A 127,346-nucleotide genomic window follows, 5' to 3' on the forward strand; every position below is an offset into this window, starting at 1 on the left:
CTCGGTTGAGTCCCTTGTCAGGCTGGGAGGAACGTAGAGAGTAGAGGTCCCCTTTTTTGTTTTGTTTCATTTGTTGATGTCGGCTACCCCCCAAAATTGGGGGAAGTGCCTTGGTATATGTTCAACCTAGACTGATTAACTTGAATAAAAATTCGCTTAACTGCATCTTTCTAGTTACTGACAATGTTATAAATTTGTAAGGCTTTCCCCACAGACTTAAAAATGGCCACAGCAGTATTTATCCCTATTTCAGGTACAGGATATGAATGTCAGACCTAAGACGAAAAGCTATTTAAGCCCCAAGCTGGTACCACCTTTCGAAGGGACAGCATGTGTCATATTTGTAATAAAAGTATTCCCATACACTCAACCAAAGGAATAACTATTGATTTAATTGATCGCAAACTATTTCAAGTTTTTACCTTTAAAGACATCTGGCAGGATTTAGAATAGTAAAAGTTTCATGTAAACAATGAAAAATCAATGTGATAGTCAATCAAATTAGAATAAAAAATGAAAAGTCCAGCTCATTGTAAAATAAATGCTCTACGAGTTCAATTTCCTACATAACACACAACAAAATTTACATGAAATTGGCCAGTTCAAAATATTGGAATTAAAATTTAACCATCACAAAATTTTTGCTTAAAGAAAAATTTTCAAAATTAAATTGAAAAATCTATGGTTTTCTATGAGCTTGAACAAAAATTGTACATTCTTTAAACCAACACATCCAGTATTAAACATCAACAAAAACAAAGCAATTGAAATATGCTTACTCCAAAGTAAGGTTTCTTTGCTCATTCATAGAAGAATATGATTTTTTTGGCAATTACATTTGACATTACACATTCTACTGCACATTCCATAATACAATCACATAAAACATTATTCACGTACCAATTCATAGACATGAGTGAAAACATGAGCTCAAGCATCCCTCAAGAGTACCCCTACCACCCCCTTGGACTTCTGTGCATAAGTTTACTTTCACATATGAAAGGGACAAAACATCCTTTAACAGTGACAGAGAAAATGGATCTGCATCTGGAAGAGCGCAAGGGAAGCGAGGGACTTCTCTTTCCCATCTCAGCAATCATCTGTCAACTTAAACCTTTGAATCGGTTTCGGAACTGATAACCGACTGGCCACGTCCCGCTGAGAACACTCGGCCTCCTCTCGAAGAGTTTTCAATTGAGACGATTCTCTGGGCTGCTTTCAGATTTCGCTCAAGGCAGCAGATTTTCTGAAATAACATGAAATCAGTTAATACTGTCATACTGTACACGTTAAAATAATTTGGTATCTCTAAACATGGATAACGAGGTACAACAAGGACTCAAACATCTTATATTTATGTTCCTATCACTAAAAACAGCAAAAAAAGTGGCATATTGTAACCCGTACTGTTTATTTGAAGGTACTTCAATCAATTTCTATTTAGTCCGTTACTGTAACTGCGCATGCTATCATTTAAACATTTTACATATCGTCACCCTCATAAACTAACTGTCTAAGTCATTTTCTCCACTTGTTGGGAACTCAAAAAAAGCCTTCTCATTTCCTAATACTTTATATCATTGTCTTGATTTTCAATTCACAAATTCTTAGCAGAGGAATTTGTGAATTAGAATTTGTTAATTGAAGCTCAATACAATGATATAAAGAATTAGGAAATGAGAAGGTTTTTTCTATTTCCCAACAAGTGGAGAAAATGACTTAGGCAGTTAGTTTATGAGGGTGACAATATGTAGAATTCTCCCCTTGCTAATAATGCCCAGCGTGCATTTTTGCTACTACAGTACAGTATATCTTTACCTTAAGTTCTGGGTGATAGGAGGATAGATGTGAGAGAGGCAAGAGAGCGTGCTAGAAATAGGAATGAATGGCGAGCGATTGTGACGCAGTTCCGGTAGGCCCTGCTGCTTCCTCCGGTGCCTTAGATGACCGCGGAGGTAGCAGCAGTAGGGGATTCATCGTTATGAAGCTTCATCTGTGGTGGATAACAGGGGAGGGTGGGCTGTGGCACCCTAGCAGTACCAGCTTAACTCGGTTGAGTCCCTTGTTAGGCTGGGAGGAACGTAGAGAGTAGAGGTCCCCTTTTTGTTTTGTTTCATTTGTTAATGTCAGCTACCCCCCAAAATTGGGGGAAGTGCCTTGGTATATGTATGTATGTAAGTTCTCAAAGAATTTTATCATCTATAGGATTTTCAAATTCACGACAAACATGTATCTATAAGCAAGCTTTTGATTCCTAAAATATGGTCTAGCTCAATTGGATTGGATAAAAAAAATTCCAATCAAGATAAAAAGGCAACATCTATAGCACAATAAGTCATTTGTGGGGTTCAAAGTTGCAAATTCTGGGAACACTAAATTGACATGCAACATTAATCTATGCAAAAGGTTTCTCGATATGGGGTTAACCCTATATAATTCATAGTTTTGATCAATTCCTCCTATATTGCACGATGAACTATTTGTGGCGTTAGCAGTTACTTTCATTTTCCTTAACAAAATTGATGATTGCATTAAATCTTGTCAAATAACTTTGTAATGAAAACGAAAATTCAAGGCAAAAATCCCACATTAGATTGTTTTGTGTTAGCTAAATTCTATTTGATTCCATACTTCTAATAGACGGAATCTTGAAAGAGAATCAGAGAAAAATTACGTTGATAAAGGATGTAACTTCTGGTTATACATACATATACCAAGGCACTTCCCCCAATTTTGGGGGGTAGCCGAAATCAAACAAATGAAACAAAAAAGGGGACGTCTCCTTTCTACATTCCTCCCAGCCTGACAAGGGACTCAACCGAGTTCAGCTGGTACTGCTAGGGTGGCACAGCCCACCCTCCCACATTATCCACTTCGGGTTATACCACATCTGAACATGAATGAAAGCTGAAGACGACTATAATATAATTATCAATATTTCCAGATTGCAGAGAACTAAATCGTCAGTCCATTCGGTTCCAACACGAGGTTCAACAAACTGTCACTTCTCACCTTAGTGAAGTGTACTTTATATTGAAGCTTTCCTATCAACAGTACCTTCAATATCTTAGTTTTATTTCAGAAGTATTTTGTTCTTTATTTCTAAGGTAGTAGGTTGGCTAGGGCACCAGCCGCCCGTTGTGATACTACAGCTAGAGAGTTATGGTGTCCTTTGACTGGCCAGACAGTACTACATTGGATCCTTCTTTTTGGTTACAGTTCACTTTCCCTTTGCCTACACACACACACCGAATAGTCTGGCCTATTCTTTACAGATTCTCCTCTGTCCTCATACACCTGACAACACTGTGATTATCAAACAATTCTTCATCGCCCAAGGAGTTAACTACTGCACTGTAATTGTTCAGTGACTACTTTTTCTTGACAAGGGTAGAAGAGACTTTTTAGCTATGGTCAGCCGCTCTTCTAGGACACTGCAAAATCAAACCATTGTTCTCTAGTCTTGGGTAGTGCCATAAACTCTGTACCAAGGTCTTCCACTGTCTTCGGTTAGAGTTCTCTTGATTGAAGGTACACTTGGGCACACTATTCTATCTTATTTCTCTTCCTCTGGTTCTGTTAGTTTTTATAGTTTAAGAAATAAGAAATATTTATTTCAATGTTGTTACTGTTTGTAAGATATTTTATTTTTTCCTTGTTTCCTTTCCTCACTGGGCTATTTTCCCTGTTGGAGCTCCTGGGCTTATAGCATTCTGCTTGTTTTTATAGTTTAAGAAATAAGAAATATTTATTTCAATGGTGTTACTGTTCGCAAGATATCTTATTTTTCCTTGTTTCCTTTCCTCACTGGGCTATTTTCCCTGAGCCCCTGGGCTTGTAGCATTACGCTTTTCCAACTAGGGTTGTAGTCTAGCAAGCAATAACAATAAGAATATCATCGTTACACCTAATAGTAGACTTAACCACTTGACCCACATTATATCAGGCTTCAAAATACTGCTTCAAAGAAAAAAAGTTTTAAGACCACATTCTATTTCATACCATCAAAAATAAGCTGTCTTTATAATTCATTGCATTTACCTCAAATCAATTGAACAATTCTATCAAGTTCAATGTCTTACCTTTAGAAGCTCTGAAACCATATGGTAAACTGGCTTAGACCATCATTGATGTATGACATGGATTCAACTATTCCTCACAGTTCTTCCATTTAATCTATTGACCTCCTTTTCCTATTTGATCAACCTGAGGGAAAAGAAACATATGAGAATAAGGATATTACAATCTCTTGTCCTAATTTTCAAACCTCTAAGGATCTTTAGAAAAGTTGTCCTATTGCGTTAAAATGATATTTTAATTATAAAATAAATTTTTGAATATACTTACCCGGTGAATATATAATAGCTGCAACTCTGTTGCTCGACAGACACATACATAAAAAACTCGCCAGCGATCGCTATGCAGGTTGCGGGTGTGCCCACCAGCGCCAACTGTCGGCCAGATACCACTCTCGATGTAAACAAAACCTTCAATTTCTTCTCATCCCACTGCGTCTCTATTGGGGAGGAAGGGAGGGTCGTTTAATTTATATATTCACCGGGTAAGTATATTCAAAAATTTATTTTATAATTAAAATATCATTTTTAAATATTTAACTTAGCCGGTGAATATATAATAGCTGATTCACACCCAAGGAGGTGGGTAGAGACCAGAGTTAAATATGTTTACATCGTATAAGCTAGGAGTTTTTTTCATTTTGACAGTTATCAATATAACAAAACCAAAATAAATAGGTACCTGGTAAGGAAGTCGACTTAGACGATTACTCTGCCTTGTAAGTACGTCTTCCTTACGGAGCCCACCGATCCTCTTAGGATGCTGACAGACTCCCAGGAGCTGAAGTATCAAGGGCTGCAACCCATACAACAGGACCTCATCAAACCGCTAATCTGGGCGCTCTCAAGAAATGACTTTGACCACCCGCCAAATCAACCAGGATGCGAAAGGCTTCTTAGCCTTCCAGACAACCCATAAAAACAACATTAAAAAACATTTCAAGAGACAGATTAAAAGGATATGGAATTAGGGAATTGTAGTGGTTGAGCCCTCACCCACTACTGCACTCGCTGCTACGAATGGTCCCAGTGTGTAGCAGTTCTCGTAAAGTCTGGACATCTTTCAAGTAAAATGACGCGAACACTGACTTGCTTCTCCAATAGGTTGCGTCCATGATACTTTGCAGAGATCTATTTTGCTTAAAGGCCACGGAAGTTGCTACAGCTCTAACCTCGTGCGTCTTAACCTTAAGCAAAGATCGGTCTTCCTCACTCAAGTGTGAATGAGTTTCTCGTATTAACAATCTGATAAAATATGACAAAGCATTCTTTGACATAGGCAAGGATGGTTTCTTAACCGAACACCATAACGCTTCAGATTGGCCTCGTAAAGGTTTAGTACGAGTTAAGTAGAACTTAAGAGCTCTAACAGGGCATAATACTCTTTCTAGTTCATTGCCTACGATCTCCGATAAGCTAGGAATATCGAAAGATTTAGGCCAAGGACGAGAAGGTAGCTCATTTTTGGCTAGGAAACCCAGCTGCAGAGAACAAGTAGCTTTTTCTGACGAAAACCCGATGTTCTTGCTGAAGGCATGAAGCTCACTGACTCTTTTAGCCGAGGCTAAGCATACCAGGAAAAGAGTCTTAAGAGTGAGATCTTTCAGGGAGGCTGAATGTAAAGGCTCAAACCTGTCTGACATGAGGAATCTTAGGACCACGTCTAAATTCCACCCATGTGTAGCCAAACGACGTTCCTTAGAGGTCTCAAAAGACTTAAGGAGGTCTTGCAGATCTTTATTGTTGGAAAGATCTAAGCCTCTATGCCGGAAAACCGAGGCCAACATGCTTCTGTAGCCCTCGATAGTAGGAGCTGAAAGGGATCGTACTTTTCTCAGGTATAAGAGAAAATCAGCTATTTGGGCTACAGAGGTACTGGACGAGGATACGGAAACTGACTTGCACCAGTCTCGGAAGACTTCCCACTTCAATTGGTAAACTCTAATGGTAGACGCTCTCCTCGCTCTAGCAATCGCACTGGCTGCCTCCTTCGAAAAGCCTCTAGCTTTCGAGAGTCTTTCGATAGTCTGAAGGCAGTCAGACGAAGAGCGTGGAGGCTTTGGTGTACCTTCTTTACGTGTGGCTGACGTAGAAGGTCTACTCTTAGAGGAAGACTTCTGGGAACGTCTACCAGCCATCGAAGTACCTCGGTGAACCATTCTCTCGCGGGCCAGAGGGGAGCAACTAACGTCAACCTTGTCCCTTCGTGAGAGGCGAATTTCTGCAGTACCTTGTTGACAATCTTGAATGGTGGGAATGTGTAAAGATCTAGATGTGACCAATCTAGGAGGAAGGCATCTATATGTATTGCTGCTGGGTCTGGGACTGGAGAGCAATAGATTGGAAGCCTCTTGGTCAGCGAGGTTGCAAAGAGATCTATGGTGGGTTGACCCCAAGTCGCCCAAAGTCTCTTGCACACATCCTTGTGGAGGGTCCATTCAGTTGGAATTACTTGACCTTTCCGACTGAGACAATCTGCTAGGACGTTCAAGTCGCCCTGGATGAACCTCGTTACTAGGGAGATGCCTCGATCTTTTGACCAGATGAGCAGGTCCCTTGCGATCTCGTACAGAGTCAATGAGTGGGTACCTCCCTGTTTGGAAATGTACGCCAAGGCCGTGTTGTTGTCCGAGTTGACCTCCACCACCTTGCCTCGAAGGAGATTCTCGAAGCTTATCAAGGCCAGATGAACCGCCAAAAGCTCCTTGCTGTTGATATGCATGCTCCTTTGACTCGAGTTCCACAGACCTGAGCATTCCCGACCGTCCAGCGTCGCGCCCCAGCCCAAGTCCGATGCGTCCGAGAAGAGAACGTGGTTGGGTTTCTGAACTGCTAGGGGAAGACCCTCTCGTAGGCTGATATTGTCCTTCCACCAAGTCAGACAAGTCTTTATCTTTTCGGAAATCGGGATCGAGACCGCCTCTAGCGTCTTGTCCTTTTTCCATTGAAAAGCCAGATGGAATTGAAGAGGTCGGAGGTGTAGCCTTCCTAGTGAGACAAATTGCTCCAGGGATGACAGCGTTCCTACCAGACTCATCCAAAGCCTGACTGAGCAGCGTTCTTTCTTCAACATCTTCTGGATGGAGAGTAGGGCTTGATCTATTCTGGGGGCCGACGGAAAAGCCCGAAAAACTTGACTGTGAATCTCCATCCCTAAATACAGAATAGTTTGGGATGGGACCAGCTGTGACTTTTCCATGTTGACTAGGAGTCCCAATTCCTTGGTCAGATCTAGAGTACAATTGAGATCCTTCAGACAGCGATGACTGGAAGAGGCTCTGAGAAGCCAGTCGTCCAAATAAAGGGAGGCTCGGATGTCCGATAAATGGAGGAATTTTGCCACATTCCTCATAAGCCTCGTAAACACGAGAGGAGCTGTGCTTAGGCCAAAGCACAGGGCCCGAAACTGGTACACCACATCGTCGAAGACGAATCTCAGAAAAGGTTGGGAGTCTGAGTGAATGGGGATGTGGAAGTAAGCATCCCTTAGGTCTAGAGAGACCATCCAGTCTCCCTTTCTGACCGCTGCTAGGACTGACTTTGTGGTCTCCATGGTAAACTTCGTCTTTGTGACAAAGACATTCAGAGCACTGACGTCTAGCACCGGTCTCCAACCTCCTGTCTTCTTTGATACTAGTCAACTCTGATGGTTGATGAACGTCCTGAACGTCACCAATCGCATCAGTGCGTTGCCTAACGTCAACGTGCGGCTGGAAATCCACACTGGGTCGCATCGGTGGAGGTACCACACCAACTGGTTGACGCGAGAAAGCTACATCCACGTCAACAGGACGCACAACAGAACGCTTGGATGGCTGATGGCCAGTAGGTTCAACGGAAACCTTCTCAGCGTTGTAGTCCTCCATCAAGGACGCAAGCTTAGACTGCATGTCTTGCAGTAACACCCATTTAGGGTCTACGGAAGCAGGTGCGGTAACAGACGGGGTTAGCGAATGAGACGGCACAACTTTGCCTCTCTTAGGCGGCGAGCAGTCATCAGATGACGGCCACGGGTCCGAACTGTCCCAGTGGCTAAATCCGGGACGTTGGACTTGTCCTGAAGGGACCGACTTACGCTTTAAAGGTCTAGAGACCTTGGTCCAAGGTTTCTTACGTGAAACACCTTCGGACGACGAGGTAAAAATGGGCTCTCTCGTCTTACTATGGTAGGGGCGATCTTGACGAGATCCGCCTGATACCAAAGAGGGAACGTCTGTTCGCTGATCAAGGCCTCTCGAACCCATAAGTCGTACGACATTGCTTCTCCCCTGGGCTTGGGAGCTTGCAAGAGGTCCCGGACTAGGTGGACGACAGGCACGAACAGACGAACCCTCGGTCGCAACACTGTTCACAACACTTTGCGTAACACTAGGCACTTTGACACTATCCGCCGTGGCACTTTGGCACTTGAGTTCCTTCACGTCCGCCATGAGTTGATTTCGGTCACTTGCTAAAGCCTCAACTCTCTCCCCCAAGGCATGAATAGCACGCATTATGTCTGCCATAGACGGTTCCCGAGTGCTAGGAGGGGGGTTAGGAACAACCACTACAGGGGAAGGAATAGGTTCAGGGGCATGTGGAGAGGAAAAATCTACCGACCTAGAAGAACTTCTCCTTACCCTATCTCTCTCTAGTCTGCGTGTATATTTATCAAATTCGATAAAATCGAATTCCGAAAGGCCCACGCATTCCTCACACCGATCTTCCAATTGACAGGTTTTACCCCGACAATTGGAACAAACAGTGTGAGGGTCGAGAGAAGCCTTTGGAAGACGCCTATGACAGTCCCTAGCATTACACTTTCGAAACTTGGGAACTTGAGAAGGGTCAGCCATTTTGAATTAGTCAAGGGAAAATTCCAAAAAAAAACGATCTAAGTCATCAACAATTAATCCGATTCAAAAAAGAGTTCAAGGATTTATTTGAAGAAAAACACCTGTACTGCGAAAGCTCAAACCAAATTAAAGTACTTCACCAAATATGATGGGAAAAACTCCAGGTTCAACAGCGAGTAAAGTACGTCTTGTCGACACGTCGACAGAGAAGAAATTGAAGGTTTTGTTTACATCGAGAGTGGTATCTGGCCGACAGTTGGCGCTGGTGGGCACACCCGCAACCTGCATAGCGATCGCTGGCGAGTTTTTTATGTATGTGTCTGTCGAGCAACAGAGTTGCAGCTATTATATATTCACCGGCTAAGTTAAATATTTAAAAATTGATAAACAGCCCTTCGAAGCTTCACTGTCATATCAGTTCAAATAATCTATACTGAACACTGTTTAACCGTTTTACCCCCAGGCTCTTTGGACATTTCCAACCCTTAAACCCCAAGGGGTTATTTTCTCCCCAGCACATTTTGTAGTATATATTTTCTAAATTGCTATAACAGCCTTAATTTTTGTCATAGAGAGGTCAGGTTGGTCTCATTCTCTTGGAAAATGCTTGAATTTTCTCAAAAAATTATCAAAAATATGCAAAAAAATTTCTATAGCATTTTTTTTTGTAAGGACGTACCGGTACGTCCATGGGGGTAAAGGGATGGCTTTTGTGAAACGTACCAGTACGTCCTTTGGGGGTAAAAGGGTTAAAAAGAATAGGAATAGCAATAAAAAAATGGCAATTTATATACAACCAGATAACAGATACATGTTTCAAGATAGCAATGAATCATGAAACTAATATGTAATGCTTGCTTCACTATTACAAAATCAACAATATTCACTCAACTAGGGACATGGTATGCTACACCAAATATAGTAATTCTTGACTTTTTCTTATAGATTTCTGTCCCACTTCTCAAAAGATATACTCACTTGTTTTTAATATGACAAATTCGAGGATAATTTGTATTTTTCCTAACCATACAAACCTTAGCTATTTACAAAGGGTTATTACTTTTAGCGTAGCTGAAATGGCGAGCCATTAGAATTTAACGAGGGTGTATTACCCCCGCGCTAGTTAGCGGGGGGGTAGGGGAGTGGTAGCTAGCTACCCCTCCTCCCCCTCACACACAGGTGAATACTCACTTTCACTTAGAGGTAGGACTTGTCTTGGGGGACAGGGCTGGCGGGCAAATATGTGTAAATAGCTAAGGTTTGTATGGTTAGGAAAAATACAAATTATCTTCGAATTTGTCATTTGTTCCGTAACCGAAATACAAACCACGCTATTTACAAAGGGTGACTTATCCCTTAGGAAGGGTGGAAAGTCCCCAGCCATACTGGCTTTGGCTTTACCCGGGGACTCAGAATCCGAGTGAGTCGCACTCGAGAAAAGGAGTCCCTGCACCTCACATGTTCCTTGCTCCGCAAGGAACCATGTGGCCTACGTAAGCTTGTGTGTGAAGGAAGAAGTGTGACCCGTCTTAGGCAGTTGACCTGGAGTTCCAGAAGGAACTCTGGGTTAGGACGTTCCCAATACCACCTCGTCAGGGTATGGGGGACGCGACAGTATTGACTCAATACTCGGAACACAAGGAAGCATGGTTTACCTGCAGAGATTCGAGGTCAGCTATGCAGAGACCAGGATGCTGCTTCCCCGTAGAGGGGATGATGAAGAAAGAAGTAAGGGCCAGACATACTTCTTTCGTTCATGCAGACTAAAACCTGATAACAATGCCCTCAACCTTCTGCTACCTGTCCAAAAAGGAGCCTGAGGTTAGACCAGCTGTTGTGTAGCCACCACAGAGCAATAGAAACCGTATCGAGACTCCTGTGGGTCACGCCCTGCAGGAAGCGGGCTGCGAAGGTCATCAGACGCTTCCAGACTCCAGCTTGTAGCACCTGCGTCACAGAGTAGTATTACTCGAAGGCGAGGGACGTTGCGATGTATCCAACATCGTGCTGTAGGGCGACGTGACGGGGGAGGGTCTGAAGACAGGTCGAGATGAATGTCCTTGAGTCCGGGCTGAAGAGGTATACTGGTGACTCTCCCCCCATGTCCTCCTTGTGTTCCCAAATCGGCTGCAGCTGAGGCCAAACTGCAGCTGTTCCCAGCGCTAATCTCTCGATTCCTTACTGGCAAGAAAGAGAAGGTCTTGGGACATCAGACACAGAATGGAGACTAGAAATCTTGAATGAATCGGACCGAAGGGTCGGGACCCTCAGATTCTGAGTCTAGCCAACAACTCAGGAGCGAGCCTGAATGTTGCCTTCCCCTCTTCCTTAGAAAGGGGGGAGTAGTAAGAGACCAAGAAGATTGCTTACACACTGGCCGTGGCCAGAGTGAGCAGAAGACCCAAGGCGGAATACAATCCGAGGCCTGTCGTAAAAGGGTCTTGAGAAGATCTCTTAAAGGACTAAAAGTCCGAGCCATGCTCCAAGTTGGAGGTCTTCCTCCGACTAGGGCAAGGACGATCGTAGCTTCGCATGAGCGAGGATAGATCCAGCGGGCAGGAAAAAGTTATTTCTTTAAGCCTGAAGGTCAGGGAAAGGCTGAGCGACAGGCTTCATTGCCGAGAGCGGAAAGGAGTTTCCTCCCGCCGAAAGGCAATAAGACCGTTATTGCTGGAGAAGAGGCCTCACGGGAAGAGGTATATCTCCCACGGCACCAACCACCTTAGACTCTTCACTTTGCCTGGGAGACCCCTGTGGATGACTATCGCAGATGACGCGACCTCCGTACCGCGACTGTAGCGGGTTGTCTCTTCTAGAGGAGGAAGCGTAGTGTCTCCAGGCATGAAGCCGAAGCGACGCCCCGGTTCGGGAGAGATGTCGCAGTGTGGTTGCTTGAGTAGTCTGCGCCGTGGGAGAAGCTCTCCCGGGAGTTCCGTCAGGGGAAGCAGAGGGTCCAGAAACCGTTCTGCGCATAGTCCCAGTGGAGCTCTCCCATTGAAAGGTTGACAGACAACCTGGTTTTGTTGAGACCCATTGTCCGCAGACAAAAAGGAGGGAAGACGCAGGCGTCGAAGTCGTCCCACCATCACCGGAATGCATCTTGCCCGAGTCTCGGGGTCTGAGACTGGGGGGAAGACTAGCGGAAGCTTGAGGTTCCAAGGTGTCGCGATCAGGTCCCCCAGACCAGCACTTGCTGGTTACCCAAGGTCAAAGACCCCTAGGTACACTCTCTCTATGAGGCTCTGCTCGGATAGTCTGAGAGAAACATTCCCCTGCCTGGAATGAGAGAGCCGATGGTGGAATTGAGAGAATCTCAATCATCCCGGTATCTCTACTGCAAGATGTGAAGGTGTGAAAATGCGTCCCCTGCTGGTTAGAATGAAGTCGATGCGCTACGGGGCGACTTGGCAGGAGCTGTAGGATCTGAAGAGGGGCCAGACTAAGGCCCTTAAGCCTGCCTGAATGATGGAGAGGTATCCTTCAGGTCTTGACCATAGGCCTGGACCGGAACATGCCCCCCCCCCCCCCCCCCCTTTCCTTGACGAGTCCGAGAACCCCATCAAGAATGTGGGGAAAGGACGAGAATATCCACTACCATCAAGAGGCTCCATAGGTCAACACCCATTGCAGGTTTAATAGTTCCGCTGGTCCCATAGGGCCAGGGAGTCCGGTTAAACATTGCCTGAAGCCACCGGAACTTGGATCGCCCCACATGGAACTTATCCTGAGGCGACCGTTCGGACTATAGACGGGTCAATGAGGAAAGAAGAACTAGGAAACGTTCCAAGGTAGGGCTGAAAGCTCTGCTTGACTGAGAACAGGTACTGCGACTCTCCTCAGTCTTGCCACAGTCAACCGAAAGGAAGGCTCGGAGGATGTGGTAACAGAATCTGGCGTCCCCAGGTGGTCACCCATCCAAGTACCGACGTTGCTTAACCTCGCTGGACGGACGAGAAGCAGGGTTTCCAATGTGGTAAGGCGGTTGACTCAATATCATGGCCAGATACTCCAGATGTTGAGGCAGAGGAAGAGAAGGCTCCAAGCAAAATACCATGAACCCACACTCATGGTCAGCATCTGGAAGCTTGTCCCGGCGCTGAAGAAGGTCGAAACCCGAGCCTACCGGAGTTGACCAGCCCTCCAAACAGCAGAGGAGGCGGAAGCCTGCACCTGAGCGGCCAAGAGGAAGGCAGGGAGAGTTCTCTGGGGAAACAAACCTGCTATGCCACGGCGGGATAGCCACACTGCATCATAAGCAGGAATACTTGCAGTCTAGGCTGAATTCGACGAGCACCCTGGAAGATGGATGGAATGGAAACTGAAAGTACCCGTCCTTCCGATCCAGGGTTAAAGGAGTCCTGTCGCCTCGTTACCAGTCTGATCGATTCTGCTGGTCTACGCTGGCCGAAGTTTGTTCGACAAACTTGATCAGGGCTGAGAGGTCGACTATGGACATCCCCTCTCAGATCCTTCCTTACAAGAAAGGATCGACTGAGGGGGCCGGGGGTGAAGCCGTCAATGATCCTAAGGAAGACCTTCGCCTAAGGTATGGATCATTCTGCCCAACCGGGCAACTCTGCTGATGCTATGGCATAGAGGTTCAGAGACACTGAATTCGCTGACAGAGACGGCAGGCGCGATATCCTTGGCTACTCACAGAGATTGTGCGGGAATGGGCATCGGGAAGCTGTCTTTCGGATGAGTAACCTTAAGCATCCTCCCAGCGAAAAAACCTGCAATCCTAGAGTTCGTGAACTCCTTTTAGGACTATGCCCCCCCCGGGGGAGTCTCCCGTGCCATCTGTTCCTGACAGGAGGAAACTGCAATTGGATACCTTGTCCCAGTTGTCGTAGCCGATAACTTAGGCCGACGTGGTTGAAAGAAAAGGGCGCTGGAGCCCTGCAGAGTCTGGAAGAAAGCGCCTTGGAGGAGTGAAAACGGAAGTCGATTTACTCCGCACAGCAGCTGTCTAAGTCTCTGTCCTTGGGCACAGACAAAACTCTTCTCAAGGATGGAAGGGTGTCTGAGGTCGTCGACCTCCACAGATGAGACACCCGAAGGAAGCCTTCAGTCAGCGCGTCCAGATGGTACAACATCGAGCTTGTCCGCAAGTAGATACTTAACGACGAAAGGCCAAGGTGCCTGAGCTCGAGAGGAGGAAAGTACCCTTGATCTTCCTGTAGCTTCCTTGAACCAAACCTCGGGCCGTAACCGAGGAGGGAAAGAACCTGGTAAGCTCCCAGAGGAAGAGGTAAGCAGTCACCCCTTGTCCGATGGAGAAATCTTGAACGGAAAGCCCCCCCCGCCAAAAATCCTTCCAGGGCGGGAGAAGGAGAGAGTACTCGTGCAGGAGAGGGGACCCTCGAGACCGACCTCTTGGGAACCAACTTTGCCCTAGGGGAAGTCACCACAAAGTCCACTCCTCTCTTTCTCTTCAGCGTAGGAGAGACAGCCGCTGGTTTGTTACCCTGGCCGGCGAGTGCTGGTTTCATAACCCTCATTAACGCCCGTGCCAGCGGACCAAACCATCTCTGCTGCTCCAAGGACACAGAGTCCGAAATCCTCGCTAAGGTGAAAGGGATTGGGCGATCCTTTGGAGTGAACACGACGGTACCTGCCTGAAAAGAAGGTGGGGAAGAATGCTGTACTGACCTGTCTTCGTCCTGCACTACCAACCTGTGCTTGGATGGAGGTGATCCCGAGTGCCGTCTAGGAGCACGCGTCCCTGCTGCTACCACCGGCTGCGGAATTCGCCGCGAACTATGGTCGCGCGAGGGCGAACTATGGTCGCGCGAGGGCGAACGGTCGCGCGGTCGCGCGGGCGCGCAGGCGAGCGGTCGCGCGGGCGAGCGATCGCGCGGGCGCGCAGGCGAGTGGGCGTGAGGGTGGGCAGGTAAATGAACACGTGTTCGAGGCGACGAACGCAAGCGATGGCGTGACGGCGAGGGATCGTGCTGCCGCGTAGGTGAAGAAGATCGCTGGCGATAATGACCGCGTGATGGTAAGCGATGGCGAGCAGCATGTGTAGGTGAATGATCGCGTGATAGGGTGCGATGGTGATCAGCATCCGCAAGAGGGCGAGCGTTCAGGGTTGTGCGATGAGGAGCAGCATGCGTAAGCGGGCGATCGTGCAGGGTTGTGCGATGGCGAGCAGCATGCGCAGGTGAATGATCGCGTGAAAGGGTGCGATGGTGATCAGCATCCGCAGGAGGGCGATCGTTCAGGGTTGTGCGATGAGGAGCAGCATGCGTAAGCGGGCGATCGTGCAGGGTTGTGCGATGGCGAGCAGCATGCGCAGGTGAATGATCGCGTGAAAGGGTGCGATGGTGATCAGCATCCGCAGGAGGGCGATCGTTCAGGGTTGTGCGATGAGGAGCAGCATGCGTAAGCGGGCGATCGTGCAGGGTTGTGCGATGGCGAGCAGCATGCGCAGGTGAATGATCGCGTGAAAGGGTGCGATGGTGATCAGCATCCGCAGGAGGGCGATCGTTCAGGGTTGTGCGATGAGGAGCAGCATGCGTAAGCGGGCGATCGTGCAGGGTTGTGCGATGGCGAGCAGCATGCGCAGGTGAATGATCGCGTGAAAGGGTGCGATGGTGATCAGCATCCGCAGGAGGGCGATCGTTCAGGGTTGTGCGATGAGGAGCAGCATGCGTAAGCGGGCGATCGTGCAGGGTTGTGCGATGGCGAGCAGCATGCGCAGGTGAATGATCGCGTGAAAGGGTGCGATGGTGATCAGTATCCGCAGGAGGGCGATCGTTCAGTGTTGTGCGATGAGGAGCAGCATGCGTAAGCGGGCGAACAGCATCCGCAGTTGAGGGTCGCGCGATGGCGATCAGCATCCGCAGTTGAGGGTCGCGCGATGGCGATCAGCATCCGCAGTTGAGGGTCGCGCGATGGCGATCAGCATCCGCAGTTGAGGGTCGCGCAATGGCGATCAGCATCCGCAGTTGAGGGTCGCGCAATGGCGATCAGCATCCGCAGTTGAGGGTCGCGCGATGGCGATCAGCATCCGCAGGTGAGCTAGTAGCTGGCGAACCATGTTCCTTCAGAAGTGTTGGAGAACGTTTGCATGCCAGCTGTAACACACGTGGGCGATCCGGAGATCGCTGGCGAGCTGATGATCGCTGGCGAGCTGATGATCGCTGACGAGCTGATGATCGCTGACGAGCAGAAGGCTACGCGTGGAAGCCTGCGCAAAGAAGAAGAGTCCTTGACCCCGACCTGAACCGAAGTTCTAGATCGCGAGGGCGAACGTGGGCGCACAGGGCACGTAACAGGAACCGCAGGGAAGATCATCTTGAAAGCGCTGACGAACAGGAGAGCGCTGATGAGCAGAAGGGCGCGCAGGGAAACCCTGACACGCAAGGGAAGAACCCCCGTGGGGGCAACCCTTTGCCCCGAAGGGATCGTTGTCCGCCGGAAGACTGATGTCCGTCGGAAGACCGCTGTCCGTCGGGCAGACCGTTGTCCGTCGGGAAGACCGTTGCCCGTCGGAAGACGAGATCAGACTGCTGTCCATCTGCACCAAGGCGGAAGATCGAGAAAAAGGAGTTGTAGGCTGCAAACGGAGATCCAAAAGGGCGCCTCAAGCACCCTTATAGGGAGATGAGAGGCCCTTACGACGAGGCGGACGGAGGGCCTTACGGCGAGGGAGGCCAACAGCAACAGAAGAAACCTCCGAAGAGGAGTCTCTATGAGTGTACTCTCTCGCGAACGAAAGAGAAACACTTCGTGGAAGAGACTGGTCAGCCAGTGACCTAAAAGGAGCAATCCTCCGAAGAGGAGCTCCTGCAGTTGCCCAGCCCCTTGAGCGAAACTGCAGGTGCGACCGCTCAGCACCAAGAGCATAGTCGCACGAAAAAAAGGCAAGAGAAGAACCCCCCAAAAGGGGAAAAACTCAAGCCTGGACAGGAAAAACTTCCCTCGGAAGGAAAGTTATCCGCCCAAGGAGGCAAGCCTCCTGACTGTTCTAAAATGAACTGGAGAGCTGTCCGTCGACACGGGAGTACTACCAGTAGAAGGAGACACGCCCCTGACGAAAATACAAGGGGGGAGGCAGCAACAGCCGAATCCCCAGGACTCAACCAGACAGCTAACACCGTTGCTATATTACAGAAACGAACTAGATCGGTAACTGTAAAAAAATAAAACAAATAATATTAGTACACATTCATTCCCCCGGGAAGGCTCCGAAGAGGAATCCCGAGGGAAAGGAAAAAGAATTACACAACAGGCACGTGCCCTCACAACCACTTACACTCGCGGAAGGAGAGCTGTAACCAAAACAGAATTATAACAATTATAATTATGTAACTATGTAATTATGTAATTTAAAAATGAATGAACACTAAAGAAAGAACGAAAACCCCGAAAGGAATCGTTCTACAAGCTGAAAAACAAAAAACAACTACAATTAGATTCATAACTAATTGAGACAAACGTACGGCGTAGCAACCCCCCACACGGAAAGGAAGCTAGGCTTTAAGGGCGTAGTAACACGTAGTAAAAGGGTGAACGATCTCAAGAGAGAGAGAGAGAGAGAGAAAGACATAAGTCAAACTCGATCGCCACCCATAAAATACGCCGTGGTGGCCTAACTGCCGAGGCCTCCACGTAGATATCGTACACTACACACACACATCTGAAAGGAAACTTACTTATTTCTATACTCAAATATATATACAAACATGAAAACATGTTTATATATATATTGAGAAAAGAAAAGTAAGCGATTAAGTAAAGACAAAACAGACAATGGCTGCCAAGCGAGGACCAAGACAGAGACGTCTGTCACAGTCCGAGCCAAAAGTGAAAAGTGAGTATTCACCTGTGTGTGAGGGGGAGGAGGGGTAGCTAGCTACCACTCCCCTACCCCCCCGCTAACTAGCGCAGGGGTAATACACCCTCGTTAAATTCTAATGGCTCGCCATTTCAGCTACGCTAAAAGTAATAACCCTTTGTAAATAGCGTGGTTTGTATTTCGGTTACGGAACAAACAATTTTTACTTTGAATGGCATTATCAACTACCTGAAATCTTATCAAATAACTTGGCGATGCTACCTTTGATGGGTTCTTCCAAGGTGCTTTGAGAGAAAACCTTACATTTGTCTAAAACATTAATTGAAATGGCAAATTATATCTACTTCCTCCATGATTGTTAGTTAAGTCTTTGCGACAAATTTCTCTATATTAACCCTTTTACCCCCAGGCTCTTTGGAAATTTCCAACCCTTAACCCCCAAGGGGTTATTTTTTCCCCAGCACATTTTGCAGTATATTTTTTTCAAATTGCTCTAACAGCCTTAGTTTTTGTCATAGAGAGGTCAGGTTGGTCTCATTCTCTTGGAAAATGCCTGAATTTTCTCAAAAAATTATTAAAAATATGAAAAAAAAAATTTTTTATAGCATTTGTTTGCAAGGACGTACCGGTACGTCCATGGGGGTAAAGGGATGAGTTTTGTGAAACGTACCAGTACGTCCTTTGGGGGTAAAAGGGTTAAGTCTTTGCAACAAATTTCTCTACATTATGTAATGAATAATAATCTTGACTACTATGGTGTTTAAAAATAATAATTTTTATCAATTTCAATAATAAAGACTAAAGAAAATTATTATTTTTGTATTAATCATATTTCAGATATTCTGTATTCAAATCAGATGAAACTTTATTCTTGATAATTCTAAAAAGAAGTAAAGAGAGACTCACCATTCGTCCAATAGAACAATAGAACGTATTCTATTATGATGGAAGAATCTATTGATTTCAGGCTTGTGAGAAGTGGAAATAACAGCCAAAGACCTGAAAAAGAACAAGGTTATTAGTAATAGGTAATCTCGCCATAACAATAATGTTTAAAACCGAAAATAGTATTTGGAGGCAAAGAATCAAAGGGTCTTGACAAATAGCCTGTTGTGAATGGATAGACAAAAGTGACAATGCTTTTATTATTATTATTATTATTATTATTATTATTATTACTTCTTAAGCTACAAACCTAGTTGGAAAAGCAGGCTGCTATAAGCCCAGGTGCTCCAACAGGGAAAATAGCCCAGTGAGGAATGGAAAAAAAGTAAAAATTTTGAGAACAGTAATAATCAAATAAATATTTCCTATATAAACTATAAAAACTTTAACAAAACAAGAGGAACAGCAATTAGATAGGATAGTGTGCCCGAATGTACCCTCAAGCAAGAGAACTCAAAAGGACATATGAAGACCAGTGCGCTTAATATTTCATCTCGCCATTTCCCACCCCTTCCGAGTCCTCAGTTGTGGATTTGAAGAATCTAGAGGGTGCTTAGGTTTCTATGTTTGATGAGAAAATATAGTTTTCTGGATTAATAATAGGTGTGAAACAAAGAAAGCAAGAAATTAAACAAGAATGAAGGGGGTTGAAAAGAGAAATCAGAAGGATTTAAGAAAAGGTTTGTGATAGCCAATTGCGCAGACCTGCTAAAGCTCTCTAGTTTCTTGTAGTGTCTGCAACCTCACCATCCTTGTGAGCTAAGGCTGTGGGGTCTGGGGAGCCTATAGGTCTACCTGCCGAGTCATCAGCAGCCATTGCCTAGCCCTCCCTGGTACTAGCTTGTGTGAAGAGGGTGCGTGGATGCTGATTATATGTACATATGGTCCGTATCTAGGACAAGTTGTTCATTGCTTCTGCCATTCATAAGCAACCTCTAAACCTTTAACCTTATCATTAGTAACTGAAAGACAGCTTCTATCTGTTTAACTTACTTTCAATAAGAGGTTAAAGTATAATAAATCCAAGTAAGAACTACAGAAAAGAAACTCTGTTAATAATGGAATAGTTGTGCCTCTCTTGACCTCACTCATAACCTCGTCGGACAAGTAAAAAAAGTCCTAACTGTATAAAATCTAGCGATGACAGACTATACGTCACCAAGAGTCAGACTAACAACATACATACTTATACTAAGGCACTTCCTCCAATTATGGGGGGTAGCCGACATCAAACAAATGAAACAAAAAAGGGGATGTCTCCTATCCACGTTCCTCCCAGCCTGACAAGGGACTCAACTGAGTTCGGCTGGTACTGCTAGGGTGGCACAGTCCACCTTCCCACATTATCCACCACAGACGAAGCTTCATAATGCAGAATCCCCTACTGCTGCTACCTCCGCGGTCATCCACGGCACCGGAGGAAGCAGCAGGGCCTACCGGAACTGCGTCACAATCGCTCGCCATTCATTCTTATTTCTAGCACGCTCTCTTGCCTCTCTCACATCTATCCTCCTATCACCCAGAGCTTCCTTCACTCCCTCCATCCATCCACCCAAACCTTGGCCTTCCTCTTGTACTTCTCCCATCAACTCTTACATTCATCACCTTCTTTAGCAGACAGCCATTTTCCATTCTCTCAACATGGCCAAACCACCTCAACACATTCATATCCACTCTAGCTGCTAACTTATTTCTTACACCTGTTCTCACCCTCACTACTTCGTTCCTAACCCCATCTACTCGAAATAACAAGATTAGGATAAAACTAAGTCACTGGGAAAAAGTTTACCTGATGGCCATCTTCAATACAAGACTGTCACAATCTGAATAACCTGGAACATAGGATGAAAAGGAGTTCCAGTTTACTGTACTCCACAGACAATAGATTGATGGGACGTAGCCCATTGGGAAAATTATTTGCCTGGAAATTAGCATAAATTATTTGCCCGGGAATTTCAACCATACTGACAACTTTAGTATTTATCTTGTCTTACAAAAATGTCACTCGGCTGATTATTTGTGGATAATCTAGTTTTAACTTTTGATTTCAAGGTGGTCATGTTTTAAGAGTAATTTTAACTTCACATAATTCCTGCACATTGGAAATGTGCATCGAAATAGCTATAGTGCACTTGACCCTTAAAAATGCTCCTGGATTACAATTTAACTATTTTTATGTGATCTTTATAATGTACTTTATGATGACCTAAACTAAAATGTGATCGCACAAACATAAAGATACCCTATTAGAACTGGTGCTTAATGTTTATGGAATATCTTTCCAACTAGACAAAAAGAAAAACAAAATGATGGGGCAAGAAAGTGTGTGTGTTTATACTAAATTAATACAGTTCCTCCCTCGCCATGAAGCAACGAGTACTATAATGTACTAGAAAATGTCCCTATAAATAAACAAATTAATGTTTAAACAAACTCTGGGGAAGGACAAATCTAGAAACTACGATGATGTGCTTCGTTGATTTCTGACTTACCTTATTGCCTATGTTGTTCCCATTATGGGTGTCAACTTGAGGTCTACTTGAGGGGTCTGCTCAAGGGGTCTGCTCGAGAGGCATCCGCTTGAGGGGGGTCTGCTCGAGAGGGATCCACTTGTGGGGTATCTGCTCGAGAGGGATCCGCTTGAGGGGTCTGCTCGAGAGGGATCCACTTGAGGGGTCTGCTCGAGAGGGACCCGCTTGGGGGGTCTGCTCGAGAGGGATCCGCTTGAGGGGGTCTGCTTGAATGGGATCCGCTTGAGGGGTCTGCTCGAGAGGGGCCCGCTTGGGGGGTCTGCTCGAGAGGGATCCGCTTGAGGGGGTCTGCTTGAATGGGATCCGCTTGAGGGGTCTGCTCGAGAGGGGCCCGCTTGGGGGGTCTGCTCGAGAGGGATCCGCTTGAGGGGGTCTGCTTGAATGGGATCCGCTTGAGGGGTCTGCTCGAGAGGGGCCCGCTTGGGGGGTCTGCTCGAGAGGGGCCCGCTTGGGGGGTCTGCTCGAGAGGGATCCGCTTGAGGGGTCCGCTCGAGAGGGGTCTGCTCGAGAGGGATCCGCTTAAGGGGTCTGCTCGAGAGGGATCCACTTGAGGAGGGTCTGCTCGAGGGGGATCCACTTGAGGGGTCTGCTCGAGAGGGACCCGCTTGGGGGCTCTGCTCGAGGGGGATCCACTTGATGGGATCCACTCGAGAGGGATTCAACACAGTAGACTGCATGCCGAGGGTATTATCCACATCCCTGTAAAAGATTAATTATCTATAATTTCCTGAAACTTAGTTCATTAGGTATAAAAGGTCCCTTTATTAATTTTCTTAATATTATCTTTAAATCAGACTTAGAACAAAAGTTTTAGAATAAATTACTAATCTGGTCTAGTTATTCAACAATAATCAAGAATGAATATTGATTTATAGGATGTTTTTTACCTGTTCAAGATATTAGGTACCTTTAATTTCCAGATTACACAATTATATTACAAAAAATAAACATGCAAGTGTACGTTTATTTTGTATAACTCGACATAACTAAAACTTAAATCAGCATAATCTCATCTCTCTCACACGAGAGGGGTAAAAAAAACTGCCAAAATATGGATAATTACAAGATAAAGTGAAGGCTACTTACGTTCATAATGACCTCTGCAATTACATCAGAAGAACAAGCATGACGAAAACTTGTCACGCCAGAAACCCCCCAAAATTAACCGCCCATTACTGAAACAAGGCGTCAGCAAAGATGACTGGGCCGCTTTCACAAGGCGGTGGGAAATGTTTCGCGATGGAACGTCTTTGGCCCCTAACCAGACAACAGCTCACCTGCTCGCATGTTGTGAACCAGAACTCGAAGCCGCCCTATTCAGAGAGGACCCAGCCATCGCAACAAAGACCGAGGTGGACGTACTAGCGGCAATAAAACGTCTGGCAGTACTGAGTGTGGCCTTAAGCGTACAGAGGACGACACTAATACAAACCACTCAGGCCCCTGGTGAACCTGTAAGGCAATATGTGGAAAGGTTGCGCGGGGTGGCCAATGTGTGTCAGTGGATCGTCACCAGCGCCTGCAAGTCCAACACCTGCACAGAGACGATTACATGCGACTACACAGAGGAGATTGTCAAGTTGATCCTGGTAAACGGCCTCGCAGATAAAGAAATCAAAAGAGATGTGTTGGGAACTTCAAAGGTCGATAACAAGACACTAAGCGAAACGGTAACACTCATCGACAGCCGGGAAACAGCTAGCCGGGCCACGTTAAGTGCAAACCCATCAGTATCAGCCAGCGGGTACAGGAAACAGGCGAAAATGAAAACGAACACACACCCTTCTCAACCAAACCGAAAAAGGGTGACGAACAAGACACCTCAAGACATCAGTTTCGTTGCCAGTGAGGACGCCTCACTCCAAAGTTCGGAAAAGTGAGAGGCAAAGTAAAGCTGTTCAAGTCGTGCCTAGTATGCTGGAGGGAAAATGTCCAACGGCAACGGAAGCCGCGGCAATTATCAGCAGGTACTGAAGCAGGGGCGTTATTCTATCGCACGCAAGAAGAGGAAACAGAAGCGGAAAACAACAAAGTATACGCGTCAGGGATGAACTCCTCAAACAAAGTTTTACCTCACCCAATGATACCCATCCGCATATCGGGGAACCCTGCTGCTCACAACAAAAAGATGTCGAACAAATCCTCATCCATTATGGCGGTTGCGGACTCTGGGGCTCAGACGTGCCTGAATATGGGTCTACACCAGCAACACCTCTAGCCAGCTGACAGACGCATCTTCGAAGCCAACAACCAGGAAACCAATGTGCTCGGCTCCATACACCTCATACTATCAGGCAAGAATGAGCAAGGAGCGCACATCGCAACAACTGCCACGGTGCATGTCACGGACACCGACAACAAGTTTCACATCGGCTGAGCAGCTATGACGAAGCTTGGCATCATCGACCATGATTTTCCCAGGATTGATGCCACAGGTAGGGTCGCAGTATGCCTAAACGAAGGGAAGTCCCACAGCAGCAACTCGCTCGCAGAGTGCGGATACTCACGCCGCACTCCACCTTCCCGGCAACCAGCTAACCTGATGTTCAAACCGTCAGCAGAGTTTACCGAAAATATGAAAGCGTGGCGACTGGAACGATATGCATCGTCAACCTTCAACACCTGTCCACACCAGCCACTGCCAACAATGACCGGACCACCCATGGAGATAAGGATCATCGACCCTCAGGCGGAACCAACGGTGACAAAGAGACCCCAAAACATACCGGTACACTAGCAAAAAGAGGTGGCGGCCCAACTGGAAAGAGACGTAGCACCGGGTGTGATTGAATCCGTACCACCCAACACACCAGTGACCTGGCTATACAACATGGTTCTCACACAAAAAAAAGATGGCACCAAGCCGCACTGTGGACTTACAGCCCCTAAATCGACATTGCATTTGAAAAACTCATCACACCAACCCACCCATAAAGCAAGCCAGAGCAGTACCTCCTACTGTATACAAAACGGTCACTGACGCATGGAACGGATTTCACTCCATTGATATTCGCGAAGAGGAAAGACACAAGATAACTTCCCTCACTGAGCAGGGACCATTCCGCTACCGTCGCGCACCCATGGGCTTTCTCGCATCGCAGGACACGTACACACAACGATATGATGAGATTATTGCGGACGTCCCAAGAAAGACAAAATGCGTCGATGACACCCTACTGTGGGATTCAAACTTACAAGAACACTGGTGGCGCGTCATAAATTACTTGGAACTCGTAGGAAGGAACGGCATCATTCTCAACCCAGCCAAGTTCCAATTCTCATCTACAGAGGTGAACTTTGCAGGATTCCAGGTTGGAGAAATTGAGGTAAAACCCTTACCAAAATACCTGAACGCAATTGCAACGTTCCCAAGACCAAAGAACATCACAGACATTCGGGCATGGTTCGGACTAGTAAACCAGGTATCACACTATGGCAGAAAAAGTGACTTAATGGAACCGTTCAGGCCCCTACTCAGCCCAAAGGTACACTCGCAGTGGGACCCGGAACTTGAGAACGCATTCGATAGGTCGAAGGCAGCAATTATATGCGAAATCCAGAAGGGGGTCGAACAAGCCAACATGCCTTAACCCAGATTGGGCAAAAGTCGGAATCGGGTATTGGCTGCGTCAGAAACACTGTACTGTACATGTAAGGCCCTCACACCAGGATGTTGCCCAGATGGCTGGAAGACCACCCTAGCAGGATCGAGATTTCTCAAGGACGCAGAAAAGCGGTATGCACCAATTGCCGTAGCATGGGCACTCGAGGACAGCCGATTCTTCACCATGGGGTGCAAAGACTTGATAATAGCAACGGACCACAAGCCACTCGTGAAAATTCTAGGGGACAAAGAACTAGACACCATCACGAACACAAGGCTCTTCCGACTCAAGCAGCGAACACTAAGGTGGAGATACAGAGTCATTCACGTGCCAGGAAAAGACATACCCGCATCAGACGCCACATCAAGGAACCCTTCACCCAATACACAGCCAGACACATCGGAGGTGATAACGGCTTTAAGTGCCATTCGCTCGACACCCAACCACCTAGACGACATGGAAGCTGCTGTGATAGCAGTGGTACGGTTGACAACGGACTCAATCGGAGCTGTGACATGGGAAAGAGTCAAAGGGAGCACCCCTGTGGACCCATGCCTGCAAAGTCTGATACCATTCATTGAAAACGGGTTTCCATCTACAAGGGACGAACTAACTGAAGAGCTACAACCATATTGGCAGTACCGGGACAGGCTGTCGACAGTGCATAGCGTCATCATGATGGATAAAAGAGTCCTGATACCTTCGGCACTAAGGGGTGAGATATTGAGAGCCCTACACGCGGCCCACCAAGGAACCAACAAAACGCAAAACAGAGCTCAGTGTTCTGTGTTTTGGCCAGGACTCACCAAGGACATCAAAAACACAAGGAACAGTTGCCAAGCATGTTGGGGGATGTCACCCTCACAACCACGCATGCCACCGACACAACCGAGCGTCCCAACCCAACCATTTCAAGCCATTGCAGCGCATTTCTTCAAAATGAAAGGCACTGGCTACCTGGTCATCGTCGACAGATTCAGCAGTTGGCCCTACATTGTGACATCGGGTTCAGGGGCCAGGGGTTTCAGCAAAGCTATCCTGCACTACTTCGCTACCTTCGGAGTGCCTCAGGACCTAAGCACCGACGGGGGACCTGAATTCACTGCAAAGGAGACCCAGAGACTGCTGCAGCGCTGGGGAGTCAGACACCGTCTCTCATCTAAGTACCTCCCCCAGTCAAATGGGCGGGCGGAGGCAGCAGTTAAGTCCATGAAACGCCTCCTGACATCACACACCGATACGTACGGCAGCCGAGATACTGAAGCTGTAGCAGCAGGCCTACTCCAATACAGGAACACACCAGACCAGGAAACCGGCATGTCACCATCACAGATCATATTCGGAAAAAACCTCATGGATCTGCTACCTGTGGCGCAGTCCACCCAATATGGTGGGACACATGGGAACGCCAAGAGGAAGCCCTGCGCTACCGATTCACCAAGCAGGTAGACAAACTGACACCCAACACCCGGCAGCTGCCACCTCTGAAACCAGGAGACCGGGTCCGGCTGCAGAATCAGGCAAGCAATGCCAGGGGGCGATGGGAGAGAACAGATATCATCGTGGAAACAAGACAACATAACCAATATTTAGTCAAAGTAGATGGGTCTGGCCGATCAACACTACGCAATCGCCAATTCCTTCGCAATATACAAGGACTATCAAAGGTTGGACCTCCAACTCTCGCCAGCTCTGCACAGACACATGCACCCGATAGAGAGCGCATAACTCCCGTGCAGGGCAACCGTCGTACACCACACGAAACAGCCATGCCACCAGGCACACAGCAAGAAGGGAACCCCACGGAGACACTACCCAAAGCCGAAGATCAGACACCTGTCAGGTCGCCCACGGTAATCAAGTCCGTTCCCGACGCTTCAAAATGCTAGCCAACCGAGTCACAACCAGAGAAAAACCCAGCCCAAATTCACCCTTAACACAAAGCACAACACCCTCTCAAGGCAACACAAGACCATGCAGATGCAGACGACCACCTGAGTGCCTGAAGGACTATGTCACAGAATAAGTGGTTCTCAGCTGAAAAACTGGGGGGATGTGGAATAATGAGTTAGGACAGGTCAAACCTGGTGTGCAAGCGGCATGTGCGCCACCTAGGGGCGCGAAAGGTAAACAGGGATATAAACAGAATCACGAGAGAAGCCTCAGCTACCGGAACTGTTATACTACAATTATCTTAGGAATATTATCTTGGTTTATTTGTAAGTAATAGTATAAGACGGTGCATCATTATCATGAGCCCAGAGGGGGCATCATGTTTTATTTATATTTCCGGCTAAATAGCAGCCTCATGAGAGTCACACATTTGTATAGGCCAATCATGGGCATATTTTACAGTTCTCCCAATGAGTAATTTTATTCAGGTCTGGGAGTAAATATAAGCAGGCATCACAGTATACATACATAGATTAATATATATGACAGTGCATATCCCATATCCATGCAGGCCACAGGAAGGTCATATCCATATGTATAGGTATGTATGTAGCAGGATGGCCTATCACAGGTATGGTAGCCTATTTTATTTTATAACCATTACGAGTTTGTAATTACATACACTTATTCTTTCAGCTTCAAACGTTCGTTGCATGTACCTCAAATAAAGTCATCAAATGCAAGAATGTCTCATTGACCATGTTTGAAGAAATATTGTACACAAGAACGCACGACATACAGACATGACCACGTCATTGAGGTGTGAGGCTCCTGGGTGCACGGAAGTACATCAGAAGAACAAGCATGACAAAAACTTGTCACGGCAGAAACCCCCCAAAATTAACCGCCCATTACTGAAACAAGGCGTCGGCGAAGATGACTGGGCTGCTTTCACAAGGCAGTTGGAAATGTTTCGCGATGGAACGTCTTTAGCACCTAACCCGATAACAGCTCACCTGCTCGCATGTTGTGAACCAGAACTTGAAGCTGCCTTATTCAGAGAGGACCCCGCCATCGCAACAAATACCGAGGTGGACGTACTAGCGGCAATAAAACCTCTGGCAGTACTGAGTGTGGCCTTAAGCGTATAGAGGACGACCCTACTACAAACCACTCAGGCCCCTGGTGAACCTGTAAGGCAATATGTGGCAAGGTTGCACGGGGTGGCCAATGTGAGTCAGTGGATCGTCACCAGCACCTGCAAGTCCAACACCTGCACAGAGACGATTACATGCGACTAAACTGAGGAGATTGCGAAGTTGATCCTGGTAAACAGCCTCGCAGATGAAGAAATCAAGAGAGATGTGTTGGGAACTCCAGAGGTCGATAACAAGGCACTAAGCGAAACGGTAACACTCATCGACAGCCAGGAAACAGCTAGCCGGGCCACGTTAAGTGCAAACCCATCAGTATCAGCCAGCGGGTACAAGAAACAAGCGAAAATGACAACGAACACACCCCCCTCAACCACACCGAAAAAGAGTGACGAACAAGACATTTCAAGACATCAGTTTCGTTACCAGTGCGGACTCCTCACTCCAAAGTTTGGAAAAGTGAGAGGCAAAGTAAAGGAGTTCAAGTCGTGCCTAGTATGCTGGAGGGAAAATGTCCAACGGCAACGGAAGCCGCGGCAATTATCAGCAGGTACTGAAGCAGGGGCGTTATTCTATCGCACGCAAGAAGAGGAAACAGAAGCGGAAAACAACAAAGTATACGCATCAGGGATGAACTCCTCAAACAAAGTTTTACCTCACCCAATGATACCCATCCGCATATCGGGGAACCCTGCTGCTCACAACAAAAAGATGTCGAACAAATCCTCATCCATTATGGCGGTTGCGGACTCTGGGGCTCAGACGTGCCTGAATATGAGTCTACACCAGCAACACCTCAGGCCAGCTAATAGACGCATCTACGCATCCAACAACCAGGAAATCAATGTGCTCGGCTCCATACACCTCATACTATCAGGCAAGAATGAGCAAAGAGCGCACATCACAACAACTGCCACGGTGCATGTCACGGACACCGACAACTGGTGCCACTGGCAGGGTCGCAGTATGCCTAAATGTAGGGAAGTCCCACAGCGACAACTCGCTCGCAGTGCGGATGTCCACGCCACACTCCACCTTCCCGGCAACCAGTCAACCTGCCATTCACACCGTCAGCAGAGTTTACCGAAAATATGAAAGCGTGGCTACTGGAACGATATGCATCGTCAACCTTCAACACCTGTCCACACCAGCCACTGCCAACAATGACCGGACCACCTTTGGAGAGACGGATCATCGACCCTCAGGCAGAACCGACGGTGACAAAGAGACCCCCAAACATACCGGTACACTGGCAAAAAGAGGTGGCGGCCCAACTGGAAAGAGACGTAGCACCGGGAGTGATTGAACCCGTACCACCCAACACACCAGTGACCTGGCTACACAACATGGTTCTCACACAAAAAAAAAGATGGCACCAAGCCGCACTGTGGACTTACAGCCCCTAAATCGACATTGCATTTGAAAAACTCATCACACCAACCCACCCATAAAGCAAGCCAGAGCAGTACCTCCTACTGTATATAAAACGGTCACTGACGCATGGAACATATTTCACTCCATTGATATCCGCAAAGAGGACAGACACAAGACAACTTTCCTCACTGAGTAGGGACGATTCTGCTACCGCCGCGCACCCATGGGCTTTCTCGCATCACAGGACGCGTATACACAACAATATGATGCGATTATTGCGGACGTCCCAAGAAAGACAAAATGCGTCGATGACACCCTACTGTGGGATTCAAACTTACAAGAACACTGGTGGCGCGTCATAAATTACTTGGAACTCGTAGGAAGGAACGGCATCATTCTCAACCCAGCCAAGTTCCAATTCTCATCTACAGAGGTGAACTTTGCAGGATTCCAGGTTGGAGAAATTGAGGTAAAACCCTTACCAAAATACCTGAACGCAATTGCAACGTTCCCAAGACCAAAGAACATCACAGACATTCGGGCATGGTTCGGACTAGTAAACCAGGTATCACACTATAGCACAACAAGTGACTTAATGGAACCGTTCAGGCTCCTACTCAGCCCCAAGGTATGCTTCCAGTGGGGCCCGGAACTCAAGAACGCATTCGATAGGTCGAAGGCAGCAGTTATACGCGAAATCCAGAAGGGGGTCGAGATCTTCAACCCAGACAAGCCAACATGCCTTAACCCAGATTGGTCAAAAGTCGGAATCGGGTATTGGCTGCGTCAGAAACGCTACATGTGAAGCCCTCACACCAGGATGTTGCCCAGATGGCTGGAAGTCCACCCTAACAGGATCGAGATTTCTCAAGGACACAGAAAAGCGGTATGCACCAATTGCCGTAGCATGGGCACTCGAGGACAGCCGATTCTTCACCATGGGGTGCAAAGACTTGATAATAGCAACGGACCACAAGCCACTCGTGAAGATTCTAGGGGACAAAGAACTAGACACCATCACGAACCCAAGGCTCTTCCGACTCAAGCAGCGAACACTAAGGTGGAGATACAGAGTCATTCACGTGCCAGGAAAAGACATACCCGCATCAGACGCCACATCAAGGAACCCTTCACCTAATACAAAGCCAAACACTTCGGAGGTGATAACGGCTTTAAATGCCATTCGCTCGACACCCAACCACCTAGACGACATGGAAGCTGCTGTGATAGCAACGGTATGGTTGACAACGGACTCAATCGGATCTGTGACATGGGAAAGAGTCAAAGGAAGCACCGCTGTGCACCCATGCCTGCAAAGTCTGATACCATTCATTGAAAACGGGTTTCCATCTACAAGGGACGAACTAACTGAAGAGCTACAACCATATTGGCAGTACCGGGACAGGCTGTCGACAGTGCATAGCGTCATCATGATGGATAAAAGAGTCCTGATACCTTCGGCACTAAGGGGTGAGATATTGAGAGCCCTACACGCGGCCCACCAAGGAACCAACAAAACGCAAAACAGAGCTCAGTGTTCTGTGTTTTGGCCAGGACTCACCAAAGACATCAAAAACACAAGGAACAGTTGCCAAGCATGTTGGGGGATGTCACCCTCACAACCACGCATGCCACCGACACAACCGAGCGTCCCAACCCAACCATTTCAAGCCATTGCAGCGCATTTCTTCAAAATGAAAGGCACTGGCTACCTGGTCATCGTCGACAGATTCAGCAGTTGGCCCTACATTGTGACATCGGGTTCAGGGGCCAGGGGTTTCAGCAAAGCTATCCTGCACTACTTCGCTACCTTCGGAGTGCCTCAGGACCTAAGCACCGACGGGGGACCTGAATTCACTGCAAAGGAGACCCAGAGCCTACTGCAGCGCTGGGGAGTCAGACACCGTCTCTCATCTAAGTACCTCCCCCAGTCATATGGGCGGGCGGAGGCAACAATAAAGTCTATGAAACGCCTCCTGACATCACACACCGATACGTACGGCAGCCGAGATACTGAAGCTGTAGCAGCAGGCCTACTCCAATACAGGAACACACCAGACCAGGAAACCGGTATGTCACCATCACAGATCATATTCGGAAAAAACCTCATGGATCTGCTACCTGTGGTGCAGTCCACCCAATATGGTGGGACACATGGGAACGCCAAGAGGAAGCCCTGCGCTACCGATTCACCAAGCAGGTAGACAAACTGACACCCAACACCCGGCAGCTGCCACCTCTGAAACCAGGAGACCGGGTCCGGCTGCAGAATCAGGCAAGCAATGCCAGGGGGCGATGGGACAGAACAGGTATCGTCGTGGAAACAAGACAACATAACCAATACTTAGTCAAAGTAGACGAGTCCGGGCGATCAACACCGCGCAATTGCCAATTCCTTCGCCATAGAACAATGGTTTGAATTTGGAGTGTCCTTCTCCTAGAAGAGCTGCTTACCATAGCTAAACAATCTCTCCTACCCTCATCAAGAGGAAAATAGCCACTGAACAATTAAAGTGCATTAGTTAACCCCTTGAGGGAAGAAGAATTGTTAATTAATCTGCATTGTCAGGTGTCTGAGGATAGGGGAGAAATTGGAACAAGCAGGCCAGACTATTTAGTAGGTAGTAGGTTGGCCTGGGCATCAACCACCCGTTGAGATACTACCGCTAGAGAGTTATGGGGTCTTTTGATTGGCCAGACAGTACTATATTGGATCCATCTCTCTGGTTACAGTTCTTTCCCTTTGCCTACACATACACTGTATAGTCTGGCCTATTCTTTAAAGATTTTCCTCTGTCCTCATACACCTGAAAACACTGTGATTACTAGACAATTCTTCTTCACCCAAGGGGTTAACAACTGCACTGCAATTGCATTGCTCAGTAGCTACTTTCCTCTTGGTAAGGGTAGAAGAGAGACTTTAGCTATGGTAAGCAGCTCTTCTAGGAGAAGGACACTCCAAAATCAAACCATTGTTCTCTAGTCTTGGGTAGTGCCATAGCCTCTGTACCATGGTCTTCCACTGTCTTGGGTTAGAGTTCTCTTGCTTGAGGGTACACTCTGGCACACTGCTCTATCTAGTTTCTCTTCCTCTTGTTTTGTTAAAGTTTTTATAGTTTATATAGGAAATATTTATTTCAATGTTTTTGCTGTTCTTAGAATATTTTATTTTTCCTTGTTTCCTTTCCTCACTGGGCTATTTTCCCTGTTGGAGCCCCTGGGCTTATAGCATTCTGCTTTTCCAACTAGGGTTGTAGCTTAGCAATTAATAATAATAATAATAATAATAATAATGATAATAATGTGTAGGCAAAGGAAAAATGAGCCATAACCAGAGAGGGAACCAATACAGTACTGTCTGGCCAATCAAAGGACCCAATAATTCTCCTGTCAATTTTATCTGTGACATCACGTCCTTAACATACAACTCTAGCCCATAGACACACATTGAATTCCTTCTTTAACATGTGACTATACAAGCTTAAATCCTAAAATGATCATCAAATATTAAAAGGGTTGCGGTGTATGTATGATAGCGGCCACCTGTATGTATGATAGCGGCTGACTTAGAATACGGCAGTCTAAGGGGGGTCGCAGTGGGGGCGTTATCCCCCAGTTACATAAGTAGGTATGGACACGGCTTGTAGGTTAGGTTAGGGGGGAAAGTCTAGTTTAGTTGATTTCCATATTTTTATAGAAGCAGGAGGATCTGGCCGCTGATATACATAGGCTCCAAAGGGTTTTTAGCCGTTCCAAATTTCCCTTTTAAATTGCGGTCTTCCTTTGCATAAAATGTTCCGAGAATTTGCTTGTCAAATAAATCTTTTTGTCTTCAAGATAATTAAAATCTTAAGATACTACTCAAGTTTTAAATGGAGCCTATGTAGTTGCTGGTACAGACCAGGGCAATAATTAAAATGTGGGTAAATATTTACTGTAGCACAATATTCCTAATGAAGAAAATATGATGTGTTTCTGATGTATTTGTGGATTACTCTGAACTAGTTTTAATGCAAATAACTGGGAGAAAGCCACATTTTTCTCATTTTAGACATTTTAAAATTCTATATTGGATTACTGGAAAAAAAAACATTTTAAAAGGGAATCAAAACACAAGGACACCATTTAACCTTGAGATCTTTCCCCATAACCTAACCTAGGAGCCATATCATTACATTCTTACCTACCAGGGGGTCATATGAACCCTTCTGGACCCCATTGGACTGCCGTATCCTAAGTTTACCCTAAAACTAAGTCTCAATTCTGGGGTTGCTTCCAGACCAGCTTCCTTCCTGACAATGTAAAACTAAATATTACGTTAAATCTTAAAACTAGCTCCATAATATCGTATATTAGACCAAGATAAATATTATCTTATAAAGGAAAACGAACTGACAATATGAAAAGAATCGCTTGCCACCATGCCATTCTCCGCGTTACCTTTTCTTTCTGTCTCGATTTTGGTCCACCAAAGATCTTGAATTGCTTCACACTGCTTTAGAAACGTAGATCGTAGAGTATTCTTTTCACTATTAATAAAATATATTTGCTTATTAGCAAAGACACGCGTCACTATATGCAAAGATATACGTATCAAGATCGGACTCAAAACTACTGTTTGACTTTGAAGCTTCAGGTTCAGGTTCTGGGGTGAGGCATAGCCTTTACAACGGCGCCTCTGTGTCTTTTAGTTTTGTGTTCCTTATTTTCACTAGTTTTTCTCTTTTCATCCACATTTGTTGTAGTATACTTTTCTTATTTTCAATATTCTCTTCACAAAAAAAAGGAATTTTCCAACTGTTTGTGCACTATCTTCTTCGTATGGTTGTTGAAGCTCAATTGCTTTTATTCTTATATCACTAAACTGTGGACAATATAATATAAAATGGTTAGCATTTTCTTCTACATCACAAAATACACAGTTTATATTTCCATCTTGGTGTCTGTTTCTTATATTCAAGCCCAATGAGTTTGTCCTTGCTCTGAATAATAAAATTGACGAAAATGTATTGTCATACACTTCCTCCTCCTTGATTTCACTTTTCCAGTTTTTATACAAAATTAAACTCTCCTTACACTCCATTTCACTCTTCCATTTGCTTGTGTCCCATTCTCTTGTTCTCTTCTTTATGTCCTCTTTCGTACATCTCTTGACTTCTCTCATCGCCATCCCACATTCTTCAGCATACTTCTTCACATGCATCCACCACTTCCTCTCTTTTTCTTCCATATCATTGACTATTGCTGTAAGTAGGTCCTTTTCTCCCTTAAAAATGCTATTAAGGTACCTCAGCTTACCATCCATTACCCTTGTTTTCATAGCTGATGCTCCTACATCCCCTCTCAAGGCTACAATTGCTGTATTCTTTACAGCCCCTAACATCCTTCTATACACTCCATTCTCTATTCTCTGCAACTTTTCTATTTCCGTTTCTGTTAAGTTAATCACATTTGTTCCATATAATATAGAAGGTAGTGCTACACTTTTCCAGTATGTTTTCCCTATCAGTATCTTATTAAAGCTTTTTTCTATGATCGAATATGTAAGATTGGCTAGCTTTTGCGCCTTAACTATCATTTCACTTTTCTGTGTTTTGAACATATTCCTACCATCATCTACCTTGATACCTAGGTATTTAATATTGCTTACTACTCTTATTCTCTCTATATTATCTGGTTTCTCCTTCATATTATATATAAGTACGCTACTTTTGTCTCTATTTATGTCTAAACCACACTGCTTTCCTATATCTATCACTTTCCTTATGTTTAATTCAGCATCCTCTATATTCTCAGCAAGCACTAGGACATCATCAGCAAAAAATAATACTGCTAGCTTTATAATATCATTTTTAAAACCATTACCTTCCCTTTCTACTTGTTTTATAATCTGATAAGTAATTAATTTGAATAATGTTGTAGAGGCAGTACAGCCTTGCTTTATTCCACTACTTACGCTCAATTTTTGTTCTACTCTTTCCCCTATGTCTAACGTAGTCGAGTCTCCCACATACACTTCAGCTATAGAGTTAATTATACTAGTATGTACTTTGTATTGCTTTAATGTTTCTATCAGTGCTTCCCTTTTTATGGAATCGAAAGCTTTTTTGAAATCTAAAGAGGCCACTATGAGTTTTTTCTTATTTTTGAAAGTTTCTTCGACCATGTATTGTAAGATGAATATATTATCCTCAATCCTTCCTCCTTCTGTAAATCCCGCTTGACTATCTTCTATGGCATTATTACTTTTTAAATGCCTTTCTATTTCATCCTTGATAAAAGCCATGTATATTTTATATGATACATTTGTGAGAGCTATAGGTCTTAATTCCTTTGCTGTTGGCTTGTTTTTCTTTTTTAACATTTTTGTTCTGGATTCTTTCCAGCTTTTGGGTTTTTCTTTGCTGGCTAGTTCCTCTTTGTAGCAGTTCACTAGTGTATTCTTGCATATATCACTCATCATCATTGCTTTGTAGTAGTCTGGCTTTAGTCCATCTGGCCCTGCTGCTTTACCTTTCTTCAGACGTTTTAAGCATTTTTCTAATTTACCTTTACTCATTTCAGCGGCGGGCATGGGTTTAATTATTCCTTCGACATTAAGTACAGCATCGTAATGCTCCCTTAGATGTTCAGGTATACTATATTCATTTACAGTTATAATGTCGTTTTCTCTTCTCAAATTATCCAGGTATTCACTCTCCTCCTCCTCATTCCAGATCTCAGTTATTCTATTTTCATGTGTGTTGTAGACTGTTTTCCAAAATTTTACTAATTCTTCTTTAGCCTCTTCATCTGATAGTTTATTTCCTCTGTCTCCATATAATTGTATTGCCTCGCTTTTTATTTCTTTGCTATTTCTTAATTTGTTTATGTTTTCCCATAGTTTATTGTTTTTATCATCTCTTATCTCTATGGTCTTCTTTTTCTCATATAACGTTATGCTCTCTTTCACCAGTATTTGTACTTCTTTCTTCTTATGATTGTATTTTTCTTCTAATTCTCTTTTTATCCTAATATCTTTTTCATTTCTCTTTTTTCTATTAAGTTCCTTTCTTTCCTTAATCTTTCTTCTTATTTCCTCGGTTACCCAAGGTTGTTCTTTGTTCTTCCCTTCATTTGTTACCCTTCTCCTATATGTTTTAGCCAAATGTTCTTGTTTCATTTCTGCCATTATTATGTTTAGCTCATCAATATTTTTTACATCCTTGCTGACAAGTTTTCTCTCTATAGATTTCACATATTCGTCTATATCTTTTGCGTCACTGCTATAATATGTAATTTCTTCCCACTTTCCTTTATTGTAATTATTTTCACTATTTGTTTTTGCTTCCAATTCTACTGTTATTAAGTTGTGATCTGATATATCTAATACTGTTTTATCTTCATCTATTTCCATACATTTAAATTGTTTATATAGCATATTATTTGCAAGTACAAAATCAATAGCACTATGCTGATCTTGTCTATTCCACGTGTATAGTCCTGAGCACCTTTCATCTCCATTTAATAGTGTTAGGTTGTGGTTACCCATCCAATCTAGCACCATTTCCCCATTTCTGTCTACTTGTTGGTGCCCAAGAAAACCCACGTGGCCGTTAAAATCCCCCATAACTAGCAAAGGTGTTGTTTCTCCTGCTTTTGTATTAAATTTTCACATTCCACTTTCAATTCTTGATCTCTTTTTCTATCTTCTTCTGTATTTCCTGCTGCGAAATATACCAGTATTATCAGGAATACTAAGCTGTGGATTTTGCACTGTACCATTATTATATCGCTATGTTTGGTTTCTATTTCCTCTACTTCAGTGATGTTATTGTTTTTAAAAATTAACATTAACCCTCCACCCTTTTTGTCTTTAAAATCCCTTCTTTTTTCTAACTTTAACAGACCTTTACTCAGCTGTATTTTATCTATTTTTTGGTGCGTTTCTGTCAAACAAAATATATGAACTTTATTTGTGTTCATCTCGTTTTCTATTTCTATTAATTTCTGCTTGGTTAGTGCTTGGATATTTAACAGGCATATTCTTATACATTGGTTAACTTTTTTGTTTAAATTTATACCTTTCCTAATTCGCTCTGCTTGCGTTTGCTTCTTGACGAAAATTGTCGTTTCTTACTAATTCTCCTCTCTTTATGTACCACCCCTGTTCTCCATTTTCTTTTTTCTCTCTTAATTCCTCTAGCAGCTTCCTTTCTTTTTCCCTTTCCCTGAATAACGTCACGTAGGACTCGGCAGGATGTAAACACTTCAAGGTACCAGGGTTGCCAGATTATTTCGACTGAATTATCGTACATGAGCTTTAAAATTGTCGTTTTTCAACCAAAATTATCATACACAGTTTCAATATAATTATTAAGGAGTTACATGATTTACTTATTTCAAATTTTTTAGTATAATTGTTAAATTAAACACATATGTATATACCTAAGGTATGTATCGTACATCGTACCGGACCCAAAATAATCGTACACGTACTATAATTATCGTACGAATGGCAACCCTGCAAGGTCCTGGTATGATAATAGTCTACGCTCTGAGATGAGAGCGAGTGGCGCTTACAATGCTGTAATGTTTCGCGAGGACAGTCTTTAATTACGTTTTATTTTCAATTCTGATTTGAATATTTAATTAAGGTTTATGTGCACTGCTTAATATTAATTCACATAATATCAGTATTAACTAGGTTCAGAAATGAGAGCTGTAACTAAATTCTAAGGCCAGAGCGTGTCTTACAATGTTGTAGTGACTCGCGAAGACTTTCATTACATTACGATCTAAAATACTTTTAAACCTTTAAAATTTTAAATAAGATAGTTCATTATAATAAAAATAATATTAGTGGTAACTATTGCTTAAAATTCATTCTTTTCTTACTGTATGGTTAAATTCTAATTTTCTTGGGTCCCTTATCTATATATTGCTTCTCTCCATACTAAATGAAGATGCTGAGTTATGCAAGTGATTCGAGAATACTAGAAACTTATTTTTTTTATCAAATGGATTAGTATATATTCCTACAATTTATCATTTAACTGTCAAGAATTTATTTATTGGAAGCGAAGACGAACCTTGCATAACAGTGGTGTTATTTATAGTTACGACTTTTACTTTATATTTAGCATTACTATCAATATATATGAATTTATGTAAGCAATGGAAAATAATTTAACTCCCAGTAAAGCTTGCATTAGAATGTAATTAAATTTTAATCAAAGATTTAAGAAATTACTGGTAAACTAAAATAGGAAACAGACGTGCAGCATAAACTTTTACTTTATATTTACTATTACTATCAGTATAAGCCTATATGAATTTATGTAAGCAATGGAAAATAATTTAACTCCCAGTAAAGCTTGCATTGGAATTTAATTAATTTTTAATCAAAGATTTAAGAAATTACTGGTAAATTATAATAGGAAACAGACGTGCAACATAGCTTGCGATCAGCTGATTATATAAACAGCTGTTGTGACCTTAGAATACGACAAAGGAAGGCGTTTACTGAAATAATAAAAGAACAAGTTGTTATTATTATTATTATTATTATTATTATTATTATTATTTGCTAAGCTATAACCCTAGTTGAAAAAGCAGGATGCTATAAGCCCAGGGGCCCCGAGATGGAAAATAGCCCAGTGAGGAAAGTAAACAAGGAAAATAAAATATTTTAAGAACAGAAACAATATTAAAATAAATATTTCCTATATAAACTATAAAAGAAACTTTAACAAAACAAGTGGAAGAGAAATTAGATAGAATGGTGTGCCCGAGTGTACCCTCAAGCAAGAGAACTCTAACCCAAGGCAGTGGAAGACCATGGTACAGAGGCTATGGCACTATGGAAGACCATGGTACAGTGGCTATGGCACTATGGAACACCATGGTACAGTGGCTATGGCACTATGGAAGACCATGGTACAGAGGCTATGGCACTACCCAACACCAAAGAACAATGGTTTGATTTTGGAGTGTCCATCTCCTCGAAGATCTGCTTACCATAGCTGCCACGATGATCGAATTATATCCTTAAAATTGATTTTTAAAAGCATTTCAGTTATTACTTTAAGGTCAAAGCAGCAATTGTTTAAAACATCATGTTAGTCGTTAAAGTTATATTAGATTAGAATAAGTAATATTTATAGTTGATACGTCTAAAGTATAATTCTAGATAATGCTTGATAATAAAGATAAGAAATTAGAAAATTCCATTTTAAAAGTAATTTAACTGTCGATTTTAATTATTCAAATAATTTTGAATGCAAGAATTATTTCTTTAACAATTTTGGGAGACTAAATTAAATGCCTAGATATAAAAGTAATAAAAATAACGGTAAGATAATAGATATTTCCTGTAGAAGTTCATATTACCATTTCCTATAAAATACATTCCTACACTAATTATTATTATTATTATTATTATTATTATTATTATTATTATTATTATTATTATTATTATTATTATTATTATTATTATTATTAATTGCTAAGCTACAACCCTTGTTGGAAAAGGAGGATGCTATAAGCCCAGGGGCCCCAACAGGGAAAGTAGCCCAGTGAGGAAAGGAAAAATAAAATATCTTAAGAAGAGTAACAACATCAAAATAGATATCGCCTACATAAACTTTAACAAAACTAGAGGAAGAGAAATTAGATAGAACAGTGTGCCCGAGTGTACCCTCAAACAAGAGAACTCTAACCCAAGACAGTGGAAGACCATGGTACAGAGGCTATGACACTACCCATGACTGGAGAACAATGGTTTGATTTTGGAGTATCCTTCTTTTAGAAGAGCTTTTGAAACTAGAATATAATCTTTGATGAAAAATATCAAACATGAAATATTAGACTCATTTTAAATTTTGGTGAGATATTATTCATGTATGTTTGTACTTACTTGTTTACTTGTTTACTTGCTTTGGGTTTAAATCCAACCCTCCACTGAAGTCGAGTGAACTACTTCTCGGGCGGGTCCATATTAATCATCTAACGAAACATTTTCATTATTACTTATACAATTCTTTGATTGTAGCATTTTCCAAATCATATGATCTTGTGAAAAGTAATGTCTTTAGTTTCTTCTTAAATTCCATTGCTCCCTTTAGGTCCTTCATTTCAGTTGGCAGTTTATTATAATGTCTAGGCGCACAGTAGCTAAAATCCCTTTCACCAAATTTACTATTTGTTGTTGGTTCAGATAGCCTATGTTTGTCACTCATGTGTCTTGTGTTAACATTTGTTTCTAGTTCTAGTTTATTCAGGCATTCTTTTAGATATTGTGGTTCATTTTGGTTCATTTTGGTTCAGTATCTTAAACGTTAGTAAGAGTAGCTTGTATTCAGTTCTCGCTTTTACGCTGCATGGAACATATTGTTACATTTCTATGTAGGTCTAACGACATCCATTGCAATACACCGCGTAATAGATATATTATTATTATTATCATTATTATTTGCTTCAATACAACCCTAGTTTGAAAAGCAGGATGCTACAAGCCCAAAGGCTCCAACGGGGTATATGCTTCTTCTCTAACCTTGTCATCCTTGAAATGTACAGCGTATACGCTTATGTGTTTCTGCATTTTTATAGTTTATTTATGACATATTTGTTTTTGATGTTGTTAATAGTTTATATAGGACATGTCTGTTTTGACGTTATTACTTTTTTTTTTTAGAATAATTTATTGTTAATTTGTTCTCTTCGTTTATTTATTTCCTTATTTCCTTTCCTCACTGGGCTATTTTTCCCTGTTGGAGCCCCTGGGCTTATAGCATCTTGCTTTTCCAATTTGGGTTGTAACTTGGATAATAATAATAATAATAATAATAATAATAAGCTGTTTTTGGACAAGGTGGTTGCGTTTCTTAAAATTTAAATATCAAAATTTTGTTTTGTTCGCATTTTTATTTATTATTCATGGATGCATTATTTTTCAATTAATCAATTCATAAACTTACATGTTTATTAACCATCTTATTAACCATAGACACTAAATCAAGAAATTATAGCTTTAAGAACAATTCCTGAAAAATTGACTGGAATCCCACCAGCCAATAGGATAAGCGCTTCCAAAGCCTCTTGGTGAATTGCGAAGCTTTTAGCCAATCAGAGGAGGTAATAGGAATGTTGGACTAGGAAGAGGCCTCTAATTGGCTAAAAAACTAATTCCAGCTTTGGAAAACTCACTGCATTTCTGGCGGTAAAGAAGACAGGTGTGAAGGTAAGAGAGTGGTAGAAAAAAATCAAGATTATAAAGATTTCTTTTATATTTGTGTAATATTTTCCCTTTTGTAAAGGTGTAGAGGTTTTGGTTAACCATACCTAGCCATGAAAATATAGAATATTTTAACTAAAATAGCAAAAGACTGTTTGACAGTGATGTCTGGAATATTTTTGACAGCTATTACATCTTAAAACTTTTTTTTCCTATTTTTTTTTAATATTTCGAGCTGGACAAGATAATGGTGATCGTATTATTAAAGTTAGGATCGTGAATCGAATATCGCTTAAAAACAGTTGGTAATTAAGTGAAAGGGCTCAATGTGGCACTTTTAAGTAGAGAAAGTACTTGAACCTCGAATTACTGGAATTCCAGGGATTTACTGGAATCCCCCGGATATCCTGGAATCTCCAGATTTCCTGGAATCCCCCGGATTTCCTGGAATCCCCCGGATTTCCTGGAATCCCCCGGATTCCCGGATTTCCTGGAATCCCCCGGATTTACTGGAATCCCCCGGATTTCCTGGAATCCCCCGGATTTCCTGGAATCCCCCGGATTTCCTGGAATCCCCCGGATTTCCTGGAATCCCCCGGATTTCCTGGAATCCCCCGGATTTCCTGGAATCCCCCGGATTTCCTGGAATCCCCCGGATTTCCTGGAATCCCCGGATTTCCTGGAATCCCGGAGTTTCCTGGAATCCCCCGGATTTACTGGAATCCCACGGATTTCCTGGAATCCCGAATTTCCTGGAATCCCCTGGTAAATACTGGAATTCCTAGGTAAATACTGGAATCCCCCGGATTTTCTGGAATCCCACGGATTTTCTGGAATCCCCGGATTTACTGGAATCCCCCGGATTTCCAGGAATCCCCCGGATTTCCTGGAATCCCCCGGATTTACTGGAATCCCCCGGATTTACTGGAATCCCCCGGATTTACTGGAATCCCCTGGTAAATCCTGGAATCCTCTTGAAAATTACCGAAATCCCCTACAATATCACTGGAAACCCTTAGAAATTGATAAACTATGTGTGTTTTATTAATTTACATTGTTTTAGTAAATTAAATAAAATTTGTATTTTAAAGCATTTTTCTATATAACCCTTTACACTATATAAATGGCTATGAAATGGGTACAAAAGGGTATAGAACCTAACAAAACCACCTAACTTAACCTAGTAGTTCCCAGGTCACAACCCCTAGTCGGGGGGAAGCTCCCGGACCCCCTTCCCAGGTCATAAACCCTCCCAGGTCACAACCCCTAGCCGGTGGCATGCCCCCGGACCCCTTCCCAGGTCACAACCCCTAGCTGGGGGCAAGATCCCGGACCCCCTTCCCAGGTCACAACCCCTAGCTGGTGGCAAGCTCCCGGACCCCCTTCCCAGGTCACAACCCCTAGCTGGGGGCAAGCTCTCAGACCCCCTTCCCAGGTCACAAACCTTCCTAGGTCACAACCCCTAGCTGGGGGCAAGCTCCCGGACCCCCTTCCCAGGTCACAACCCCTAGCTGGGGGCAAGCTCCCGGACCCCCTTCCCAGGTCACAAACCTTCCCAGGTCACAACCCCTAGCTGGGGGCAAGCTCCTGGACCCCCTTCCCTGGTCAAACCTTCCCAGGTCACAACCCCTCGCCAAGGTTCTACCTGCAAATATATAAAAAATAAATGCTAAAAACTTAAAAACGTATTTTAATAAAAACACATCATTTATCGATTTCTAAGGGTTTGCAGTGATATTGTATGGGATTTCGGTAATTTAAAAGGGATTCCAGTATTTACTTTACTTTTACTTTTAGGGGTTCATTTCTCGCCCTCCATCAGACACTGAGAGTCTGTTCAGGCGGGCCTTGATGTGTGAAAAGAATTTCTTTCCAGTAAATATTTTGCTATGTATTTGTGTTCAGGCTAAATAGTTTTCAGGCCACTATTATAACACTTTCCAAAGAGATAAGTCTTCAGGTTTTTCTTGAAAGCTGCCACATTTTCGCTATTCTTTACATTTGAGTTATCACTAATATTTCCCTGCAACCAAGTTTCAGTTAATAAGCATAAATCTAATTTCATTTCACTAATAAGATTCCTAATCTTTATGGTTTTATTCCCCACCGATTGAATATTTATCAGACCACACTTAATCAATGGGCTAGACTCCATGATCGGTTCAATTTTCTATCCTGGTAAGCTCCTCCTTGTATACTTTACAGTTTTCATCATATGTCTTATGATTCGTATCATTGTAATTCCTCATTGAGCAGTTATGACACTTTAACGTATTTACACTACAATCCGTGGTTCGGTGTCCCTGGCTACACTTGCCACATACCTGAGTCTTGCTACAACTATCGGCAGTATGACCAAATTCCTGGCATTTATAATACGTTGTAGGAATCATAGATTTTGCAGCATCCTCCAAGCGTGGCATATACTCTCTCGTCCCTTTTACGGAAAAAAAATCCTGATAGTTGGACTACACTTTATAATGACATGTGATTTACCGCTTTGTCTTGAGTTTAACTTAATGATCAATTTAAAGTCCTCTTCATTTTCACACATCATTCAACCATTCATTCTTCTCCATTATACTGGCAATTATATCATCTTCATTTTCATCAATATTGCAGACCTTGATCTTCGGTTTAAGTAGATCCTTTTTTTTTGTCCACTTCTACCTTAATTTCATTCTTTACCGTTCTGAAGACAAATATATTAACGTAAAGGAGTGGTATTATGATCACCAACCGTAAAAGATGATAACAAAGTAGGGTATAAATTACGGTCACCCGTATTTTACTTACTTTACTTGTTTACTTGTTTAGGGTTTAAATCCAACCCTCCACTGAAGTCGAGTGAACTACTACTCGGGCGGGTCCTTATCAATCATCTAACGAAACATTTTCATTATAACTTATACAATTCCTTGATTTTAGCATCTTCCAAATCACATGATCTTGTGAAAAAATTATGTCTTTAGTTTCTTCTTAAATTCAATTGCTCCCTTTAGGTCCTTCATTTCAGTTGGCAGTTTATTATAATGTCTAGGCGCACAGTAGCTAAAAGCCCTTTCACCAAATTTACTACTTGTTCTTGGTTCAGATAGCCTATGTTTGTCACTCATGTGTCTTATGGTAACATTTGTTTCTAGTTCTAGTTTGTTCAGGCATTCTTTTAGATATTTTGGTTCATTTTGGTTCAGTATCTTAAACGTTAGTAAGAGTAGCTTGTATTCAATTCTCGTCTTTACCGACAGCCAGTGTAATTTAATTAGTGCAGGGGTAATTCTATCCCTATTGTGTAGTCCTTTTAATAATCTAGCGGCTCTGTTTTGTACTCTCTGAATTTTCTTCAGCTGATAATTTGGTAAGCCATAGAACAGTGAGTTGCAGTAATCAATTCTTGAAAATATGTGATGATTAATGAGTATGGCCATAGATTATTCATTTACGTATTTACTAATAAATGCTATGTTTTTAATGTGACAGTTACAATTTCTTACCACATCATTTATATGTTCATTCATTGTCAGTATCCTCCATGATTACTCCAAGATTCCTGACAGATTTCTTTAGGTCAATGATCGATTGACCTATTTCAATTCTTTGGAAGCATTCGATTCTTTTTATATCTTTTTCATTTCCAAAAATAATACATAAACTTTTATCTTCATTGAGCTTGAGCTTTTTTGTTAACATCCAAGCCTTAATTTTAAACTCAACTCTGTGAGTTTCAAGTATATTTGCCAGTTCAATCGTGTAAATTTCAAACAGGAGAGGACCTAGTACACTGCCTTGAGGCACCCCTTTGGTTAGTTTTCTTGTCTCAGATTCAACATTTGATATAACTGCTTAAACTTTGTGGTTTTCAAGATAACTCTCAAACCAGTCATATGCTCGTTCTACGATGCCCACAGCTTTACAGACTCAAAATTGGGATGGTATGGTATTGACAGAAAATTGGGTTTACTTACCCTATTCCTTTTGGGCGAATAAAAATTTTTTCTTGCAAGTGGCAAAATTTTATACAAAATATAATATTAAAGAAAGATAAATTTAAAACTAAACCACGTCACACAAACACTTAGAGGTGCCGTTAAACATCAGTCCATAGTTCGATACTACTACTGTGAGAGGAGTTTCGAAAAAGTGTTTGGCGGGTAAGTAATTTAAGTCAATTTTTAATGTTTTAAATTGAATACACCTATCCTGGCTTTCGTTGGAGTTTACATACACATCTGTAGGATAAGCCAGTGTTAAAATACCCGTAAGTATAAGTCTAAATATGTTGCATTTGCCTTTAATGAAGACCAGTTGTCTTCAGTTAATGGCATGCGGTATCACATTAGCCCTCTTCAGTTTCATTCCTGAGGCCTAGGGTAGGTACCGGTAGTTGTAGGCCTAATATTTTCACGAGTATTGGTTATAATACTGTATTTGAGTTTCCCATACAGTAATTAAGTTTAGCCTAGCGCTAAAGTATCGAATATAAATACCATAACTTTATTGGAAATGTACTCTGGCTATTCGTAGAATGTCAACAAGTAAATGAAAAATATACTGTTAGTATAGGATATAGAAAATTTATTATACATCGGTTTATTATACATCCAAGAAGGTAATGTATAGAGAAGAAAAGGCTTGTTTTACCATTATATACCATTTCCCCAGTACGTTTTCCCCACTCAAAACCCCAAGTTCCCTCTGGGGGTCCCCCATTATCGGTAGATACTGTAGATATATATATATATTTCTGAAACTTCATTTCCGACAGGAAGGAGTGTCATTTTCGAAGAGAACGGACCTTTTTCTAAAGAAAAAAGTAGTGTTTACCCCAGGTTACATTACCCTGTATTACAGTACAATAATACCTTGATTTTTATATACCTCTGATAATTAATCTCTTCAGTATTGTCATTAATGCCTTTGTCAAGGCATGGCCATTGGTTGAATTTTTATTTCAAAAGTAATTTTGATGCCAAAGTACATAGAAATGTTAGAGCGTATTGTAAATTCTCGTTATATTCTACTCAGTCATTTTTGCATACGAAAACAGGATCTCCGTCGTGAATAGAACCCCCACCTAACCGAACCTAGAAGCCGTGTCCTTAACCTACTTGCCTACCGGGGCGGCTAACGGCCCCCTGCTACCACTTTAGACTGCCGTATTCTTAGCGATAGCGTTGAAAATAAGAGGATTATGGACTATGGCTGTCATCCTACATACACGATCGTGTGTCACACTGCTGGTACAACACCCCATTTTTCCTGTTAGTGTTCTTGGTGTTCGGTTGTGTTCTGTTGATATTATCTCCCGCAAAACTATTGTTTTCCGATTACCCCAACCCTACACACCTCGAGAGTAATAGGGTTCCCCAAGGGAGAATCTGGGTTGTTGGTTGGGAGAAAATAAAAAAAGTGATGTTGGGAAGCTAATAACAGTAGAACCCAAGAAAACTAACAAAAAAAGTGTGTTTTTCATGCAAGAAATAAGAGAGAAACAATACCCATGCAGTGACTGCTTTTGTTTTATATCGTCCTGTTTTCTATACACTGGTTTTGAAAAGTGACAAGAGAATATTGTTTATCACGATTAGAATGAAGAGACACTGTCTAACCTAAATACACCGACCTGAATCTGGGGGTGTTGTCGGACTCTTTATTCATAAAGGTTACTCAAATCTTGAAATGTTTAAAAAGTAGTGTAACAAGCTGCGAATATTCAGAACTAAACTTTACTCTTAAAAACAGAAAAATATCCTTTGTAACACTTTACAAACCCCCGAGAACAAATACTAGTATATTCTTTGAAGAATTCAGTGCATTCATTGAGATTATTATCATGGAGAAAATTGAATTATTTATTTGTGGAGACTTCAATTTTTGGATGGATAACGCATCAAATCTTGACGCTTTGGCATTTAGTGAGTTATTAGAATCATATCAACTAGAGAATAATGTCGACTGTACAACTACTTTAACTGGGCCTACGTTGGACTTAGTTTTGAGTGATGGAATGAATAACATTGTGTCTGATATAAATGCTGAAGAGAAATGTACTGTCTCCCCAGTGCACAAACTTTTAACGTTTATTCAACCTCTACAGAAACATGCAGTAGTAAAGAAAATAAACCTTTAGACATAAATCAAATTTTTCTCCTACCGTATTTACTGAAGAAGTTACAAAGAAAATAAATGATGGTATCAACATTCCCTGTGATCTGTGATCATGATAACCTGCGTTTGTTGGGAGGTATTTGTGTTAACTGTCTTACGATCACATATAATAGAGTGAGTAAAAGTGAATATGATACCATGTGCCCACTGATGGAAAAGACTATAACCATTAAAGACCAATCTCCTTGGGTTGATGGAGAGAGCATTGAAAAAGAGGGAAAAAGACGCAAAGAAAGAAAGTGGAATTGGTTAAAAACTGGAAGTACATTGATAGAATACAATACTGCTTTGTGTCAATACAGTGATACCTCGGTACTCGACCATAATCCATTCGGGATCAGTGTTCGACCACCGATTTGTTAGAGTACCGAAACCTTTTTTCCCATAAGAAATAATGGTATTTGTTTTTATACGTTCCTACGCATTCCAAAATGTCCAAAATATTAATAAAACGTGTACCTAAACAACAATAATTATTTAAATGTGTACGAAATTGGTCGGAAAACTATATAAAACAATTTTAAACCATTTACTGTAGATACCTTTGAGCAGTGGTTCGATGGCATACAGGAATGGATGTGGAGAGGATGGAAGGGGGAGGTTAGTGCTTGGGAAGAGAGTCCCTTTCCATGAAGTGGCTAGGTAGTTCTCCTTCAGGGGTTTTTTCTCTCTCTCCAGTAAAAGGTTGGGCAAATCTCCTTCAGGGGTTCTTCCTCTTCTGTCTCTCTTCTTTGGAGGGGAATCAGGCTGGGATGTAGCAGCTCTCTTTTCTTTTATGAAAAACATGTCAATTGTCAGCTGCTTCTTTCTCTTCTGCACTATTCTTCTAAAGTTAGACATAACATTATCATTAAAGGTGTTCACTGCCCGGTCCGAACTGGCTGCCTCCTCATGCCTAGTCACACGGTGAATACCAGTTCTGTTCCGGAATTGCTCGAACCAGCCCCTGCTTGCTTTAAAAGTAAATGACAAATCACTTTTCACTAGTACTGGCACTTTCCTTCACCAATTCTTCATAAATATGAAGAGCTTTCTCGCAAATGAAAGCTTCACTTATACTTTCCCCGGCCAACTGCTTTTCTTTAATAAATATAAGGAGCAACTTTTCCATTTCCTTAATTACTTGTGGCTTTGCTTACTAATTGCTGTCACTCCCTGTGCAACATTAGCTTTCTTTATCACTTCCTTATTTTTCAAAAAGGTAAAAATGGTCGACTTCGCCATGCCATACTGTAAGACTAGATCAGACACTCGGACACCATTCTCGTATTTCGCAATAATTTCCTTCTTCAACTCGATCGTTGTTCTCACTGTTTTCCTCTTATCTTTCCCCTTGTCATTAACTTTCTTGGGGCCCATTATTATCGGGAAAAAACAGGCAATAAAACGCACTAAATCACAATAAATTCTCAACACGTGTTATCGGACTGACGATCTCTCTTGAAATGATGCTACCCGACCAGGCGAGAGTAGCCGAGATGGCCGCTCATCTCACTCGGCCACGCGTTCGGCTGTGTTCGAGTTCCAAATTTTTGTTTGAACACCGCAGCAAAAATTACTCGAATTTTTTGTTCGAACACCGATTTGTTCGAATTTAGAGTCGTTCGACTACCGAGGTATCACTGTACAACTACCTACTAAGAAGGAAAAGCTAATACTATAAGAGAAAGTTCCGAGAAGCAGCAACAGACAAAGATAAGTTACATAGTCTCCTAAATGGTATGATGGGAAATGTAAATGAAAAGAAGCTACCAGATGGATACAGTGACCAGGAACTAGCAAATAATTTTCTAGTATTCTTTAAAAAAAAATTGAAAATATAACCAGATCATTTGTAAATATTCAACATCAGATTAATGATACATCAGATACACAAATGAAATTTATGAGATTTAAACAACATAACACAAGACAACATCACCAGGAATATCAAGAGAGCAAAGAAAACAAACTGCATGATCGATGCTATGCCAATACCTGAAGTAATTGGAGAGAGAAACATTCCTAGTCGAGCCAAAATAATTGTGAGAATAGCAAAGGCAAGCACTGATGAATGTAAGTTTCCCAAATCTGAGAAAATGGCAATAGTCACACCAGTTCTGAAAAATGCTGTAGATTACCAGGAATTAAGCTCATATAGATCTATTTTGAATCTATCCTTTGTTTCAAGAGTGCTAGAATACGTAATTCTTGAACAACTAATCAGTCACTTAGAAGTAATAAAAGCTTTGCCTGACAACCAATCTGCTTAAAGAAAACTATTCTCTACGGAGACAGCCATCTGCTCTGTTGTAAATGATATGCTGGAAATGATGGATGAAAATAAATGCGGTATTTTGATATTATTTGTTCTTAGTGCTGCTTTTGATACAGTTATGCATGAACTGCTACTAAATGATCTACAGTTCATCAGCGTTGAAGATCAAGTTTTCGAATACCTGGAAGACTACTTAGTTGGTAGAAATTACTGTGTACAAATTGGAAACTCTCTTGTTCCGTAACTGGAAAACAAAACTACAGTACAGTATTTATTAGGGGTTATTACTTTTAGCAAAGTTGAAAGGACGAGCCATTAAAATCTTAGCGAAGGTTAACTACCCATTCCGCTAGTTACCAGGAGTAGGGGTTGGTAGCTTGCTACCGCTCCCACTCACACACCGGTGATTTAGCTCACTTTGCTTTTGGCTCGGATGGTATGTTTGTTGCCGTTCTTCATCCTTCGCCTATTTTTGGACTGCCATTAATGGCTTTTGTTTTGTGCTTTCTCTTTGATTAGTGTGTGTGAGTTGACTTCTGCAACCATGCGTACTTGCCCGGAAATTGAAGGTTAGCCCTGCGGAACCTTCATGTCAGCCGTGGATACGATCACTACGCCCTTTGTCCCGCCTGCAGAGGTCAACGGTGTGATAGTAACAATAGGCAATAGGGGTAGTGAGTGTCGGGAGTGGTCTGCCTCCCAGTGGGAAAGGTTTGGGGTTGGCTGTAAATTAAAGGGTCTAGACTACTACTCAACGGTCTCCCTGAAGAGACCGAACAAGCAGGAGCTTTGGAGGAAGGTTGGAAAGCGGAAGAAGAGGTCTTGGGTTTTTCCCTTTTCGAAGAAATTTCGAAGGAGAAATATCCCACTTTGACTTCTTCTCGCACTATGACCAGGCAGTATTCATATGACCCCGCAGTTGTTGCAGTATAGTCCTTCATTAGGACTTTGGTAATAGACATGATATTGAAAATTGTAATTATCCTTATTCAACTCAATTTTTGGTAATAAAACTTCATTCATTACTGTAGGATTTACCTTTTCTTGATCAGATTAGCTGAATAATACTTTGTGTAATCTATTGAATTGCTGTGATTTTGTCAGTAAGGTTATATATTTGAGCACTTTATTATTGCCTTTTACATCTAGAAATCTCGAAGAAATTTATAGAAAGCTTAGTAATCATTGCTTAACCCTGAGACGTCATGGATGTTTTAGAGAGATGGCAACTAGAGGGTAATCCTCTTTGTTTTGTTCATAATTGTCAGGGTTTTGTATAAGATACGCCATAACGTATTTCCAAGAATTTTTTTTGTGTTCTTTGTTAACCATGAGGATTAATTTAGTTTTCCTTATTACGTTCTCCAGGACCAACTCTAAGCGCTGAAAACATAACCTTATATGGGCATAGCGATGGTCTAGCTCCATGATTGGTCGGCTCAGAGGGGCATCTCGCGCTAGACAGAGTGACGTCATGGCCCCGGACCTTGGCAGTGCAGGGCTGTCCGCTGTGGTGTGAGCATCTCTGTGCTCAGCTCGCTGTGTTGACTGATGCGGGGATTTAGGAGTGTCTCTCCGTGTGTGAAGGACCAATCACACATTTGGCTTGATAACTAATCACTCGCAGGAGATTAACGGTACCACCTGTGAATGTTCTTTGAACTGAACTTGAAACAGAATTGGCGTTGGGAAAAGATGTAAGTCTATTATTTATTGTAATGAACCCTATTGCAATTCATGTAATCCTGTACCATTGCTGTATTTTCTTTATTGACTTGTATTTATGTATTATAATGAACCCTATTGCAATTAATGTAATCCTGTACCATTGCTGTATTTTCTTATTGACGAGCTGTTTTTTTTTGTTTGCAGCTAAAACCTCGTCCGATATACAAGTTGTACTCTTCAATATATCTAATTATAAAAGACGTGAGTTTCAAGACCGACACGCCAGTAACTTAGAACTTTAGCCGAGAGAGTGAACCCCTCTCCAGTGTTCTACATATTGAATTAACCTTTCTAAATGTTTCAGGTTTGCAAAGCTAATTGAGAAGTCGGCAATCTGAAAATGATGGGGATACTGAATGTTGGTCCATGGTATTGACGGGTGAACAACAATATTTTCAGTTTGCCCTCGGTTATCATCGCAGTTTGCTGACATTTCTTCTCACAAGTGCTTTTGTTCATTGCCGCTATTACTGTGATGGTTAAGTAAGATTTCCTACATTTTCCTGTAAGGTTATGGTCTGCTTATGCTTTGGAGTAGAGAATATCCAAACTAGTTTCATTACATTTGTAGAGTTTATTTTTATGAACCTCTCCTGATGTTTATATTGCTTCTCTCTGGAAGCTTGGTTTTATCGTCGTCTAGCTCTAAAACTAAAATTTTTCAATATTAAACTTACCCGATAATCATGTAGCTGTCAACTCCGTTGCCCGACAGAATTCTACGGAAGGGATACGCCAGCGATCGCTATACAAGAGGGGGGTGTACTCACAAGCGCCACCTGTGGCCAGGTACTGCAGTACTTCTTGTTGACACCACCTCAATTTTTCCTCTGTCGTGCTTCCGGCAAGACGTTCATGGATACGCTTATAATTTTGGAGTCTTGTTCACGGTTTTTGGTGAAGTATTGCTCTAAGATTTCAGCTTTCGCTATTCAGGAAGTTTTATTATTAGCTTAGCTAACTTTTGGAATTAATTTGATTAATTATGGTGACGAAGAGAGTATGAACTCTCTTTCACCTTTAAATGGCCGACCCTTCCCTTAGACGGAAGTGTTGGTGTCTAAGAGAGTATAGACTCTCTTTCTTAATTTTGCTTAACAAAAGTTATAGATTTTTTTTTTTATCTCTCCGCCTTTTATAGGCCTCTTCGATTAACTTCCTTTTATTATAAACTTATTAAAATTAATTTTTATATTTGTTTATATTCGACCTTTCCTAATAGTAGGCGGTCTTTTCTTGGTACCGAAGTTAATTAACATTGAGCCCGTCATTTCGGTTTTACCTGTTAACATATTATGCTATTTTAATGTTTTTGAAAGAATTTCTTTGATAGTCTCGTACTGTTTTCAAAGTTGAACTAACGTTTTGTTTTGTCTCTGCAGTTGTTGACGTTCAGAACGTTCAACTTGCGCTCTATCGTTACGATAGAGAGAGAATTTTCACGGTGTCACGTTGCAGTAAGAGTAACCGTTTCTAGCGTTTTGTTCATTCTTTCTTAGCTTAATGGTTTTAATTCTAATAAAGGAACTTTTTATTTGGGAAATATTTCAGTTTTTTTCCTTTAACAATAATATGTTTTAACGATATATATGATTGGGCTCTTCTCTCAGGTTCTAAGTCAAGAGAGAGAGAGAGAGCTGGATAAACGTTTCGTTCAAGCGAGTAACGTTGTTATCGTTTTTGCTCTTCTCCCTAGTCTCTTTAGGGGAAGAAGGTAAACGTTTCTAGAGTTTTATTCTTGTTCTCAAGCTCTTGCGGTGAGAGATTTTAAACGTAGTTTATTTGATCTAGTGTTTAGTCTCTTTCCAGCCACTGAATTATTTATCTTTCATTAGATTTTTCTGTTACATTGTAATTCTGTTTTCGCAATTACTAACTTTTAAGGAAGGATAGAATTGCGTGTTTCAGGTACAAACCACTTAAAGTTTCGAGTTCAGTGAAATAAGTGCAAACAGAAAATCAAAAGTGATAAGTGATTAGCGCAAAGTGTGTCAGTGTTGTGCGTGAGGGTACTTCTGTGCGTGCCAGTCGTCCTCCCAGTCCGGGACCTCTTGCAAGCTCCCAAGCCCAGGGGAGAAGCAATGTCGAAGGGCAAAAGGGTTCGGCAGGCCTTGATCGGCGCACAGAAGTATCCTCGGTGGTTGCGGGCGTGTCTTACAGAGACCGTCACTCCCACCCGCAGACGATTGAGCCCTTATTTTGCTCGTCTGCAGAAGAAATTTCGGGGAGAAAACGCTGGACTCAGGTCTCAAGACCTCTTAAACGTAAAGTCCAGACCTCTAGAGTTCAACAACCCGGATGCAGTCATTGGGTTAGCTCTGACTCTCCGCAGTCATCAGGTGACTGCACACCTCCTAAGAGAGGTAAGGCGATGCCTCAACAGACCTCATCTTCTGTTTAGGCTTTGCCTCAACAGACCTTATCGTCTGTTGATCCCAAGATGACTTTGCTGCAGTCCATGCAGTCGCAGCTTGCGGTCTTAATGCGTGAGTTTCAGGCTGAGAAGGTTACACCTCCTCCTGCGAGCGCTCCGCCTCACCGCAGTCCAGTCTGCCAGGCGTACGAAGTTGAGGTTCCTCAAGCTACCTTACCGCGTTCGGAGTTGCCAGTTACCAGCGTTGTGCAGCAACCTTAACCTTCCTTAAGGCAACCTCAACATTGGGAGCAGGAGTCTTATGCCTTGAGGCAAGATTTTCTTGCAGTTAGACCATCTTTGAGGCTACAACCTTTTGAGGTACGACAACCTCTACCATCCTTGAGGCAGCCACCTCAGCTCTCGCAGCTGCTACCTCAACTTTCCTTAAGGCGAGAGCCTCAACTCTTGAGGCTAGCTCCTCAGGAACCTCAACTCGTGAGACAGGAACTGCGTTCTGCGCAGCCGCTACCTCAACTCTCGCAGCTCACACCTCAAGAACCTCAACTCGTGAGTCAAGAGCCTCTCTCTGCGCAGCCACCTCAACCCTTGAGGCAAGCGCAACTCTTGAGGCAGGAACCTCATGCTATGAGTCAGCCACCTCAACGCATGCATCTGCCACTTTCTCCTCAACTTGAGCCTCTTCCCATTCAACTTTGAAATAACAAATGACAATAATAACACCTCATTACTTTCATAACTTGCATTTGTAATCATATACATGTATGCCTACACAAACATTATGATAATGGAGGTTATTCGTATTACTTAAATAAAAAAATATATATGTATTCCTTGCAATATATTTTTAACAAATCGCAAATATGGCAAAATATCTTCAAAACAAAATGAATCATGAGTTATGAATGTAATGTAAATATTATGTTGATATTAAAACCCCATGCAAGCATGCATGAAGTAATGCAGTGTTGCCAACAGGGCGAGTTTCCCTGTCCTGAGGTGAAGTAGATTATAGATCGTATATTTAGTGCAGCTTAATTCTACGATTAGCCGGCTATCAAATTCATCAACAAAACAGTCTAATCAATTCCCTCGGCACGTGCACTTTCAATAGACAGTAATGCGATATTACTCAATCTAGCACTGGTCATGGAATTTCTGAGAAATGTTACACGCCATGCAACATGCTCTGCTTACCTTACAGCATGCTCTACATACAGCATGCTCTGCATACAGCATGCTCTGCATACCTTACCGCATGCTTCTCAGTCACACATCTTTGGTTGTTGCCAACTCACTAGACTGTCAAGCAGTTTCATAACGTTGCCTTCTAGTCTGCTGCTTTTGCACCAGTGAAACCCTCACTGAGAGAACTTAGCTTTTCTCGGATATGGTCCCTGTAGATGAGAAAGTGCTTTTCTCCCTCCTTCTGATATTCCCTTGAGGACTCTGTCATTTGGAGAGGAGCCTTTAGCTGCGTAGCCCCCTATGGACTTTTATTTAAGCATAACATGCTTCCAGGGAAGGTAATGGTTCCACTTCAGTCGCTAACCCCGTCTGTTACCACACCTGCTCCCATAGACCTTGATCTGTGTTGCAAGACATGCAGTCCAAGCTTAGTCCTTGTTAGAGGATTTTTTGTTTACGGAGTCAGTGTGTCACTGGGAAGACGTTCAACAACCAGCAGAAGTGACTTGTTGTGACGCAGTGCGGCAACCTCAGCAACCCGATAAGGAGTTGTCTATACGACCCAGACAGTCTAGACAGCTTCGGGTTGTCACTGTACTTCCTCGCTTCCCCATGGTTGACAGTTCACAGACTGTGCAGCAGTACCATGATCTTGTGTCCGGCTCCGTCAGACGACTGGCTTTTAAGAGCTCCCACAAGTCGTCGCTGTCTGGAGATTCTCAGATGGACTATGGATCTGATCAAGGAACTGGGCCTCCTGGTCAATTTTGAGGAGTCTCAGCTCGTCCCATCCCAGACCATTGTCTACCTGGGTATGGATCTTCAGAGTCGAGCTTTTCGGGCTTTTCCGTCGGCCCCAAGGATCTTCCAAGCCCTAGAATGCATCCAGAGCATGCTGAGAAGGAACCGATGCTCAGTCAGGTAGTGGATGAGTCTAACAGGGACACTTTTATCGCTGGCCCTGTTCATCGTGTTAGGGAGACTCCACCTCCCCCCCCTTCAGTATCATCTAGCTGCTCACTGGATAAAGGACATGACGCTAGAGACGGTCTCAGTTCCTGTTTCCGAAGAGAGGAGGTCTTCTCTCGCGTGGTGTAAGAACAGCTTTCTTCTCAAGGAAGTCTACATTTGGCTGTTCAGAAACCCAACCGCCGTCTCCTCTCGGACGCATCAGACACGGGCTGGGGTGCGACTTTGGACGGACAGGAATGCTCGGGAACATGGAATCAGGAGCAAAGGACACTTCACATCAATTGCAAGGAGTTGTTGGCGGTTCTTCTGGCCTTGATAAACTTCAAGTCCCTCCAGCTTAACAAGGTGGTGGAGGTGGACTCTGACAACACCACAGCCCTGGCTTACATCTTCAAGCAGGGAGGGACTCTTTCGTGGAAGTTGTTCTAGATCGCAAGGGACCTCCTCATCTGGTCAAAAGATCGAAAGCTCACGCTGGTAACGAGGTTCATTCAGGGCGGTATGAATGTCATGGCAGATCGCCTCAGCCGGAAGGGTCAGGTCATCCCCACAGAGTGGACCCTTCACAAGAGTGTTTGCAGCAGACTTTGGGCCCTGTGGGGTCAGCCAACCATAGATCTGTTCGCTACCTCGATAACCTAGAGACTCCTGTTGTATTGTTCTCCGATTCCAGACCCAGCAGCAGTTCACGTGGATGCTTTTCTGCTGGATTGGTCCCATCTCGACCTGTATGCATTCCCGCCGTTCAAGATTGTCAACAGGGTACTTCAGAAGTTCTCCTCTCGCAAAGGGACACGGCTGACGTGGATTGGCTCCGCTCTGGCCCGCGAGAGAATGGTTCATAGAGGTACTGCAATGGCTGGTCGACATTCCCAGGACTCTTCCTCTAGGAGTGAACCTTCTACGTCAACCTCACGTAAAGAAGGTACACCCAAACCTCCACGCTCTTCGTCTGACTGCCTTCAGACTTTCGAAAGACTCTCAAGAGCTAGGGGCTTTTCGAAGGAGGCAGCCAGAGCGTTTGCCAGAGCAAGGAGAACATCCACTCTCAGAATCTATCAGTCTCAAGGGGAAGTCTTCCGTAGCTGGTACAAGACCAATGCAGTTTCCTCAACCAGTACCACTGTAACCCAGATTGCTGACTTCCTGTTACATCTAAGGAAAGTAAGATCCCTTTCAGCTCCTACGATCAAGGGTTACAGAAGTATGTTGGCAGCGGTTTTCCGCCACAGAGGCTTGGATCTTTCCTCCAACAAAGATCTACAGGACCTCCCTAGGTCTTTTGAGACCTCAAAGGAACGTCGGTTGTCCACTCCAGGCTGGAATCTAGACGTGGTCCTAAGGTTCCTTATGTCATCAAGATTTGAACCTCTCCAATCAGCCTCTTTTTAGGACCTCACATTAAAAACTCTTTTCCTCGTGTGCTTGACAACAGCTAAAAGAGTAAGTGAGATCCACGCCTTCAGCAGGATCATTGTTTTCACATCTGAAACGGCTACATGTTCCTTGCAGCTCGGTTTTTGCTAAACGAGCTTCCTTCACGTCCTTGGCCTAAGTCGTTCGAGATCCCAAGCCTGTCCATCTTGGTGGGGAATGAACTGGAGAGAGTACTTTGCCCAGTTAGAGCTCTTAGGTACTATCTAAAAAGGTCTTAACCTTTACGAGGACAATCAGAAGCCTTATGGTGTGCTATCAAGAAACCTTCTTTCCCAAATTCTAAGATCTCAGTTTCTTACTATTCAGGCTTCTGATTAGGGAAGCACATTCTCATCTGAAGGAAGAAGACCTTGCTTTGCTGAAGGTAAGGACACATGAAGTGGGAGCTGTGGCTACTTCAGTGGCCTTCAAACAGAACCATTCTCTGCAGAGTGTTATGGATGCAACCTATTGGAGAAGCAAGTCAGTGTTCGCATCATTCTATCTCAAAGATTTCCAGTCTCTTTACGAGTACTGCTACACCCTGGGACCATTCGTAGCAACGAATGCAGTAGTAGGCGAGGGCTCAGCCACTACATTCCCATAATCCCATAACCTTTTAACCTTTCTCTTGAATACTTTTTATGGGTTGTACGGTCGGCTAAGAAGCCTTCCACATCCTTGTTGATTTGGCGGGTGGTCAATTCTTTCTTGAGAAGCGCCGAGGTTAAAGGTTGTGATGAAGTCCTTTAGTATGGGTTGCAGCCCTTGATACTTCAGCACCTTAGAGTTGTTCAGCCTCCTAAGAGGAACGCTGCGCTCAGTAAGGAAGACGAACTTATTTAAGGCAGAGTAATGGCTCAAGTCGACTTCCTTACCAGGTACTTGTAATTTCATTGTTATTTTGAATAACTGATAATATGAAATACGGGATACTTAGCTTCTTGATATACATGTACACTGGTTTTCACCCACCTCCCTGGGTGTGAATCAGCTACATGATTATCGGGTAAGTTTAATATTGAAAAATGTTATTTTCATTAGTAAAATAAATTTTTGAATATACTTACCCGATAATCATGATTTAATTGACCCACCCTTCCTCCCCATAGAACCAGTGGACCGAGGAAAAATTGAGGTGGTGTCAACAAGAAGTACTGCAGTACCTGGCCACAGGTGGCGCTTGTGAGTACACCCCCCTCTTGTATAGCGATCGCTGGCGTATCCCTTCCGTAGAATTCTGTCGGGCAACGGAGTTGACAGCTACATGATTATCGGGTAAGTATATTCAAAAATTTATTTTACTAATGAAAATAACATATTTCCTGTTTTGTTTCTTTTTAATAGACATGCCTCTGTGGTAAAGTAATAAGACAATATATCAGCTGATGGCAATAACCAGTGGCTTGGACAAGCCATACTACCTTTGTCTTCAGTCTCTGCATTGCTGTCGGCTTGATGACGAGCCCCCATCCCCAGGTTGTTCCAATTTATGTTTAGCAGTGTCTTTAGAGATGATGATGTCTGGATTTTTTAGTAACTGCAGACTAGATTGCTCGAAGGAATTGTATTTTGGCAATCAAGATCTGCATTCGCTTTTTGTCTCGTGTCAGGGACAGCATTGTGATTTAAGTAGCCGTTGTGAGGAGTGAGAAAGCTGCGATGTTCCTCTTGTGGAAAAGTATGTTTCTATGATCTCCAACCAAATTAAAGTTCAAAACGCAACAGAAAACTTGTTTGTTCCAACACGAATACTTACCTCGAACTACTTTCTTAGGAGTTACCTGTAACCTCCTCTCTACCGACCAGAGTTTTGTGTAGTGTACCCCCCACCCCGTTTTCTAAGGAGGCCTACCCCCGGTATTAAGGAATGTGCCCCGAGGGTAGGCTTATCGTAGGTCGATGTCTGGCCGGGTCAGCCTCATCAGTAAGTTCTCTGGTCGCGACGTGCCCTCGTTCTCTATCGATCCTTTGTGTGCGTTCTAAGTGCCCCACGTGTTCCCCGCGCGGTAACTTGTGTTTTCCTGCGTACTTTTCCCGGGTGTTCCTGTGTGTTCACCTTCCACCCGTTTGCTTACCCAGTGTATTCCTTGATTCCCTTCGTGCTTGTGTCTTGCGTGTGTGCATTATGGAGCAAATCCGCCGTTGTCCGGGGCCTGGAGCCGGTAAATCGTGTGGAGCGTTCCTCTCCAAGCCTGAAGTGGATCCTCACTCCTTTTGCTCCTAGGGGAAGGGTTTGTTTGTCAGCAGATACGTGCCCTGAGTGTGTAGACTGGAGCGATATCCAGTGGGTACGGTACGGTACGAAAAAGAGAAAATCGGCGAAACGTTCCCCCAGGAAAGCTAGTGTTACTTCGCCGATACCATCACCCAGTGATCGGTCCGACGGGGCCTCTGTTTCGCCGTCCCCTACACAGAGTAGGGGACGAGGTAAGTCTGTCGTAGAGAAGGAACAAGGCGACCTTCCCCAGGAACCTAGTGAAAGTGCAGTGCCGATTGCGGGCCCTTCTAGGGCTAGTGAAGAACCCAGTAGTGCGTCCGGAGAGTCGGCCCTTGTGCTCGGGGGGTACGCGTCCTCCGATGACCCCTTGTGGGGTAGTAACGCGGTGTCTGTGTCTTCGCCGCCCTCGTGGGCCTGTGCTTCAGGGTCTTCGTTAGGCGGAGACAACCAGAAGAAGTTACGACCTTCGGGTAATGATGCCTTCGGTTGGAGGCTTCCGAAGACGCCGGGTAGATCACCCTTAAGGATGGAAGTGGCCATGGACCCCTGGCTCCCTAGCATGGAGCGCCTTAAATCGTTCCCGCCCCCTTCACGGAAGTCCCCGAAGATTTCCTTCAGCCGTCGACCTCGGGCACTCAACGCGCGAAGAAGTCCCCCGCAGTCCCCGCTACCGGCCGACATACGATAAGCACAGTGTCGTCGGGTTCGTCGGAGGATTATTTCTCGTCGGAGGAGGAAGTCAGGGTAAAACACCGTCGTCAGAGGGAGCGGTCCAGGAGCAAGCGTTCCCGTTCGAGGTCGCGCTCCCGGTACAGTAGCAAGCGCTCCCGCTCCCCAGGGCGTAAGTATAGGAGGAGTAGGTCTCCTGATGGCGACTGGGTCTTCGTACCCCGGGACTCAAAGGTGCTTTGTTCCCCGGACCGCCGGTCCAGAGTGTGTTCGCCAAGGATGCCGTCCTCAAAACACGACCTTGACCCTCGCAACCAAGCTCGCAGGAAGGACTCTACAAGAAGGCATAAGTCCTCGAAGCCTCCGGTTCACCCCGCCCAGCGGGGGGAAACGCGCTTCTTGTCGGGCGGCCTGGCCGAACCATCCCAGCTGGTGCGGCCTTCGGGTCGGAAGGAACGGTTCCCGCTGTCGGGTCAGCCCACGGGAACCGCGTCCTCGGCACCCAGAGCCCTTGAGCGGACGAGAGTCCCCGCTGAATCAGCGATGCCTGCGTTAACCCAGGCCCCTGGTGCGGACGCCCCCGCAGATGAAATCCAGTACCTCGGTAGGACGGCACCCCTGGCCCCAAGAGCTAGACGTCCAGTCGGTGTGCCCGGTAACCCGGCTCCCCGGCCCCAAGCCGAGACCTCGGCTGACGGAAGGGAGGGTTCACCAACGGAGGACTCGGCCTATAGGAGGGTGGTTGGCCTTATCAGAAGACACCACAAAATCGAGGAACCTACAGCTACAGACAAGGATTACTGGAGGTCAAGCCTATTAAGAATTATGCAGACCCCTACCCAACCTAAGACGTCTCTAGCGCTTCCTCTAGCCCGAGATCTGGTCCTAGGGCAGGAGTATGTGGACAAGGTGGTGGCTAGTAATGCTGAAGCCCCCAAAACCCAGAGTTCCTCAAAATTGCTCCAGGGCCTCAGAACCCAAGGCAAAGTATATGTGCCAGAGGGGCGTCGCCCAGGCCCCTGTAAGGTGGAGTCATCCATCGACATCCTGAGTCAGGGCGTCTCAGACGATAGGGCCTCTTCGGCCCCGGTCTGTTTCTCGCCGGCAGAGGCCTCCATGATGGAGGAAATGTCGAGAGATTTAGTGAAAGTCTCCTCTTGGCTGGAATGGTGGGCTTCCACCTTAGTAGGGGTACAAGCCTCGTTCGACCCCGCGGACCCTGACCAGCAAGGCCTCCTGAGAGACCTTATTACCTCCGGGGGTAAAACCCTAAAATTTTTAACTTACCAGTTGCTCGCCCTGATGGCTAACTGGGTACTCCGTAAGAGAGACACCGTACTGACGAAGGTGTCCCGGAAGGTACCAGACAGGGAAGCGCGGGCCATACGGAGCTTACCCTTGTGGGGAGAGTCCATGTTTCCCCTGAAGGAACTAGAGACCATCATGGAGAAGGTCTCGAAGAAGAAGGAGTCTAACAACCCCAGACCTATGCCTTCTAGGAGACCGCCCTACAAGAGGTCCGTCTCGGATAGTGCCGCGACGTCCCAAGCCTCTCCCAGCACTACGAGCAGAGAGGCTCCCTCTTCCTCCTGGTCCGCAACGCCTCAGCCCCCCCGCAGGGGAGCTCCAGCGCCTTCAAGCTCCTTCAGGTCGGGTTACTCTGCCTCTAGGAGAGGCCGATCAGGCCGCTCCTCCAGAAGAAGATAGAGTGGGAGGCCCCCTATCCCCGCCCAAGCCTCGGGTTGGGGGATGCCTCAGACTTCATTGGCAAGCATGGAAGGCTCACGGAGCAGAGCCTTGGACAGTGTCCGTACTAAAGGAGGGCTACAGACTACCGTTCTTAACGGAACCACCCCCTCTTATTCCGGCCAGCCGGGCGGAATGGCTAGCTCCCAGAGACCCGTTGAAGAGGACCGCCCTTCAAGAGGAGGTGTCCTCCATGTTAGAGAAGGGCGCCATGGAAGAAGTTCTTCTCCCAGGGCCGGGTTTCTACAGTCGTCTGTTCCTGGTAGAAAAAGCGACGGGGGGGTGGAGACCGGTTATAGATCTGTCGGCTCTCAACAAATTCATCAAGAAGACGGACTTCAAAATGGACACTCCGAAGTCAGTCCTGCTGTCCTTGAGGGAGAAAGATTACATGATGACCATAGACCTCAAGGACGCATACTTCCAAATTCCGGTCCACCCCTCGAGTCGAAAGTTCCTCCGGGTGAAATGGGGTTCCCAGATCCTGCAATTCAGGACCCTTTGCTTCGGATTGTCAACAGCGCCCCAGGTGTTCACGAGAGTCTTCACGACTGTCTCAGTGTGGGCTCACGAACGAAGCATTCGCCTCATCCGATACCTGGACGACTGGTTGCTTCTTTCCGCCTCAAAGGGCCTCTTGGAGGAACAAGGGATGAAACTCCTCCAGTTTTGCAAGGATCTGGGCATGGTAATCAACCCGGAGAAGTCAAACCTATCCCCATCCACCAGAATGAACTACTTGGGAATGACATTGGATACCATTCTGGGAAAAGCCTTCTCTTCGGAGGACAGAATAAGAAACCTCATGAATATCATTCAGCCGTTCCTGTCAGAGCGTCCCAGGAGAGCGAGAGACTGGCAGAAGCTGATAGGTCACCTGGTCTCATTGGAGAAACTAGTTCCCCAAGGGAGGGTAAGGCTCAGAACCGTACAATGGAACCTGAAGAACCTCTGGTGCCAACTGGACTCACAACAAGTTCTAATCCCAGTCCTACCAAACACGAGACCCTCCCTGGAATGGTGGCATTGCCGGTCGAACTCACTCAGGGGAATGCCCTTCAGGAGCGACCCACCCGAGTTACTACTGTTCACAGACGCCTCCAACCAAGGGTGGGGAGCCCATCTCCTCGACGAAACAGCACGAGGGACCTGGTTGGACAGGGAGAAAGAACTCCACATCAATGTCCTGGAGTTGAAGGCAGTCCAGAAGGCTTGCCTACACTTCGCGAGTCTGCTAAAGGGAAACACCGTGGCGTTGATGTGCGACAATGCCACGGTAGTGGCATACATAAAGAAACAAGGAGGCTTGAAGGCGAAGGAGTTGTGCGATCTCACCATAGAAATTCTAGATTGGGCAGAAGAGAACCAAGTGGTGTTGTTAGCAAGGTTCATTCCCGGGAAGAAAAACGTACTGGCCGACGGCCTCAGCAGAGTGGGCCAGATACTAGGGACAGAATGGTCCCCTCTTCCGGAAGTAGCCAAGCTCATCATCCAACGTTGGGGTTCCCCGGTGATGGACCTCTTTGCAACAAAACTCAACGCCCAACTCCCCGTATATTGCTCTCCTGTACCAGACCCGAAAGCAGCCTTAGAAGACGCCTTTCAGCACAAGTGGGACAATCTAGATGTGTACGCTTTTCCCCCTTTCACGTTGATAAGGCAAGTGCTCAACAGAGTAAGGACAGCCCGAAACCTAAAGATGACTTTGGTAGCGCCCTGGTGGCCGGAGAGAGAGTGGTTCGCGGACCTAAAAGACCTAGCGAGTCAACCACCGTGGCCTCTGCCCGACAGGTCAGACCTTCTGCATCAACCTCATTTTCCCAGGCTCCACGACAACCCACTCTCCCTACGTCTTCACGCCTGGAGACTATCGAGCGGCTCCTGAAGAAAGAAGGATATTCTTCATCCACGGCTAAGAGAATGTCGCTATACCTGAGAAAGTCGTCAGCCGCGGTCTACCAGGCTAAGTGGGCCTCCTTCACGAAGTGGTGCTCTGAGAAGCGCATTAAACCTCTTAAGGCCTCTGTCCCAGACATAGCAAATTTTCTGGTGTTTCTTAGAGACAAGGTGGGAATGTCAATCCCAGCCATAAAAGGGGTTCGGGCCGCCTTAGGCCAAGTCTTCCTCCTGAAGGGCATCGACCTGGGAGCCTCGAGACACATAGCGATGCTTGTCAAGAGTTTCGAGCAGTCCTGCCCCCCACAGGCGAGTAGGGTGCCCCAGTGGGACTTAGCCAAGGTCCTGAAGATGTTGTGTGGTCCCCCCTTTGAACCTTTGAAGGATATCGTGGACAGAGATCTCACCCTCAAGGCCGTCTTCTTGCTGGCCTTGGCGTCCGCTAAGAGAGTGGGTGAGATCCATGGTCTGTCATATGACGTTTCTCATTCGAAGGGGTGGAAAGAAGTATCCTTCAAGTTTGTGCCTTCTTTTGTGGCTAAGACTCAGAACCCAGCAGTCTGGGATCCGAAGCTCGAAGGTTTCTCAATACCTGCCATCCCTAGGACAAGTAATGCAGAAGATTTGAAATTATGCCCTGTACGAACAATTAGAAAATACCTGGAAAGAACAGCTCATCTCCGCCCAGGCATCAAGAGCCTCTTCGTATCCACAGGTATTAATAAGAAACAAGTGTCCAAGAACACCATTTCCTTCTGGTTGAGACAAGTTATTGCCAGAGCCTACAAGGAAGAAGGCATAGCAGTGCAAGGCACCCCCCGACCTCATGACATCAGGGGCCTGAGCACCTCCTTAGCCTTTGAGAAGAACATGGCAGTGGGTCAGATCCTGCGAGCAGGTACTTGGTCGAACCAATCAACCTTTACTGCCCATTACCTCAAGGACTACTCGAGGAAGTCCTTAGACGGGTTCTCCATTGGAACAGTCATCTCCGCCCTCCAAGCGGTGTAACGGTAAAAGCCCCAGGCGCAATCACGGCTAGCAACCGGTAGGCACAAGTACGGTTTCCTTCCATCCTACCCAGTTGCTTCCTAGCCTCATCGGGGAGTACCAACTGATACCATTGGATAACACATTTTTCACGACTACGCTACTGGAAGGAGCATCAGAAGAAGTTTTTCAAAGGGTGAGTAATTAGACACTAACGTGAACTCTTGTGTAGTTACCCTCACATCCGTTTTCTAGTAGGTACCGTTATCTCTGGGCCTCCGCTTCCCGGGTCAGGGGGTCAGAATAGCACTCCCGCCTCCTAAAGTGTAAGTCTCCTAAGAAAGTAGTTCGAGGTAAGTATTCGTGTTGGAACAAATCAAAAATTTTAAGTAATTTTTATTTTTCCCAACATACTTACCGAGAACTACTTTCGGGTAATGGCCCTCCCTTCCTTCCCCGAGTGCCTCTCTTCCCTTGCAAGCATTGTGCTAATCCAATAGAAATTACTGATGAGGCTGACCCGGCCAGACATCAACCTACGATAAGCCTACCCTCGGGGCACATTCCTTAATGCCGGGGGTAGGCCTCCTTAGAAAACGGGGTGGGGGGTACACTACACAAAACTCTGGTCGGTAGAGAGGAGGTTACAGGTAACTCCTAAGAAAGTAGTTCTCGGTAAGTATGTTAGGAAAAATAAAAATTACTTAAAATTTTTGATTTTTAGTTCCTGGGGAAATACAAGAAGACTGGGTTACTGTTGTTAATTATAGTGGGTATTATGATGATAATGACATGCTAATATTGAACTCCAATAGAGCACTTAATAAGTCTACTTTTGATAGTTATGTGCTTCAAAATTACTTAACTTCCTAAGCTTCTTTTGTAAAATCTAAGGCCAGCGAGTCTTTTGTCAAAGGCAGTAATTCTGAACAAATCTTCCCTTTCTCGAATCCTAACCTGACTTCCCAAACTGGATTTAGAGGTTCTAGTGTTCAATTCAGTAAGGATTCTTATGACGCACAGTACATCACAGATATGAGATTTCTCATAGAACCTTGAGTTCTTTATTTACGTTAGACCCTTCTGCTGCAAAACCTTTACCTTCCCACAATCCTAGCCACTCTTTTAGGCAACTAGATTGTGAGGCAGAATACTGAGGTGGTAGCCTGAATCCTAACATCCTTTCACTTGGTGAAGTAACTGCACTGGAGCAACCTCATATTGCATATGTGGATGGAGTATTATATTGTATGATTCTCATAGAACAAAAGATATTTGTTGAAGCTTTGGCAAAAGCTTATCAGTTGCATCATGTTTCAGATGGTAGTCCACATAATTTGCTTGCAAGGTCGGCCACTAGCTTTTACAGTTCTACTCGTTATGGTGTAAATGTAGGCATCGCCAACAAATTTGTTTAAAATCTTTTCCTTCGTTGGAATGTGTTGTGTTTTGAATATCGTAAAGCCATTTAAACCTCAAGATTCTACGTATAACCTCCAACTATTATCAGAGAGGTAGAAAGCTCAATAATATTTTTTTCAACTTCTATAACCTTTCAGTGAATATGATCAGGAAAGAGTTTCTTACTAGGATATCACAAGTTAGATTAATACTGCACTAGGCTTTATTGTTTGAGTTTTACCACATTCACTTGAAAAGATATCAAATTCAAACATAAGTTCTACGAATTCTTCATTTAGATGCTTATCTAAATCTGGTGTAGGGCTGTAATCTGAAGGATTACAATTTTGTAGTATATGAAAGGTTCTGAAGTCATCTTTACCACCAGAATCAACAAAAATAATGTTTGAGAACTTACACAACTCTTCATTAAAACAATGACCAACAAAATTGTCCCTCTTATAGAACTTCTCTCCCCGTGTATGTAAGGGAGGGACAGTGCATACTGAGAATACATCTTCCCTGGGAATGGATCTAGTACGTTCTAATACACAAAGGAGAGATGGTACGTACCAGGAACGTACCCATTCCCAGGAAGGTATATTAGTAAGTGCAGATTCTTGTACGTGCTTGAGAGCACACAATGTCGGTCAGAATTAATGGCTTTGAATCTCCCCCTAAGAAGACTTCAGTTCTGAATAGAGAGAATTCAATCGTGCAGGAAGAGAAAACCATAATTGGTCTTCTTGCTAGTGCGAACGATGAGATCTTCTTTCGCTGGATCGTGAGCATGAAGGCAATCCAAGATCTCATGATAAATCCCATCACCATCCGTCATTGTTATCCGTCTTCTTGAGATCGTTTCTATCCTGACTGGTCACTGTGAGATAAGTCTCCATAAGGTTATATGACAAAATAGCTGGTCCAAAACAGCTAGTTTTGAAATAGCTTGTTTACCAAAACAGCTAGCTACAAAATAGCTAGTATATCAAAACAGCTAGTTTCAAAACTTAATACCAGAGTAGCTATTATGCCAAGACAGCTAGTGTACAAAACAGCTAGGATGGAAGAAAATTAAAAAGTTGATGCTTTATTTAAAACTGTAAAATTCTTTGGGAACCCCAATATCAAAGCTGAAATATATTCAATTAGTATTTGATGATATAGATAATGCCACAGAAGAATTCAAATGTTGAAATTTCTTTATTTTTGAGTCTTTGTTTTAAAGTTTGAATCTTTCCATCAATTTCTTTGGTCCTTTTACTTGTAATCTCCCTTTAAAGGCTTTAAAGGCCACTCATGAATGGCAGAGGAGAGGGACAGTGACATTGCCCTATCGAGCAGGTCAATACCCTAGAGACGATCATATATAACGGATTTTGAAAAATCTATTTGTTCCGTAACTGGAATACTTCACAGTATTTAATAGGGGTATTACTTTCGGCGTAGCTGAAATGACGAGCTATTAATTTTTAACGAGGATTTACTATCCACACCGGTTAGTGGGGGTAGGGGAGGGTAGCTTGCTAACACCCCCCCCCCCTTCTCTCACACACCTGTGCTTGAGCTCACTTTGCTCTCGGCTCGGATGGTGATCGGGCATTTCCGCTCTCATCCTCGCCGTCATATTAGCAGCCATTTAATTGCTTTTTTTCTTTTCTTTTTCTAGTTCTGTATATGTGAAGTTGGCCTCTGCGATCATGTGCACCTGCCCTGGGTTTCCCGACTGCTCCTGTGGAACATTCATGTCGGGGGTCGAGACTGATCCTCACGCCCTTTGTCCTTCTTGTAGGGGCCAACGGTGTGATAGCAACAAGTGTAGTGAGTGGTCTGCCTCCCAGTGGGAGAGGTTTTCGCGACGACGGAAGTAGTAGTCCAAACGGGATACAGTATTTCTCCTTCGAAGGTTGCTTCGAAAGGAGAAAAACCCAAGGCCTCTTCTTCCGTTGCCCAAACCTCCTCCAAAGCTCCCACTCGGTTGGTTTCTTTCGAGAGACCGTCGAGTGATAGCTTAGACCGATGTATTGTTAACCAACCTCGGGGCTCGATAGATGACGTTGCTTCCCCTAGCGAAGCAGCTCCACCTCTTCTCCCGGGGGAGGATATGTCACTAACCTCCCTTTTTCAGCTTTGGTCCTCCTTGGGGCTTACGGGTTCGCCCTCCAAGGAGGTTGTGCTTAATTACATCCGATTGGGTGCCGCTGTCAAGCAGTCGTTGTCACTGTCAGAGGTTGATCCTCTGTCTCTTGTTGACGTTGTGGTGTCAAAGATATCCAATGCGTTATCACCCATCACCTCTAACACTCCAAACTCTGCGGTAGCTGACGGCTTAGTTTTTCCCGTTCCTGTTCAACCTATGAGGGAGAAATTAAGTTCATTGTCAGTCTCTCCTAGTATTTCTCCCCCTCGGGGGAGACTCCCCTTCGAAGGACTGCAGAAGGTCAGCTTGCTGATCCAACGCCCCCCAGAGGGCGCATTCGTTTCGCCAGAGGCCTTGCTTTACCTGCGGTGAGGAGGCGCCTCTTTGGTTCAACGCCCATCTGCGCGCCAACACTCACATGCGCGCCATCAACCTCCTGCGCAATGGCGCGCATACGCGCCCAACATGCAACTCTCCTGCGCGCCATGCTGCGCATCATCCTACGCGCCAGGTAAAAGCTGCACGCCAACGGTCAACAGAAAGCATTACTTCCAGGAAGTCAGCAATGCTGCCTTCTCCCAGGCGCTAACCAGTACCAATGCGCTAGCCTTCTCCAGCGCGCATCCGCAAGGATACGCGTGCGCGCCCTGCGCACACTCGCCCATCTTCTCCAAGGGATGCGCGCCAACATTCTCCAGCCCTCTGGGGAAGATTCGCCTGCGCGCGCCCTACGGCCGGCACAGACGCGCGTGAACACTCTCCCGCGTGCCCGCGCACTCAATGTGATAATCCTGCGTGCGCGAATACTCTCCCGCGCGCGTGCCACCAGTTTCCTGCGCGCGAATAGAGAGGCAGATGGTATAACAGTGCATTTCTTTAGCTGTAGAGAGTTAAGAAAATTTAGAAAAAGTAGCACAGAATGAAGGAAATTAGATTTGCCAGCCAAGCAAGTAGCCTAATGTATTAGACAAGCTTTGGAAGTGAAAAATGGAAGTATGCTAAGCTGTCTTGTGTGGGAGGTAACTAATAATGATGAACTTTCCAGAGATTAAAGCACTCTGCACCTTGTGGCAACAATCATATACCGTGGACTGAGCAATGAGGAGCATGGAACTTGGTTGTTGTTGAAGTAGTAAATGAGTAAATTGAAAAAATAATTTGAATTTTCGATTGTGTTTGCCATGTTTCATTTCATATTGATAATCCGTTAATTACTATAACTAGCGAATCTCTCTCTCTCTCTCTCTCTCTCTCTCTCTCTCTCTCTCTCTCTCTCTCTCTCCTATTTTTTGTTGCATTTAATAAATGAATGTAATGATAGCTAAAATTACAAGAATATTAATTTATTTCCTTTTTCAGGCGTTGATCATACTTGTCAAGACGAGATTCTTCCTGGACCGTGGCTTAAGTGCCCATCTTCAAGTCACAAGACTGTATGAAGATAATATGCTGCGGTAATTAGAGGTAAGTGGTTGCCTAGTTAAAGAGCAGTTTTCTAGGCTATTGAAGTATCATACAATTTTTTATTTGTTTATACTATACTAAATTTCATCATGTTTGGTGAAATTCCTCCTGATAGTCCCAACGTATATTAGGTTGATTAACTTCATCCATGCATTTGTCAGTTCTCGCTACACTTTCGATAAGTACTCAACGTTTACATAGCTACATACTTACTCTATACCAAGAATTTTGTCTTTTCTCACTTTATAACTATACTTTTATAATTTTTTTCTTACTCTGATTATGCTATCAAGTACGTCCCTGAGCATCCACATGGTCACTCTGCAGTTTGATAATTTTCAATATTTAACTTAGCCGGTGATTATAATAGCTGCAACTCTGTTGCTCGACAGAAAACTCTAAGGTAAAATTCGCCAGCGATCGCTACACAGGTAGCGGGTGTGCCCAACAGCGCCATCTGTCGTCCAGATACCCAGTACTCAATGTAAACAAAGAACTCAATTTTCTCTCTGTCGTGCTCTCGACAAGACGTGCTTATTCGCTGTTGCTAAACTGGATTTGTTTTCACAACTAATTGGTGAAGTACACTATTCTAGTTTTGAGCTTTCGCTATGCAGGTGTTTTATCTTCATCTTAAATCTTGAACTCGTTTTGGATAGATTTAATTATGATGACAAAGAGAGTATGGACTTTCTTTCACTTTTAAATGGCCGACCCTTCCCTTAGCGGAAGTGTGTTTAGGCTTTTAGTAATTATATCACGTTATAGATTTTCCTCTATATACTTTATATCTCTCCGCCTTTATTAGGCCTCTTCGATTAACTTTCCATTTTTCATAAACATATAAAAATAATTTTAATGTTTTGTTTATATAGACCTTTCCTGAGAGTAGGCGGTCCTAACTTGGAAACCGAAGTTAATCAACGTTGAGCCCTTTATATCGTAAGTAGCTTTTAAAGAGCTAAGGATTTAAAACTTTTTAAATGTATTATTTTATGAAAGAATTTCTTTGATAGTCTTCGTACTGTTTTCAAAGATGAACTAACGTTTAGTTTATTTATGCTACGCAGTTGTTGACGTTCAGGACGTTCAACATGCGCTCTATCGTTACGATAGAGAGAGAGTGTATCACGGTTTCACTTTGCAGTAAGAGTAAATCGATTCTGACGTTTTGTTCATTCTTTCTTAGCTTAAATGTTTTAAATTCTATTTTAAAGGAACTTTTTATTTGAAAAACCTTTCAGTTTTTTCCTTTAGTCAAATAACATGTTTTTTTGACGAAATATAATTGGGCTCTTCTCTTAGGTGCGAAATCAAGAGAGAAAGAGAGAGAGAGATAGAGACGGAGGGAGAGAGAGGAGAGAAAACGTTCCGTTCAAGCGGGTAACGTTGTTCTCGTGTTACTCTCGTCCCTAGTCGCTGTACGGGGAGGAAGGATAAAACGTTTTAGTTTTTTATTCTCGTCCCCAGGCTATGTGCGGTGAGAGATTGAAAACGTAGTTATATGAACTAGTGTTTAGTCTCTTTCCCAGCCACTGATTTTTTTTTTATCTTTAAATATGTTTTCTGTTTTTTGCTGGTATTAATGAGCTTGCATTATACGACTGATTTCGCAATTACTACCTTTTAATGAAGGGTAGAATTGCGTGTTTCAGGTAGAAATCAGTAAAAGTATTCGATTTCAGTGAAATAAGTGCAAAACAGAAAATCGAAGTGATAAAGTGATATGCGCAAAGTGTTACAGTGTTGCGTCCGAGGGTTCGTCTGTTCGTGCCTGTCGTTCACCTAGTCCGGGACCTCTTACATGCTCCCAAGCCCAGGGGAGAAGTAATGTTAAACGACTTATGGGTTCGAGAGGCCTTGACCAACGAACAGACGTTTTCCCTCTATGGTATCGGGTGTATCTTACCAAGATCTCCCCTACCATAAGACGAGAGAGACGTTGTTTCTCCTCGTCATCCGAAGGCTTTTCGCATAAGAAACCTGTCACAAGGTTTCGAAGCCCTTAAGCGAAAGTCAGTCCTTTCAGGACAGGTCCAGCGTCCTGGTTACAACCATTAGGACAGCTCTGACCCTATGCAGTCATCGGATAACTGCTCGCCGCCTAACAAAAGCGTAACACAGACTCCGAGAGTCTTTTTTTGTAGGCAAAGTGTTGCGGTCACAGACGTTACCCTCGTCTCTTACCACAACCATTTCCGTTGATCCTTAATGGGTTGTATGGCAAGACATGCAGTATATGCTTGCCTCCCTTATGGAAGACTATTCTGCCGATTAGTCTGTTGAGTCTAGCCGTTTATCTCATCGATATCCTGGCTTTCAGCCTACCTAACGTTCCTTTGTGCTTACTGTTGACGTTGGCGTAGCTTAGTCACGTCAGTCAGGTTGTTTAGAACCACACTCGATGCGGTCTCGTGTGGTTTTTCAGCCGCATTTGGACGTTAGGCCACTTGCTGATGCTCCTGTTGACGTTCAAGACGTTCACTAACAATCGGAGTTGACTTGTTTTGACGCTGTGCGTCAACCTCCGCATTCTAGAGTTGTTTTGACTGCTCAGTCTAGGCAGTCAAAGCAGTCTCGAGTGGACGCTGTACGTCCTCACGCACCTGTTGTGGTTGACAGTTCAGTTGTTGACAGTTCACAGACTGTCAAGCAGTTACTTGACGTTGCGTTCTGGTCCGCTACTAATGCACCAGTGAGTGTGGACTCTGCTTGTAAAGCATTGCCACCACGGTAGGTCTCTCCCTTGCTTGAGACTCGGCTTTTATCGGACAAGGTTCCTGTAGATGAGGAAGTTGCTGTTCCCCCTCCTACTGATATTCCCTTGAGGACTCTGTCAGATGGAGAGGAGCCTAAAGCTGCTTAGCCTCCTATGGACTTTAATTAAATCATGATGATTTTTTTAAGGATCTTTGTCCGGATCTTTTTGTAACTGCTGCTCCTCGTTCGCCTAAACGTCAGAGCTTACACTAGGCCTAGCTACTTCGAAGCCGTTGTTTTTAAGCTAGTGCTCTCTCGCTCTCCTAGAGAGCTTTACGTTGGCTAGGCGACTGGTTTTTCACCAGGAGGAGTTTGGGGGATACAGCCTTTGCTTTCCCTTCTTTTAAACTGGTTTATAGAGCGAGAGTCTGATATGACACGAGAGAAGTTCTCGGCTTGGGAGTTCATGCCTCTGCCCAGATAGACTTCTCAATTCTCGTAGACTCTCCCTGGCGCCTGGCCAGGAGACGCTCCAAGTTGTTTACAGGTCAACTTCACAGCTGTTTTCGAGCCTTTGAAGTTTTGCTGTACAATTATGTCACGCATAACAAGGCTTTCAGGGATGGTAAACGGTACCGCCTCAGTCGCTAACCCCGTCTGTTGCCATACCTGCTCCCGTAGACCCTAAATGGGCTTTGCTGCAAGACATACAGTCCAAGCTTGCGTCCTTGATAGAGGACTTTAATGCGGAGAAGGTTGCTACCGAACCTTCTGGCCAACAACCTTCCAACCGGTCGGTTGTGCGCCCTGTTGACGCTGAGGTAACCTACTCGCGTCTGCCAGTTGAGGTGGTTCCTCCACCGATGCGACCCAGTGTGGGTTGCCAGCCGCACGTTGACGTTAAGCGACGCTCGGAGGTGGTTGTTGACGTTCAGGACGTTCAACAACCAGCAGAGGTGACTTGTTTTGACGCAGTGCGTCAACCTCAGCAACCCGGTAGGGTGTTGACTGCACAACCCAGACGGTCTAGACAGTCTCGGGTTGACGCTGTGCTTCCTCGCGCACCCATGGTTGTTGACAGTTCACAGACTGTGCAGCAGTTCCATGATATTGCGTCCGGCTCCGTCACGCATGCACCAGTGCGACCGGACTCAGCGAGCCAGACGTTGCCCACTCCGTTGCCGTTTCCTCATCAGTTTTCGGATGAGGAACCCTCTGATGAGGACGTTGCTGAACAACAAGACGATCAGCCCCCAGAATAGATCAAGCCCTGCTATCCATCCAGAAGATGCTGAAGAAGGAACGCTGCTCAGTCAGCTAGGAAGACTACACCTCCGTCCTCTTCAATACCATCTAGCTTTTCACTGGAAAAAGGACAAGACGCTAGAAGCGGTCTCGATCCAGGTTTCCGAAAAGATAAAGTCTTGTCTGACTTGGTGGAAGGACAATATCAACCTAAGAGAGGGTCTTCCCCTGGCTGTTCAGACTCCCAACCACGTTCTCTTCTCGGACGCATCGGACGTGGGCTGGGGCGCGACACTAGACGGTCGGGAATGCTCAGGATTGTGGAACTCGAGTCAGAGGATCATGCATATCAACTGCAAGGAGCTGTTGGCAGTACATCTGGCCTTGAAAAGCTTCAAGTCTCCTTCGAGGCAAAGTGGTGGAAGTTAACTCGGACATCACCACGGCCTTGGCGTACATCTCCAAACAAGGAGGTACCCACTCACTGACGTTGTACGAGATCACAAGGGACCTGCTCATCTGGTCAAAAGGTCAAGACATCTCCCTAGTAACGAGGTTCATCCAAGGCGACTTGAACGTCATAGCAGATTGTCTCAGTCGGAAAGGGCAAGTAATTCCAACCGAATGGACCCTCCACAAGGATGTGTGCAAGAGACTTTGGGCCACTTGGGGTAAAACCATCCATAGATCTCTTTGCAACCTCGATGACCAAGAGGCTTCCAATCTATTGCTCTCCAGTCCCGGACCCAGCAGCAATACATATAGATGCTTTCCTCCTAGATTGGTCACATCTGGATCTCTACGCATTCCCACCGTTCAAGATTGTCAACAAGGTACTGCAGAAGTTCGCCTCTCACGAAGGGACAAGGTTGACGTTAGTTGCTTCCCTCTGGCCCACGAGAGAATGGTTCACCGAGATACTTCGATGGTTAGAAGACGTTCCCAGTAGTCTTCCTCTAAGGGTAGACCTTCTACGTCAGCCACACGTAAAGAAGGTACTCCAAAGCCTCCACGCTCTTCGTCTGACTGCCTTCAAATTATCGAAAGACTCTCGAGAGCTAGAGGCTTTTCGAAGGAAGCAGCCAGTGCGATTGCTAGAGCAAGGAGAGCTTCTTCCATTAGAGTCTACCAATCGAAGTGGGAAGTCTTCCGAGACTGGTGCAAGTCAGTTTCTGTATCCTCGACCAGTACCTCTGTAGCTCAAATAGCTGTTTTTCTCTTATACCTGAGAAAAGGACGATCCCTTTCAGCTCCCACTATCAAGGGCTACAGAAGCATGTTGACATCGGTCTTCCGGCATAGAGGCTTAGATCTTTCCAAACATAAAGATCTGCAAGACCTCCTTAAGTCTTTTGAGACCACCAAGGAGCGTCGTTTGGCTACCCCTGGATGGAATTTAGACGTGGTACTAAGATTCTTCATATCAGACAGGTTGGAGCCGTTACAATCAGCCTCCCTGAAAGATCTCACTCTTAAGACTCTTTTCCTGGTATGCTTAGCCTCGGCTAAAAGAGTCAGTGAGATTCATGCCTTCAGCAAGAACATAGGATTTTCGTCAGAAAAAGCCACTTGTTCGCTACAACTTGGTTTTCTAGCCAAAAATGAGCTGCCTTCTCGGCCTTGGCCTAAATCTTTCGATATCCCCAGCTTATCGGAGATCGTAGGCAATGAACTAGAAAGAGTCTTATGCCCTGTTAGAGCTCTTAAGTTCTATTTAAAGCGTACTAAACCTTTACAAGGCCAATCTGAAGCTTTATGGTGTTCAGTTAAGAAACCATCCTTGCCTTTGTCAAAGAATGCTTGGTCAGACTTTATCAGATTGTTAATACGAGAAGCTCATTCACATCTGAGTGAGGAAGACCGAACTTTGCTTAAGGTGAAGACGCACGAAGTTAGAGCTGTAACAACTTCCGTGGCCTTTAAGCAAAATATATCTCTGCAAAGTATAATGGACGCAACCTATTGGAGAAGCAAGTCAGTGTTCGCGTCATTTTACTTGAAAGATGTCCAGTCTCTTTACAAGAACTGCTACACACTGGGACCATTTGTAGCAGCGAGTGCAGTAGTGGGTGAGGGCTCAACCACTACAATTCCCTAATTCCATAACCTTTTTAATCTTTCTCTTGAAATGTTTTTATTTTTGTTTTTGGGTTGTCCGGAAGGCTAAGAAGCCTTTCGCATCCTGGTTGATTTGGCGGGTGGTCAAAGTCATTTCTTGAGAAGCGCCTAGATTAGGGGTTTTGATGAGGTCCTGTTGTATGGGTTGCAACCCTTGATACTTCAGATCCTAGGGGTCGATCAGCATCCTAAGAGGATCGCGAGGCTCCGTAAGGAAGACGTACTTAAAAAGGCAGAGTAATTGTTCAAGTCGACTTCCTTACCAGGTACCTATTTATTTTGTTTTTGTTATTTTGATAACTTCTAAAATGAAATAAAAATTCTTAGCTCATAATAATGTAAACATATTTTGCTGGTCTCTACCCAACCCCCTGGGTGTGAATCAGCTATTATAATCACCGGCTAAGTTAAATATTGAAAAATGTTATTTTTATAATAAATAAATTTTTGAATATACTTACCCGGTGATTATAAATTAAAGGACCCTCCCTTCCTCCCCAATAGAGACGCAGTGGGATGAGGAGAAAATTGAGTTCTTTGTTTACATTGAGTACTGGGTATCTGGACGACAGATGGCACTGTTGGGCACACCCGCTACCTGTGTAGCGATCGCTGGCGAATTTTACCTTAGAGTTTTCTGTCGAGCAACAGAGTTGCAGCTATTATAATCACCGGGTAAGTATATTCAAAAATTTATTTTATTATAAAAATAACATATTTCATCACATTGTCACTTTTCTTCCTACACTTTCAACTATTCTACTCCATTGGTCTTTGGGCCAATCGTTGACTTCACCTCTCTCGAAAGACGTCTCCTACGTCCTCTATCTTGGCTAAATCCATCTATGTATACATGGCAATTCAATCCCTGTCGAGATCTTTCTCAATGCATCTGTTCCAGTTCTTTCTAGGTCTTCCCGAAGTCCCATGTCTTCATCAGTTAGCATTTGTTTGGGTTTATGCGTATCCTCCATTCATGCAATATGGCAAGCTAATTGAATCCTCCTTGACTTTAAAACTTGGCTTATATATGGTTGCTGGGTTATGTCTTAATTGTGGCGAATTCTCCATTCCAGAGTTTCTTGGTCGAAAATTGTTCCCGTGATTTTCCCCAAAATTTTATTTTCAAAGGTCTCTTACTTATATTAATTAATTTCATCCAGTCTTTTGTCACTTTCCTTACTATTCTTTCATTGATTACTTCTCACAACATGCATATAACCACGTGCCTTAATTACCTTCGACTTTTTTCACTTTTCTCACTTTATAACTACTTTTTTTCATTAAAGTACCTCCACAACATGCACATGGTGTCTTATTTACCCTGATAAACTTCATCAAGGCTATTATCATTTTTCTCGCTGCTCTTTCAATGATTACTTTTCACAACACACACACGACTACTTGCTTATGTTGATTAAATTTATCCAGGCTTTTGTCACTTTTTACACTATCCTTCAAAAAGTACTTTTTTACCATGATTAACTTCAAGGTGTAATAACTTTTCTCAATACTATTTCAAAAAATTATTTAGGCTTTTGTCACTTTTTTCACTTTATAACTACCTTTACAATAAGTAATTCTTTACAACATGCACATGACCACGTACATACTCATACTTACGCAGATTAACTTCATCCAAGATTTTATCACTTTTATCACTGTTACAACCCTCTTTAATAGTTACCTCCACAGCATGCACATTATAAGGACCTTTACGTTGATTAACTTTAAGCAAGCCCCTGTCACTTTTCTCACTTTTTACAGACACCTGAATAATTACTTCCACAACATGCACAGGGCCCCTTACTTACGTTGCTTAACTTCAAACCAAGCCTTTGTAATTTTTCAACCTTTTTACAGCTCTCTCCATAAGTACTTCCCAATCATGCACATGATCCCTTACTTACATTGATTAACTTCAAACCAAGCCTTTGCCATTTTTCAACCTTTTTACAGGCCTCTCAAATAAGTACTTCCCAAGCATGCACAGGGCCCCTTACTTACGTTGATTAACTTCAACCAAGCCTTTGTCATTTTTCAGCCTTTTTACAGCTCTCTCCATAAGTACTTCCCAAGCATGCACAGGTCCCTTTACTTACGTTGATTAACTTCAACCAAGCCTTTGTCATTTTTCAACCTTTTTACAGCTCTCTCCATAAGTACTTCCCAAGCATGCTCAGGGCCCCTTACTTACATTTATTAACTTCAACCAAGCCCTCGTCCCTTTTCTCACTTTGTTACAGTAATCTCAATAAGTACTTTCCAAGCATGCACATAGCTCCTTCATTATGATAATACAATCTATTCAGGCTTTTGTAACTTTTCACTGACCTTTCAATAATTACCTCCCACTACATGCACATATTTAAGTTGATTAACTATATCCAATCTTTTGTCACTATATAACTACCCTTTCAATATGTACTTCTCATAACATCCATAAAACCACATATCTGTATCGATTAAATTCTTCCAGGATTTTGTCACTTTTCTCACTTTACTACTACTATTTCAATAAGTACTTCCCACTCACTGTGCTCTCAAGAACTACTTCCCAAAACATTCATATGGCCACTTCATACTTTGACTAACTTAAATACTTATTACAACAGGCACATGGCCACTTATTTAAGTTGATTAACTTCATCTATGATTTTGTCACTTTTCTCGCTTCCTTTTTAATGCGTACTTCCCACAACATTCTCATGGCCACATACTATCACTGATTAACTTCATCCAGGCTTTTATTACTTATCTTGCAGCCCTTTCACGACCACTTGCTTATGTTGATTAACTTTATCAAGGCTTTAGTCACTTTTCTCACTTTATAATTACCCTTTCAATATATCTACCACAACGTCTTCATTGCCACATAATTTTGTTAGTTGACTTCATTCATTCAGGCCTTTATAACTTTTCTCAGTTTCGCATTGTGCTCTTAATAAGTACTTCCCACAATATCCACATGGTCACTTCTTACGTTGATTAACTTCATTATTATTATTATTATTACTATCCAAGCTACAACCCTAGTTGGAAAAGCAAGATGCTATAAGCCCAAGGGCCCCAATAGGGAAAAATAGCCCAGTGAGGAAAGGAAATAAATAATTGAAGAGAACAAATTAACAATAAATCATTCTAAAAAACGCAACAACGTCAAAACAGATATGTCATATATAAACTATTAACAACGTCAAAAACAAATATGTCATATATAAACTATAAAAAGACTCATGTCCGCCTGGTCAACAAAAAAGCATTTGCTCCAACTTTGAACTTTTGAAGTTCTACTGATTCAACTACCCGATTAGGAAGATCATTCCACAACTTGGTAACAGCTGGAATAAAACTTCTGGAGTACTGCATAGTATTGAGCCTCAGGATGGAGAAGGCCTGGCTATTAGAATTAACTGCTTGCCTAGTATTACGAACAGGATAGAATTGTCCAGGGAGATCTGAATGTAAAGGATGGTCAGAGTTATGAAAAATCTTATGCAACATGCATAATGAACTAATTGAACGACGGTGCCAGAGATTAATATCTAGATCAGGAATAAGAAATTTAATAGGCCGTAAGTTTCTGTCCAACAAATTAAGATGAGAATCAGCAGCTGAAGACCAGACAGGAGAACAATACTCAAAACAAGGTAGAATGAAAGAATTAAAACACTTCTTCAGAATAGATTGATCACCAAAAATCTTAAAAGACTTTCTCAATAGGCCAATTTTTTGTGCAATTGAAGAAGACACAGACCTTAAATGTTTCTCAAAAGTAAATTTGCTGTCGAGAATCACACCTAAAATTTTGAAAGAGTCATACAAATTTAAAGAAACATCATCAATACTGAGATCTGGATGTTGAGGAGCCACCGTCCTTGACTTACTTACAATCATACTTTGAGTTTTGTTAGGATTCAACTTCATACCCCATAATTTGCACCATGCACTAATTTTAGCTAAATCTCTATTAAGGGATTCAACAACCCCAGATCTACATTCAGGGGATGGAATTGATGCAAAGAGAGTACAGTAGAACCTCGGTTTACGAATTTAATTCGTTCCTAATGCGAACTCTTAGACCGAAAAATTCGTATCGCGAAACGAATTTCCCCATAAGAATGTTATAAAATCGAAATAATTAGTTCAACCCATCTACAAAAACCAATTTTCACAAATTTTTCCTTACACATACAGTACTCTACTGTACTCTACACAAAATTATTAAAATATTGCAGTCATTTAATGATGAAAATATGGATATGCATGCACAGTAAACCTGAACTTTACCTTAGAGGAGTGTCGCTGCTGGCTTGATGGAGACGAGAGGAGGGGAAGGAGGAGGAGGGGGTTACTGCTTGGAGGGAGAATCTCCCTCCATGAGAACTTCAGGAACGTTGACTGGAGTTCTCTTGCGAGAATGGCGTTCACTATCACTGGTTTTGCGTTTGCGAGACTCTTGGTCGTTGTCTTTCACAGTTCTTTTCTCCCCCTTCACAAGATATTTTTCAAGAGACACCTGCTTTTGTCTGTTCTTTAAAATTTTATAGAAGTGACCCACCCCATTATCGACTAATAAATTTATTGCACGGTCTGTTTCAGCCTTATTCGGGACATTTTCCTCAAGAAAACTTTTCACGTCTTCCCACTTCTTTAAAAAATCTTTTATCTCACTCGAAGACAGTGATTGTGCAGTGCCTCCCTCCTCGTAAATGGTTCTTGCCTTCTCGCAAATCATGTTCTCATTTACTGAATCTCCTGCGAGCTGCTTCTCATTTAACCACACCATTAATAAATTTTCTACGTCATCAAGAATAGGTGGCCGTTGTTTTGATAACGACGATACACCTTTAGCTACTTTAGCGGCCTTTATTTCTTCTTTTTTCTTTAATATTGTGCATATCGTCGACTGCGAGCGATTGAAAAAACTAGCAATGTCTTTCACACGCATGCCTTGGTCATGCTTCTCGATGATCTCCTTCTTCATCTCGATCGTTATCATCAGCTTCTTCTTACTGCTTTCCTTCTTCGACATCTTAGGAGCCATTGTCTATCACAATAATACAGTACAGTACTGTAATCACAAATGAGTGAAAATAAAACAAATCACAAACCAAGTGTAAAAATCACAAAGAAATCGTCCACGAATTCACTAAGTATGTATGCTATCGAGACGGCGGATACTGAGATAATGAACAAGTGAAGGGGGTAATAAAGGGGTTTAGGGGGTGGTAGGTATGCGTGGGAGGAGTCACGTGACTCCATTGTGAGATACGGTCGTTAAGTTATTTCCATGAAAAATGCGATCGGGAAGCGCGGCGTTAACACTTTTCCACAAAAAACGGCGCGTGGGAGGGAAATTTAAATTCGTTAACCGATACAATATTCGTTAACCGAGATGAATTTTTCAGAGAAAATCCCTTCGTAAACCGAAAAATTCGTAAGCGGAGTCGTTCGTAAACCAAGGTTCTACTGTAGCATCATCTGCATATGCAACAAGCTTGTTTTCTAGGCCAAACCACATGTCATGTGTATATAGTATGAAAAGTAATGGGCCAAGAACACTACCCTGTGGAACACCGGATATCACATCCCTATACTCACTATGGTGCCCGTCAACAACAACAAATCTATTACTTAAAAAATCAATAATAATGCTAAGAAACGACCCACCCACTCCCAACTGTTTCAGTTTGAAAACAAGGGCCTCATGATTTACACGGTCAAAGGCAGTACTAAAATCAAGGCCAATCATGCGCACTTCCTGACCACAATCAAGGGACTTCTGTACAGCATTGGAGATTGTAAGAAGGGCATCACATGCTCCAAGGCCTTTACAAAAACCAAATTGCAAACTAGGGAGTAGATGATTACCTTCAGCAAACCTATTAAGACGTTTTGCCAGAAGATGTTCAAAAACTTTAGATAATATGGGAGTTATGGAAATTGGGCGGTAATCATCCAGGTTTTTTACACTGTCCTCACAACCATTATGTTTATTTATTCAATTATGCTTTTGTCACTTTTCTCCCACTTTTACAGTCCCATATTTTCTAAACTTTGGCCTTTACCCCCTCTTCCTTCATTCTACCTCCATGGTTATGACCCCTTTACAAACGTGGTCCTCTCCTCTTTGTAAAAACATGTCCAAAGCACTAGTCTCTTTATATGAGCCTTCAGTACCCAACTACTTTGCTTGTGTGTGTTTTCATTACTCTGCACATCCATTTCAACATCCTTTATTCTACCACTTTATTTCTTTAGTATCTTGTGCATTCCTTATCACTAATGTCATTGCAGGACTAACTTCACTTTTATAAAACCTTTGCACTGAACCCCGTGTTGCCTAGAATTCTAATGACCACCTCCAATGCATCTAAGCATTTTGAATTCTATTGATAATTTCTAAATCCATATCTCCATTTGCTAATTTGATTCTGGTTATTTAAAAGTTCCAACCCTCTTGGTGCCACCAAGCTCAGTTTCACTTTACTGTGTCTTCCTTCTATATCCAGAGAAATTCTGTCTTTTTCATGCTTATCATATGCCTTCGTCTTCAAGTGCTTGGGTCCACATTTCTAGCTCGAGTATACCAAAACAGTGTTATTAATACAAGGTGAAGTCTAGGGAACCTCATCTCTTACATCTGAAGTTACAATGTCCGTCGCAAGGCCAAAACTGTAGGGATTAAGAACTAATCTTTAGTGTAGACCAATCCTCACTTTAAAATTTGATGTACTTTCAACAGAGCTTCTTATTTATGAAGCTGTCTTTATTCTTATCTTGTACGGCTCTAACATATTTTAGAAAAAACAGCCTTCTCTCTCATTTACCTCCACACTTCTTGCCTTGGTACCTGGTCATACGTTTTGCTAATCAATAAATATCAACTGTAGTGCTTTCTGGTGGGCTCCTCTGAGTGTGTATAAGATTAACAAAAATGTGCTGCACCAGAAGACACAACCTCAAAATGAGACCAATAAACCAAATAATGGTGGAGGTACATAATAGAATAAGAAACTCAGAAATTACTTCATTTCTATATTCCAAATTTCCTTCACATTTTTATCCACATTCATATAGCAACTATCAAGAACATCCTTTCATGATCTGATGCAGGACATCGTCCTAGAGTCAATCACCTTACACATACTGTTTCAATCAGATTTACCATTCTTAAAATATAACCTCGAGCCAGTTCAAAATTATGTAAAAATCAAATTTGGGTATGGTCTCTCTCTCTCTCTCTCTCTCTCTCTCTCTCTCTCTCTCTCTCTCTCTCTCTCTCTCTCTCTCTCTCTCTCTCTCTCTCTCTCTCTCTCTCTCTCTCATATTGCAAATTTTCCAATTCTCTAATCATTCCTTCAATCATATTCTTTTCATGTCTCGGTCAAAATTATCACAAAAGGGCTTTTTGGGTTCTCGAAACATACGTTGTCTATTCTCCCACACATACTACTTGTCACCCTATTCCTACGTTCGTATTAAATGATCTCTTTTACAGAATATTCGTCACACCATCAGTGTTGAATTTGCATTCATTCTAGAGTAGTCATTCAGTGGGAAATTACTTAAATACTCAGTTCTCTCCACTTAGATAATTGATTACCTATGGTCTTACTTCATATAAAAATAGGTTATTTTCCTGGTTTTCTCATACACTGAAAAACCTAGTGCCCTGCAGTACCAAATAGATTCACTTCGGAAATAAAAAAGTATTCAACTTCTTGAAAGCCTTTATATCTTAACCCTTTTACCCCCAAAGGACGTACTGGTACGTTTCACAAAAGCCATCCCTTTACCCCCATGGACGTACCGGTACGTCCTTGCAAAAAAATGCTATAAGAATTTTTTTTTTTCATATTTTTGATAATTTTTTTTTAGAAAATTCAGGCATTTTCCAAGAGAATGAGACCAACCTGACCTCTCTATGACAAAAATTAAGGCTGTTAGAGCAATTTAAATAAAACATACTGCAAAATGTGCTGGGAAAAAAATAAACCCCCTGGGGGTTAAGGGTTGGAAATTTCCAAATAGCCTGGGGGTAAAAGGGTTAATCCTTTTGAGGTTAGATAGGAGCTTGTTTATGCAATATTAGGGCTGCACATGTGAAAGTACTAGAAACCCCAGTCGAAGTGCATCTTGTGTCTCATAACTTTAAATGATCCGTAACTATTTTCATGTCGACGCGATTTGTTAGATGCACGATGTGTGGCAGTAATCTATTTTGAACGTTCAGTTTTGATAACTTGTAAAACTTTATCACAATATATGGTCCTTCAAACTTTTCTCTGACCATACTAACATTCAAATCACCAGTTTGTCTTTTCCCTTGGTACTTTTTCTCTTACTTCCCAGTTTCTCTTATAATCTGAACCTCTCAGACTTCATTACATGTATACATGGAGATATTCAACTTCGCTTATACTGTACAAAGTTGCGCAGTAATCATACTCATTGTTTATATCATACTTCAGTCAAACCATTTGTATTTGCCTGATGAGAAGTCTTACATACATTATCATAGCTCCCACAGCAATATATTCTTAAACACACTATCTAAAAACTCAGGAATATCGTCACTTCTCATGATTATATGCTTACACATACACAGGCAATAAAATCTGTCTGTTTTTGCAATATTTTAACATCCCATTTTTTACAAATATTCCATTTTTTTTTCTTTCTGGGTCTCCGGCATCGAGACAATCAATCAATCAATCAACTATTTCACACTGTTCACTTATACTTTATAGACACGGACTTGCAACTATTCTTCAAGCTTTCCCATTTTGACAAACCTTGTCCTAAAACAGTTCAATTGTATTCTCCAGAATGCATATTCAACATTTGAAACTCCCCATATCTCAATATTCATTGTGTACAATTTTGTACATAGTAATTGTACAATTTTCAGTAAATATTGGTACTTAAGTCACCTTATCTAATCATTCCTGTTCAAAATACACTAGTCCACAATGAACTACTTATGTTTTAGTAAGTCTTCTGAATGCTTCCAGTACACAATTTCACTTAGATATATTACTCCCATTCCAAATGTAGTCTTTCAACTAGTATGGAATAAGACATTATTGTTACATTTCCTTCTTTACCCTCCTCTCAAGATTTCTAACGATAATTATTCTTGATTTTATACTTTACTTCTCATACCTACCTACACACACAAACATACATTTTATGCATCCTGGTAACTACAGTAATCTCTTTGACCATTAGGATTTTGTTCACCACTTAGAACAGCAAAATCATGTACTAAATCTTTTCATATTTCTATACATATACTGCCAATGTCTTGCCCAAACTACAATGTGTCATTATCTAGCTCCATGTATCGTCATACTTCCGCAATTGCTCATGATAATCCTATTGTTCCACCTCACATATCACATTAGCATTCGAGAAGGAAATGATGAAATCTATATCAGTTATTCCACGTTAACTTGTACTGTCATTTCCATACATATACTAGCAAACAGCTATAGGATTATCCTAAAACGTATTAAATTTTTCTTCCCATATAATCAAACTATGCCCTTATTTCACAATTGAAGGGTGCTATGAACTCTCAAATTTATAGGGTTCCCTTTGTTGATCTGTCTCCATACTTCTTTTCCATGATATACACTTCCATCAACTCCCAAGACGGTCACTTTCCTATCTGACCATCTCCTACACACGGTGCCTTATCACAAGCTTAACTCTCATTATTACAAGCTTTACTATTATTATTACAAGCTTGGCCATAACCCTAGTTGCAACCTCACCATGCTTGTGAGCTAAGAATGAGGATTTAGAGGAGCCTACAGGACTATCTGCTGAGTCATCAGCAGCCATTGCCTGGCCCTCCTTGGTCCTAGCTTTCCGGGAGAGGAGGCTTGGGTGTTCCTCGTATGAACGTCTCCTTATCTTCCTACATTTTTATATTTCATTACTCCATGCACTATACATTGCATTTGATCTTATGTATACTCAGCTTATTGTCATCTTTTTCGCTGTATCATTCCTCCAGGTATTTCTGCTTTTTATTCTTAGTATTTCCCCATCTTTTACTTGATGTTTCTTTCATCATATTAATTTCATATAATATTGGTGACTACTATGATTTTGTGGTGAAGGTAAATGATTTCAAAATTTCCTTTTGAATGGCAATGACCGATTGTAAGTTAAGCTCTCTCTCTTATGGTCTTGGGAAGTCTAATGTCATTTATAGATATTAGTTTTTCTATTTCAAGATCTCTTTTGAGTGAAAGTTATTTTGTGGGGAGGGCTCATTATATTCACTGTGTTCTTGAGAAGACTGCAGGTCCAAAAATTGTACCTTCTTTGCTTTCAGTTGTATTTTCCGATTATTCTGTTTTGTCTGCTGGGGTATTTATCGTTTTTTTATTTTCTATGTCACTATTTTACCAAAAGTCTTTGATACCATCTTCTAGGCTAAGTTTGTGAAATTACTTAAAGGCATATCCAGGACACATATACGAAGAGGCTAAGGTTATCAGATTTTAGGCCACACATGCAAAAAGGTCCACTTGTACTTGTAATGTTTGATAGCTTAAAAGGGTAATCCCATGATCAGTTATGGAATTTCTTTCTATGCCGTCACTGATATTTGCTGTTATTTCTACTAGCTATCGATATTACCTGATAATAGTTCTATACTTTCATATCTTCCCCTATACTTTTTTCTATTCCTTTGCTCAATGCTTCATTATCCCATCATCATGGAACTTTACAACAAAATCCTAAGTTCAAAGATAGCCACACACGATTGGGCTAGAGGAAGGACAATATCTTTTCTATTATCATTTCAAGCTCTTAATTACATTTACTAATCCAGTTGTACCAACCTTATCTAGCCATCTTTCCCTTGCATTAGTTCCTGGTGTCCATTCTAATATAATTTAATGGTTTTCAGTTTTTTCGTTGACCACGTTGACATAGAATTGCTCTAAATCTATTTTTATTGCAAATCCTCATTAGTCTTCCTCTTTTTTTTATTATTAGTAGAAGGTATCTTGTTTTCTTATAGTCATCCATATTTTTTTTCTGAAAGTCTCCCAAAAAAGCTACTCTATGGATTCTTATATTTTTCAATATTAAACTTACCCGATAATCATGTAGCTGTCAACTCTGTTGCCCGACAGAATTCTATGGAGGGATACGCCAGCTATCACAATACTAGAAGGGGGTGTTCTTACCAGCGCCACCTGTGGCCAGGTACTCAAGTACTTCTTGTTGACACCTCCTCAATTATTCCTCTGTCGTGCTTCTGACAAGACGTTCTGGGATACGCTTATGTTCTTGGAGTATTTTCACGACTTTGGTGAAGTATTTCTCTTTGATTTCGGCTGTCGCTTTACTGGAAACTTCTATTTTAGCTTAGTTAGCTTTTGGAATAATTTGATTATTTTTGGTGACGAAGAGAGTATGAACTCTCGTTCACCTTTCAATGGCCGACCCTTCCCTTAGACGGAAGTGTTGGTGTCTAAGAGAGTATAGACTCTCTTTCTTAATTTTGCTTAACAAAAGTTATAGATTTATTTTATATCTCTCCGCCTCTTATAGGCCTCTTCGATTAACTTCCTTTTATTATAAACTTATTAAAATTAATTTTTATATTTGTTTATATTCGACCTTCCTAATAGTAGGCGGTCTTTTCTTGGTACCGAAGTTAATTATCGTGAGCCCGTCATTTCGGTTTTACCTGTTAACATATTATGCTATTTTAAGGTCTTTGAAAGAATTTCTTTGATAGTCTCGTACTTTTTCAAAGTTGAACTAACGTTTTGTTTGTCTCGGCAGTTGTTGACGTTCAGAACGTTTCAACTTGCACTCTATCGTTACGATAGAGAAAGAATGTTCACGGTTTCACATTGCAGTAAGAGTAACCGTGTCTAGCGTTTTGTTCATTCTTTCTTAACTTAATGGTTTTGATCCTAATAAGGAACTTTTCTTTTTGGGAAATATTTCAGTTTTTTCCTTTAACAATAATATGTTTTAACGATTTATATGATTGGGCTCTTCTCTCAGGTTCTAAGTCAAGAGAGAGAGAGAGAGAGAGAGAGATAGAGACGGAGGGAGAAAGAGGATAAACGTTTCCCTCAAGCCTGCCAGGCGTACGAGTAACGTCGTTATCGTTTTGCTCTTATCCCTAGTCTCTTTAGGGGAAGAAACTAAACGTTTCTAGAGTGATCTAGTGTTTAGTCTCTTTCCAGCCACTGAATTTTCTTTCATTAGATTTTTCTGTTACATTGTAATTCTGTTTTCGCAATTACTAACTTTTGAGAAGGATAGAATTGCGTGTTTCAGGTACAAACCACTTAAAGTTTCGAGTTCAGTGAAATAAGTGCAAACAGAAATCAAAGTGATAAGTGATTAGCGCAAAGTATGTCAGTGTTATGCGTGAGGGTACTTTTGTGCGCGCCAGTCGTCCTCCCAGTCCGGGACCTCTTGCAAGCTCCCAAGCCCAGGGGAGAAGCAATGTCGAAGGGCAAAAGGGTTCGGCAGGCCTTGATCGGCGCACAGAAGTATCCTCGGTGGTTGTGGGCGTGTCTTACCGAGACCGTCACTCCCACCCGCAGACGATTGAGCCCTTATTTTGCTCGTCTGCAGAAGAGATTTAGAGGAGAAAATAAAGGCAGAGTTACGCTGGTCTCAGGTCTCAAGACCTCTTAAACGTAAAGTCCAGACCTATGCCAGACGTACGAAGTAAAGTTCAACAACCCAGATGCAGTCATTGGGTTAGCTCTGACTCTCCTCAGTCATCAGTTTGTCGGGCTGAGAGTGCGCCTACACTCCCCCCCCCTATGCTCGCTCCGCCTGATCGCAGTACCACCTGCCAGGCGTACGATGCTGTGGACTCTACTACAGTCCATGCAAGCACAGCTTTCGGACCTGATGCGTGAGTGTCGTGCTGAGAGTGTTGTACCTCCTCCTCCTCCTGCACCGGTGGTGCACCAACCGCCTGCACCCGTTCAGCCTGTGCTGCACCCGCCTGCACCGGTGGTGCACCAACCGGCTGCACCTGTTCAGCCTGTGCTGCACCCGCCTGCACTCGCTGCACCCAGTCGCAACACCATCTGCCAGGCGTACGATGTTGTGGACTCTACTACAGTCCATGCAAGCACAGCTTTCGGACCTGTTGCGTGAGTGTCGGGCTGAGAGTGTTGCACCTCCACCTGCACCCTTTCAGCCTGTGCTCAACCCGCCTGCACTCGCTGCACCCAGTCGCAGCACCATCTGCCAGGCGTACGATGTTGTGGACTCTACTACAGTCCATGCAAGCACAGCTTTCGGACCTGTTGTGTGAGTGTCGGGCTGAGAGTGTTGCACCTCCCCTGCACCCGTTCAGCCTGTGCTCAACCCGCCTGCACTCGCTGCACCCAGTCGCAGCACCATCTGCCAGGCGTACGATGTTGAACCTCTTTCTGTGTTCGCTGTTCCCAGTGTTGTTCAGCCTCAGCCTTCTTTAAGGCAACCTTCGGTTTGGGATCAGGAGGATTACTCCACTCTTCCTCCTCCTCCCCTGGCTGCTCCACCGGTGGTGCAACTCTCGGTGGAGGTACAACCTCTTCCACCTGTGAGTCAGTCTCCTCAGCTGCTGCACCGAGCTCAACCCGTGCACCCTGATCCTGCGCCTCAGACACCTCTGCTTGCGGGAACTTTACCTTGTTCTGCGCAACCTCGGTCTCTTCACGCTCCACTCATACCACAGGAACAGGAACTTTCTGCACCTTCCACTGTTGTTGTTCCAGCTCGTTCTGACTCTGCTGTTCAGCATACCTTACCTCCATTTTCAAACCATGGCAAAAATATGAATCATGAGTTATGAATGTAAGGTAAACATTATGTTGATTTTTAAACCCCATGCAAGCATGCATAAAGCACTCTAGCACTGGTCATGGAATTTCTGAGAAATGTTAAACGCCATGCACACGCTCTGCTTTCCTTACAGCAGGCTCTGCTTACAGCAGGCTCTGCTTACAGCAGGCTCTGCTTACTACATGCTCAGCATTCAGCATGCTCTGCATTCAGCATGCTCTGCATACAACATGCTCTGCATACAGCATGCTCTGCATTCAGCATGCTCTGCATACAACATGCTCTACATACAGCATGCTCTGCATACAGCATACTCTGCATTCATCATGCTCTGCATACCTTACCGCATGCTTCTCAACATATCTTGGGTTGTTGCCAACTCACTAGACTGTCAAGCAGTTTCATAACGTTGCCTTCTAGTCTGCTGCTTTTGCACCAGTGAACCCTCACTCAGAGAACTTAGCTTTTCTAGGATAAGATCCCTGTAGATGAGAAAGTTCTTTTCTCCCTCCTTCTGATATTCCCTTGAGGACTCTGTCATTTGGAGGGAGCCTTTAGCTGCATAACCTCTTATGGACTTTTATTTAAGCATAACATGCTTACAGGGAAGGTAATGGTTCCACTTCAGCCGCTAATCCCGTCTGTTACCACACCTGCTCCCATAGACCTTGAGCTGTGTTGCATGACATGCAGTCCAAGCTTAGTCCTTGTTAGAGGATTTTTGTTTACGGAGTCAATGTGTCACGGGGAAGACGTTCAACAACCAACAGAAGGGACTTGTTGTGACGCAGTGCGGCAACCTCAGCAACCCGTTAAGGAGTTGTCTGTACGACCCAGATAGTCTAGACAGATTCGGGTTGTCACTGTACTTCCTCGCTTGCCCATGATTGTCAGTTTACAGACTGTGCAGCAGTATCATGATCTTGTGTCCGGCTCCGTCAGACGACTGGCTTTTAAGAGCTCCCACAAGTCGTCGCTGTCTGGAGATTTTCAAATGGACTATGGATCTGACCAAGGAACTGGGCCTCCTGGTCAATTTTGAGGAGTCTCAGCTCGTTCCATCCCAGACCATTGTTTCCTTGGGTATGGATCTTCAGAGTCGAGCTTTTCGGACTTGTCCGTCGGCCCCAAGGATCTTCCAAGCCCTAGAATGCATCCAGAGCATGCTGAGAAGGAACCGATGCTTAGTCAGGCAGGGGATGAGTCTAACAGGGACACTTTCATCGCTGGCCCTGTTCATCGAGTTAGGGAGACTCCACCTCCGCCCCCTTCAGTATCATCTAGCTGCTCACTGGATAAAGGACATGACGCTAGAGACGGGCTCAGTTCCTGTTTCCGAAGAGATGAGGTCTACTCTAACGTGGTGGAAGAACAGCATTCTTCTCAAGGAAGGTCTACCTTTGGCTGTTCAGACCCCCGACCACCGTCTCTTCTCGGACGCATCGGACACGGGCTGGGGTGCGACACTGGACGGACAGGAATGCTCGGGAACATGGAATCAGGAGCAAAGGACACTTCACATCTATTGCAAGGAGTTGTTGGCAGTTCATCTGGCCTTGATAAACTTCAAGTCCCTCCAGCTTAACAAGGTGGTGGAGGTGAACTCCGACTACACCACAGCCTTGGCTTACATCTCCAAGCAGAGAGGGACTCATTCGAGGAAGTTGTTCAAGATCGCAAGGGACCTCCTCATTTGGTCAAAGATCGAAAGCTCACGCTGGTAACGAGGCTCATTCAGGGCGATATGAATGTCATGGCAGATCGCCTCAGCCGTAAGGGTCAGGTCTTCCCCACAGAGTGGACCCTTCACAAGAATGTTTGCAGCAGACTTTGGGCCCTGTGGGGTCTGCCAACCATAGTTCTATTCGCTACCTCGATGACCAAGAAGCTCCTCTTGTATTGTTCTCCGATTCCAGACCCAGCAGCAGTTCGCGTGGATGCCTTTCTGCTGGATTGGTCCCATCTCAACCTGTATGCATTCCCGCCGTTCAAGATTGTCAACAGGGTACTTCAGAAGTTCGCCTCTCACAAAGGGACACGGTTGACGTTGGTTGCTCCCCTCTGACCCGCGAGAGAAGGGTTCACCGAGGTACTGCAATGGCTGGTCGACGTTCCCAGGACTCTTCCTCCTAGAGTGGACCTTCTGCGTCAACCTCACGTAAAGAAGGTACACCCAAACCTCCACGCTCTTCGTCTGACTGCCTTCAGACTATCGAAAGTCTCTCAAGAACTAGAGGCTTTTCGAAGGAGGCAGCCAGAACGATTGCCAGAGCAAGGACGACATCCACTCTCAGAGTCTATCAGTCTTAATGGGAAGTCTTCCGAAGCTGGTGCAAGGCCAATGCAGTTTTCCTCAACCAGTACCACTGTAACCCAGTTTGCTGACTTCCTGTTACATCTAAGGAACGTAAAATCCCTATCAGCTCCTACGATCAAGGGTTACAGAAGTATGTTGGCAGCGGTTTTCCGCCACAGAGGCTTGGATCTTTCCTCCAACAAAGATCTACAGGACCTCCTTAGGTCTTTTGAGACCTCAAAGGAACGTCGGTTGTCCACTCCAGGCTGGAATCTAGACGTGGTCCTAAGGTTCCTAATGTCATCAGGATTTGAACCGTTCCAATCAGCCTCTTTTAAGGACCTCACATTAGAAACTCTTTTCCTCGTGTGCTTAGCAACAGGTAAAAGAGTAAGTGAGATCCACGCCTTCAGCAGGAACATAGGTTTCACATCTGAAACGGCTACATGTTCCTTGCGGCTCGGTTTTTTTTTTTTTTTTTTGGCTAAAACGAGCTTCCTTCCCGTCCTTGCCCTAAGTCGTTCGAGATCCCAAGCCTGTCCAACATGGTGGGGAACGAACTAGAGAGAGTACTTTGCCCTGTTAGAGCTCTTAAGTGCTATTTAAGAAGGTCAAACCCATTACGAGGACAATCAGAAGCCTTATGGTGTGCTATCAAGAAGCCTTCTCTACCAATGTCTAAGAACTCAGTTTCTTACTACATCAGGCTTCTGATTAGAGAAGCAAATTCTCACCTGAAGGAAGAAGACCTTGCTTTGCTGAAGGTAAGGACACATGAAGTGAGAGCTGTGGCTACTTCAGTGGCCTTCAAACAGAACCGTTCTCTGCAGAGGATGCAACCTATTGGAGAAGCAAGTCAGTGTTCGCATCATTCTATCTCAAAGATGTCCAGTCTCTTTACGAGTACTGCTACACCCTGGGTCCATTCGTAGCAACGAATGCAGTAGTAGGCGAGGGCTCAGCCACTACATTCCCATAATTCCATAACTTTTTAACCTTTCTCTTGAATACTTTTTATGGGTTGTTCGGTCGGCTAAGAAGCCTTCCACATCCTTGTTGATTTGGCGGGTGGTCAATTCTTTCTTGAGAAGCGCCGAGGTTAAAGGTTGTGATGAGGTCCTTTAGTATGGGTTGCAGCCCTGTATACTTTAGCACCTTTGGGTTGATTCAGCCTCCAAGAGGAACGCTGCGCTCAGTAAGGAAGACGAACTTAAAAAAGAGACAGAGTAACGGTTCAATTCGACTTCCTTACCAGGTACTTATTATTTCATTGTTATTTGAGATAACTGTTATATGAAATATGGGATACTTAGCTATCCTTTAATCTTGTACACTGGTTTTCACCCACCCCCCTGGGTGTGAATCAGCTACATGATTATCGGGTAAGTTTAATATTGAAAAATGTTATTTTCATTAGTAAAATAAATTTTTGAATATACTTACCCGATAATCATGATTTAATTGACCCTCCCTTCCTCCCCATAGAGAACCAGTGGGACCGAGGAATAATTGAGGAGGTGTCAACAAGAAGTACTTGAGTACCTGGCCACAGGTGGCGCTGGTAAGAACACCCCCTTCTAGTATTGTGATAGCTGGCGTATCCCTCCATAGAATTCTGTCGGGCAACAGAGTTGACAGCTACATGATTATCGGGTAAGTATATTCAAAAATTTATTTTACTAATGAAAATAACATTTTTCTTGGTCCTTACCACTGTTTTCTTGCTTTGCCATCTTCTTTCTACCCTTTTATTCCACTGTATAGCAGTGTCTGTTTCTCGAGTCAACTTTCTTCATCTGTTTCTATTCCTTTTAACTTTTCTCCTAGTCCCATCCCACTCATATCCCTCTTCATCAGATCCATCCATCTGATGCGCTGATACCCTACACTCCTCATCCCATCATTAGCATTTTCTTGTTTCTGTTGACTGGTTCTACCACCTACCTTCTTATTACATGTTCATAATATCTCAGACGATCTTTCCTAGCCTCATCTTTTACATTACATGTACCACTCATTCTGTCAAATATCTTCTCTCCCCCCTTTCTAGTAGTGATATTCCAGCAATACAAGTCACAATCCTTATCATAATTCTTTCTAACAGTCCTTCCTCTTTCTTTTTAAGAGGTCAAGTTTCTGCAGGATAGATGTCTAATAGCTCTTTGTTTTTATAAAACTACTCCAGTTACTTTCCTCCAATTTTGCCATGTTTCTTTCACTCTCGTCTCACTGCTTTTTATTGATCTCAAGTAGACAACTCATTGATCTGTGCCATCTTCCACATGGATGTTTTGTTTATTTCTCTGTGTACTTTACTACTAATCTTTAGCTTTGTCTTTTTAATGTTCACCTTCAATATTTTCTTTTCTAGGACCCTTTTCCATGCCTAAAACCTTTCTTGCAGTTCTTCTGTGTCTGCAATTATGACTAAATCCTCAGTAAATACCAGTTCTCACAATTCTTCTTTGTTCCTTAATACTATTGACAAAGTGTCTACAATGACAATTAATAGGCAAGGACTCAGAGCTGATCCCTGAGGAAGGCCAATATCCCCAAGGAATGCTTTATTTCCCCCATATTTTGTCTGTACAGTGGTTCATGCTCCCTCATAATCCATTCTCACTACTCACTAGCCTTATCAACTTCTCTGGTACTTCTCTTTTTCTTAAACACCAATAAACTAGCCTTCTTGGTGGCCTTTTATACATCTTTTCAAGATCCATAAGATGCGGCAGATATGAACTTTCCCTCTCCCTTCTAGATACTGATACTTATCTTGGACTTATCTTGCTATAAAGATAGTATTCACTGCGTTCTTTCCTTTCTTAAAACCAAAACTGCTGCTTATGTATATCTATCAACTTTCCTGTTAATATCACTTCTAGTATGTTGAATACAGGGCAAAAATTTGTATACCTCTGAAGGTCATTTAGTTCAACTTGTCTCTTTTTTGTTCTTTATAACCTAGACATCTAACTATCTTCCCAGTCCCTTGGCATTTCCCCTACATACCAGATTCTTTTTTCTAATAGTATGTGCACCCACACTTCGCCTACATTTTGCAATGCTTTAACCACTTCTATTGTTAGTTCTGATTTCACTTCAGCTTTATTTACTTTGATTATCTTTATAGAAGTCTCGACTTAGCTTTCTCTCTCTGATGTTTGCATACTCATTCACTGTGTTTAATAGTTGTAAAAGAATAGTCATCCATGTTCTCTGGACTTTTCTTTCTCAATTAATATATTTCCATTTTCAGCTTTAATAGTTCCTACCACTCTTACGCCTTGCTTATCTTTTCTTACTTGTGCATTTCTGTAGAATCTTTTCTGCCTCCGTTTTTGCATGATCTCATTCCATTTTACCCTGATTTTTCCCTTTGCAATCACATTTTTCTTTCTTGCCCTCTTTATCCATTTATATTCCTCATAGGTTTGGTAGTTGTCGTTATCTTACCACCTTCTTCTGGCTATAAAGCTGTATGAAACTTTTGATTCCAGATTCCACCACCATTTGTTTCATTTCTTGTTGGTGTTTACTACTTGGCCTCCCACACACACCTCTGTTGCTGTTGGCAACCGATCTCTGTCATTCTTTCAATTGTTTTCCCCCCAAAGACAACAGAAACATTTTCTCCCTTCCAAGAACTGATACACCAAAACTAGGCCATCCACTTCCCTGTTACATTTGCTCCTGTTAATAGAACCATTTTAATCTCTGTCATTCTTTTTCCCCATGAACAACAGAAATGGTTTTCCCCCATGGACAACAGAAATGTTTTTCTCCCTTCCAAGAACTGATACACCAAAACTAGGCCATCCACTTCCCTGTTACATTTGCTCCTGTTAATAGAACCATTTTAATCTCTGGCATTCTTTTTCCCCATGAACAACAGAAATGGTTTTCCCCCATGGACAACAGAAATGTTTTTCCCCCATGGACAACAGAAATGTTTTTCCCCCATGGACAACAGAAATGTTTTTCCCCCTTCCAAGAACTGATACACCAAAACTAGGCCATCCACTTCCCTGTTACATTTGCTCCTGTTAATAGAACCATTTTAATCTCTGGCATTCTTTTTCCCCATGAACAACAGAAATGGTTTTCCCCCATGGACAACAGAAATGTTTTTCCCCCATGGACAACAGAAATGTTTTTCCCCCTTCCAAGAACTGATACACCAAAACTAGGCCATCCACTTCCCTGTTACATTTGCTCCTGTTAATAGAACCATTTTAATCTCTGGCATTCTTTTTCCCCATGAACAACAGAAATGGTTTTCCCCCATGGACAACAGAAATGTTTTTCCCCCATGGACAACAGAAATGTTTTTCCCCCTTCCAAGAACTGATACACCAAAACTAGGCCATCCACTTCCCTGTTACATTTGCTCCTGTTAATAGAACCATTTTAATCTCTGGCATTCTTTTTCCCCATGAACAACAGAAATGGTTTTCCCCCATGGACAACAGAAATGTTTTTCTCCCTTCCAAGAACTGATACACCAAAACTAGGCCATCCACTTCCCTGTTACATTTGCTCCTGTTAATAGAACCATTTTAATCTCTGTCATTCTTTTTCCCCATGAACAACAGAAATGGTTTTCCCCCATGGACAACAGAAATGTTTTTCCCCCATGGACAACAGAAATGTTTTTCCCCCTTCCAAGAACTGATACACCAAAACTAGGCCATCCACTTCCCTGTTACATTTGCTCCTGTTAATAGAACCATTTTAATCTCTGGCATTCTTTTTCCCCATGAACAACAGAAATGGTTTTCCCCCATGGACAACAGAAATGTTTTTCCCCCATGGACAACAGAAATGTTTTTCCCCCATGGACAACAGAAATGTTTTTCCCCCTTCCAAGAACTGATACACCAAAACTAGGCCATCCACTTCCCTGTTACATTTGCTCCTGTTAATAGAACCATTTTAATCTCTGGCATTCTTTTTCCCCATGAACAACAGAAATGGTTTTCCCCCATGGACAACAGAAATGTTTTTCCCCCATGGACAACAGAAATGTTTTTCCCCCTTCCAAGAACTGATACACCAAAACTAGGCCATCCACTTCCCTGTTACATTTGCTCCTGTTAATAGAACCATTTTAATCTCTGGCATTCTTTTTCCCCATGAACAACAGAAATGGTTTTCCCCCATGGACAACAGAAATGTTTTTCTCCCTTCCAAGAACTGATACACCAAAACTAGGCCATCCACTTCCCTGTTACATTTGCTCCTGTTAATAGAACCATTTTAATCTCTGGCATTCTTTTTCCCCATGAACAACAGAAATGGTTTTCCCCCATGGACAACAGAAATGTTTTTCCCCCATGGACAACAGAAATTTTTTTCCCCCATGGACAACAGAAATGTTTTTCCCCCTTCCAAGAACTGATACACCAAAACTAGGCCATCCACTTCCCTGTTACATTTGCTCCTGTTAATAGAACCATTTTAATCTCTGGCATTATTTTTCCCCATGAACAACAGAAATGGTTTTCCCCCATGGACAACAGAAATGTTTTTCCCCCATGGACAACAGAAATGTTTTTCTCCCTTCCAAGAACTGATACACCAAAACTAGGCCATCCACTTCCCTGTTACATTTGCTCCTGTTAATAGAACCATTTTAATCTCTGTCATTCTTTTTCCCCATGAACAACAGAAATGGTTTTCCCCCATGGACAACAGAAATGTTTTTCCCCCATGGACAACAGAAATGTTTTTCCCCCTTCCAAGAACTGATACACCAAAACTAGGCCATCCACTTCCCTGTTACATTTGCTCCTGTTAATAGAACCATTTTAATCTCTGGCATTCTTTTTCCCCATGAACAACAGAAATGGTTTTCCCCCATGAACAACAGAAATGGTTTTCCCCCATGGACAACAGAAATGTTTTTCCCCCATGGACAACAGAAATGTTTTTCCCCCATGGACAACAGAAATTTTTTTCCCCCATGGACAACAGAAATGTTTTTCCCCCTTCCAAGAACTGATACACCAAAACTAGGCCATCCACTTCCCTGTTACATTTGCTCCTGTTAATAGAACCATTTTAATCTCTGGCATTCTTTTTCCCCATGAACAACAGAAATGGTTTTCCCCCATGGACAACAGAAATGTTTTTCCCCCTTCCAAGAACTGATACACCAAAACTAGGCCATCCACTTCCCTGTTACATTTGCTCCTGTTAATAGAACCATTTTAATCTCTGGCATTCTTTTTCCCCATGAACAACAGAAATGGTTTTCCCCCATGGACAACAGAAATGTTTTTCTCCCTTCCAAGAACTGATACACCAAAACTAGGCCATCCACTTCCCTGTTACATTTGCTCCTGTTAATAGAACCATTTTAATCTCTGTCATTCTTTTTCCATATGAACAACAGAAATGGTTTTCCCCCATGGACAACAGAAATGTTTTTCTCCCTTCCAAGAACTGATACACCAAAACTAGGCCATCCACTTCCCTGTTACATTTGCTCCTGTTAATAGAACCATTTTAATCTGTCATTCTTTTTCCATATGAACAACAGAAATGGTTTTCCCCCATGGACAACAGAAATGTTTTTCCCCCATGGACAACAGAAATGTTTTTCCCCCATGGACAACAGAAATGTTTTTCCCCCTTCCAAGAACTGATACACCAAAACTAGGCCATCCACTTCCCTGTTACATTTGCTCCTGTTAATAGAACCATTTTAATCTCTGTCATTCTTTTTCCCCATGAACAACAGAAATGGTTTTCCCCCATGGACAACAGAAATGTTTTTCCCCCATGGACAACAGAAATGTTTTTCCCCCTTCCAAGAACTGATACACCAAAACTAGGCCATCCACTTCCCTGTTACATTTGCTCCTGTTAATAGAACCATTTTAATCTCTGGCATTCTTTTTCCCCATGAACAACAGAAATGGTTTTCCCCCATGGACAACAGAAATGTTTTTCCCCCATGGACAACAGAAATGTTTTTCCCCCTTCCAAGAACTGATACACCAAAACTAGGCCATCCACTTCCCTGTTACATTTGCTCCTGTTAATAGAACCATTTTAATCTCTGGCATTCTTTTTCCCCATGAACAACAGAAATGGTTTTCCCCCATGGACAACAGAAATGTTTTTCCCCCATGGACAACAGAAATGTTTTTCCCCCTTCCAAGAACTGATACACCAAAACTAGGCCATCCACTTCCCTGTTACATTTGCTCCTGTTAATAGAACCATTTTAATCTCTGTCATTCTTTTTCCATATGAACAACAGAAATGGTTTTCCCCCATGGACAACAGAAATGTTTTTCCCCCATGGACAACAGAAATGTTTTTCTCCCTTCCAAGAACTGATACACCAAAACTAGGCCATCCACTTCCCTGTTACATTTGCTCCTGTTAATAGAACCATTTTAATCTCTGGCATTCTTTTTCCCCATGAACAACAGAAATGGTTTTCCCCCATGGACAACAGAAATGTTTTTCCCCCATGGACAACAGAAATGTTTTTCCCCCTTCCAAGAACTGATACACCAAAACTAGGCCATCCACTTCCCTGTTACATTTGCTCCTGTTAATAGAACCATTTTAATCTCTGTCATTCTTTTTCCATATGAACAACAGAAATGGTTTTCCCCCATGGACAACAGAAATGTTTTTCCCCCATGGACAACAGAAATGTTTTTCTCCCTTCCAAGAACTGATACACCAAAACTAGGCCATCCACTTCCCTGTTACATTTGCTCCTGTTAATAGAACCATTTTAATCTCTGTCATTCTTTTTCCCCATGAACAACAGAAATGGTTTTCCCCCATGGACAACAGAAATGTTTTTCTCCCTTCCAAGAACTGATACACCAAAACTAGGCCATCCACTTCCCTGTTACATTTGCTCCTGTTAATAGAACCATTTTAATCTCTGGCATTCTTTTTCCCCATGAACAACAGAAATGTTTTTCCCCCATGGACAACAGAAATGTTTTTCCCCCATGGACAACAGAAATGTTTTTCCCCCTTCCAAGAACTGATACACCAAAACTAGGCCATCCACTTCCCTGTTACATTTGCTCCTGTTAATAGAACCATTTTAATCTCTGTCATTCTTTTTCCCCATGAACAACAGAAATGGTTTTCCCCCATGGACAACAGAAATGTTTTTCTCCCTTCCAAGAACTGATACACCAAAACTAGGCCATCCACTTCCCTGTTACATTTGCTCCTGTTAATAGAACCATTTTAATCTCTGGCATTATTTTTCCCCATGAACAACAGAAATGGTTTTCCCCCATGGACAACAGAAATGTTTTTCTCCCTTCCAAGAACTGATACACCAAAACTAGGCCATCCACTTCCCTGTTACATTTGCTCCTGTTAATAGAACCATTTTAATCTCTGGCATTATTTTTCCCCATGAACAACAGAAATGGTTTTCCCCCATGGACAACAGAAATGTTTTTCTCCCTTCCAAGAACTGATACACCAAAACTAGGCCATCCACTTCCCTGTTACATTTGCTCCTGTTAATAGAACCATTTTAATCTCTGGCATTATTTTTCCCCATGAACAACAGAAATGGTTTTCCCCCATGGACAACAGAAATGTTTTTCTCCCTTCCAAGAACTGATACACCAAAACTAGGCCATCCACTTCCCTGTTACATTTGCTCCTGTTAATAGAACCATTTTAATCTCTGGCATTATTTTTCCCCATGAACAACAGAAATGGTTTTCCCCCATGGACAACAGAAATGTTTTTCTCCCTTCCAAGAACTGATACACCAAAACTAGGCCATCCACTTCCCTGTTACATTTGCTCCTGTTAATAGAACCATTTTAATCTCTGGCATTCTTTTTCCCCATGAACAACAGAAATGGTTTTCCCCCATGGACAACAGAAATGTTTTTCCCCCATGGACAACAGAAATGTTTTTCTCCCTTCCAAGAACTGATACACCAAAACTAGGCCATCCACTTCCCTGTTACATTTGCTCCTGTTAATAGAACCATTTTAATCTCTGTCATTCTTTTTCCCCATGAACAACAGAAATGGTTTTCCCCCATGGACAACAGAAATGTTTTTCTCCCTTCCAAGAACTGATACACCAAAACTAGGCCATCCACTTCCCTGTTACATTTGCTCCTGTTAATAGAACCATTTTAATCTCTGGCATTATTTTTCCCCATGAACAACAGAAATGGTTTTCCCCCATGGACAACAGAAATGTTTTTCTCCCTTCCAAGAACTGATACACCAAAACTAGGCCATCCACTTCCCTGTTACATTTGCTCCTGTTAATAGAACCATTTTAATCTCTGGCATTATTTTTCCCCATGAACAACAGAAATGGTTTTCCCCCATGGACAACAGAAATGTTTTTCTCCCTTCCAAGAACTGATACACCAAAACTAGGCCATCCACTTCCCTGTTACATTTGCTCCTGTTAATAGAACCATTTTAATCTCTGGCATTCTTTTTCCCCATGAACAACAGAAATGGTTTTCCCCCATGGACAACAGAAATGTTTTTCCCCCATGGACAACAGAAATGTTTTTCTCCCTTCCAAGAACTGATACACCAAAACTAGGCCATCCACTTCCCTGTTACATTTGCTCCTGTTAATAGAACCATTTTAATCTCTGGCATTATTTTTCCCCATGAACAACAGAAATGGTTTTCCCCCATGGACAACAGAAATGTTTTTCTCCCTTCCAAGAACTGATACACCAAAACTAGGCCATCCACTTCCCTGTTACATTTGCTCCTGTTAATAGAACCATTTTAATCTCTGGCATTATTTTTCCCCATGAACAACAGAAATGGTTTTCCCCCATGGACAACAGAAATGTTTTTCTCCCTTCCAAGAACTGATACACCAAAACTAGGCCATCCACTTCCCTGTTACATTTGCTCCTGTTAATAGAACCATTTTAATCTCTGGCATTATTTTTCCCCATGAACAACAGAAATGGTTTTCCCCCATGGACAACAGAAATGTTTTTCTCCCTTCCAAGAACTGATACACCAAAACTAGGCCATCCACTTCCCTGTTACATTTGCTCCTGTTAATAGAACCATTTTAATCTCTGGCATTCTTTTTCCATATGAACAACAGAAATGTTTTTCCCCCATGGACAACAGAAATGTTTTTCCCCCATGGACAACAGAAATGTTTTTCTCCCTTCCAAGAACTGATACACCAAAACTAGGCCATCCACTTCCCTGTTACATTTGCTCCTGTTAATAGAACCATTTTAATCTCTGTCATTCTTTTTCCCCATGAACAACAGAAATGGTTTTCCCCCATGGACAACAGAAATGTTTTTCTCCCTTCCAAGAACTGATACACCAAAACTAGGCCATCCACTTCCCTGTTACATTTGCTCCTGTTAATAGAACCATTTTAATCTCTGGCATTATTTTTCCCCATGAACAACAGAAATGGTTTTCCCCCATGGACAACAGAAATGTTTTTCTCCCTTCCAAGAACTGATACACCAAAACTAGGCCATCCACTTCCCTGTTACATTTGCTCCTGTTAATAGAACCATTTTAATCTCTGGCATTATTTTTCCCCATGAACAACAGAAATGGTTTTCCCCCATGGACAACAGAAATGTTTTTCTCCCTTCCAAGAACTGATACACCAAAACTAGGCCATCCACTTCCCTGTTACATTTGCTCCTGTTAATAGAACCATTTTAATCTCTGGCATTCTTTTTCCCCATGAACAACAGAAATGGTTTTCCCCCATGGACAACAGAAATGTTTTTCCCCCATGGACAACAGAAATGTTTTTCTCCCTTCCAAGAACTGATACACCAAAACTAGGCCATCCACTTCCCTGTTACATTTGCTCCTGTTAATAGAACCATTTTAATCTCTGGCATTATTTTTCCCCATGAACAACAGAAATGGTTTTCCCCCATGGACAACAGAAATGTTTTTCCCCCATGGACAACAGAAATGTTTTTCTCCCTTCCAAGAACTGATACACCAAAACTAGGCCATCCACTTCCCTGTTACATTTGCTCCTGTTAATAGAACCATTTTAATCTCTGGCATTATTTTTCCCCATGAACAACAGAAATGGTTTTCCCCCATGGACAACAGAAATGTTTTTCTCCCTTCCAAGAACTGATACACCAAAACTAGGCCATCCACTTCCCTGTTACATTTGCTCCTGTTAATAGAACCATTTTAATCTCTGGCATTATTTTTCCCCATGAACAACAGAAATGGTTTTCCCCCATGGACAACAGAAATGTTTTTCTCCCTTCCAAGAACTGATACACCAAAACTAGGCCATCCACTTCCCTGTTACATTTGCTCCTGTTAATAGAACCATTTTAATCTCTGTCATTCTTTTTCCATATGAACAACAGAAATGGTTTTCCCCCATGGACAACAGAAATGTTTTTCCCCCTTCCAAGAACTGATACACCAAAACTAGGCCATCCACTTCCCTGTTACATTTGCTCCTGTTAATAGAACCATTTTAATCTCTGGCATTATTTTTCCCCATGAACAACAGAAATGTTTTTCCCCCATGGACAACAGAAATGTTTTTCCCCCTTCCAAGAACTGATACACCAAAACTAGGCCATCCACTTCCCTGTTACATTTGCTCCTGTTAATAGAACCATTTTAATCTCTGGCATTATTTTTCCCCATGAACAACAGAAATGGTTTTCCCCCATGGACAACAGAAATGTTTTTCTCCCTTCCAAGAACTGATACACCAAAACTAGGCCATCCACTTCCCTGTTACATTTGCTCCTGTTAATAGAACCATTTTAATCTCTGGCATTCTTTTTCCCCATGAACAACAGAAATGTTTTTCCCCCATGGACAACAGAAATGTTTTTCCCCCATGGACAACAGAAATGTTTTTCCCCCTTCCAAGAACTGATACACCAAAACTAGGCCATCCACTTCCCTGTTACATTTGCTCCTGTTAATAGAACCATTTTAATCTCTGGCATTCTTTTTCCCCATGAACAACAGAAATGGTTTTCCCCCATGGACAACAGAAATGTTTTTCTCCCTTCCAAGAACTGATACACCAAAACTAGGCCATCCACTTCCCTGTTACATTTGCTCCTGTTAATAGAACCATTTTAATCTCTGGCATTCTTTTTCCCCATGAACAACAGAAATGTTTTTCCCCCATGGACAACAGAAATGTTTTCCCCCCATGGACAACAGAAATGTTTTTCCCCCTTCCAAGAACTGATACACCAAAACTAGGCCATCCACTTCCCTGTTACATTTGCTCCTGTTAATAGAACCATTTTAATCTCTGGCATTCTTTTTCCCCATGAACAACAGAAATGGTTTTCCCCCATGGACAACAGAAATGTTTTTCCCCCTTCCAAGAACTGATACACCAAAACTAGGCCATCCACTTCCCTGTTACATTTGCTCCTGTTAATAGAACCATTTTAATCTCTGTCATTCTTTTTCCCCATGAACAACAGAAATGGTTTTCCCCCATGGACAACAGAAATGTTTTTCCCCCTTCCAAGAACTGATACACCAAAACTAGGCCATCCACTTCCCTGTTACATTTGCTCCTGTTAATAGAACCATTTTAATCTCTGGCATTCTTTTTCCCCATGAACAACAGAAATGGTTTTCCCCCATGGACAACAGAAATGTTTTTCTCCCTTCCAAGAACTGATACACCAAAACTAGGCCATCCACTTCCCTGTTACATTTGCTCCTGTTAATAGAACCATTTTAATCTCTGGCATTCTTTTTCCCCATGAACAACAGAAATGTTTTTCCCCCATGGACAACAGAAATGTTTTTCCCCCATGGACAACAGAAATGTTTTTCCCCCTTCCAAGAACTGATACACCAAAACTAGGCCATCCACTTCCCTGTTACATTTGCTCCTGTTAATAGAACCATTTTAATCTCTGGCATTCTTTTTCCCCATGAACAACAGAAATGGTTTTCCCCCATGGACAACAGAAATGTTTTTCTCCCTTCCAAGAACTGATACACCAAAACTAGGCCATCCACTTCCCTGTTACATTTGCTCCTGTTAATAGAACCATTTTAATCTCTGGCATTCTTTTTCCCCATGAACAACAGAAATGTTTTTCCCCCATGGACAACAGAAATGTTTTTCCCCCATGGACAACAGAAATGTTTTTCCCCCTTCCAAGAACTGATACACCAAAACTAGGCCATCCACTTCCCTGTTACATTTGCTCCTGTTAATAGAACCATTTTAATCTCTGGCATTCTTTTTCCCCATGAACAACAGAAATGGTTTTCCCCCATGGACAACAGAAATGTTTTTCTCCCTTCCAAGAACTGATACACCAAAACTAGGCCATCCACTTCCCTGTTACATTTGCTCCTGTTAATAGAACCATTTTAATCTCTGGCATTATTTTTCCCCATGAACAACAGAAATGGTTTTCCCCCATGGACAACAGAAATGTTTTTCTCCCTTCCAAGAACTGATACACCAAAACTAGGCCATCCACTTCCCTGTTACATTTGCTCCTGTTAATAGAACCATTTTAATCTCTGGCATTCTTTTTCCCCATGAACAACAGAAATGTTTTTCCCCCATGGACAACAGAAATGTTTTTCTCCCTTCCAAGAACTGATACACCAAAACTAGGCCATCCACTTCCCTGTTACATTTGCTCCTGTTAATAGAACCATTTTAATCTCTGGCATTCTTTTTCCCCATGAACAACAGAAATGTTTTTCCCCCATGGACAACAGAAATGTTTTTCCCCCATGGACAACAGAAATGTTTTTCCCCCTTCCAAGAACTGATACACCAAAACTAGGCCATCCACTTCCCTGTTACATTTGCTCCTGTTAATAGAACCATTTTAATCTCTGGCATTCTTTTTCCCCATGAACAACAGAAATGGTTTTCCCCCATGGACAACAGAAATGTTTTTCTCCCTTCCAAGAACTGATACACCAAAACTAGGCCATCCACTTCCCTGTTACATTTGCTCCTGTTAATAGAACCATTTTAATCTCTGGCATTCTTTTTCCCCATGAACAACAGAAATGGTTTTCCCCCATGGACAACAGAAATGTTTTTCTCCCTTCCAAGAACTGATACACCAAAACTAGGCCATCCACTTCCCTGTTACATTTGCTCCTGTTAATAGAACCATTTTAATCTCTGGCATTCTTTTTCCCCATGAACAACAGAAATGTTTTTCCCCCATGGACAACAGAAATGTTTTTCCCCCATGGACAACAGAAATGTTTTTCCCCCTTCCAAGAACTGATACACCAAAACTAGGCCATCCACTTCCCTGTTACATTTGCTCCTGTTAATAGAACCATTTTAATCTCTGGCATTCTTTTTCCCCATGAACAACAGAAATGGTTTTCCCCCATGGACAACAGAAATGTTTTTCTCCCTTCCAAGAACTGATACACCAAAACTAGGCCATCCACTTCCCTGTTACATTTGCTCCTGTTAATAGAACCATTTTAATCTCTGGCATTCTTTTTCCCCATGAACAACAGAAATGGTTTTCCCCCATGGACAACAGAAATGTTTTTCTCCCTTCCAAGAACTGATACACCAAAACTAGGCCATCCACTTCCCTGTTACATTTGCTCCTGTTAATAGAACCATTTTAATCTCTGTCATTCTTTTTCCCCATGAACAACAGAAATGGTTTTCCCCCATGGACAACAGAAATGTTTTTCCCCCATGGACAACAGAAATGTTTTTCCCCCTTCCAAGAACTGATACACCAAAACTAGGCCATCCACTTCCCTGTTACATTTGCTCCTGTTAATAGAACCATTTTAATCTCTGGCATTCTTTTTCCCCATGAACAACAGAAATGGTTTTCCCCCATGGACAACAGAAATGTTTTTCCCCCATGGACAACAGAAATGTTTTTCCCCCTTCCAAGAACTGATACACCAAAACTAGGCCATCCACTTCCCTGTTACATTTGCTCCTGTTAATAGAACCATTTTAATCTCTGTCATTCTTTTTCCCCATGAACAACAGAAATGTTTTTCTCCCTTCCAAGAACTGATACACCAAAACTAGGCCATCCACTTCCCTGTTACATTTGCTCCTGTTAATAGAACCATTTTAATCTCTGGCATTCTTTTTCCCCATGAACAACAGAAATGGTTTTCCCCCATGGACAACAGAAATGTTTTTCCCCCATGGACAACAGAAATGTTTTTCCCCCTTCCAAGAACTGATACACCAAAACTAGGCCATCCACTTCCCTGTTACATTTGCTCCTCTTAATAGAACCATTTTAATCTCTGTCATTCTTTTTCCCCATGAACAACAGAAATGGTTTTCCCCCATGGACAACAGAAATGTTTTTCCCCCATGGACAACAGAAATGTTTTTCCCCCTTCCAAGAACTGATACACCAAAACTAGGCCATCCACTTCCCTGTTACATTTGCTCCTGTTAATAGAACCATTTTAATCTCTGGCATTCTTTTTCCCCATGAACAACAGAAATGGTTTTCCCCCATGGACAACAGAAATGTTTTTCCCCCATGGACAACAGAAATGTTTTTCCCCCTTCCAAGAACTGATACACCAAAACTAGGCCATCCACTTCCCTGTTACATTTGCTCCGGTTAATAGAACCATTTTAATCTCTGGCATTCTTTTTCCCCATGAACAACAGAAATGGTTTTCCCCCATGGACAACAGAAATGTTTTTCCCCCATGGACAACAGAAATGTTTTTCCCCCTTCCAAGAACTGATACACCAAAACTAGGCCATCCACTTCCCTGTTACATTTGCTCCTGTTAATAGAACCATTTTAATCTCTGGCATTCTTTTTCCCCATGAACAACAGAAATGGTTTTCCCCCATGGACAACAGAAATGTTTTTCCCCCATGGACAACAGAAATGTTTTTCCCCCTTCCAAGAACTGATACACCAAAACTAGGCCATCCACTTCCCTGTTACATTTTCTCCTGTTAATAGAACCATTTTAATCTCTGTCATTCTTTTTCCCCATGGACAACAGATATGTTTTCCTTCTTCCATGAACTTATACACCGAAACTAGGCCATCCACTTCCCTCTGCCATATTTGCCTCGGTTATTAAAAAGAATTCCTATAATGATTAGTGACACTACGTACATGTATGCATTATATTTGGTATACAGTTTTGTACTGAACTGCGTCTCCATACCTTTATATGCAGGATATGTATATACCTACATCCATGACCATACTTTTAGCCTCATATTCAATTTCCAATAGTATTGTTTTATACATTGTATCCTTTCATCTTTATTCCCCTTTTCTAGTAGGCCTATTTGAAAATTCTTACAGTCCTTAGTTGTACAATTTACAATATTTCAACTCTACCTAGAATCATATCTCCCTAGTACCTGGTTTCGTTACTTACAATTTTGTTTGTGATATTAAAGTTTTCTCTCCTTTTTTCAGATACATATTCCAGTACTATCATATGTTTTATTGTTATCACTCGAACATCATCACATACATTACAGTGATATATTACTTATTTCTGTTTCTCTTATTTAGTTTTATGGGCATCTGGGTTGAAACCTTAATTTTTGGTCCCCGTCCCCTTTTCATTTTGTCTTCTGCTAAAACTTAGTCTTTCTCTCTCATGCTATCCTTTTTTAATAACGATTGTACTTCTCACATTTGGCATGAAGCCAAAACCATTTTTTCCTACTGACTGTGGTGCTTCTGTCACAGATTCTGATCCTAACATTTGGTTTTCCTTCAAGTGATTGAAAACATTGATATTTTCCATCTTCTAATAACTGCCCGTCATGTAGTACAACAGTCATACCTCCTCAAATTCTCCCCATTTCATCCTGGCAGAAGCCTGGTATTGAAAATTTAGAACTCTGATCAGGGACACCATCTTTTAGATTTTGTAGAGGACAGATTTGACATGCCTACCACAGACATATCAATACAACATCCAGATAGACTCTTTCCTATCTATAGTTATGACTTGCAAAACAGTCTTCATGAGCCTTAAACACACGTTTATTCCTGGTTTAATAAGTTATAATCTTTGAGCAACTGTAAAGATATCCCTTTCAGAACTCTTCAGTAGCTTAACTCCATTGCCATGTTAGTATAGGACTCTAGTCTGACTCATTATAAACCCCATGTACCTTCAACTCCTTAGATAAAATTGCCACTCTTACCTAGTAATGTTGGTTCAGGATATATGCTATGTTTTTAAATTTCAAGTTAGTAAATTCCTGTTGCAAGATCAATGAATCTCTGGTATTGTTTGAAGTGTTTGTCCTTAAAGACAATAAGCAATGTTTTTCCTTTTGTAAGAATATAACCAAAGTAGGCCATTATCTATCTGCCACATTTCTTCCCTAATAGGTTAAATGTTACAATGCAATGTATATGCATAGTTTATAATACTTGTGGCTTCTTAATAGTCCCCATATTCTGTATGTATGTTTATTTTCAGCCAAGTGATTGAAAATGGAATCCTGATGTAACAGCAGAATTATCGCAAAAGCGGACAGTTGTGGAAGAGAGCAGGAAGGAAAATGGTGAAAGTTGAGCCCTGATACTTGTCATTCCCTGGTAGTAGGTAAAAGGTTCAGAAACCTACGTTTATTTTCAGGTAAGTGGTCGAAAATGGAATCGTGATGTAACAGCAGAATTATCGCAAAAGCGGACAGTTGTGGAAGAGAGCAGGAAGGAAAATGGTGAAAGTTGAGCCCTGATACTTGTCATTCCCTGGTAGTAGGTAAAAGGTTCAGAAACCTACGTTTATTTTCAGGTAAGTGGTCGAAAATGGAATCGTGATGCAACAGCAGAATTATCGCAAAAGCGGACAGTTGTGGAAGAGAGCAGGAAGGAAAATGGTAAAAGAGTAATGAAGAGGTAGCCCTGATACTCGACGTTCCCTGGTAGTAGGTAAAAGGTTCAGAAACCTACGTTTATTTTCAGGTAAGTGGTCGAAAATGGAATCGTGATGTAACAGCAGAATTATCGCAAAAGCGGACAGTTGTGGAAGAGAGCAGGAAGGAAAATGATAAAAGGTGTCAATGAAGGGGGACCCTTGTCGTAGGTTTCTGAACCTATCTGCCCAAAATAGAAATATATATGATATATGGCAACTCTTGGTAGCTAGACCTACATTTTTGACCAGTCATGTCAGCCATATATATACTGTATAGCCCATACATATTTTTCTAGTACTCATATATTTTGTTGTAACCATATTTAATCAACAAGGTGTAAATAAAATTAAATATTTCACACTTTCTTTTATTTCTTTCCATTTGATATACACCCGATTTGGATTGCTATTTTCTAGCAGCGGAGCCCGACCACTGCCACAAAAAAAAAAAAAAAAAAAAAAAATTAAAATTATCAATTTATTTTAAACAATTGTGCGTCCAGTATTGAAGTAACGTCTGCTCTGGATTACCAGCATACTTCTTATGGTTTCGGCGATCCTCTTGACTCCGCAGACTTCTGTTTAAATACCCATTATCTGTAAAATAAGAAATACACGTTAAAATAGTTTTTTACCAAAATTTTGCCCTATTTGTAAATTGGTTTGGTACCCATTTTCCTCATAGTCACTATTTGCATCTTAGTAAATAGGGGCAAAACGGGTATAAAACTATTTGCATCTTAGTAAATAGGGGGCAAAATGGGTACAAAACTATTTGCATCTTAGTAAATAGGGGCAAAATGAGTACAAAACTATATGCATTTTAGTGAATAGGGGCAAAATGGGTACAAAACTTTTTGCATCTTAGTAAATAGGGGCAAAATGGGTACAAAACTTTTTGCATCTTAGTAAATAGGGACAAAATAGGTACAAATCTTTTTGCATCTTAATAGGTACAAATCTTTTTGCATCTTAGTAAATGTTACTAAGGCCAAATATGTCTTATGAAAAACAAGAGAAACAGATCAAGACCAATTTTAACTCATTCTCTATTTTCAAGAATTTTCTATTAATATGCATTTTGGTATTTACTGACTCACTAAATGAAATGAATGAATTTACTAAAAGAAATTGATAAACATTTCACATACTATTTATTTCTTCCTATCTTGGTTTTTATAATAAAGACTTTTCTCTCTGTTAAGACTACAGTACTGGGAATACATTCTTAATAACACGTAATCTATTCTAAACGTTTTAGTCACTTGGCAACTTAAATATTTTGCAAAGTTTAAAACTTAAACGTTTAAATCTTAATAAAACATTTAACAGTTCAAGCATCTAATAAAACATTTTCATATACTAACTAAATTACACGTTGTTAAATACTTATTTGCAGTAGTCTTAGCATGGAAAAATTTATTATAAAATCTAAATATGAACAAATAACTTATGTTAATCAATAAAACTACACATGAAATAGAGAAATTTACATCAAAAGCAAAACTGTGATCAAGAAATAAAGCTAAAAAATATATGGAAACAAAACAAATACATACATACATAAAGTGTCCGAAGAACTTAATGTGTTTATGACCCGAGAAGGCAAAAGAGGCTGCGAGTTTTAACCCAAGAAAAGCAGTGAAATTGAAAAAACACAACTGCATTGTAGCGAATGTTTTATGTTGAACAGGCTGACAGTCTTTTCATAGTTTATATAAAAAACCCTTTTAGTGATGTTACTGTTCTTAAAATTTTATCTTAATTGTTCATAACTTCAAATATAGTTTGTTTATTTCCTATTTTCACTGGGCTATTTTTTTTCCTGTTGGAGCTCTTGGTGTTATAGCATCCTGTTTTTCAAAATAGGGTTGTAGCTGACCTAGTAATAATAATATAACATAAAATGCAAGAACACAGAAATGAGAGAATGATGATAGTCGAAACAAAAAAGGCATGTCACATCAAATACCAGGCGATACAAATACTAGAAAAAAATAGACGTAAGGTCATATAGAAATGCTAAATGCTGCTGTAAAAACAATGACGAGAGAGAGAGAGAGAGAGAGAATTGGACAATGTCCTGCATTAAATGCTTGTAAAACCTGCAATTTTCAAGTATTAAAGTGCAAAAACTAAACAGTATACAATTCTGTAGAGTTAAATATATGCATTAACTCGAGTACTTGTCATTAAGTATTGTCTCGTGAATATACCGAAAAGTCTATGCTATAAGGTAAACTGCCCTATTACGTGTCAAGTTGCCGAGAAATACCGTCTTGGACTAATTTTCTGGCCGGCAGGGGGCGTAGAGAGATTTCGTGAGAAGGTAGGGCAGGGGGCGTAGAGAGATTTCGTTAGAAGGTAGGGCAGGGGGCGTAGAGAGATTTCGTTAGAAGGTAGAACAGGGAGGCGTACAGAGATTTCATTAGTAAATAGTTCGAGGGAAGAAGTCTGTTCAAGCTAAGACAGGATAGAAGACAGAGGCAACACCGAAGGAATCATGTGTGGAAGTAGCCAGTAACCATTTGGAGGTTTGAGAGCGTTAAATCTGTGATTAACCTTAGTTGGAAAAGCAAGATGCTATAAGCCCAAGGGCTCCAACAGGTGAAATACCCCTGTGAGGAAAGGAAATAAGGAAACCACAAGAAAAGTAATTAAATTAAAATTTTAAGAACAGTAATGGCATTAGATTAAATATTTCATATATAAACTACAAAAAAATTAAATAAGAGAAAGAGAAATAAGATCTGCAAACAATCTCTTACATGGAACACGCCCTAACGACCAGGTAGATATCAACTTGAAAATAAACATGATTAAAGGTCGCCCATGAATGGCAGAGGAAAAGTACAGAGACATTGCCCTAAAGACTGACCAAATTCCTATGTGATCAGCATCCAAGGCCTATCTCCAACCAACCTCACACACACACACACACACACACACACAGAGAGAGAGAGAGAGAGAGAGAGAGAGAGAGAGAGAGAGAGAACATTTAAAAAAAATGTCAATCGGAAATATTACACAGTAGGAAGCTGCCCGAATGAACCTCCATCAGGACGACATGGCTATCTCACCCAAAAACAGATTTTTCCTACATCAAAATCCGTTTTTTGTATGTTTTTGTCATATACCAATCAGGCGTAAACATGAATTAAAGATCGATGAGACGAACCAGTAGAACAACCACCCCCTCATAAAGAAAAAAGAAAAATAGCTTAAGCAAACTGGTCGTGTCTCCAGCAATTATCAAAATTCTTGTTTCCTAACATAAGGAGTCAAGGAACAAATATAATGAGTATTATAACCCAAATGTACTTTATAACACAATAAATTAAACATATATGTGTGTGTGTGTGTGTCACCCTAGCAGTACCAGCGAAACTCTGCTGAATCCCTCTTCAGGCCGGGAGGAGCGGAGAGAGGAAAGGTCCCCTTTTGTTTCCTTGTTTGATGTCGGCTACGGTAAATAGAATAAAAACACACTAAGAGCTACGGAAAGAAAAATGATGGGAATAACACGAGGTAAAAATAGCAACATGGAGACGAGAACAGACTAAAGTAGGGGATATTCTAACAACATGCAAGAAAACGAAATGGACATGGGAAGGACATATAAGAATGACAGATTATAAATAGACATTAAGAATAAAATAATAGTCTAAGGATTGCAAAAGAAGCAGGGGAAGGAAGAGAAGACAATGGATCGCTGAGCTTACAATATTTACGAGTACAGGTGGGATTGGAAGGACATATCTGAGGCCTTTGTCCTGCAATGGTCTAGTTATGGCTGATCATGATGATGATAAATGCATATACAGTACAATAAATGCAGAGGTTTCTATTCCACTACAAGACAAAAAGTCTCAGACATTGCTTTGAAGGATGTAATTAATAGTGAGATTAGGTAGGAGTGGCTGGAGGTAAATAAACCTGTTAATCATAAGCTGAAACAGTGTGTGACAATGGAGCATTGAATGTAATAAGTGAGGAGGGATGGTATTAAAGAGATGAAATCAGTTGCTGGGTAGTGTTACCAAATTTCATTAATTCCAGTAATTTTTCATAGGAATGAGTTTGTAGGAAAAGTTTTAAAATTGTTAAAAAAGGTAAGATAAAGAAATGAAAGCTTTGGTTATACCAACAGAAAAGATCATACGCAGACATGTACCTATGCAAAAAACACACAGGTAAAGGTGGATAAAATAAGTGGATTTATCATTAAATTAAATGCAGAGAGAAAGATTAATGAGCAAAAACTACATGTTAATAAAAACAAACAGAGAGGATGCTCAATGTCAATGCTATTCTGGGTCAAAGTGAATTTCTCAACTAATAGATGCAACAGGTTGAATGTCAAGGAAAAAAGAGAGAGGCAGGGACTGAAATGTAAAACTGAAAAGGCTTTATGGAAGTAACTGCTGAGGATATAAGATAACCAGTATGAGGCTGATTAAATGAAAGAAACGGGGTAGTTGATAAGTCAAATGCTGCACTGTACAGGTGAGAAGTATCACTGAATGGCCAACAAGATTTGTAAGCTATGTCCACAAGATGAAAAGGTTGTGGAAAAACAATTGTTAAGAGTCACTTGGTACAACACTGATGAATTTATGTTGTCAGGGTAAATAGGACTTTTAAGAATTAAAGAGGACAATAGTTTTTCAGAAGGGAAATTGGCTTGCTTTTATAGGACAATTATGCATGTGGGGGAACAGTTATGAATCTGTGAGAGGCTGAGTGATCAGGCGACTATGAAAAGGGCTGCCATTAAGACAAAAAATAAACTTAGAGCAGATAGAATAGGAGAAAATAAGACACAATGTGCATGCATAGACTGGAAACTTTATGAAAGCAGTACAGTAGTACCGTATGCAGTCAAGGATATAAATGAACACATGGCGTTGGTTCAGAATTTCTTTTCCACTGTACACGTCAATGTCCGAGTTTATCAATTTGTAAAGCAAAAAATATGTGTAAATGAAAAATTGTAATGGGATGGTGTGCTGGAAACAGTAGATCATGTAACCCAGTGAATGTCATAGCAATCTTTCAATCTTTCTGGATGAATACTATGGGAATGAGAGCGTGAGAGAATGCAAAAATAGAACTGTGCGCACCTGGCATCTCAAATATATGAAATGAAAGAATCATAAGAGATATAAAAGAGAAAAGTCAGATTAAAATACAATTTAGATGTAATAGCTTTTGTTAATAGAAGAATAATAATTTAGGTGGTCACTAGATACTAAAGAAAATGCATTGTGTGAATAAATGCTCTAAAGAAAGTGGAATAGGCTATGCCACACAGCAAAAGCGGGTTCCACAGAGTGGAACGGGAATGCAAATTGTGGTCAGAAAGGATATTTTCCCAGGAAGCGCAAGGCTCCAAGAAGTAAATGTACAAACTGGACATGGTTGGTCTGGCAGTGAATGTGTAGGAGAATGGTGAATATTTATCAGATTGAGAATCAATAAAGTAAAGGGAGCTGTAGTACGTTCCAGCATAGTGCTATATTACATATCCTTGTAGAAGGTAAGTAATTTGTCTCTCTGGAGGATATTGCAGTATATACCATCAACTGAAGGTCAGAGGTCATTTGTAATCATACAATTATCATTTATACTTACCACCGTCATGGATAGAAACAACAGAATGAGTTTAAAGAATTGAAAATTTGGGGCAGATATAAAGGTTGACAGTATAATTCTATCGATTTGAAAAGAAAAACAAGATGGAATGAGATTGTGGAAATTAAAGAACATAATAAGCTTGAATATGATTAAGTGTGAGGAATGGAAATGTGTGCATGGGAAAGAAAAAAGGGAGAAACTAGTGTCTCAGGGTACAGTATAAGTATTATACATCTGCCGAAGAATTAATCTCGGTGAATGTCAGGGCAAAGTTTCTGGATGGATACTAAGCAAATGAATGAAGAAACAGATAGTTGAAGTGTATACCTAGAAAGAAGAGATATGTCATGAACAAATGTAACTGAATAAATGACAAAAACTAACGTCAAATAGAACAAAATTCATTAATTGAATGTGAAGCATACTCGAGTAGCAGAACTTAATGAAGCACGACTACAAAAGGAGTTTTGACGAAGGAAAAACTTATTTTCGGGAGGTACTCTGTGGTCTCCAATGACTTTCCTGTTCAAGGCTAGAACAGGGAATCCAATACAGCCCAATACCAAAGAAATATTGTTCCCCTGCTCTAGGGACAGTGCACCAACATGCAGAGTACAGACTCGGTGAATTATATGGGAGACCAGCAGTTTAGGCCCATTACAACTTGCCATAACACTTCCAAATCTGCACGTTGTCAATTACTGCTGAAGATATAACAAAAGTAATTAAGAGGTTCAAAAATAGGAAGACAGAGGATATTACAAACCAGATGTTGCACTGGTGATAAGTATGACTAAATAGCTATCAGGGTTTTTTAAATGCTAGCCTACAGGATGCAAAGTTGGTGAAAGAATGAATGAATATAAAGATAAAAGTGACTTGTAGGAATTATAGGGGACAAATTTTACTTGATATACTACGGAAGATGTATAGTAGGATTTGATTTTGATTGCCAATAGAAGGTGAAAGAAAAATTGGTAAGGGGAGGAACTGGATCTTGAAGAGGGTGCGTGGATCATGTGTTGATTACAATTCAGTTTTGTGTTAAAGTAAAATGAATAAAAAGCATTATGGCACACCCAAAAAAATTATAATTTGTGAAGGTATATTCAGGGTGAAAATGAGATTGTAAGGTACTGTATACATTGAAAATAAAAGCTTAGAAAAGTGAAAGTTTTATAGAAGCATGTAATTGTAGTGTCGAGTGGGCAATGACTAGCGTGGTGGTAAAGATGTGAGGCTTAATAAGTCCGACTCATTATCTTCATGGATGGAATTATGCAAAAAGTCAGGAGAGAGAAATTTGGATGTAAGTGCAACCACTACACAGTACAGTAACACCCAACTCTACATCATGAATTTGTTCCAAGAGACCAGAGGCAAAGCCATTTTCGGCACAAGATAGATTTCCGCCTTAAAAAGCTACCTGTATTTTTCCCATATACCCTACTGAACATTTAAAAGTACTTGAAACCTGCTATCCTTTTATAAATACCAAATACCTACAGTAATAAGTTTCCATGTAAAGTACAGTATTGTACTTTTTGAAGCATCCAAGACATTTTAATAAAATACATTGCAATGGTGCATGAATAGAGCGCCCAGAAAGGAGGTAAATCAATGGAGGAATGCAGTAGAAAGATGACTTCCTTGCTAGTGCCTATAAGAAAGGAGAAGGTTAAGATAAAGAGTGAGACTTCATGTTGGCTATTGTCAGTAAAATAAATGATCACGGTGGAATGCAACAGAGCTTCTTGCTTGGCACGTTACAGTTACACCACAAAGAAAGAATTGCAAGAAGACAGAACGGGACAAAACTAGACATTATATACGCAATTAGAATGGTGACTTTAGGAAAGAAAACATACTGTGTGGAAACAAAGATATAAATGACTGTAGGGTGTTGATAAAGAATTTTTTGGGTACTTTAAGTGAGAAATATGTGTTTACCATTTAGAAAAGGATAAAATGAAAAATTTAAATGAGATGGTTTGCAGGAAACGGTGAAAAATTGAGATTAAAATTGATATTTATGCAAGAAATGGATATAGTGTATACATGAGAAAGTAAGGACAAAATTGTGTTTCATAATAAAACGCATATAGACTTGCTCTTGACAAGCAACCCCGTGAAAGTTGTGGCAATATTTCTGGATGAATACTGTGGAATTGTAAGTGTCACTAATCAAAATGAGTGCACTATACTGTATACCCAGAATTCTAGAACGCAGAAATAAGTATCACAAGATATACAAGAAAGGATAAAAGACAAACTGGAAGGGGTTTAAGATGTATTAAATTGGGTTTAATGAAGGTGGTCACTCAGCACATACTTTAGTTGCGGAGAGAAATGGCATTGTGTGAATGAAAGTACAGAAGTGTAATAGGCTATGACATTTCACAGAATGGAGGGGGTGTAGATATTGTACTCAGCAAGGCCATTTTGTTGGGATGTGCTCGACTCTAAGAAGTATATGTACAAACTAAAGCATGATTTGATCTGATAGGAAACAGTACGGCTCCAATAAACAAATCTAAAAACTGAGAATGGTTGATCTGGTGGTGAATGTGTAGGAAATGGGAAAAATGGAAACAGGGAGGTCAGGAGTGGATAGAAATACTGTAAGTGTTTGAAGAAATATATAAAATTTTACAAAAATTGAGTGGTAGAACAAGCAACTTCAGATATTAAAATACGAAATGAGTGCGAGGGCAGAAAAATGTATTTTGAACCTAGAATAAGGGATTAAATGGAACATAGGCAATATTTTGAGCAATAGGAATCTGACAAGAGTAAGAGTGTATAAAAATCCGTTGAGGAAATGGTTGAATACAGGTCCTGTTCTAGAACATGGTGTGTTGCAGAGGGCTACGTAATAGAGGAATATAACATGCATATGTAAAAATTGTAAAAATTGAGATTGATAAATAGGTTACAGTATTAAGTTTTATGCAACTTCATATAATAATTACTTTAATTTAGGTAAGCGCTAAGATTGGCTGCTTTGTCAATAATACTGAACTTTTACCAAGTGATAATATCAATGGTGTAAAATTGTATAAAATAAATACGAAGGTCAGTTTCATGATTATCATTAACGGTAGAGTTGTGAGCATATGAAAGTAAATTGTGTGATCACATGCAATTGTAAAAACTTTTGAATAAATATATCTTGTCCTCACGGCCCCAATCCCCATATCATGAATAGATTTTAAAAAAGACAAACATCTATGGAAGTGAAGCATTGATATTAATCTGAGAAAGAGGTGGTGGTTAGTACCGATTAAGATATTTGAAAATTTATGTATAACAAAATGAACCTAATGATGACAAGAACAGGATTATTGAAAAATATGTAAACCACCAACAAAGTTTCATAGAAATATGTGGTTCAAGATAGTAAAGCTGACAGATGGTGTCAAGATGTGTGTTGGATTAAGTAATGTTTATTAATCCTTTTACCCCCAGGCTATTTGGAACTTTCCAACCCTTAACCCCCAGGCGTTATTTTTTTCAAGCACATTTTGCAGTATATTTTTCTTAAATTGCTCTAACAGCCTTAATTTTTGTCATAGAGAGGTCAGGTTGGTCTCATTCTCTTGGAAAATGCCTAAAGTTTCTCAAAAAAAATATAAAAAATATGCTAAAAAAATGTAAATAGCAGTTTTTTTCAAGGACGTACCGATACGTCCATGGGGGTAAAGGGATGAGTTTTGTGAAACGTACCAGTACGTCCTTTGGTGGTAGAAGGGTTAAGTGATTTTAAATCAAATATAAAGCAAATGATCAAGTAAATTAACCTGCTGGGACAGAAGCACAGGTCTTAGGAAAGGTATTTCTGTTACAGTGGAATTCAAAGCAGGAAGCAAGAAGGCCATACAGAAAAGTAGCAGCAACATAAAAAAATATTGTCTGCACCGAAGATCCTATTATATAATGTCCAAATAGATGAGAAAGGAAAACCATATGCAATATGGCCTATACTACTCTGTAATGGAGAAACACAGGCTGACGTATTGAGGAAAATAGAACGCATTTTGTTAGGGGTGGCGCTATGGTTTGCTATGGGTCAACTATTATATTTAACACCAAGATGTGCAGGTATTATATGTGAAAGGCACAATTTTATGTTCATAATTATCCCATGATAGATATGAACATATGAAAATGTATGAACTGTGGTGACGAATTAATGTGACAGCCTAAGCCAACATCTAGTAAAAGATATAAGTACTGTATGTATAATTGTACACCAACTTTGAACTTACGCACACTGTGATAAAAGAACACTATAAAATAGATTATCAAAGTTTGTAAACCTAATTCTTGTGAAGTATAAGGGGAACAAGAACATGGTGTATAGCAAGTGTTTTATACATGATCGTACACTAACGTTAGTTTTTTTTCTCTCGCTCTCCCCTGCTCTAATAATATAAACCTGTTTAAGTTTACTATCAAACGTCTTGTTTGGTTTGAATTTTGTCATTTTTGTTCGCAACTATCTGTATATTAGCTCACGTCTTGTTGAATAAACTATCACATGCATCTCTCCCCATCTGTTAAAATCTAACAGTTACATTGCCACATTAGCAACCCAAACCAAACTGTACCACCACCGTTTTCAGAGTCGTGATCCATTTTTCTTGACTGCGCAGCCAATGTCGCTAAGCCATATTGTACAAGGCTTTCCCTTTTTTATTAACCCTTTTACCCCCAGGCCTTTTGGAAATTTCCAACCCTTAACCCGTAAGGGTTATTTTTTTTTCACGAACATTTTGCAGTATATTTTTTTAAATTGCTCTAACAGCCTTAACTTTCATCATAGAGAGGTCAGGTTGGTCTCATTCTCTTGGAAAATGCCTGAAGTTTCTCAAAGAAATATTAAAAATATGAAAAAAAAAATTTTATAGCATTTTTTTGCAAGGACGTACCAGCACGTCCATGGGGGTAAAGGGATGAGTTTTGTGAAACGTAACAATACGTCCTTTGGGGGTAAAAGGGTTAATACAACATTATATAAGAGGACTTTGGGGGAGACTATTTCTCCTTGTTAATGCCTCTCGACTTGACTCCTGACTTCAGTGTAACAGAAATGCTCTACCTCTTCTAACACCTATTTATCTGTCCAAATAGAAATTGTTCCTTATGAATAAAGATTTCAAAACAAAATGTACTTAAGTCATTTGGAAACACTTGAAACCCAGCAGCCTAATGTTGTGGATAAGACATTTGAAGAGCAGTATGAGAATGAAAATATATTGCACATGAGTACATGCTGGCAACACCAGAGTGAAGAGATATGATTGCAAAGTCTAAGAGGGATATAATAAGAAAAGGCAGATTGAAGGGTATTTTAAGTACAACGGAATGGGTGAGAAGAACGAGTAAGTGGTCAATGGGTATCTGTTTTTGGCTCTGGCAAAGTAGATCAGCGTGTGGAAGATTGTTACAGAAGTCAGATTACGCTAAATGTTTCATGAATACTGGATTAGGTCACACAAGTATGTGGAGTGCTGTAATCATGGCCCAAAGAATCATTTTTCTAAAATAGGTTAGGCTTTAAGAAGCCAATGTACATGTTGTGGAATGGAAGGTCACGTGGAGTGTGTGTGTATATAGTTAACCCTTTTACCTCCAAAGGACGTACCGGTACGTTTCACAAAACTCATCCCTTTACCCCCATGGACGTACCGGTATGTCCTTGCAAAAAAATGCTATGAAATTTTTTTTTTTCATATTTTTGATAATTTTTTTAGAAAATTCAGGCATTTTCCAAGAGAATGAGACCAACCTGACCTCTCTATGACAAAAATCAAGGCTGTTAGAGCAATTTAAAAAAAAAATTACTGCAAAATGTGCTGGGGAAAAAATAACCCCTTGGGGGTTAAGGGTTGGAAATTTCCAAAGAGCCTGGGGGTAAAAAAGGGTTAAGATGTGAAAAAGAGAATGTCAGGAATTGATTAAAAATGAAGTTTGGTAGACCTGGGTATAAAAAAGTGTTTGAAGAGATGCATCCTATACTTGAAAAGAATGCATACTGTATTCAAAAGATGAAAAAAGGTTTTACATGTAATGTAGTGATGTGAGATGACAATATAAAAGATAATACTGTAGTATAGGAGGCTAATGGCTAACGACAGAACCCAATACTCGGACACGAGTGGGCGCCGACGACGACGAGTATAAGTTGGAACGCAGCTTTGATTGATAGCCTCACGACTTGGTTAGGTATCAAGTAGTTTTTTAAAACAATACTATTATTATCTGCAAAACAGGGGTAATACTTAGTATAAAATCTGTATAAAGTAAGGTTTCAAGATCATTATTTGAGGTAAAACTAAGAGTACGAAAGTGCCTGTGTGTGAATGGGTACTTGTGTAAAATAAAGGTGAAAATGGATTAATTGAAGGTTTAGAGTTCAAGAAACATGTGGTGAAATAAATGGGTATTTTGTCTAACTTCACCATGAATTTCTGGGTACAGTAGGAACTGTTTGTTGGTATACGAGGATAGGAGGAGATTTGAAAAATATGAAGTGGGATGAACATGAAAACTACAAAATATAAAAGCTACAATGAATGAAAAAAAAATGCATTTGCTAACCAGAAGAGAAGACTAGCTGTAGACACGTTAGACGAGTAAGGCAATCAAGAATAAAGAGAAGAAATATATGGCTATTACAAAACAGGAAGTCGTTCAAAAAATATTCAAGAAACTAAAAAAATCTTTAGAAATTGCCAAGGAATACAGCTTGGTATAGAGATTTACGAACAACTGGACCTGAATAAATAATGGAGGTTATGTCCTGTATCTATGCCGTTTCTCAATTTATTCTAGGTCAATACATATAAGTATTCTATTAGTTGAATGAGTGGAGAATAGAAGTTGTTGCATGGTTTGAAAAGGTTAGCATGACCAATATTATCTATAGTAGTGACTGTTAACCCTTTTACCCCCCAAAGGACGTACTGGTACGTTTCACATAAGCCATCCCTTTACCCCCATGGACGTACAGGTACGCCCTTGCAAAAAAATGCTATAAAAAATTTTTTTTTCATATTTTTGATAATTTTTTGGGAAAATTCAGGCATTTTCCAAGAGAATGAGACCAACCTGACCTCTCTATGACAAAAATTAAGGCTGTTAGAGCAATTTAAAGAATATATACTGCAAAATGTGCTGGGAAAAAAATAACCCCTTGGGGTTTAAGGGCTGGAAATTTCCAAATAGCCTGGGGGTTAAAGGGTTAAAAGGGATGATGCGGTCTCGAGTAAAGTGGCCTTAAAGTGGCCTCTAGAGCAAATATGTCTTCATGCTGACGTGGTAAGTGCAATACATATTTGGAAAGTTTCAAATGCTATATTACCGTAAGAGATTTACCAATGTGTGTACACTAAGTGAGTAAGAGTGGAGATAAATGTACAGTATAGCTAAATCTAAAAGCGAAAAGCATGTCAAATTTATTTAAAAGTTGAGGAATAAATTATTTATTTTAAGTTCATTAGATTAAATATTGTATACATTAAGTAGATTCATTAAGTTAAAAATGTAGCAAAGTTTTTTTAACAAGACCGTTAAAATGTTCTAACCCTTTTACCCCCAGGCAATTTGGAACTTTCCAACCCTTAACCCCCAGGGGTTTTTTTTCCAAGCACATTTTGCAATATATTTTTTCAAAATTACTCTATCAGCCTTAATTTTTGTTATAGAGAGGTCAGGTTGGTCTCATTCTCTTAGAAAATGCCTGAAATTTCTCAAAAAATTATCAAAAATATGCCAAAAAAAATTTAAATAGCAGTTTTTTTGCATGGAAGTACCAGTACGTCCATGGGGGTAAAGGGGCGAGTTTTGTGAAACGTACAGTACGTCCTTTGGGGGTAAAAGGGTTAAAAAGATACTGTATGAGAGTCAATTTCAAAATTATTATTGATGGTAAAACAGTGTATGAAAGGGACTATATAAGTGGGCAACCAAGAAAATAAAGAAAAAAATTTAAGTAAATGTATGATTACTTCTGATCCCAATAAATTTCAATACTGCTATTTTCCCTGTTGGAGTACCTGGGGTTATAGCATCCTGTATTTCCAACTAGGGTTGTAGCTTAGCAAGTAATAATAATAATAAATATAATAATATATCAGACCTAACGTGGGCATTACTCACTGGGCTCCCACTCAACTGGGTCCAGAAAGGATAGTGTGAGTGAGCTTAGACTTTACGGTTTGGAAGTGTGACATGGAAGATGAATTGAAGGCTTTGAGAAATGAACTATGGAGGAGAGAAAATAAGGATGAAATATTTGGGAAGGAAAACGAGTACCGAGGAGGTTAGGGAAAGGGATAAAAAACAGAAGAGGTTCCCTGAAAACCTCAAAGAAAATAATAAGAGATGGGATAGTATACATTAAGAAAATGTTTAGAATTCAAGGTGCAGAAAGAGATGGAAAAAATGAAAGAAAGGATAGCATACATTTAGAAAATGTGAAGAACTGAAGGTGCAGAAAAAAAGATGGAAATAATGAAAGAAAGGAGAGCATACATTACCAAGAAAATGTTTAGAATTGAAGATGCAGAAAAAGAATACAAAAATAATAAAAGCAAGGATAGCATACATTAAGAAAATGTGAAGAATTGAAGGTGCAGCGAAAGAAGAAAGACAGACTCTTGCAACAGCATCCTGGAATGTGAATAGGAGAACAAGAAAAATTGTGTCAGTGCAAGGCTGTGAGAAAAGTACTATGTAAAAGCAAATATAAGACAGTACTCATCAATGGATACGAGTCAAGATAAGAAAGCAGACAGAATTGGAGAGTTAAGAGTACAGTATATGTACAGAAATGTTAACAGAAGCAATAGCTTCTGGCTTTCTCTACTTTACATCTCTTGTTACTAGGGTTGTCAACAAACTTCAGGGCCTCTATAATAATACCAAAGTATTGGCTGAAAGGAGTGAGATATGTGGAGATGCAATAAGCACAGATTATGCAGTTTCTTTTGTTAATTTTGTATGGGAAGCACGCCATTTTTAAAAGACTATTACGAGTGCGAGTGAGAAAGGTCGAGTGATCGGGCGAGAAGAATAAAAAGATACGAGAATAAGATAGAAGGGAGAGTTTGTAGAAGGGGGAAAATGATTGGAGATGTATATGGCATAGACTGGAGACAGGGAATGAGGATGTAAGGGACGAGAATTTAAATATTTCATACATGTGAGAGTTCACCCATTTGAAAATGAAGTATAGGAACTAATGGAAGATCATGAGTTATAATGTAGTGTGTATGTGGGAAAGAAAGCAGAGAAAAGTATCCAAGAGCAAATGACTTACAGTATTGTATAGATTCATTAACGTGTAACTCGGTGAATGGTATGGCAAAATTTCTGGATAAATACTACAGGAAGGAAAGTGATAAAGAACTAGACGGTCAAAGAATATATAATGTAACAGGAATGGTAGACTGAAGACACATGAGACTGCAAGTCATGAAAAGGATACAAAAATGAATGAATGAAAGTCAAATTTAAAAGGGGTTTTAGGTGTAACAGAATGGGTCATAACATGAATGAAGGCAGATATACGTTTTGGTTTCAGAGAAAGGGCAGTGTGTGAGTTAGTACAGTAAAGCAAGTCAAAACACCACCAGTGTAAAAAGATAAGCCATAAAGCAATAGTATGTGGATTTAGTTAGGAGGGGTGTTGAAATTGTGATCAGCGGGGCCATTCTGCTAGGATGTTCAATAATACAAAACATGATTATGCAAACTGCGGCACTGCTGGTTGTGTAACGCCCATGTATAGGAGACTTAGATTAATGAAAAAATGAATGTCAGGAATGGATGGTGGTAATATTAGGAGAAATGGATAAAAAGTGATAAAACTAACACAAAATAATGACCTCAGTGATTTGTGTAGGGGTAAGTATAAGTGGCTGCAAATGACAAGCCAAATTTACAGCAGAGGAACAAATAGGTCAATAAAAGGTCAGATTTTGAGCAAAAAGAATATGACAAGAGTAAGAGTGTATGAAAGAACAACTAGAAGTAGATTCTGTACTAGAGCATGAATGTAGTTATGAATAACAGTGCAAGGCATATTTAGAAAGGAATAAAGCTATTTTTAATGAATATATTTCATGATTTAGTAGCCTGTTTCCAAAAAATCCATCTTCCTTTACAGCTTGGTTTGAGAGAACTGTTCTAGACAAAATGGATAGCATATTTAAAGTGCTAGCATAACTAAAGTGTTCGTTAGTCTAATTTCATGTTGAGCCAGGTAGCCTATGCGGCATAATTAGTCTATATGGACTAAATGGTGAACACCCTATTATTTATGGAAGTAGAGTATGGAGGTTGAGTCTGAGAAAAAGGATGTTGTAATGTTGAAGAGGTAGAAGAGAAACGAGAGGAGTAAAATTCACCGTATGTCCAACGAAAAACAACAAACAAAAAAATAAAAGCAAGAAATTACCTAGTGAAAGATATTGTTACTCAAGGGGTATAGTATAACAAGATGTGCATTGGATGGCACTGTTGGGGGCAGTTAAGAGAGTAGTAAAAAATAGAGGGTTGGGCATGAATGTTAAAAGAGTTCTATATGAGAAAGTGATTGTACCAACTGTGATGTATGGATCGGAGTTGTGGGGAATGAGTGACGGAGAGACAGAAATTGAATGTGTTTGAGATGAAATGTCTAAGGCAGTGGTTCTTAACACCTGGGTCGCGACCCAAATTTGGGTTGCCAAGCCATTTAAATGGGTCACCAAGGACTTGTGGACTTCCTATTTTCCCAATATTCCTATTCAAAATATTATCAAAGTATTAATCCTGAATGTAGAAGTCTTAAGTCATTATCATCTAATGTTAAGCAAAACATTGAGACAGACGATTTGATTGAGGTGAAAAAACTACCACCATCTCCTCTTGCCTTTTAAATCTAACCGTTGGTGGAGGGAAGGAGGGGGGGAGGTGGAGAAAGTCAGGAGCTGATGTATGGCGCTAGATTTAGTGCTTTCAATGCAATGTCGTGATCAGACATTGGTTGAGCTTTCTGAGAAGCTATTAGCATTCAAAGGAAAACTGAAGTTGTGGATGAATAAAATAAAATCTGGAAAGACTGCATCATTTCCATCTTTTAACCTACTTCTGGAGGATGAAAGATTTTCTCTCATCCAAGTCCAAGGCATTATTGAGCGACATATATCCAAGCTAATTAAAGAGTTCGATCATTACATTCGAGAAAATACGCTCAACTACAGTTGGGTAAGAAACCCCTTCAACATTGAAGCTGAAGACTTGCCTGATGAAATCGCAAACATCAGCAAGCTACAGGAAGAGCTTATCGAGATCCAGAATGACGCAACACTTCATTACGATTTCAAAAGGCAAAAGGAATCACTAAGCTCATTTTGGATCAAAGTTCACAAAGAAAAGTCAAATCTTGGAGGTGAAGCCCTGAAAACGCTAACTCCCTTTGCTACAACTTTCCTGTGTGAGGCAGGAATTTCAGCCCTCACAGTCATAAAGACAAAATACAGAAACTGTTTGCAA

At 41.9% G+C, this 127,346-nt stretch overlaps 2 long non-coding RNA genes across 4 annotated transcripts; one reads left to right on the plus strand and one right to left on the minus strand.

Annotated features, from left to right (window-relative positions):
- Positions 1 to 469: 469 nt before the first annotated feature.
- Positions 470 to 33,843, minus strand: LOC137637153 (uncharacterized). The gene is made up of 5 exons (XR_011043420.1): positions 33,657 to 33,843; positions 21,152 to 21,889; positions 18,621 to 18,713; positions 4,083 to 4,206; positions 470 to 1,246 (listed from the first exon to the last, which is right to left on the minus strand). It is a non-coding gene; the product is annotated as an uncharacterized lncRNA (long non-coding RNA).
- Positions 33,844 to 45,583: 11,740 nt separating this feature from the next.
- LOC137637158 (uncharacterized) lies at positions 45,584 to 109,968 on the plus strand. 3 transcript variants are annotated; one of them, XR_011043429.1, is made up of 3 exons: positions 45,584 to 45,688; positions 69,956 to 70,060; positions 109,725 to 109,968. It is a non-coding gene; the product is annotated as an uncharacterized lncRNA (long non-coding RNA). The 3 variants fall into 3 exon arrangements; XR_011043427.1 differs by lacking the exon at positions 45,584 to 45,688 and adding an exon at positions 51,892 to 52,066; XR_011043428.1 differs by lacking the exon at positions 45,584 to 45,688 and adding an exon at positions 51,892 to 52,061.
- Positions 109,969 to 127,346: the final 17,378 nt, after the last annotated feature.

This window comes from Palaemon carinicauda, unplaced genomic scaffold (assembly GCF_036898095.1).
Source record: "Palaemon carinicauda isolate YSFRI2023 unplaced genomic scaffold, ASM3689809v2 scaffold56, whole genome shotgun sequence".
NCBI classification, from domain to species: Eukaryota; Metazoa; Arthropoda; class Malacostraca; order Decapoda; family Palaemonidae; genus Palaemon; species Palaemon carinicauda.